General features: G+C 41.9%; 2 protein-coding genes and 4 long non-coding RNA genes across 17 annotated transcripts; 4 read left to right on the forward strand and 2 right to left on the reverse strand.

Annotated features, from left to right (window-relative positions):
• Positions 1-1,454: 1,454 nt before the first annotated feature.
• On the forward strand, positions 1,455-8,435 carry LOC109499600. Its single transcript, XR_002156944.2, has 2 exons — positions 1,455-1,878; positions 4,264-8,435. It is a non-coding gene; the product is annotated as an uncharacterized LOC109499600 (long non-coding RNA).
• LOC111560432 lies at positions 4,909-10,230 on the reverse strand. The gene is made up of 2 exons (XR_006597613.1): positions 9,767-10,230; positions 4,909-9,342 (listed from the first exon to the last, which is right to left on the reverse strand). It is a non-coding gene; the product is annotated as an uncharacterized LOC111560432 (long non-coding RNA).
• Positions 10,231-14,334: 4,104 nt separating this feature from the next.
• Positions 14,335-47,696, forward strand: SERPINB6 (serpin family B member 6). 3 transcript variants are annotated; one of them, XM_006931495.5, is made up of 7 exons: positions 14,335-14,484; positions 34,947-35,121; positions 38,197-38,343; positions 41,672-41,789; positions 42,769-42,911; positions 46,814-46,969; positions 47,153-47,696. In XM_006931495.5, the coding sequence occupies exons 2-7, from the start codon at positions 34,957-34,959 to the stop codon at positions 47,555-47,557; spliced, it is 1,134 nt and encodes a 377-aa protein (XP_006931557.1). In that variant the 5' UTR covers positions 14,335-14,484; positions 34,947-34,956; the 3' UTR covers positions 47,558-47,696. The 3 variants fall into 3 exon arrangements, with proteins under 3 accessions (XP_006931557.1, XP_011280455.1, XP_011280456.1); XM_011282153.3 differs by lacking the exon at positions 14,335-14,484 and adding an exon at positions 14,657-14,807; XM_011282154.4 differs by lacking the exon at positions 14,335-14,484 and adding an exon at positions 14,989-15,203.
• A 2,839-nt stretch (positions 47,697-50,535) lies between these two features.
• Positions 50,536-109,926, forward strand: SERPINB9 (serpin family B member 9). 7 transcript variants are annotated; one of them, XM_006931498.5, is made up of 7 exons: positions 50,536-50,667; positions 100,451-100,628; positions 102,878-103,015; positions 103,361-103,478; positions 105,000-105,142; positions 107,313-107,468; positions 108,802-109,926. In XM_006931498.5, the coding sequence occupies exons 2-7, from the start codon at positions 100,461-100,463 to the stop codon at positions 109,204-109,206; spliced, it is 1,128 nt and encodes a 375-aa protein (XP_006931560.1). In that variant the 5' UTR covers positions 50,536-50,667; positions 100,451-100,460; the 3' UTR covers positions 109,207-109,926. The 7 variants fall into 7 exon arrangements, 6 of the variants coding, with proteins under 6 accessions (XP_006931560.1, XP_019685881.1, XP_006931559.2 ...); XR_006597614.1 differs by lacking the exon at positions 50,536-50,667 and adding an exon at positions 96,964-97,153 and having other exon boundaries at positions 107,313-107,596; positions 108,802-108,999; XM_006931497.5 differs by lacking the exon at positions 50,536-50,667 and adding an exon at positions 97,131-97,153.
• Positions 105,475-112,397, reverse strand: LOC123385318. Of its 3 annotated transcripts, none has more exons than XR_006597617.1 (3): positions 111,961-112,351; positions 111,478-111,637; positions 105,475-105,649 (listed from the first exon to the last, which is right to left on the reverse strand). It is a non-coding gene; the product is annotated as an uncharacterized LOC123385318 (long non-coding RNA). The 3 variants fall into 3 exon arrangements; XR_006597616.1 differs by lacking the exon at positions 105,475-105,649 and adding an exon at positions 110,425-111,165; XR_006597615.1 differs by lacking the exon at positions 105,475-105,649 and having other exon boundaries at positions 110,425-111,637; positions 111,961-112,397.
• A 46-nt stretch (positions 112,398-112,443) lies between these two features.
• Positions 112,444-115,889, forward strand: LOC109499601. 2 transcript variants are annotated; one of them, XR_006597618.1, is made up of 3 exons: positions 112,444-113,599; positions 115,379-115,528; positions 115,613-115,889. It is a non-coding gene; the product is annotated as an uncharacterized LOC109499601 (long non-coding RNA). The 2 variants fall into 2 exon arrangements; XR_002156945.2 differs by having other exon boundaries at positions 112,444-115,528.
• Positions 115,890-144,179: the final 28,290 nt, after the last annotated feature.

Consider the following 144,179-nt stretch of genomic DNA (forward strand, 5'->3'; position numbering starts at 1 on the left):
ATAAATGTAGATGTTTCCACGTATACATATTTTAATATACCTAAGGGTGTCTGTGGGAGAAAGGAGAGGAATATTTCATTTTTTACTTTCTATTTACCTGGATTGCTTGATTTTGTTATAGAGACATGTTGCTTTTGCAACTTTACAGAGGTAAAGTGTATGTAGAACAATCTGGGCTGAACTTGGAGTGGAAGGGGAGAGGCTAACATTTGCAGAATTAAAATAGGATGAAAACATTCTGTTGGGGGAGGGCAAACTGAGCTCATGCTGAGGCCTTCACATCCACATCCCTACAAATAGAAAAAAAATATTTCAAAAACGAATAAATCCTTAGTCCCACTGGAAAACAAGAGAACCCTTGGTGGATCAGAAAAAACTCTTAAAAAAAAAAAAAAGAAATCTGGGATTAGCAAAGGCCACTGATCAAAACATTCACAGGAGCATCTGGTTATGGAAGGTAGGAACAGCTCCAAGAAAGCCCCAGGCCTGCCCTGTACCCTAGGGGACAGGGATACAGGTACAGTACCCTGGATCTCAGGTAACTCACTTCAGGTGACTGATTTAGGGACCCCAGCAGGAGAAATCAGGAAGATCAGCTCTTGAACAACAGTGCTGTTCGCCCACCCATGTGAACAGCAAAACTTTACAATTCTTATTTGGGCTACTTTGAGCATAGTACACTAAGGTAAGTGACCAGCAAGATTCATCTAGTATTTTAAGAATTTGCATAGGATAATGGAAACTCAACTTTTGCGTTGAAGTTAAATTATTTATACCTTGTTTTGTTTTGGAAAGTGCCATAAAAACAGTCTAAGGTATAGTTAAGATCTCAAATATCAAATTAGAAATTAGAGCGACAACATAAAGCTGGGCCTCAGGACTTCCATGAACAGACTGTACACTCAGTCCCAGTCGCCCTGAGACTTGGGAGAGGACCTGATGGTCCATGGGCTGTTAACTTAGGAAAGAAGTCAAACTAAAACAGAACAAGGTCTTTATTTAGGGTCTCAGAATTGCAGTTTGGGGAGAACCGATTCTGGAGTAATCAGAAAAGTGTCCTGCTCCTGTGGGAAAGCAAGGGGTTTTTATGAGAAAGAAAGAAGGAATCATTTTATGATTTAGAGAAAAAGAAGACAAACCTCCCAATTCGGTGCTAATTTTGATTATTATCTAATCGATTATTTTATTGGTGCTATCAAAAGAACTATACCTGGTATGCGTTAGTTAACTTTTATGTCTTCATAAAGTTCATATTAACAGTTTTATGGCCCGAATGCCAGTTATTCTGTTGGATTTTATGAGCAACTGCTTGTAAAACAATCACCGCTTCTAGTACAGTTCAAGAATTCATTAGTTAGAAAGGAAATAGAGCTTCAAAACGGAGTCGTTCCTGTCCAGGAACGAAATTTTATGCAATCACACAGGACGTGACCTTGGCAGAGGTCTGAAAGGCATCAAGGTCGACCCGCGAGTCCTCTGGCGTAATGTGTGGAAGTCTTCCCCTTAGGCTGGACGGCGGACACAGTCAATGCCAGTACCCCATGCCGCCCTTGGTCAGGGCAGGTGCCAGCTCAGCTCACTCTGAACGCCAGTCTCCTCTTCTCCGTGTACTCCAGCTTCCCCGGCCTGACCACACTCCCCTCCCCCCTGGCCGAGGCACCTCTGGCGCGGTTGCAGCCGCGGAGAACTCGAGGAGAACTGGCCGCCTCTCCTGGAAATTACCTTCTAATAAAAACCAAGAACGAGCGAATACAACTAATTACAGACGGTGGCTAGTACCGTGTAGGAAATACACAGGGAGCTGTGGTAGAAACTAACAGGCCTCCTCAGGATGTATGACGTGTCACTTGACCCTCCTCTACTTGGCCTGGGCCCCAGGTGAGTCACCCCATGTGATCCTCCTTCCAGGCCCTGCTGCAGCGGCGCCCAAGTGCCTCCTCCTGTCCCAGGTCCTCCCCTCCAACCCTCAGCCCTAGCCGGGTTCCGCCTGGGATCCCGCGGCCCCTCCAAGGCGCGGTGAGCGGGACCTCTGGGAGCTCGGCTTGCAACTGGGCGCAGAGCGGCGGAGACCCCGGGATGTGCTCTCCCGGGCGCGAACCCGGGAGGGCCAGCCGGAAGGGCTCGGCGGGTGCAGGGGGTGCCAGGGGCGTGGCGAGGAGGAAGGGGCGCGTCGGGAGTGGGCGGCAGGCAAGTGATCCGGGCCTCTCAGCCTCGCAGCCTCGCACGCTCTGCTCTCGGGCGAGAGAGGCGGGGGGGGGGGGGGGGGGGGGGCGTGGGGGTAGGAGGCGGGCCGGGGTCGCCAAGGGGGCAGGGCGGTTGCCTGCAGCTTTCGGAACTCCGAGCTCCGTTATCGTCCAGTCCAGCTCAGCTCCCAGGCCGACTCGAGCCCTTCCCAGCCTGCCTCTCCTCTTTTTCCGGGAGCATCGTGATCTGCCCTCGATGACTCAACCCCGAGTTCCGCCCGCTAACTCACCCTTGTCGCCTTCTCGGTTACCCATAACCGAGGCGTCCCAACCCCCTCCCGCCTGGCCTTCCCTGCAGCCTTTCCTGCAGACGCCGCAGGTTCTGATCCCTCCAGCCCAGGCTGGGGAAGAACGGATGGGGCCCCCCTCCCAAGCCACCAAGTGTTACCAACCTACCCCCTCCTTTCAGCCCCCACATCCCCACAGGCTGAGCATTTCAGCATTTGACTCACCTTCTTCACGAGCCATCCCTCTGGGATCACAAGTTCACACTTCTGCAGCCTTTAGGGTCTGCATCAGACCCTATACTTATTCTGTTCTTTTTTTTTTTTTTTTTTTTTTTTTTAATTTACATCCAAGTTAGTTAGCATATAGTGCAACAATGATTTCAGGGGTAGATTCCTTAATGCCCCTTACCCATTTAGCCCATCCCCCCTCCCACAACCCCTCCAGTAACCGTCTGTTTGTTCTCCATATTTAGGAGTCTCTTATGTTCTGTCCCCCTCCCTGTTTTTATATTATTTTTGCTTCCCTTCCCTTGTGTTCATCTGTACACCTACTCAGTTCTAACGACGACATTGCCACTCAACCACAGACCGTTAGCCTCCTTCTTTAAAACTCTCTTCTGTTTGTTGTTAGTAATTCTCTTTCCAGATTCATTTCATGCCTCTGGCTTCTCTTTGTCTTTTTTTGGCTCTTCTTTTCCTCTGTTCATCCTTATGTATTGGTATTCCTGAGGGTTGGATGCTGTCCCCGGCAAACCCCTCCAGCCTGTAACTTCACTGACATCCATTTGCTGATGACCCCTACATTGACCTCTGGCGCCTAGACCTCTCACCTGAGCCTTCCATGGAAACTCAACCTACCCTAACCAAAGCAAAATTCATTCCCTTCTCCAAAGTCATTTGCCTTCCTGTTTCCAAACTTCCAATCTTGTTCACTGATGTTGCCATTCACTAGCTCTTCCTAGTGTAATCTGAAAATCGGCGAAGATTCCTCCTTCGTCCACTCATCCAACAATTTCCAGGTCCTGTCCTACCTTCTTCCTGAACAGCTTTTCTTTCTGTTAAAAAGAAAACCATAGGCCCCAAATGGTGTTACTTAGGCCAGACCAGTTTACCGAAACACAGCTTAATACAGTTGCAGTTTCAAACTCCCCCAGAAATGTTGTCTTAACAGGTCGATCTGGAATTTTCTGATGGGTGTCAGTGAGTCTGTCACATGGCCCTCTCCATGACCCGCCCCTCCACTTCTGGGTAAATCTGATAAAACTCCCTGTGCTTCCCCCTAAGGGAGAGTGACCTTGTCCAGATTGATCCCTTTCTTTTGCTTGTAACCTTCTGGCCCTACCCTCCTTGCCATAAAAACAACTCCTTTTTGAGAGTTTTCATTTTGTACAATTCCTCAGAGAGCCCCTCTGTTTGCTAGATGGGATGCTGCCTGATTCAGGAATCATTTAACACAGCCAATTAGATCTTCAGGTTTACTCACTTGAATTTTGTTTTTTAATACTTCCATCCCCTCTACCCCTCCTGCCACTGCCCTGATTGGGGTCTTTCATTTCAAGTATTGCAGCTCTGATACTTCTGTTTTTTCCCCATCCCACTTGTCTGCATTCCTGCAGAGCAGTCTTCCCAGTACATAACTGCTTATGTGACCCACAGTCCAGAATTCTTCAGAGAGTCTCTGCAGCCTATAAGATAGAATAAAAATTTACTGGTATGACATATAAAGCCCTTTATAGATGTCTAAACTGCCTCATATTTTATGATATTGCAATATTTTTTGTTTCCTCCAACAGGCATACTTTTGCAAAGTTCTCTGACTCCTGGTTTGGAATACTGTCCTCTGATTAGCTCAGCACCATTCTTCAGATCTCTGCTCAAGTGTTATGGAGTGTGTGACGCCTTTCTTGATTTCCCCAGCCAGACTCCTTGTTGCTGCTTCTACTTTTTCTTACCCCTTATACTAAGGGCCATTAGAGCACATATCACTATTTCATTTGTTTGCATATCTGTATAAGGAAAAGCCACAGTTCAGTATTTCTCTTGAATAGAGAAAAATTCAGTCCTTTCCTTCTCCTGTGTTTCTCTCCCGCGTGTCTCCTTTACTTCTCATGCAAAACACTTTACTTCTGACCCTTCTCGTCACCAAATGTATGTGGGGGACTTCTCACATCAAGCAGGTCTTCGCAGCACCAGCTAAAGTCCTATAATTTCACTAAATTCTAGCACATTCTACCTACAGATGTCAGGTCCCACAGGTTATGGGCTCAGTCCCACAAGGCTGCTCCCCACCCACCTTCAACTTCAGATGCCAGTTGCAAGTAATAGGATTCCCAGGTTACCCACAATTTCTGTCCAATTTGGCTATTAATGGGAGATTCCTATGCCCCCCCACCCCGGTTTGATTAATTTGTTAGAGTGACTCACAGAACTCAAGGAAACACATTTATCAGTTTATTAAAATATAAATAAAGGATGTAGATGAATAGATACATAGGGCGAGGTCTGGGAGGGTCCTGAGTGCAGGAGCTTCTGTCCTTTGGAGTTGGAGGTTCACCACCCTCCTAGGGTGGATGTGTTCGCCAATGGAGTAGCTCCCCGAATCCCATCTTACTGGGATTTTGTGGAGGCTTCATAATATAGGCATAATCAGTCATTAATTCTACTTTCAGCCTTCTTCCATCTCAAGAGAATGGGGGAGGGGAAGGGCTGAAAATTCCAAGTTTCTAATCACAGCTTGGTCTTTCCAATACCAGCTCTCATCCAGGAGCCATCCAGGACCCCACGGAGAAAAAAAGACACTATTATTAACCGAGGAAATACAAGGGTTTCGGAAGTCCTATGTCAGTAGCTCAAGTCAACGATCAAATATTACAACAAAGGAAGTGCCTAGTGTTCTTATCACTTAGGAAATTACAAAGGTTTCAGGAGCCTTGCGTCAGGAGCCGGGGCAGAGACCAATATATATTTTTTCTATTATCTCTTAATATCTATTTGGTATCTTGAGGTCAGGGACCTGTCTTCTATCATTATATTGCCAGACCCTAGTGTAGCTCCTGGCCTGTAATAGGTGCTCAATAAAAGTTCGTGGCGTGAATGAAATAATTGGTCATACCACCAGTTAGGAGGCCACGTACCATTTCATGAATGCCAGGAGTTCATATAATAAAGTTATTAAGGCTGATGAACAAACATCAAGTTATCCAAGAATAACATTGCAAATGATCTGAAAGACTTTGCTCATCATATTGCTTAAATAACTCACAAGATAAGAACTCCCTGTCTTTGTGAGGATCTTATATTGCCTTTGGAATCCATGATGGCCCAGGGAGAAAGTGTATATGTTGCATAGTAGTGGCCAAGTGATAGAGCCCCGCCCTCAGCCCTTGCTGTTTTCGGGGCTTAATGAATAGTTCCCTCCCTCATGAGGGACTGAGGTTCTCTACCTTGAGGTGGATGGACACCCAGAAAGTAGTTGAACTGCTTGCCTTTGTTTAAAAAGAATGAAAATGTTCTCACCAGCTTTCACTAAGTAGGAGTATTGAAAATGCACGTCGTGTGTCCCTGTTTGCTTTCACTCTACGATACCCAAGTCTGCATTTTGAAATTAAACCTCATGCCCTTTGTGCAAAATCTAGTGCATCATCAAGGGTTTCGCACTCCTTGAGCACTAAGCTTGGCCAAGAAGGCACCCTTCTGGGTTTCCAAGGTCACCACTCAGTGTTGTGAGTCCTAGCTTCAGCCCCTTGCCTCCCTTAGCACCTTCTGAGAGACAGAATGGTAGGGTCTGGAGGGACTTTTTACATCTCAGCACAAGCCATGGACGGACTGAAATTAGCCTCCTGATGGTTGAGCCCTTCTCTCAACAGTTTTTGTTTGTTTGCTTGCTTTTTTAAGTTTTAGGAGTTTCGTTACCACAGGGCCCTGGTCAGGACTGATCTGGTCAAGCACACTAAGTCTCTCTAACTTTGCATTTGGGGAAACAGTTTCCTTGGGCTTCTCATGTAAATTCATCCAGCTCGCTTCAGCAGTGGCCTGGACCTCAGGGTGACACAGCCCAGAGTTGGCGGCACCCTGTCCCAGGAAGATGGGTTTCCATTCACGTTTCTTTTTTTTGCATTCTGAAATGGACCACCCACATGATTCCAGATCAAATAAGACAAGCTTCTCTTGATGAGGGAAAAGAAAGAGAAAAAAAAGCGAGAGAGGAACCTTTATTTAGTGATTTAGCTATTTCTTAAAATCATATGATCATGAATATGAAAAAAATCTCCAGAGTAATAAGATTCTCTTAATTGAACTCAGATTTTAAATAAGAGAGCATGGTTTCAAAAGAAATAAGTGAATAAAAAAATGCATGAAGTAAAATAACAAACATAGATTCTGGAAAACACCTTCTGTGTTCACACAGAACCAGCTCTAAGCCTCTTCCTATGGACACTGGCTTTCAGGTACTAGGTTAACCTGCTGGGCCAGAAAGTACAAATTTCACCTGAGCCCCTGGATTACAGATGGCCTAAAATAACAAAGAATAACCATTAAGATAGACAGAAGCAGCATTGCTTTGCTTCACCATCATACTCTTGACAAAGATTAGATTTTCCTTTAAATCAGACAATTTCCTAGTATTTTCCTGGCTGCTTCTGACTGTGACTATGCAGAAAGCAAATGGCATGCTCAACTCTGTTCAGGCCTTAAAACAGTCCTTCTAGCTGACCTCCAGTTCTACCTAGCCTTCTTATTCATCACAGTGAGGATTCTTCAAAGAGTTTCTTAGACACCTCCACATGTCTCTTTTCATCCTAAATCCCACTCACTTTGATGGTTGTCTTAACTGTCACCAAGGTAAGTGTTGACGTGGGAATGTCAAATGGACTCTCCCTGCTTTAACTCTCCACTTCCTCTAACGCGAGCTGCTCTCCATTGTCCAGCTTCTGCTCTTCTCCATCTGCTTTTGTGCTTTTTTCCCTAGCAACCTTTTAGAATGTTGGTTGCTATTGCCTGGGCTTCTGTCATCAGACGGATGCCTTCCTGATCAGGAAGCTCCACTGGGCTGAGTGCATCCCTCTTCTGGCTTCTAGCTCCTGTATCCCATAGCTTTGTCTTTGTTTCTACTTGTGTCCTGGACATCTTCACCTAAATGTGTTACAAGCACTATAAAGCGCTTTTGACTCAAACTAATTCTTTATTTGACCCCGAACCTATCCTCTTCTCATATTCTCTGAGTTAATTATATCATCTTGTGTCTAATTATTTGAGTTAGAATACTGAAACATCGCTGGAACTCCATTCTTTTCCTTGTCCCTTCCCCCTAAATCCACTTGCACATTAGATCCTATGGTTTCTGCTTCCTGATTAGCTCCCTGCTTCACTGTTGCCACTACTTAGGCTTAGGCCCAAATGGCCTAAAGCCAACTCCTAACTAACCAACCCCTGGGCACTTTCTTCTGCATCCAAACCATCCTAAAGGCTGATGCTAAAGTCAGAAAAAAAGGGGAGGAGGAAGGGAGGGAGGAAGAGAGAGGAAGGGAAAGTAGGGAAAGGAGCGAATGAATGAATCAGGTTAATCCTCTAATTAAAATCTTACAATGCTTCCCCATTGCCTGACCAATAAATCCCAAACTCCTTAGACTGGCGTAAGAACTCTTTCCAGGCCAGCCCTAACTTGCCCATTTAACTCTACTTATTCTGTTAGAGAGACATCACATTCACATAACTTTTATTACATATATTACCATAATTGTTCTATTTTATTATTAGTTAATGTCTTACTGTGCCTCATTTATAAATTATGCCTTATCATAGGCATGTATGTACAGCAAAAGACATAATATGCATAGGGTTTGGTACTAGACAGATTCAGGCATCCACTGGGGATCTTGGAACAGATCTCCCCACAATTGAATATTGCAAACACAATCTCTCTTTTGCATCCATCTGAACTGCTAAAAAAAAAAAAAAGGGGGAAGGGCCATGTTTTATTCAGTTTTATTTTTCCATTTCTTTGAGACCTGATCCTGTCCACTGAAAGAAAACCAACCTCAAAGTAGGTTAGTGAATGCTTTATTCATTGTCTTCCTGAGGACTGTAGTTTGGGAGGTGGTCTTTCTGATTGCTCTGAAGAGCTGCTCCAAAGCTTGTTACAAGAGGAAAGGGGGACCTGCTTTCAATCAGTACTCCAAATACTTGCACATTACAAGGTATAATTTGCTATGGTTGTAAAAAGTAAGGTTTACTGATTTACATGTAGACCTGAGAAAGACCCTTAGGTCATCTAAATACATTATATTTCTGTTATATCTGATTGTTCGACAATGTTGCTTGCCTGCCTCTGCTTGACTGGTTTTCCAGTTCTTTCCAGTTTTGATTTCTCATTGAGGTCAGTTAGTGGAGGCTGTAACCTCCTGTGACCAGTTACCTATTGCAGTTTTAGTGCACAGTCCCACACTCAGTAGAATAAATGTTTAATAAAAGAAGTTTGGGGCTTTCCAGCTCTTCTATCTAGTGTGGCTCTGAGGGTGTGAATTTGCCGGGGAAGATTTACAAAACCCAAGCATCTGAATGTGAAAATGGTTTGTGGTTAAAAAAAAAAAAGCCGCCTTTCTCATTTTTAAAAATGGTAAGATAAAAAGTGTAAAGTAGAGTAGGAGAGCCCTGCCAGGTTGCGTCTCTCGGTGCCTTACCCTCATAAATGAGTTTTTTTAATTGTGAGAGTAAAAGAGGAAAATCCATGCTGGATTTCCCCAAGAATTCCAGTAAGGGCAAAGAAAAGTCAGTGTTAGGTCTATATTGAATGACCATGGATTTACCTCGCATTTTAGGGAAGGAAAGCCAGTGTGATAAGGAATCTTCTCTAGCACATGGTCCCTAGGAATCTGGAAGGAAATCTGGGGGTGATCACCCAGAAACATGTCCCAGTGTTGGCGCCCAAACCTCCACTAAGGTATTTGAAAAAAGAAGGCAGGTAGGTCCTTCCTTCCTCCCTCCCTCCCTCCCTTTTTTTTCTTTTCTTTTTCTTTCTTTCTTTCTTTTTCTTTCTCTTTCTTTCCTTTCTTTCTTTCTTTCTTTTCTTTCTTTCTTTCTTTCTTTCTTTCTTTCTTTCTTTCTTTCTTTCTTTCTTTCTTCCTTCCTTCCTTCCTTCCTTCCTTCCTTTTCTTTTTCTTTCTTTCCTTCCTTCCTTTCCTTTCTCTTTCTTTCTTTCTCGTTCCCTCCCTCCCTCCCTCCCTCCCTTCCTCCCTTCCTCCCTTCCTTCCTTCCTTCCCCTTTCTAAGACAGGTTCTTTGCCCCAGTCCCAGGTACCTGGAAAGCACTGGTAGGAGGCCCAGGTCTTTGCAGTGAGTGCAGGAACAGGGAGAATGGTGGGAGCACTGCTGGCCAGCCCTCACAAGCTGGATTGTGCAAGGTTCAGAGTCTTGGATACTCCCCAAACTTTCCTTAAAGAGAAAACCCAGAAAAGTCTTTCAGCTTTTTAGATATTGTGCCAGATTTTCTGGGGTAGAAAAAATCAAGACCTCAGTTTTCCAAATGGCTTCCTCCTGGGAGTGTCACCACCTCCCAGAGGGAGGGAGTATGCACCCTTTGTCCACCCACTACCTGCAGACTCATTGGATCTCTGCTTCTCACATTTTGCCCACTTTGAGCAGGGTCTTATCTTTTTTAAGTTTTTATTTTGATTCCAGTTAATTAACATACAGTGCTATATTAGTATCAGGTGTACAATATATTCAGCAATTGTATACATCATTCAGTGCTCATCACAAGTGCACTCCTTAATTCCTATCACCTATTTCACCCATCCCCCACCCGTAACCATCAGACTGTTCCCTATAGTTAAGAGTCTGTTTCTTGGTTTGTCTCTTCTTTTTCCTTTGTTTTGTTTCTTAAATTCCACAAATGAGTGAAATCATATGGTATTTGTCTTTCTCTGACTTATTTTGCTTAGTATTATACTGTAGCTTCATCCATGTCATTGCAAATGGCAAGATTTCATTCTTTTTTTATGGTCAAATAATATTCCACTGTATATATATACCACATCTTCTTCATCCATTCATCAATCAATGGACACTTGGGCTGCTTCCATGTCTTGGCTATTATAAATAATGCTGCTGTAAACATAGGGGTGCATATATCCCTTTGAATTAGTGTTTTTGTATTCTTTGGAAAAGTACCCAGCAGTGTAATTACCAGATCATAGGGTAGTTCTATTCCTAACTTTTTGAGGAACCTGCTCAAACATACTGTTTTCCAGAGTGGCTGCACCAGTTTTCATACCCACCAACAGTGTACGAGAGTTCCTTTTTCTCCACATCCTCGTCGACACCTGTTGTTTCTTGTGTTGTTGATTTTAGCCATTTTGACAGGTGTGAGCTTGTCTCGTTGTAGTTTTGATTTCAGTGTCTTATTTTAAGTGTATTTATTTGGGGGGGGGGGAGGGGCAGAAAGAGAGGGACAGAGAATCCCAAGCAGGCTTGCACTCTCGGAGCTCAATCTCATGTATCGTGAGATCATGACCTGAGCTGAAATCAAGAGTCAGATGTTTAACCGACAGAGCCACCCAGGCACCCCAATTTCAGTGTCTTACCTACCTGGTCTGTCTTTCAGAAGTGACTCATGAACCCAACCTGTTTGTCCAGTGAATCTCTGGGAGAGGTGGCTACAATTTCTTTGAAAGAACATTAGATATGAAGAACCATTAAGTACTGTAATATTGCTAACAGGATTGCCATGTCATTTGAATAACTTTTATGTTGTTCATAGGAAACATTGCAATGCTTACTATCTGTAACGAAAACCAAATAGATGTTAGATAGTTGCCTGGGAACTTATTTTATGGCCTTTAATGGAAGGGCAGAGGTTCTAGTTCTGGGCTAGTCTCAGAATTTTGCATTGCAGATGTGTGGTAAATATCCATTTAATTAAATTGAGTTTGCTAAGCAATTGACCTCATCTGGGATAGTTCCATCCATTAAAAAAAAAAAAAAAAAGAACCTTAATCACTTAAGGCTTCAGGTGTCTATTTAGACATTTGGCTCATTTAGTTAAATCAATGCGAATCCATCTCTACTGCTTAGATCAAGGTAGAAATGCTCTTCCAGTTTTATGGAAATTAGTTCCAGTTAGCCTACACAACATTGAGAATATACATAAAGAACAACAGAATTACATAACATAAATGTCACGGTGAAATGTTCCCAGTTAAAAGGGGAGCATCCTTTCTTCTCTTTTTGTGTTAGGGTTGAAACGTCAGCAGAATAGAATGAATTTATTCAGGGTGATGTTTTAGTCACTGTTCGGGTCACGGGTGAGTTACTGTGCTGTACGCTAATGTCAAAACCAACTTGTGTTCAATGAGCTGAATACAGGTTGCCGAATGCTTTTTGAATGGGTTTTTGTCAATCTATTATTTCCAACATTTAAAAGGGGAATTATTTTCAAAAATAAAACACAACCAAACAAAATATTTACCTGTGACAGTCCCAGATTCCTAAGTAAAATGAGCTGTGTTAGTATCATAATCAAGATTCTCGGTCAATCTTTATCTCCAATTTACTGATTGTAAATTCAGACTGCTTTATAAACACCTAAAAGGTTCTGTTTACTTTTATTTTACCTGGAGTACCAAAGTCCCAATCCCCATCCAGGGAAGTCTTGGGAGATGAAAGGCCATACTGTTGCCGAGAGTCAGAGCTATATGGTTTCAGGCAGGGTTAACAACAGAGAGCAATTAAACTGGGATTGGAATGAAAAAGACATTCTCTGGAGCCAGATCTATTTGTTGACATCATTGCTGTATCTGAACTGAGTTTTCTAAACATTAGACACCAATGAATCACTGAGTACTACTGAGCAACTAGCCTTTGGCAAATGGTCTGGGATATTCTTGCCTTCCGCTCTACTGCTCTCTCTTCCTCCAGCCATCAGCTGGGACTGAATTGAAACTATACAAATACTGGAAGAAAACATTGGTGAACTGTATAATCTGGAGAACGAGTTTCTAACTATGAGTCAAAAATCTAGATGCAATAAAGGAAAAATCATTAAATTTGACTACATTAAAAACAAAAAATATGCCAAAATCACCAAAGCAATGTCAGAAAACAGATGAGAAGCTGGGAGAAAATATTTGCAACTTATACTACAAAGGACTAATGCTACTATATAAAGAGCATGTAAGAACTAAGAAGAAAAAGACCAAACAATTTTAAAAAATGAACAAAAGTCATGAACGGTTCATGGCGGGGGGGGGGGTACAAAACAACAAAGAGGCAATGCTTTTAAACATATGAAAAGATGTTCAACCTCACTCATAATACAGGATATGGTAATTAAAACTATAGGAGATAAAACATCTCTCCCCTATCAGATTGGTAAAAATCCAAAGATGTCCATGTATTACTGTTAGTAAGGCTGTGAAGAAGCACTCAGATATAGCTGGGGAGAGGACAAAATGATACAAGCCCTATAGAGAGAAATTTGACAATAGCTAACAAAAATATATGTGTATTTGTCCTTTGACCTAACAATCCCATTTCTAGGAATCTAGGAATCTGGATTGGTGGATATTTCTCCATCAATACAAAAGAGTATTTACACTAATATCTTCCTACTGAAAGCATGGTCTACGGAACAGCAGCCTCAGCTACCTGGGTGCTTGTTAGAAATGCTGAGTCTCAGGACCTACTGAATCAGAATCTGCATTTTAACAATACCCCAGATCATTTACATGTGCATTCAAGCTTGAGAAGCACTGCACTAGGTTATTCGTGTCCATTATTTGTAATGACCCAAATGGAAACAACCCAAATGGCCACCAGTGACACACGAAATACGATCAGCCATGAAAAGGAATAAGGATGCTGTGTAGCAAATACAGAGATTTCCAAAATTTATTGTCAAGTGAAAAAAGCAAGTTGCAGAACTATCGACAGATAACAAATGGATAGGTAATAGAATGACACTCTTTTGATAAGCGTGCACACGCATACACACATACATGTTTGCAAAAAGGTCAGCTGGAAAGACAAGCCTGAAGCTAAACAAAACCGGGTTGATATCTCTGGGCATTACTTTATGTTTCACTACTCCAAAAATAAAATTTAAACCGTCACAACTGGGAGAGGGATGCTACAGGCATGCAGTGGGTAGAGGGGCCAGGGATGCTGTTAAACATTCTGTAGTGCCACAGCATAACAAAGAATTATCCAGCTCAGGTGTTAACAGTGTCCATGTTGAGAAACCCTGGCCTAGGGTAAGGATGGAGGAAACGCAAAAACAATTTGAGGTTTCCAAAATTAAACTCATTTTTAAAACGTGGCTAGCGTTTTCCCCTTCTCCTCTCACCTTTCCGTTCTCCATGACTGCTCCAAGGTGGCAAACATGGACTTTGTACACATTTGTGTAATTTGTTAGTACCCTGGAGTTTAATTCACATGGGCCAGAAGACTACTGCATTATGAACACACAAGATGATCGCGTAGGCTTTGTTTATTTAAAATTTCTGTCCCGCACTGTGCAACTTCTGCCCACGTACCAAGAACTGGCACTTTTCTGGTCACTGACAACATTAATTCACGGTCTCTTTACCAAGTCACAGTAAAGCGCTGGTGTGTCCGCGTACTGTCGCTCTCTGACTGAAAACTCCAGAGGTTTTCGTTTGATTCACCTACCTGGTGGCCCAGTGGGCGAGGTCAACGCAACTAGACTAGAAAAGTACGCGCGGCCCATAGGCCGGCCCCAGAGTGGCAGTCAAAGTGCAGTGGAGTACCTGGCGCACACCTGGTCACCTCCCTTCACCACCCTCCTGCGAGCCCCAGGCTGCTGACGTACAGCCGCCCCGGGATCTGGGGATGGGCGGTGCGCTGGCTCGCTTTCCCTGACTCCGCCCGCCCTCCGGCTCCGCCGGTATTTGAGGCCCGGAGCTTCTCCCTTCTCTCCAGACCGCCGCGCCAACCCTCCGAGGTACCGTCTGGTGTGGGACCTGCTCCTTCCCGCGGGGACCTGTCCTCCACTCCAAGGTCAGGAAAGCGCCGGAGGCAGGGTGGGGCCGCGAGGGGCGCGTGGACGGGCTGAGCTTGGTAGCTCAGGGATCAGGGTTTTGCAGGGACCGGGGCGTGGCCATGCGGGGCCCGGGGGCATGTAGGGAGGGCGTGGCCTCGCGGGGGTCGGGGACGCGCGCGGGGAGGGCGTGGCCTCCCGGGGTCGGGGCGCGCGTGGGTGGGGGCGTGGTCACGCGGGGCCGTGACCCTCGAAATCTTGACGGGGAGGGGGTGGGGTATGAGCGTTTGGGCTCGGGTTCCCTTGAGAAGTCCAGTGGTCTGGCGGACAGTGACACCATCTGGTGAGTAGTGTCTGGCCGCCCAGAACCGGACGCGCAGCCCCGCGTCCGCAGTGGAGGCAGCGGGAGCCGGCATGGGGGCTGCGCTGAGCGTCCAGAGCTGCTGCGCGGGGCCCCGCAGCCACAGGTGACCCCGCGAGGCCTCCGGCCACAGGTGACCTCGCCTGTTCTGTCCGCGAGGCGCCGGGCGTTGGGAACCCAGGGTAGGGGGCTTGGAGGCCTGAGAGAAGGCCAGGGGTCGGTGCCAAAGGCGGCCGAATTTGGGTTCCCCAGCGCCTATTCACTGAAACTGCTCCTTGGTGATCTTCCTGCCCACCCGGGGTGGCCTGCTGGCCTGTGGTCAGGTGCTTCGCAAATTCCGCAGCACCTTCCAGGTTACTCAGGCCTGCGAAGATAATCGTGAGCATCATTCCAGATATTGTTACCTCTGTTTTTTTTTTTGTTTTTTGTTTTTTTGTTTTTTTTAATTAAACTTACTGCAGACAAGATGTGGTGTCTTCAGGGCTAAGAGGACAATGGGGAAAATTTTAATCATACTTGGGGATTGTGTGCTAGATGAAATTGGCACATGAATTACTTTCTTCCCCCTCTTCCCCATATAAAGCTCAAGTTTAGAAAAGAGAAGTATGGAAAATTAATATTCATATGCTGCCAGGAATACCTAGATGCCAGGGTGGAACTGGGTCAGTGTTGGTAGTTTTGCTGCCTGGGCCTGTACAACTGTACCTGGGGACAGGAATATGACCCAAGGCTAACTGCTTCCTCCTGGGTGTGGTTTAGGACTGGTGTGGTGAGATGGGATGAGAAAAATAACCTTGGATTCAGCATTGTATTGCTGCATTGTATTTCTGGGGCTAAGAAATGTGCACTCTGGTTGACATGAATGAAACTGTTACCAGTATTACAGAGTGTGTTCCAGTATTGCATGATTACTTTTGAGTGATTGTTATCCTTTGGTTTATACCATCACAGAGAAAGGGTACAATTTTAGTCATACTTGGCCACATAAACTAAATATTTAAAATTATACAAGGCCAATTCCAATTCAAGGCATTTTATTACATTTTAGCATCTTACAGTTAGCTCCACCTGTAAGAGTAGAGTGAAATTAGAATGAATGGAGTCATCATTCTTTTCTGTTCATACTAAGAGCACCCTCTATCACACCAAGTGTGTGTTGTAAGACCTGGGGAGGGGGTGGGGGAGGAACCACACACCTTATGTTTCCAAGCTTGCTGACCTGAGATCAGGCCTAGACAGAAGAAAGGAAATAGTGTATAATCCTACCCATTTGTTGAATACCCACTGTGTGCCAGACATTATTTAATCCTCACAGTAAACCTGCAAATAGAAGGAATCATCCCGGGACACCTGGGTGGCTCAGGTGGTTAAGCTTCTGACTTCGGCTCAGGTCACCATCTCATGGTTGGTGAGTTTGAGCTCTGACTGGGAATCTGTGCTGACAGCTCAGAGCCTGGAGCCTGCTTCAGATTGTGTCTGTCTGTCTTTCTCTGCCCCCCCCCCCACTTGTGCTCTGTCTCTCTCAAAAATAAATAAACATAAAAAAAACTAAAAAAATAGAAAGAACCATCCCCTGTTTACATACTAGAGAACTGTTGTTCAGAGAAGTAAAATACACATATGCTTACACACAGTATACACACAAGTACACCAGAAAACAAAGGTAGGGATGAAGCGGAAGCCCACATCTCCATTAAGCCAATCTTTAAATGGTTGGATTTTGTAGGAAATTAAGGCATCTTTAATCCAAGAAGCACAAATAGTGACACCTTAAAAAGTTAACAATCAGTTGAATCAAATCAATTGTGAACAATAATTGCTCAAAGATAACTGATAGTGCTATGGGTAAAATAATAGTGCTAGGATAGATTTGATTTGTTAGTCTTGTTTTATACACACACTCATACATGAAATAGAAAACCCTACTACACAGTTTTTATGTTTGTGATTAAATATTGTTTTTATTTTTAAAAGGTACACTGTTATTAAAACCATAAATAACTTTGGAATATATAATGCATTTTGCACGTGTATGTGTGCATCTGTGTGTTGTGTATGAAGGACACTTTTGGCTGTCTTACTGAAGCCAAAATAGTAGGGACTTGGAAAGCCAGTGATAGGTGTTGAGTTTCCAATGTGATCTTCTGTGAGATATGCATCCTTATTACTGGCGTGTTCATTGAATGGATAAGAGAAATCTTGCACTTCCTTAAAAAAAAAAAAAAAGAAATCCCACACTATAAAAATCTCACTAGATTGTTTATAATTTTCTTTGATATTTGAAATATTGTAGTGGGGCGCCTGGGTGGCGCAGTTGGTTAAGCGTCCGACTTCAGCCAGGTCACGATCTCGCGGTCCGTGAGTTCGAGCCCCGCGTCGGGCTCTGGGCTGATGGCTCGGAGCCTGGAGCCTGTTTCCAATTCTGTGTCTCCCTCTCTCTCTGCCCCTCCCCCGTTCATGCTCTGTCTCTCTCTGTCCCAAAAATAAATAAACGTTGAAAAAAAAAAAAAAGAAATATTGTAGTGAGTGGTAAACTATTTAAATTTGAGTTTATTTTTGTTTCTCTTCTAGAACTAATATTGCTTTGATCTTTTTATGATTATTAAGAATTTGTATGTTATTACAAAGTGATAATGAAAGTTGTTCTATGATTATGTACTAGTGGCCTGTAGTTAGTGAGCTATTTTCAAATTCACATTTTAGGACAAGATGTATTTTAATAAATAGCATTCAATGCTTGGGCATTTATTTCACAAGTAAAAGAGGGATTGGGTAATAGCCAAAGAAATGGCTTTTAAACATTATTGTTTAACTCTGCTCACAAAAGTAGTTGGTAAATTTGTGATCATATGTGTTCAGTTCCTTTCTCTCATAAAACTCTACTAAAAATGACATCAAGGAGCCCTTGAAAGTATTAAAAACAAAGGACAAAGAAAAGGAGAGGGGACAAACAGTGGCCAAGTGATGTCAGAATTTGGGAGGAAAGTGATGGAGGAGGAGTTCCATGTCGTGGAGATGACAGTGCTCAAGGTTGGAGGCTCCAGTACCTGCAAAGGCAGGAATGAAGTGCAGGGCTGCAAAATGGGGCCCTGTTAGAAAGCGTGTTGCCAGATCCATTAGACCCCATGGTATCCCTGCACCTGGCAACTAGGCAGCCACCTGCCAGAAGATCGGGTTTCAGCCATATGGGATCTGATGCTCAAACTCAGGGACCCCAAGCACTGGGTTGAATTGAGGAGATTACTGATCTGATAGAAATTCCCCAGCCCTACCCTGCTTGCTTCCAGAACACCACCAGCAGCCAGATCAGAAGGTTCCTCCCATTTGCTGTACAACAACAAAAAAAATGCAGTGATCAGGTGATCACACTGCTTGAAAGCCTCCAGCTGACTTCCTCTCCATGTAAACAGAATTTGCAACATTGTTTTGTGTTTTCCTCTTAAATATGACTGCTCCCCAAGGATTGTCCCCCATTTGTGGGAAGCCTGTGTATGAAATAGACTTAGATAAAGCAAACACCAACCACAATAACAGCAACAACAAAAGCCTCAGAGAGAGACGGTGAGTGTAGGGAGCAGAAGACATCTCAATAAAACTGTAATGATGTTCTCCAAGGAATTGGAATGGAGGGCTGTAAAGAAGGAACAGCAGACAATAAGGAGAAATCCTTCGAAATCAAAAATATAATGGCTCAAGTTAGAAAAAATCAGTAGAAAACTTGGAAGATAAAGTCATGGACATCCTTCCGGAAATGGAACAAAAATGGCACTGTGATGGAAAATGCAAGAGAAGAAGAGAAGAAAGAGCAGAGCTTTCCACCTCTGTAGCAAGCAGCCTTGCCCATCTCACAGCACCCTACAAATACTGTTCTCAGTGTATGCCGTGATGAAGGCGCTTAGTATCTGGTAGATCAGTCCACGAGTTCTAGTATCTGACTAATAGAGAATACAGAAAAAGAGAACAGAGTCAGTCTGAGGGAATGAACTCCTGACTTAATTTTTTTCCCAGAGAGGAAGGAAAATTTGAATTGCTAGATTGGAAGGGTCCCCCAAGTGCACAGCAAAATAAGTAAATCGGGCCCCTCTTAAGAACACACTGTGACATCTCAGAACATCAGGGATAAGGATAAGAATTTGTGAGCTTTTTAAGAATGAGGATGTGGGGAAGGGGGAATGGAACTGGGGTCAGAATGTCATCAGACTTCCCAACAGCAGAGCTGAAGGCTGGAAAGCAATAAAGCAATGTGTCAGAAATTTGGATGTAAAATAATGTGTAGTGCATTCCAGACCCTGAGAACTGTCAGTCATATGGAATGGTAAAGACTTCTGGGCATGCAAGATCCCAAAATGTATGCATTCTGTTTTAGAAAACTATTGGACAATTTCCTTCATCAAAATGAGGTAAACAATGAAGCAGGAAGACATTGGGGTCTGACACAAAGGGTATTTTTAACAAAGAGATACCTCAGAGAAGATAGCAGTGTGGCAGGCTGAAGAGCAGTCCAAAATGTGGCTGATAAACAGTTGTATCAACACGTAGGTATAGTGAAAGAGAAAAGTGATGCACTTGCAGCCCAGATGAACACCTCTAAGTGCAATTATGTTTTATTTTATTTTATTTTTAATTTTTTGTATTTAAAAACATTTTTTTAATGTTTATTTATGTTTTGAGAGAGAGAGAGACAGAGTGTGAGCGGGGGAGGGGCAGAGAGCCAGAGGGAGACACAGAATCTGAAGCAGGCTCCAGGCTCTGAGCTGTCAGCACAGAACCTGATGCGGGGCTCGAACCCACAAGCTGTGAGATCATGACCTGAGCCAAAGTCAGATGCTTAACTGACTGAGCCACCCAGGTGCCCCTAAGTGCAATTATGTTTTAGAAAAATTAGGTGTATAAAAACTTGATGTGGCAGTCTCATTTACAGCATAGCATCTTAAGGACTTGCAAGGAAACCTCTATCCAGCTTTGTCCACGGGTGTGGCCCAAACAATAACACCAAAACTCACACTCCTTGAAGATTCAGATTTTGTATTTACAATTCTCCATTAAAAGAAACCAGGAGAAGGGCTGATACCTCATGTCTTTGGACTGGAAATAAAATAGGTAAGTAGATAGATACATAGATAGATAGATAGATAGATAGATAGATAGATAGATAGATAGATAGATAAGAACCAGGGTTGTTGCCCTAGAGCAGGGATGTTTGAGATCAACATGTCAAGATAAAATAATCAATTTCAAGAGACCCCCCCCCACTAGCACAGTTAATGACAGTTTGAGCGCCAACAAGAAAACCAAGATCAGCTAATTTAAATGCATTGTCAAATACCTGAGTCCATTAATAAGTTCAGATGAGGCAGACAAAATGAGTTTTAAAAAGGCACAGAAGAATTTGAATAATGTTTTTCAGGAAATGCTGTGTGATGATCCATATGTGATTGTTATGTAAAAAGTTCTGTTATTCCAGGTTCCTAGGCTAACAAGCACAGTAGTTCTACAATCATAAAGGCCTAAAAATTCAACTAAAGTACTTACAGACAGAGTCTACAATGCAGGTAGAGGAAAACGCATAGCACTTCATTTTAAAGAAAGACATTGGGTTACCAGGAACTGAAATTTGGTGTTTGGATGAGGCTTTGTAAAATCCCAGCAAAGGGAGAAGTGAAGCTCAAAACTTCCCCACTTACTGGAATGTGCTGGTTACTCACTAGAGTGAGTTCTGGGTTCCAAGGAGCAGCTGGGATGGCATGGTGACCAAGAATCAGGCTCCCTGTGTTTGTGTGTGTGTGGGAGATGGTCCCGAAGCATTAATGTCACCTTAGGAAATATATAAGAAGATATAACAAAGTTAAAATATGTTAAACCCGTGGTGTTAATACTTGAGCACAGGGGTAGAAATGAGTTTGTAACTAATGTTTTGTGTCTTAAAAAAAAATTTTTTTTTTGTTTATTTTTGAGAGAGAGACAGAGCATGAGCTGGGGAGGGGCAGAGAGCAGGGAGGCATAGAATCTGAAGCAGGCTCCAGGCTCTGAGCTGTTAGCACAGAGCCAGATGCCGGGCTCGAACTCACGAGCTGCGAGATCATGACCTGAGCAGAAGTCTGATGCTTAACAAACTGAGCCACTCAGGTGCCCATTTTGTGTATTTTTATTTTTATTTATTTTTTTAATTTTATTTTTTATTTTTTAAAATTTACATCCAAATTAGTTAGCATATGGTGCAACATATGCAGCATTCCTTAGTGCCCCTTACCCATTTAGCCCATCCCTCCTCCCACAACCCCTCCAGCAACCCTCAGTTTGTTCTCCATATTTATGAGTCTCTTCTGTTTTGTTCCCCTCCCTGTTTTTGTATTATTTTTGTTTCCCTTCCCTTATGTTCATCTGTTTTGTCTCTTAAAGTCCTCATGTGAGTGAAGTAATATGATTTTTGTCTTTTCTCTAACTAATTTCACTTAGCATAATATCCTCCAGTTCCATCCCCGTAGTTGCAAATGGCAAGACTTCATTCTTTTTGATTGCCGAGTAATACTCCATTGTACATATGTACCACATCTTCTTTATCCATTCATCCACCGATGGACATCTGGGCTCTTTCCATACTTTGGCTATTGTCGACAGTGCTGCTATAAACATGGGGGTGCACGTGTCCCTTCGAAACAGCACACCTATATCCTGTGGATAAATGCCTAGTAGTGCAATTGCTGGGTGGTAGGGTAGTTCTGTTTTTAGTTTTTTGAGGAACCTCAATACTGTTTTCCAGAGTGACTGTACCAGCTTGCATTCCCATGTTTTGTATATTTTTAAACGTGTTTGAAAGTCTTAGGTTATCCTAGCTTATTGGATTTGTAAGTCTTGATTTATAAGGTTTATAGAAGTCTAAATGTTTACTAAGGTTTAAACATTTTTAAGTTTGCTTTAAATATTTATTTTTTTCATTTTTTTTTAATGTTTATTCTTGTGAGAGAGAGAGAGGGAGAGAGAGTTAGTCTGATAGGGGGCTGGAACTCATGAGCCATGAGATCATGACCTTAGCAGAAGTTAGATGCTTAACCCCACCCAGGGACCATTAAGTTTGCTTTTGAAAGATGTCAAAAGCATTAAAAAATCTGATATATTAAAATAAATAACCGATGCTTAAATATTTAAGCACAATAATTTCTTTGCAGTGTAAGCCGTATACTGCCAAACAATTGACAATTAATGAAAGTATTTTAGTAGGGAATGTTGTTCCCTGTCTATGAAAATTCCTTTTGGGCAGGAAGGTCCCTATGCTCACCAGCAGGGCGATAGACTGGGAGAGGAGAAGGGGACCAGTAGATGACTCTGTGTATCTGAGCATATGAAACATTTAGTGGAAAGGTCTAGTGACATGTAGAACATTTGGGGGAAGTTGCCATAGCTACATAGAAAACTAAAAAAATGTGGGGGGAAAGGCAATATTAACCTAAGGAAAAGCAGTGTTAAGTGATAGGAATTGTGCCCCTAGGATACTACTTGGTTTAGCACTGATCACTACTAGCTCTAATAAAGCAAGCCATGGGTGGGGAAGGACAAGGGCAGCAGTGTAAGAGAACCTGTAGTTATTTGTGATATCTCTTTGAGCACTGTCTGACATTTAAACTAAGTGTGTGAATATTAATTTCACAAAAATAAAAATGAACCAAATCCTGGCCCCTAAAAATAATAGAGGCATGTTGTAGAAAATGTGAAAATGCAGAAAAATATAAAAAACATAAAAATGACCTGTAGCTGAGAAACATTGGGTGCACAATATTTCCTTCCATTCTGTCTTTAAAGTATGCTTACATGTACTTTTCTTCCTAGTTAACATGGAGAACATTTAAAAGTTGTATTTATAGTGTTATATCCTCTTTTTCAGCTTAATTTTGTATAGCCTGGAACATTAGTATGATTTTTAAAAAATTAATACCTCCTTTACTATCCATCATGAATGTGACAGAATTTGTGGTTCTCTGTTGTTGGGCATTTAAAACTTTTCTATAGCATATGAAGTAGTTAGTAGTTGCTTTTGTCCGTAATATTTTTTTATATTAAATTTATTGTCAAATTGGTTTCCATACAACACCCAGTGCTCATTCCAACAGGTGCCCTCCTCAATGCCCATCACCCACTTTCCCCTCTTCCCCACCCCCCATCAATCCTCAGTTTGTTCTCAGTATTTAAGAGTCTCTTATGGTTTGCCTCCCTCCCTCTCTGTAACTGTTTTTATTCCTCTGTTCCCCTCCCTCATGGTCTTCTGTTAAGTTTCTCAGGATCCACATATGAGTGAAAACATACGGTATCTGTCTTTCTCTGCCTTATTTCACTTAGCATAATACTCTCCAGTTCCATCCAATGTCCATAATATTTTTTATGGTTTTATTGAGAAATCATTGACATATATCACTGTGTAAGTTTAAGGTATACAGCATGATGGTTTGATATACATATTTTGTGGAATTATTACCACAGTGGGTTCAGCTAACATTCATCTTCTCATACAGATGTGATAAAAAAAAAAAAAAAGAGTAAAGGGAAAAAAATTCTCCTTGTGGTGGTAACTCTTAAGACTTACCCCTTTAACTATCTTTTAACTACCTTCTGACATAGCTAATGGCAATATTAGTTTACAAGCATCATGTTGTACATTACATCCGTGATACTTACGTATCCTGTATTTGGAAGTTTCTCCCTTTTGACCACCTTCCTCCAGTTTCCTCTCCCTTCAACTCCCACCTCTGGTAACAAGTCTAAACTCTTTCTTATGAGTTTGTTTTGTGTTATTCTACATATCAGTGACATCATACAGTATTTGTTTTTCCTCTGTCTGAGTTATTTCACATAGCATAATGCCTTCAAGGTCCATCCATGTTGGGCAAATGGTAGGATTTCCTTGTTTTTTTTAATGGCTGAATATTATTCCATTGCATAACTGTACTGTGTGTGTGTGTGTGTGTATGTGTGTGTATATATATATATATATATCACAACTTCTTTATCTACTGATCCACAGATGGACACTTAGGTTGTTTCCACGTCTTGGTTATTTCAAATAATGCTGCAGTGGACATGGGAGTTCAGATTATCTTTTCCAGTTAGTATTTTTGTTTCCTTTGAATGTAGTCCCAGAAGTGGATTTGTTGGATCATATGGTAGATCTATTTTTAATTTTCTGAGGGTCCTCCATACTGTTTTCCATAGTGGCTATACCAATCTCAATAGCAGTGCACAAGGATCCCGTTTTTCTCCACATGCATACTAGAATTTGTCATCTTTTGTCTTTTTTGATGATGGCCATTCTAACAGGCACGAGGTGATATCTTATTGTGATTTTAAATTGTATTTCCCTGATGATTAGTGATGTTGAGCATCTTTTCATGTACTTGTTAATCCTTCCTATATCTTCTTTGGGGAAATGTCTATTTTCAGGTCTGTTGGCCATTTTTTAATTGCTTTTTTTTTTGCAGTTGAGTTGAATAAGTTCTTTAGATGTTTGGCTGTTAACCCCTTATCAGATAATACAATTTGCAAATATTTTTTCCCACTTCCTAGGTTGTCTTTTCACATTGTTGATGGTTTCTTCTGCTGTGCAGAAGCTTTTAGTTTGATGTATTCCCACTTGTTTATTTTTGATTATGTTGCCTGTGTTTTAGGTGTTACATCCAAAAACTCATTACCAAGACTCATGTCAAGGAGCTTTGTTTCTATGTTTTCTTCTATGAGTTTCATGGTTTCTGGTCCTACATTTAAGTTTTTTTTTTATCCATTTTGCATTAATTTTTGTGAGTGGTATAAGATATGGGTCCAATTTCCTTTTTTTTTTAATATGTGAATATCCACTTATCCCAGCACTATTTATTGAAAAGACTGTCTTTTTTCCACTGAGTATTCTTGGCTCCCTTGTCAACTCTTAGGTGACTGTATATGCTTGGGTTTATTTCTGGGCTCTTGATTCTGTTCCATTGGTCTATTGCCAGTTTTTATGCCAGTACCATACTATTTCGCGGACTATAGCTTTATAGTATAGCTTGAAAGCAGGGAGTGTGATACCTCCTGCTTTGTTCTTCCTAAGGATCTCTTTGTCTATTCAGGATCTTCTGTGGTTCCATATAAATTTAGGAGTGTTTTTTCTACCTCTATAAAAAATACTCTCAGGATCTTGATAGGGATTGCCTTGAATCTACAGATGGCATTTGGTAGCATTGACATTTTAACAATATTAATTCTTCCAATCCGTGAACATGGGATAGCTTTCCATTAATTTGTGTCTTTGTCAATTTTTTTCATCAACATCTTAATGATTTTCAGCCCAGATATCTTTCATCTCCTTAGTTAAATTTATTCCTAAGTATTTTATTAATTCTAATGCTATTATAAATGATACCTATTTGTTTTTTCCAACAATTTTGTTGTTAGTGTATAGAAATGCTATTGATTTGTGCATGTTAATTTTGTGTTCTGCAACTTTATAGAATTCATTGATTAGATGTAACAGTTTTTGGTTGAGTCTGTAACATTTTCTATATGTAGAATCATGCCTGCAAATAGAGACAGTTTTACTTTTTCCTTTTAAATTCTGATAACCTTTTATTTCTTTTTCTTGCCTGATTGCTCTAGTTAGGACTTCCAGTACTATACTAAATAGGAGTGGTGAGAGTGGGCAGCCTTGTCTTGTTACTGATTTTAGGGAAGAGCTTTCATCCTTCCACTGTTTAGTATGATGTTAGCTGTGGGCTTGTCATATATGACCTTTGTTATGTGGTGATATGTTACTTCTATGCCTAATATGTTAAGAGCTTTTATCATAAAAGATAATCTTATGGTTCTTTTCTTTCATTCTGTCAATGTGTTGTATCACATTGATTGATTTGTGTATGTTGAACCATCCTTGCATCCCAGGGATAAACCCAAGGGATCATGGTGAATTATCATTTTATTTATTTATTTATTTATTTATTATTTTAAAAAATTCATTTATTTTTAATTTACATCCAAGTTAGCATATAGTACAACAATGATTTCAGGAGTAGATTCCTTAATGCCCCTTACTCATTTAGCCCATTCCCCCATCACAACTCCTCCAGCAACCTTCTGTTCTCTGTATTTAAGAGTTTCTTGTGTTTTGTCCCCCTCCCTGTTTTTATATTATTTTTGCTTCTCTTTCCTTATGTTTATCTGTTTTGTATCTTAAATTTCTCATATGAATGACATTTGTCTTTCTCTGACTAATTTCACTTAGCATAATACCCTCTATTTCCATTCACATAGTTGCAAATGGCAAGATTTAGTTCTTTTTGATTGCCAAGTAATTCTCCATTGTGTGTGTGTGTGTGTGTGTGTGTGTGTGTGTGTGTGTGTGCGTGTGTGTGTATATATATATATATATATATATATATATATATATATATATATGTATATACTGCATCTTCTTTATCCATTCATCTGTCAATGGACATTTGGGCTCTTTCCTTACTTTGGCTATTGTCGATAGCACTGCTGTAAATATTGGAGTGCATGTGCCCCTTTGAAACAGCACACCTGTATCCCTTGGATAAATACCTAGTAATGAAATTTCTGGGTTGTAGGGTAGTTCTATTTTTTAATTTCTTGAGGAACCTCCATACTGTTTTCCAGAGTGGCTGCACCAGTTTGCATTCCCACCATCAATGCAAAAGAGATCCTCTTTCTCTGCATCCTTGCCAACACCTGTTGTTGCCTGAGTTGTTAATTTAGCCACTCTGACAGGTGTGAGGTGGTATGTCATTGTGGTTTTGATTTGTATTTCCCTGATGATGAGTGATGTTGAGCATTTTCTCATGTGTCGGTTGGCCATCTGGGTGTCTTCTTTGGAGAAGTGTCTATTCATGTCTTTTGCCCATTTCTTCATTGGATTATTTGTTTTTTGGGTGTTGACTTTGATAAGTTCTTTATAGATTTTGGATTCTAACCCTTTATCTGATATGTCATTTGCAGATATCTTCTCCCCTTCCATTGGTTGCTGTTTAGTTTTACTGATTGTTTCCTTCGCTGTGCAGAAGCTTTTTATCTTGATGAGGTCCCAATAGTTCATTTTTGTTTTTGTTTCCCTTGCCTCTGGATATGTTTTGAGTAAGAAGTTGCTGCGGCCGAGGTCAAAGAGATTTTTGCCTGCTTTCTCCTCTAGGATTTTGATGGCTTCCTGTCTTATATTTAGGTCTTTTATCCATTTTGAATTTACTTTTGTGTATGGTGTAAGAAAGTGGTCCAGGTTCATTTTTCTGCATGTCGCTGTCCAGTTTTCCCAGCACCATTTGCTGAAGAGACTGTCTTTATTCCATTGGATATTCTTTCCTGTTTTGTCAAAGATTAGTTGGCCATTCATTTGTGGGTCCGTTTCTGGGTTTTCTATTCTGTTTCATTGATCTGAGTGTCAGTTTTTGTGCCAGTGCCATACTGACTTGATGACTACAGTTTTGTAATATAGCTTGAAGTCTGGGATTTTGATGTGTTCAGCTTTGGTTTTCTTTTTCAAGATTGCTTTGGCTATTCTGGGTCTTTTCTGGTTCCATAAAAATTGTAGGATTGTTTGTTCTAGCTCTGTGAAGAATGCTGGTGTTATTTTGATAGGGATTGCTGAATGATCATTTTAATATGCTGCTGAAATCAGTTTGCTAGTATTTTATTAATTTTTGCATCTACATTTGTCAAAGATGTTGGCCTATAGTTGTCTTCCCTAATAGTAGGGAAAGCCTTTTCTGGTTTTGGTATCAGGATAATGCTGGCCTTATTACATGAATTTAGGAGTGTTCTCTTCTTTTTGAGTTTGAGAAGGATTGGCATTAATTCTTTAAATGTTTGGTAAAATTCACCAGTGAAGCCTTATGGTTCTGGCCTTTTCTTTGTTGAGAGATTTTTGATTACTAATTCAATCTCCTTTCTAGTAATTGGTCTATTCAGGTTTTTCTATTTCTTCCTGATTCAGGTTTTGTAAGTTTTATGTTTCTAAGAATTTTTCCATTTCTGCTAGGTTGTCCAGTTTATTGGTATATAGTTATTCATAGTAACCTCTTATGATCCTTTGAATTTCCTTTTTAAATTTTTAAAAAAATTTTTAAATTTATTTTTGAGAGAGAGAGAGAGAGATAGCATGAGCAGGGGAGGGACACAGAGAGAGGGAGGCACAGAATCCAAAGACAGGCTCTGAGCTTTTAGCTCAGAGCCTGACACATTTAGCGTTTAGCCCTTTAGCATTTCTTGTAAGTCAGATCTGGTGGTAATGAAATGTCTCAGCTTTTATTTGTGTGAGAAAGTCTTTATAACTTCTTTGTTTCTGAAGGAGAGCTTCATCGGCCATAGAATTGTTGACAGGTTTTGTTTGTTTCTTTGTTTTTCAATATTTTGAATGTCATCCCATTTTCTCCTGGCCTGAAAAGTTTCTGTTGAGAAATCTGTTCATAGTCTTACAAGGGTTCCCTTAAGGATGTAACTTCTCTATTTTCTCTTGGTGCTCTTAAAAATTCTTTCTTTGTTGACTATTCAATTATGGTTGTTGGTGTAGCCCCTTATTCAGGTTCAAGCTATTAGGGGTCCTTTGGGTCTCATGGATGTAGACATCCATTTCTCTCCCCAAGTTTGGGAAGTTTTCAGCCATTATTGCTTTAAATAAACTCCCTGTCGCTTTATTTCTCTTCTCCCTCTGGAATTCTCATAATGCAAATATTGTTTCTTTTTGTTGTGTCCTATAGTTCCTATGGACTTGCTTCACAGAAAATTTTTGTTTCTCCTAACTTTCAATGTCTAGTCCTCCAGATCACTGATTATTTTGTCTGCATGAACAAGTCTACCCACTTACTTACTTACTTACTTATTTATTTATTATTCGAGAGAGAGTGCACAAGTTTTGGGAGAGGGGCCGAGGGGGAGAGAGAGAGAATCTCAAGCAGGCTCCACACTCAGCATGGAGCCCAATGCAGGGCTCAGTCCCATGACCCCAGGATTGTGATCTGAGCTGAAATCCAAGAGTCAGACACTGACTGAGCCACCCAGGTGCCCCAGGTCAAGTCTACCTTTGAAACTCCTGAATTCTTCAGTTCAGTTGTTGTACTTTCAACTCTAGGATTTCAGTTTTCTGGGGTTTTATGGTAGTTGTTATTTCCTTTCAGACTTCTCATTTTGTTCATGCATTGTTTCCCTAATTTTGTTTAGTTGTGTGTCACCATTTTCTTTTTGTTCACTAAGCTTCCTTAAGAGGATTATTCTGATTTCTTTTTATGACAGTTTATAGATCTCCATTTATTTTAGGTCAGTTACTGGAGCTTTATTAGTTTCCTTTCATGGTCTCATATTTACCTGATTAATCATGATCTTGATTCCTTATGTTGGTATTTGTGCACTTGATGAATGGGGTTCCTCTTCTAGACTTTATAGATTTGTTTTGGGAGAGACAGCTCTCTACCAGTAAGCCCAGCTGGGTTTCTGGCTACATCTGCTGCTAATGTTTTGGGGCATGTAGGGCTTATTATTATGGTCTCTTTTGGGGTGAGGCAACTGTTTGAGCTCTGAAGATGGAGATGGTGGGGTGCCACTGGCTAAGAACAGTTGGATAGGACTACTGGCTTGGTTCCCTACCTAAGTGAGGCTATAGGATAGGCTCAGCAGTTGCTTGCATTTTCTGGTCTGGCTTTGTAGATGGTCAGGACTGGGTACTATAATCAGTAGTAGTTGGGGCTGTGAATTAATAACTTTCTGCCTTGGCAGGACAGCCAGCCAGAACCCAGGGACTATACAACTCATTGTTTGGGGGCTGAATCAGGCCAGAGCATGCACTGAGTTCCCTGCTCAGGTGAGGCCACTGGTTTCACTCTGCAGATGGTAGAAGGCACAGGCAGTGCTCTCTGTTCAAGTGCCTCTGTGTGTAGGGATGTTTTTCATGTGCTCTGGTTAGGTTCCCTGGTTGGACAGGCTGAAGGCTATATTCAACAAGTGGGGCTATGAATAAAAATCCCTGTTCCAAGGCAGTGGGAGAAGCAGGTCTAGAGTTGGTAAAACTCTTTGTTGTCTTTTTTTTTTTTTTAAGAGATAGAGAAGGAACAAAGGAGAGAGGGAGAGGGAGGGAGAGAGGGAGAAGGAGAGAGAGAGAATCTTAAGCAGGCTCCACACCCAGTGTGGAGCCTGACACAAGGCAGGGCAGGATCTCATGACTCTGAGATCATGACCCGAGATGAAATCAGGAGTCAGACACTTAATCAGCTGAGCCACCCAGGGGCCCAAAACTCTTTGTTGTCTTAACTCAAGCTGATCCACACCCTAATTTCCCTGCTAAACAGGGCCACTGGCTTTACTCTGTAGATTCTCAGCTCTATCTGCCCTTCTCTTGGCTCAGCACCCCTGGGCTGCACAGCTCCCAGGAGTTGTCTCCAGCCCTTTTATTCAGGTGGGGCCAGAAGATACTCTCCACAGGCAGGTGGGGCTGTGATTCAGCACCTTGCCTGGGTGGGAGAGGGAAGGCTGCTCCAAGTTACCTTCAGTTTCCCAAACAGGCTGTCTGGTTGGGAGAGTCCTGGAGTTACCCTCAATCCTCTGTGAATTAATCCCACTGCCTCTGTACCTGGTACTGGCTTTGCTCTGGGGGCAGTCAGCTCTTCCTGCCCACTTCTCAGCTTGAGCACCACTGGGCAGCACAGCTTCCAGGAGTTGTCACCAGGCCTTCTGGTCAGATGGGGCTGGAAGGCACTCTCAGCAGCTGCGAGTGGGGCTATGACTCAGCATCTTGCCCAGGCATGGGCAGACTGGGCTCTAGGGCTGGCAGAACTCCTCGTTTGATGATCTGAATCAGGCAGATCTCCACTCTGGTGTGTTCCCTGGTCAGAGTGCATCCCTGACTTAGTTCTACAGATGAGCAAAGCCTCCGGGTGGGATTACTATGTGGACACTGAAGGCATGAACTTGGTCTGCCAAGATCCATGTGCTGGTTGTCGCAAGCCCCTCCCCTCTTCTCCATCATGGATTCCCAGTGGTTGAGCCATGTAGATTCCATTGCAGTCTCTGTAGAGTGAGAGACGCTGAGGCGACCTCTCCATGTGCTGCCGCCCTGTATTTTTATTTTTTTAATTGCAAATTATGCTCTGGAAATATTGGCATAGCAATTTATAGGATCATTTACACAGTATAGGAAGGAATACCTATCTTAGTCATTGTTGGAAATTAATGGTTTTTTAACTTTCAAAAATTGTGTTTTAAAAAGGTATCTTGAATTTCCTCTCCACCTCTCCTTTTTTGTTCTTGTTTTTTTTTTTTTTTTTTTGGAAGTGTCTATGCCTTAGTGATTGAACTCCAGTGCCATGCAGACCTGGTTTCTAGCCTTCACTCTACCATTTGTATAGCCTTGTGATAAAAGAGCAATGGCTCCATTTCTTTGCTTATCAAATGCTGATGTTCTCAACCAGCTTTACAAGGTTATAAGAGTCATTTAGGAAAAGTACTAATATAGGTCCCAGTGTGTAGTATATACTCAAAAATGGGTATTTATTTTTTCTGAAGTTAAAACTTTTTAATGTAATCACTAGTTATTGTTCCTGTTTGAGGCACAAGGGAACTGTTTCTAACATTTTATCATCGATGATGGCTGATACTCCTTGTCACATTAAGGAAGTATAGGAAGTACCATTTTCTTTTTGTTTTAAGGACATTTGTTATGAGTGGACAATTCAGTTATTTCATGATTAACTTATTTTCTGCTATAAGATTATCCTGCATATCTGGAATAAGCCTACAACCATCATTGATTTCATGTTTCTTTCTTATTTAACAATTTTCATAGGATGTGGATATAACTTTTTTAAATGTTTTATTTATTTTTGAGAGAGAGAGAGAGCACAAGCGAGCATGAGCAGGGGAAGGGCAGAGAGAGAGGGAGACACAGAATCTGAAGCAGGCTCCAGGCTCCGAGCTGTCAGCACAGAGCCCGATGTGGGGCTTGAACCCACGAATGGTGAGATCACGACCTGAGCTGAAGTCTGCTGCAACCAACTGAGCCACCCAGACGTCCTGAGTGTGAACATAATTTCACTTTTAACAGCTATCCGTCGTTGTCAGCTGAGAAATGGAATGCTGTTAGACTTCACCTTGGGCTTTGAAGAGTAAACTCCTCTCTGGCTCTTCTTTCTGCATTCATGTTAACAATAGACATCGAAGACGGCAGGGCACACAGATTACCTGGCCTCCTCTTCCTCATGCAGGGAGCAGGAACCGAGTAACACAATCAGAGTCCCAGAGCCGGAACTGAAAACCTCATCTCCCTCCTGACTTGTGCCTTTTCCTCTGAATGTCCTGGCTTGGTTTTTCCAGGGTCAGTGTTTAAAGCCAGAAGACTGAAGCTGCTTTATGTTGAGGAACTAGTGCCCTTTGAGCTTTGTCAATTCGCTGAGGGGCTGGGTAGCCAGCATCAGTGGGGGCTGAGCCATCTTGGGGGCCAAGCCAGAGGTGTCCCTGTCCCCAGCTAAGAGGAAGATTTGTGTGGTGGGGGACCCACAGACACCTGCCTGAGTCTTGACATTGGATTGTGTCAGGAATGCTTGGGACTGTGCCTCTTGCCCTGTGGTACGTCCTCGTACCTAATTCTTCATTCTTAAACCTGTTTTCACAGTTGTTTCTCTTAAAATTGAGAAGCAGGCAGCACTTGCTGATGTAAAATCCAAATAAACAATATAATTTTTGCATCAGTTCCATCGAATAGCTACTTTTGTTTCTATTGAGGTTGCCAAGGGTCTGCAAAATCTTGAAGTTATTTCTGTATCAACAAAGAATCCATTATTTCAGAAGAATTTTAATAAGGTGTATGTTCTATGTACTTCTCTTAGGAATTAGTAATTGCAGATATGTATGGAAAGTCTGAGCAAACCAGGAGTGCTCAGCACCCCAGCTATTCTGTATAGTGAATAAATAGAGTTTGCAAACAAAATGTTTAAAACGAGGATAGTAAATAAAATTTATCAGGTATGTAAATTGCAATATTAGTTTCCTGTGGCTCTTGTAGCAGATGTCCGCAAGCTCAGCGCATTTGTTCTCTCATGCTTCTGGAGGCCTCAAGGCTGACAGGCTTCAGTGAACAACACCGGGGTTTTGACAGGGTCATGCTCTCCCCAGAGGCTGTAGCGGGGAGTCTGTCACCACCCCTTTTCCAGCTTCTAGAGATGCAGTTTTTGCATTCCTTGTTTGTCCCCACTTCCTCCAGTTTTCAAGCCAGCATGGTAGCATTTTGCTTCAGTCCCCACATTGCTTTCTTCATTGCTCAAATTCCTCTCTGCCTGCCTCTCATAAGGATACGTGTGATTACATTTAGGGACCACTTAAATAATTCACGATGATCTCCCCACGTCAAGATCTTTCATTTAGGGGTGCCTGGGTGGCTCAGTCAGTTAAGTGTCAGCTCTTGATTTTGGCTTAGGTCATGTTCTCATGGTTCCTGAGACTGAGCCCTGCATCAGGCTCTGTGCTGACAGTGAGGAGCCTGCTTGGGATTCTCTCTCTCCCTCTCTCTCTCTGTCTGCCCCTCCCCTGCTTGTGCTTTGTCTCTCTCTCTCAAAATAAACATGAAAAAAAATCCTTTCTATAATCACATCTACAAAGTCTCTTTTGCTGTGTAAGGGAACATTCTCATGTTCCAAGGGTTAGTATGGGCATATCTTTGCTGCCCATATGCAGCCAACCACTGTAGTTATAATCATAAAGCCATCCTCGGGGAAGAATGGTTAACTCCTCATTCTCTTCACGGGGTCTTTCTGTTAGATACCTCCTTCCCTTTCCCTTCTACACCATGAAGATGTCCCCTCTTGCCTCTCCCTTTCCTTGTTCTGTAGATTCCCCCCCATAGCTCAAATGAGTCATTTCCTCAATCTGGGGAAACATAGTTTATAAACTTCTGTAAGTGATATCAGAGCAGGCAGGTGCTGCTTTCCCCAAAATCTGCTCCCCACCAGCCTGTTCTGCTGCATCTACAGCTGACTGACTGCTCGGACCCCTTGCTGCCTCTTGCCTTCTCTCCTGACCCCTCTGTGCTGTACTTCAGGCTCTTCCTGAAGTGGGGATATCTAGAGGAGCAGTAGAAAGACAGTTTGCTGGCCCTGAGTTCAGCCTTAGCTATTCAGTTCCTTAGCCTGGAAACATCACTTCACTTCTGTGAACTTCAGATCCCCCATGGCAAAGGGGAGTCAATAATAGGTCTTTCTAAAGACCTACTGTGCTTTAACCTGCTTGAAGACTCTCACATCCACCCTATCCCTGACTGCCCAGAACTATTCCTCCTCTGGACCCTGCCTAGGCCACCAGGGATGTGGCCACATGCCCTACATGCCCAATATGTGCTGTCTGACCCCTGACCTCTGAAGCCTGTAACCAGAGGCGGCCATGGGCAGGCACCTGCTATCCAGTGCCCTTGTCCAGAACAAAGGGCAAGAAGGCCTGGGCCTGTGGGCAGTAACAGATCTGGGGAACGTGGCCCTGGGTTTGGGCTTTGACACAAGCATAGGTTTCATAGAAGGAGAATTGAAGGTCAAAAGTCCTTGTTTTTAAGGCATTTGTATGACTTCGTATGTGGTTTGATTTATCTCTTATCTTCAGGCCACAGGCTACCCCAATATTGGGTTCCTCTTTCCTACATGATAAAAGCATTCAACCATATTTTTGTGTGTGTGTAACCTTGTGGTTGGATTTATCATTTGAATGGTTTTTAAATTATAAAACAACACATATAAGCCCCACATCATGCCAGACAATACAGAAATAGAAGCAAAAGCCAATTAAGTCCTTTCTTGGTCCCACCCCCAGGAAGTAACTCAGGTAAGCTGTCAAGTGTGCAACCTTCCACGCTTTCTCTGTGCTCACAGATAAGTGCACGTAGCAGTCCCCTGCTCCCCCCCCCCAAAACAGGATTGTATTATTAATATCATTGTTTGTTTGGGGTTTTTTTTCATGTAATATTAGAAACATGCAAAATAATTTTGAGGGCCCACAAAAGAAATAGAGTTTTGTGTAGGTACCCATTTGCCCACTGAACCAAAACAGTAACTATTAATAACAGAGTGAAATATAGTCAGCATGTAAGCTTGTACTTATGTGATACTGATTTTAAATCTGTTGTTTCAGGCTCACCATCATGGATACTCTTTCAGAAGCAAATGGCACCTTTGCCTTAAGTCTGCTGAAAAAGCTGGGTGAAGACAACTCGAAAAATGTGTTTTTCTCGCCCATGAGCATCTCTTCTGCCCTGTCCATGGTCTTCATGGGCGCCAAGGGAAACACTGCAGCCCAGATGGCCCAGGTATGTACCTGAAGCTACTTCTGGGCCACTGTAAATTCCATTAATTTGTCAGTTGGGCTGGTCCTCCACTTTCACATCCAGGATTTGCTCTTGACAGATCCCTCTGCTGATGTTGCAGGATGGGGACAGAGAGTTAGCCCTGCGCGAGTGGGCACCCCGGAATGGGTGTCTCAGATCTGTTGGGGAGGAAGTGGTGTGCTCCATTTAGAAGAATGAGTGATCTCACTACCCCTGATGATAGTTTATACATGAGTTTGAGTTTTTGAGTAGGGGTAAAGTCACAAGGTTCAAGTTGAGTTCTGTGATATACTTTGGATATTGTCACTTGCTTTTCAATTATAAGAAATTAAAAAAAAATTTTAATGTTTATTTATTTTTGAGAGAGAGAGAGAGAGAGACAAAGTGTGAGTGGGGGAGGGGCAGAGAGAGAGGGAGACACAGAATCCAAAGCAGGCTCCAGGCTCTGAGCTTCCAGCACAGAGCCTGATGCAGGACTAGAACCTACAAACTGTGAGATCATGACCTGAGCCAAAGTCGGACACTTAACCGACTAAGCCACCCAGGCACCCCAATTATTAGAAATTTTTGTTTTAATTTTCTCATTTAAGTGTAAAACCTTCTCAGAGTGGCACTTGTCAGCCAAAAATGTTTTCAGTAGTATTTCAGTTGTTTCTTATTGAGTAACAGCACCGTAAAACTTAGTGGCTTAAAATGATAATTACTGTTATAGGATTCTGAATGTGTTGGGCGATGCCTCCGCTCCACTCGGTCCCAGCTGGGTCACTGGTGTGGGGTCTTGGACCTCTTCCATGTGGCTTCCTCCATGTGCTGTCTCCTCCCTTCGGCTTCTACGTGGTGTCTCCTTGACAGGGTAGCCTGGGCATCCTTACAGGACAGTACCCAGCTGCCAAGAGGAACAGCTTAAATGTACAAATGCTTATCAAGCCTCTGGTACATCATGTTTGCTAACGTGCTGTTGGCTGACACCAGTCAGGTGGCCAAGTCCAAAGTCAGCCAAAGAGGGGCTGTATAACGATGTGAATACTGAAGGCATTAACTCATTGGGTTACTGATGACTGCCGTGGTCTGCCCTTTGGCCCCTAGTGATTCCCAGTCCTCCACAGGTAAGGTACACTTACCCCCTTCCCAAGACCCCAGAGGGTCCAGTCTTGGGCTTGAAGTCCAGGAGGAGCAGGGCTATGAGGTTGTTTAGTATGGTTCCTGGGTGCAGAGTTTTGTGACATTCTCTTCAAAAATGGCGGGGGGATGTCTGAGTCTGCTAGTGGTGCTATAACAAGGTACCACAGATCGAGGGGCCTAAAGAACAGAAGTGTATTTCCTCGCCGTTCTGGAGCCTGGAAGTGTGAGATCGAGATGTCGGCAGAGTTTTTCCTCTAAACAGTTGTGGGGTTTCTATGTGTCAATTTATAATTGACATAGTGATATAAATGATAATATGCACAAACCTGTTTGAGGCAGGACTCTGTGTTGGCCTGGGATGAGAGTACTGGCTGACAATGTCCTTAAGATGCTCAGAAGCCCCTTTGTCTAGCTGAGTGGGTCTGTGAGGCACTTAGTCTGCCTTCATCTTTCTCAGGTTTTAATAAAGTAGAACTTGATCCTGCCTTGAAGCCCATACCTTGGACTTGATCTTTGTTCTGAGGCCATTTCTCACATTTAGAATCATTTGCCAGCTGGAGAGGCTGGGAATAAGAAACCTTTTAATTTTCTACCCACCAAGTCTTAGGTTGGAAAATTTTCCTTTAAATTCTGCTTGAAAATGAAATAATTCCTAGGGGAGCCTAGGTGGCTCAGTCGGTTAAGCCTCTGACTTCAGCTCAGGTCATGATCTTGCATTTTGGGAGTTTGAGCCCCGTGTCGGGCTCTGTGCTAACAGCTCAGAGCCTGGAGTCTGCTTCGGATTCTGTGTCTCCTTTTCTCTCTGCCCCTCCGCTGCACACTCTCTGTCTCTCTCTCCCTCTCAAAAATAAAATAAACATTAAAAAAATAAAAAAAGAAAATGAAACAATTCCTTCTTTACCTCTTCTTTCCCTTCCTGTACTCTATCCTAGGCAGCTACAAGCCCCATTCCTTCTGGACATCTACTTAGCCAGATACCTGGTTTGTTGGGGAAACGCCCAACCTTCCTCGCCACTGCAGGTTACAGTCTTCTTCTGCTGGGACATGCCAGGAGCCCCTTTTCTCCAGCCACTGCTAGTGATTTCTTCAGTGGCTTTCTAGCCTCTGCTTACCATCTCCTCACTCTCCTTCCTCCCGGCCTTTGCCAGCTGCCTGGGCCCAAAGCTGCTGCCATGTTTTGGATGTTGTCAGGGCAGAAGTCCATGTCTGGATTGCTGCATGAACTTCTATGGCTACAAAACAAATTGTCCCAGACTTAGTGGTTGGAAATAGCAAAGGCTGATTATTTCTCAGATTCTGTGGTCTGACCCACATGGTGTCAGCTGGGATCACGCATGATCTAGGAAGGCCTCTATCATGTGTCTGGGGCCTCCATTCTCCTATAGGTAGTTCCCCCATGTGGTGTCAGCTCTCCAGGACTTTCCATGTGGCCTCTAGCGGGATACCCCGGGCTTCCTCACATCATGGTGGCTGGGGTATGAGAGATTAAATATGGAGCTGCCAGACCTTGTAAGGCCCTGGCCTGGAATAGTGTCCCTTCTGCATTCTGGTGGCCAGACCCCATCACAGCACCAGCCAGACCCAAGGATGGATGGGAGAGGCCAGACCTTTCAGTATGAGGAGCGGCCTGTGTTTGCAGAGATGGGAGGCCTGTTGGCAGCCTTATTTGCAGCCCTATAGAGCACATAAAATACGGTGTGTGAAGGGGCACTGCCACTGATGCCAGTGCGGGCAGTGCCCTGACTCCTTGCAGAAAGTGCTGGAGGATGGCAAACTGGGTGGCTTTCGAGCTGCTTTTTGTCTTCAACTGGATGCATCTTCTTTTAAGCTCTAGTTAGGATCTGTACAGTTCTTAGGCAGAGTTTGGTGTTGTATCCATTTCCTGCAGTCAAGGCACACTTAAGTTAGGTATTTGTATTCTGTTTTTCATTTCAGACACTTTCTTTAAGTAAGAGCAGCGGAGGAGGTGATGTCCACCAGGGGTTCCAGTCGCTTCTTACTGAAATCAACAGGACTGATGCACGGTACTTGCTTAGAACTGCCAACAGGCTCTTTGGAGAGAAGTCTTATGATTTCCTCTCAGTAAGTCATACTTGCTGTTTTTGACTAAGAAAGTAAAGACACCGGGGTAGTGGGGAGGAGGGGTCACGCAGTATAGCAGAAAGCCTGTGGGTCATGAATTCATACAGGTGCACATGAACTCAGGTCTCCACTTACTAACTTCATGCATTCCCTTGAACCCTGTTTCAATTTTAATCTTCTGTAAAATGAGCCTTATAACAAATAATGTCCAGATTTTTGTGAGGCTTTGATGAGACAATTACAAAAGAACTAACATGGAACAAACACAATTCAAAGTGAATTGGCTGAAACAAAGAAGTGATCAAAATGAGTATTTCTAATCATTGTTTTCTACATATCAATAATTTTTTATGCATTGTGATACTTGTTCAACTTTTTACACATGCAACTATTTCTATTGTTTTTTCCAGTGCAGAATTTTTGTAAAGTTACTTGTCTAATTATACTGGTTCTGTTTATTTATAGTGCTTTAATGCTTTTTATCATTTTTCAAAAACTACTCAAGTAATATGTGAGTATGTGAGTATATGTTTGTTGCATGATGACTATATTCTTGTTACATAAAAATGCAAATAAAGCGCTCAAAACAAGAGTCCTCACACCCACTTCCACACCTCATCATTCCCCTCCCCGGTGTAAGCTTTCATAGATCTGATGTGTATCCCCCGTACATGTACAAATCTGTTGTGTGGGTTTTTTCTCTACGTCATGTCATTATACCAAAGTATTATTTTGTACTTGTTTCTTTTCACCCAACACTGTGTCTTAAATTCTTTGCATATATGAGGATCTACCTCACTCTGTTTAACTGTTATCTGCTATTCTTAAGTATGGATGTACTGAAACATACTTAGTACGCCATTCCCCCACTGATGGGCATTCAGACAGTGAATGTTAGTGTATGTGACTCCTGTGCCCTATGTACGTGTGTTACTCTAAGATGGATTTGTAGCAGGGAGGAAGGGAGTGAAGCTTTGAAGCTATAGCAAATATTGAAATTGTCCAGAGTACTGTGGCCATTTACATTCTCTCTAGGGGTAGCAGCGGAGTGCACATTTCAACTCTTCATCATCAACATGCATGTTGTTAACCTCTTAAATTTTTATTATTAAGAGATTGATCATCTTTCCTTATGTTTATTGAACATTTGTATCTTTTCTGAGAATTTTCTTTCCATACTTTTTATTGGGCCGTCTTTTTCTTACTGATTTATTCTTTTTCTATGTTTGGGATATCAATGTTATTCTATTATATGATTTTTTTTCAGTTTTTAAACTTGCTTCAGACTCATTGTTTTAAAATATTTGGAGTAAAGTAAATGTAGTCAAGCACGAGCAAATAATGCTAAGATTTGTTCACTATGGTGTGAATTTTTTACAGCCTGTTTTACTTATTTTTATCAGTCTTAGCTACTTCCTAGGCTGTTGCCTCATCTTTTTATAAGCCTTTGGTATAAAGAAGAAACAAAACTTCCAATAAACACAAAGAATTGGCTGATTTTCTTTAATTTACTTTCTTTTCTGATGGATATTTTTAAGAAATCATTGATGTTTCAAATCTTATTTTGATATTGAAATATAAGATAGAGGGTTTAGGAGTGTTTCTCAATAATTTCTTATCAATTTAGTGTTCCAAGAATCCAATACCAATCACAACTAATAATTAGATATTCCCTCAGTTTGACTAGTCATTGCTTATAAAATAGTAATTTAAATAGCAAACAATTATTTTCAAGTGTGTTTAAAAGTTATAGAAATTGAAACAAACATATGAACAGAGGGGAAAGAAAGGAAAAATAAGATACAAACAGAGAGGGAGACAGACCATAAGAGACTCTTAAATACAGAGAACAAACTGAGGGTTGCTGGAGGGGTGTGGGAGGGGGATGGGCTAAATGGGTGATGGTCATTAAGGAGGGCACTTGTTGGGAGGAACACTGGATGTTATATATAAGTGATGAATCTCTCAGTTCTATTCCTGAAATCATGATTACGCCATATGTTAACTAACTTGGATTTAAATAAATAAAAAGTTGTAGAAATCACCCAAGGATCAATACATGAGTGCCCAGTTTGCTTCCAGACTATTTTCTTAGATTGAGAGACTGAAAACATTTTCAAAGGCATTGAGGAACAGCAGAGCAGCAAAGTTGGCGGAGCACAAAGTATCTGAGGACTAAGTAAAACGATATACCTAGATCACCTAGTGCAGTGTCTGTGACATGCTGAGATTTCATAAAACAGCATTGATGATAAGAATTCATCTGGTCCTCGGATGGATGCCAAATCCTCATTTACAGGGAAAGACAAGGAAGCTTCGAGAAACAAAGTGACTTTTTAAAGGCCACACAGCTAATAAGTTGCAGGACTTGTGTTTGTAGCTACATCACTGTGCCACGTGACCTCTCTGACACTATATTAAAGGAGCAATGTGAAATCCTGTAATAGAAAAACAGTCCTGAAAAGGGAAATTAAATATTTAGCTGTAAGCTGGTCAAAAGAAGGATTGGGAAACCATTCCATAGCATGCTTTCCACAAATTAGTTATTTCACTCCATTTACTATCAGATTTTCTGCTTTTATATGGCATAAAGTATGTGTTCACTAATGTCATCATCATTTAATAGACTTTGTTAACATGATACAGTTTATACTTTTTTTTGAGAGCTGCTCATTCTCTAAAACTGAGCCATCCAAAATGGTAGCCACTAGACACATGTAGCTATTTAAATTTCAGTGTAAATAATTAAAATTACAGTTCAGTATTCAGTTCCTCAGTGGCACTGACAATATTCCAAGCATTCAATAGCAGCACGTGGCACTGTTTTGGGCAGTGCAGATTTGGAACATTGCCATCATCACAGAATGTTGTAGTGGGAGGGGTGGTGTAGAATCATACACTTTCCACCATTGTATGGAACAGCAGGCCCTTGTTTCCAGTCCATTGTTCTGAAATGCACAGGCAGCTGTGGCTCTTGCTGTGGGCAGGACTCACAGAGCAAACGCAGCGGCTTGTCAGGAACGACACTCTGTAGTAGCTGCGTCTCCATGTCTTTGTACTTACCTCACTGATGTGCAGTTAATCCCTCAAAGAATCTGGTAGTTATTGATATTTGATGTTCAGACAACTGTTTTACTTGGTTTAGAAGCTAAGTTTAAACGTAGCTGAAAAAAGGGAAATAGGATTTTCAGTTAATTCCTCGTATTTATTTGTATGTTATGTATGTAAATCAAAATTGCCTACATTCTGATTTGGTGCAGTGAAGAAATAAGCTGTAAGTGTTGATTATTTCTGCAGTCATGTGATGATGTTGCTCTGTTTCTCCTAGTCTTTCAAAGACTCCTGCCGTAAATTCTACCAGGCAGAGATGGAAGAGCTTGACTTTATCAACGCTACAGAAGAGTCCAGGGAACACATCAACACCTGGGTAGCCGAAAAGACGGAAGGTGAAAATACACCATTGCTCTATCTTAATAGTAGCTCAGTTGGTCTCACTGTCCTCTCTCACAAGACCATCAAAATGTAAAGAGGAATGATGCTTTTCTCTAAATAACTGTAAATTTTTAAAATCTGCTTCTGAAATACTGTCAGTGTATGCTTATTTTCTCTAGCTCTTCCCTGTTTTTGTCAATGTGTCTGTGATGTCTCTCAGTACTCGGTACAGCTGTTCCAGAATGATCCACTTTGTTGCCATTGTTGTTGTTAATGTTAATGTACAGTAAAGAAAAAGCCAGATACAGGTCTCATCCTGTATAGTTACCGTGCGTTATTGCAGGATCCTTGGTTAGGCCCTTATTCACCTGCAGCTCTTAAACTCTTCTGTGCACTCCTAGCCTCTCACCTTTCTGACTGTCCATTAAATCTCTTTCTTCAAGGGACCAAGCATTCCCTTCTGTCCAACTTGTGAATTCAGCCTGCACATACTTCTTTGTTCATCTTATGTTTTCTTCAAGGCATGGTATTTTTCTTACCAGGGCTTTTTAAGTTTTTGTTGCTACTGTTGTTATAAGGACCAGAATCCCCTTATGTGGTTATATTTGGGGGACTGTGAACTCCTTTATCTGTGTACGTCACAAGGGGATTGCCCAATCTAAATACGAGTTAGTTAACATACAGAGTAATATTAGTTTCAGGTGTACAGTATACTGATTCGACACTTCTGTGCATTCCTCAGTGCTCATCGAGATAAGTGTTCTTTTAATCCCCTTTACCTGTTTCAGCTTGTCCCCTGCCCACATCCCACTGGTAACCATCAGTTTGTTCTCTATAGTTAAGAGTCTGTTGTTTTGGTTTGTCTCTCCCTCTCTTTTTCCCTCTTTGTTTCTTTCTTTTGTTTCTTGGATTCCACATATCAGTGAGATCACATGGTATTTGTCTTTCTCTGACCATCGGGAAATTCATTGATTCTTTAATTCTTCTTTTCAGGTAAAATTACACAGTTGTTATCTCCAGGTTCAGTTGACCCAGTGACAAACCTGATTCTCGTGAATGCCATCTATTTCAAAGGAAACTGGGATAGTCAGTTTAACAAAAGCCAGACCACAGAAAGACCGTTTAAAGTCAGCAAGGTAAATATTTCACATTAACAAAGGAGATTCTTGGAAACAGTCCCTGTGTTCACCCTGGTTTTTAAAACTTGCAAGAAAGCTCATCTCAAGTAGCTTGTGGCCTGTATGGCCTTCAGCAGTCCAGCATAAGGGCTCCCCATCACGCCTTCCCTTTCTCCTTTGCTGTGTCATCAAAAGTAGCTCTGAACTCAGAGGCTTCCGGTCTGGCTCCCCATGTCACCTGCCATACTGTTGCCAGGTGTTCTGTTTACAGTCACAAAGCTGATGTCAGTTGTCAGTCTTAAGGTCTTTTTGGCTTTCTAGAACTTTTGAGATAAAGTTTGGACCAAAATATGGTATATAAGGTTCTTTGCAGACCTGGATCCTACCCATTTATCTCCATTTCTCTGTCTTCATTGCCATGAGTACCTATATATTCCTTCCTTTCCAGGAGCATCTGGAAACCTTCCCTAACAGTCCTCCTTCCCCATGGGGATTTCTGTCCCACTCCTCTCAGTGGCCACAGTGCCCCCTGTGGGTCCTCAGGGTAGCACTGCAGAGGTTGGATACCCAGCACCACCTGAGGAGGGCAGATAGATGGCTGTCTCACAAGTGCCGGGCATGTAGTTGGTACTCAATAAATACTGAACAGATGTCCCATCTGCAGTCTTGTTTGGATGATAAGGATAACAAACACTAATTTTTGTTTAAAAACAAGCAAACAAAAGGACATGTATATAGGACAGACATCATGTTGAGTTATCCCCACATTTGAAGAGGTTATTTGTGGTGGCCTTATATCTTTTCTGTCACCGAATCTAGTATATTCTTTCTTTTTAAATTATCTTTAACTGTAGAGATTTTTGCACATACACCTTAGGTAGACAGATCAATTACAGCCTGTTCTGGATCACTGACCATGAGTTAGCTCTTCTAAGCAGACATGAGCCTGAACTTTCAGTTTCTCAAGAAATGTATTTTCCTTTGAGCTTTATTCTTTAAAGAAAAAAACTTTTTTTTACATTTATTTTTGAGAGACAAAGAGAGCACAATCAGGGGAGGGGCAGAGAGAGAAGGAAACACAGAATCCGAAGCAGGCTCCAAGCTCTGAGCGAGCTCTTAGCACAGAGCCTGATTTGGGGCTTGAACCCATGAACCATGAGATCATGACCTGAGCCAAAGTTGGATGCTCAACCGACTGAGCCGTGCAGGTGCTCCTATTCTTTTTTTTTTTTTTTTTTTTTAATTTTTTTAATGTTTACTTTTGAAGGAGGGAGGCAGAATACGAGTGGGGGAGGGACAGAGAGAGAAGGAGACACAGAATCCCAAGCAGGCTCCAGGTTCCAGGCGCCAAGCTGTCAGCACAGAGCCCGACACAGGGCTCGAACCCATGAGCTGTGACATCAGGATCTGAGCTGAAGTCAGATGCTTAACTGACTGAGTCACCCAGCTGCCCCCCTTTGAGCTTTATTCTGAAATGAGTTGCCCTGTTTTCACCTGGGGAAATTATTTCTTTCCTTGAAATTAATAAGATGTATATTAGGACTTCATTCATGGAAAGTTCATGTCCCCTAGCAGAGACCTGCAGGTGGGCAGGGAGTAGGGCTGCCGGGGTACCGGGGTGGCAGGCACTCCCAGGGAACCAACTGTCTCTCTTCCTGCTCTGCTATGCTTAGCACGTGGCCCTTTTTCAGGGTCACCGTCATGGTATCTGTCATCCAGGCAGGAGGAAGGGAAAGGACAAAAGGCAGAGCAAAGCCTCCTTCAGGGTTCTGACATTCAGAAAGTGAAACCTGTCTTCTGTATCTCATGGGCCAGAGTTAGGTCTTCTGTCAGGTGTGGCTTCTGCCATAGCTGGGGGGAGGTGAAGACTTCTGTCTTGCTTCCTCATCTCCCCAGTGGAGAAAGACAGAAGGAGGGTAGTAGGTGTTGAGTGCACAGGCCTTTGGGGGGTGGAGGTCGTTGTGCCTGAAAGTGAACAGATTTTAGTTCATCTGGATTTTTAAAATGCCTTTATTTCTAAATAAGATTAAATTTATATACACAGTTGTGTATTTAATGAATCATTCCCTTTCTGAGATTGGATCCTTTTATATTCTAAGACTAGGGGCTTTGAGCCCTGGATGGGTAGAAGGAGGAATTGCCTCAGGCAAGGCTTGGCAAACCGCATGCACCCTGAGGTCAAAGCCAGCCCACCACTTTTTTTTTTTTTTTTTTAATAAAGTTTTAATGGAACACAGGCACATCTATTTGTTTAGGTATTTCATGCTACAACTGTAGAGTTGAGCAGTTGGGACAGAAACTGTATGGTCCATAAAGCTGAAAATATTTACTACCTGGCCTGTTATTATAGAACAAGTGTGCTGATAACTGGCCGAGGACTGAATGAGGAACGAGGAACGAGGGGGCAGGTGTGGCTGAGGCCAGTTCAGGCGAGCCTTTGAGAGGCACCAGTGGAAGGCGGTAACAGAAGTTTCTTCCATCTAATACAGAATAATATGCTGCCCCAGAGAACTGGGGACTGCAGCTTGGGGCCAGACAGATTCACAGCAGCTGTAGGTCTTACACTGCACATGAATCAGGAGCAGAGGAGGGCTGTTGGCTGAGATGTGGTTGCTGTCCTTGGGTCTTTCTTACTGCCTGGCTGGGGATGCACTGGTGGCAGATGCATTTTTCTCCTAGTAAGATGTGTTCATTTTGCCTGGTCCTTTCGGTTTTCCTGTCCTTTAGTTATTTATCCATTTATTCAGCAGATGTTGGTTTGAGACCAGGCTTCATGCAAGGTACTATCACAGTGTGTACAAAACCAGCGACTCATCCCTCCCATGAAGATTAGGTCTTTCTGGGGGTGAGACAGCGTAAATAAGAAAAGAAGAGTGTATGAGATAGTGGTAGTGATCCAGAGACAGACACAGAGGAGGGACACAGGTTGTGGATGGGGGTCCGGTTTCAGGTGGGCTCTCCAGGTTTTGGGGTCGAACTTGTTGGGATTGACCATGGAACCATCAAGGGGCAAAGGGAGATGGGAGCACAGGGCATGCGGGACAAGCTCTTGTCAGAATTACAGGTCTTTTTAAGGACTTGAGCTTTTTTACTCCCTGGGAGTAGAGGGGGAGCTGCAGAAAGGTGTGATCTCATTTATGTTAATATTTTAAAAGCAGAGCCAATGTGATTTGTTAATGAGTCCATTGTGCGGTGAAAGACAGGAGTCAGGGGTACTCCTTAGCTTTTGACAATGGGATGAGTGGCATTGCCATCACTTGAGATGAAGAAAATTGTAGGTAGAGCAGACCTGGAAGGGAATATGAAGAGCCCAGTGTGACATATGACATTGGAGGTTTCTTTAATGTACAAATGCAGGTCCCAAGTAAGCAGTAAGATGTTTGGGAGTGTAATATATGTGGAGTACATGGGAGAAGTCCCAGCTAGAAATCTAAGTTGGGGGATTCTGTTTAAAGTCACAGGATTGGGGCGCCTGGGTGGCTCAGTCGGTTAAGCGGACGACTTCGGCTCAGGTCACGATCTCGCGGTCCGTGAGTTCGAGCCCTGCATTGGGCTCTGGGCTGATGGCTCAGAGCCTGGAGCCTGCTTCCAACTCTGTGTCTCCCTCTCTCTCTGCCCCTCCCCTGTTCATGCTCTGTCTCTCTCTGTCTCAAAAATAAATAAAAAACGTTAAAAAAAAATTATAAAGTCACAGGATTGAGGTCACCAGGAGACAAGCAATGTAAGGACTGAGCCCTGAGTACCCCAGGGTTTGGAGGCTGAGGCAGTGAAGATGGGCTGGCAAAAGAGGGGGCTGAGGTGGTATTCTGGAAACCAAGGAAGTAAGTGTTTGTAGAACCCAGGCTGGCCAGTTCTGTTGATTTGTCCAATGTGTCCACTGGGTCTTATTTCAACCTAACATTTATCTGTTTCCATTTTAGAATGAGGAGAAACCTGTGCAAATGATGTTTAAAAAATCCACCTTTAAAATAACCTATATTGGAGAAATATTCACCCAAATTCTGGTGCTTCCCTATGTGGGTAAAGAGCTGAATATGATCATTATGCTTCCAGATGAAAACATCGATTTGAAAACGGTAACAAATGCTGAGCAATAATCACACTATGATCGCAAGGGGATTGTGTGAACAGTTTTTAAAGCTATTGTCACTTCCTGTTACTGTTGTCTCGCCCCGCAAAGCCCAGAGCATTCACATCCCAGCAGATAGTTCTGTTGGGCAGCACGGGTCTGGATCTAAAAATCTTCTACTCTCTTCTAGGTGGAGAAAGAAATCACTTATGAGAAATTCACAGAATGGACGAGGCCAGACATGCTGGATGAAGAAGAGGTGGAAGTGTTCCTCCCTAGATTCAAACTGGAGGAGAATTACAACATGGAGAACGTCCTTTGCACGCTGGGCATGACCGATGCCTTCGAGCAGGCCAAGGCAGACTTTTCTGGAATGTCGTCCAGGAAAGACCTGTATCTGTCCAGGGTGGTGCACAAGTCCTTTGTGGAGGTCAACGAGGAAGGCACGGAGGCCGCGGCTGCCACTGCGGCCATCATGATGTTGCGATGTGCAAGAATCATGCCCAGGTTCTGTGCCGACCACCCCTTCCTTTTCTTCATCCAGCACAGCAAAACCAACAGTATCCTGTTCTGTGGCCGATTCTCCTCCCCATAAGGAGATGGTTGGCACTGTTCGTGGTCCTTCTCCTCTCTCCTGCTGACCCACTTTTCCTCTGACACTTCACAATGTGCCTACAATGCAAAGTGACCTTTGGTGACAATCCAAAAATAAAAGGCCCCGTTTTGAAATCCCATGTTCTGGACTCGTGTATGTTCGTGTGTTCACATGTCTGATGTTCTCTAGGATCCCAAACTGCCATTCAGGAAGGTCTGTGCTCATGTTGGCCGGGCCAGCACTAGCTGCTTAGCAAATCCCCCTGCTCTGAGAGGTCCCATCCATGCTCGTAGCCGCGAGGCTCTCAGGTCTTCACTTGGGCAGAGTGTGGCTCTTTTCCAGGCACAAGAGGGTACCTAGTGCCTCTCTCTTCTCTATTCGGTGGCACTGTTAGTGACACACCCTGTGAGGAGCTGCAGGCCTTGGAGACCCCCTGTGGTGAGCTCTATCCCAAAACTTGTTGCAAGCGAGTGTCCCAGAAGTCTGCAGAGAAGCAGGGAGAGCAGTTAACTTAGGAAAGAAAGCAGTCCCATTGGCCACCTGTGTTTCTGCTTTTTTTCTGTGATTGTAGCTTGCAATCCTAGAGATCTGTGGTCACACACCTGTTCAGATGGCCAACAGCCAGTTTCCCTGAACTTTTTAATTTTTAAATTGTTTTTATTATTTATTTTGAGGGAGAGTTACAGAGTGTGAGAGGGGGAGGGGTAGTGAGAGAAGGAGATGCAGAATCCAAAGCAGGCTCCAGGTTCCCAGCCCTCAGCACAGAGCCCAGTGCGGGGCTGGAACCCATGAACCATGAGATCATGACCTGAGCCGAAGTCAGACACTCAACCAACTGAGCCACCCAGGCACCTCTCCCTGAACATTTTAAATTGCCACCAGGGGCCAGAGATGATTAGGCAGGTTCTGTTCACAGTGGTGCAGTCTAAGTCCACATCCTGAGTTGTAAATACCAGACAATTTTGTTTTACTGCAAGTATTAGAGACAAGGTGGCTAAGGTTTCTGTGGCCACTTGTGTTACTTGCTAGAAACATGATCACCGTGCTCAGTGACACTGGAACCTATCGACAGGTGAGGTTCAGGTTCAAGTGGGAGGGCTGTGCTGTGTTTTGGAGACACCCTCAAGGACTTCGTCCAGGACCTATCCTGATGCAATCAGAACTTCACTGATGCGATTCGTATTTCCCTTCTGTTGCTGGTCCGCTTTCTCCATTGTACCCAAGCCAACAGCTTAGCCGTGGGGAGAGGCTGGTGATAAGGGAAACAAAGGCAAGAGAAATGTAGCTTAAAATTAAATCTCCTTGCAGCTTGCAGCCGGCTGGTAAACACCTGAAACATACAGAGTGTGACCTTCCTAAAGAAATTCATGCTGCCTTAGTGCCTTAATGTTTATGTTTTATTAAAGTGAAAAGCAACCTTATCTTAGCAGCTAGCCCCTCAAGGTCCTAAAAGCCTTGCTTCAAAATTCCTTAAAAACTTATCTCTATCCCCTCCCCCTACAAACTTAGAAGTACATAATCAGTCACTCCTCACAATCCCAGGGCAGCTCTTTCTGCCCACTGGTCCTCTCTATATGCTATAATAAAAATCACCTTTTTGCACCAAAAACGTCTCAAGAATTCTTAACCATTTGCTCACAAACCATGCTTCATAATTTAATCAGCTGGGTCTGAACGAAACAATGTTATGAGTGGTTTGAGAAGACAAAAGGGGCTATGTGGGGTTGCTGGTTGGGTCACTGTCATACCCCTATCCCCACCCCCCCACCTGCTGTGCCCCAGCACTGTGTGTGTTTGCTGCTCTCTGGAGAACTGTCAGGCTGTGTCAGTAGTAAGTTACAAACGTGAACACTGGCCGTCAGACCACTAGACCTATAGACCTATAATACAGTAAGACCTTAACCATGTGAAAAGTCACAACGCACACAGAATAAACAACATGCATGCTGCTCTAAGAGCTCCCACAGAATTGTCTCTAAAACTGTAGCTATCAAATTGCCTTTGAATGGTCAATATCTAATTTTAGTAAGAGGCACAGTCACCTGAATAATGTTTCCACATCTTTTATGAAACTGCACCAGAAGACATTTCCATTATGTTCTGCAGTTTCCTGTAAGGATCTACAACATAAAATCCTCCCAGAATTTAATTCTAGGAAGAAGTTGGTCCCACCCATTCACAAAGGTTTACCAAGCACCTGATTTGCATTAGGTGTTTTACATAGATTATTTTATTTGATCCTCAGCAATGAATAAACCCAGGAGGAATCTGAGGCCCAGCAAGTTAGGTAACGTGAACAATTTCTTGCAACCAGCAAAGGGACAGAACTCCAAACTTCTCCTTCTGGTGGGCTGAGTGGAGACCGAAGCTCCCGCCAGGACAATCAGCAAAGCTGCGCCAGAGAGACGGAAATGTTCCAGCCTCCAACGGGAAGTCTCGCCTCTTGGCTTCTGTTTTACCATCCGGAAAAGAGGGGCTGGGACAATTCTAGCCCCGAAAACACATGAAACTGGATCCTGAACAAGGGCCCTGAGTGTGAAACTAGAGCCGGGCTCCAGGCAACCGGCTAGGGCGCACACCCCTCCAGGACGGCTGGAGGGAAGGTGCTGTGAGGCCCCGCCTCCTTCGATTCAGCCTCAGTTCTCAGAGGAGGGGCCTCAGGGCCGTGGCCTCACTGAGCTTGTAGACGTCGGAAGCTTGGAGGCCCTGCGCACCGGGTAGTGGCGGCCAGCGGCCCCCTCTGCGCGTTGACCGCTGGGAGGCGGCGGTCGGGCCGCACAGCCTGGGTGGAAATGGATGGACTGCGGATCTCGCGCACCAGCTGATCCTGATCGTACATGCCCGCTGGTGGGCAGCACGGAGCCGGGCGTTCCTGGCAGGTGGAGGCGGGGACCAGGGCACGGGATGAAGAATCCCAGGAGGGGCGGCCATTGGAGCAGGGATTGGGTGCACCTAGGAATGCCTCCCGAGTCGTGGGGTCGCGCGCTACTGAGCTCCCTTCCATGCTGGGATTTCACTGCCGTTTCTTAAGATCTGTTCCATAGTGGGCATGACCCAGAATCTGGCTGTTAGGATCATCTTGAGCAGATCCAAAATCCCGTTGGCTTCAGGTGAGTAGAACTGCAAGAAATTTACATGCTAACATGTTTAAAATAGGTTCCAGGATTGTAGATCTATATATCTATATCATCTATATCTATACCTATCTATCATCTATCTATGGATATAGGTATATATCCAAAAAATAATAAGCAAAATATGTGTTTATATACATATATATGTATATATATACATATATATTTAAATTTTTTCTACAACGAATGTGTGTTCTTACATAATCAGGAAAAATTATTTAAAAACTGTGTACAGGAAAGAAATGCTTTGTTACATTTAAATATTGTGGAATTGAGTTTGTAGGGTGTGCGGGGTCTGTTCTTTCCTTTTAAAAAGAATATAGTCACCGTGCTGTGCATTCTATGCCCAAGATTTATTTCATATACCTGGAAGTTTATGCCTGGAAGTCTGACCATCTTTACCCATTTCACTCACCTTTGCCCCAGCCCTCACCTCTGGCAACCACCAATCTGTTCTCTGTATCTATGAATTTGGGGGTTTTACCCCTTGTTTTAGATTCTCTATGTAAGTGAGATCATATAGTATTTGTCTTTCTCTTATTTCATTAGCATAATGCCCTAAAGGTCCATCCATGTTGTCACAAATGGCAGGATTTCCTTCTTTTTTTTATGGCTGAATAATATTCGTGTGTGTGTGTGTGTGTGTGTGTGTGTGTGTGTGTGTGTGTGTTTACCACATTTTCTTTATCCATTTATCCATCATTGGGCACTTAGGTTGTTTCCATGTCTTGGCTATTTTATATAATGCCACAGTGGACATGGGGGTGCAGATATCTCTTTGAGATAGTGATTCATTTCCTTTGGGTATGTATCCAGAAGTGTAATTGCTGAAGCATATGGTTTCACCAATTTACAATTCCACTAACAGTGCAGAGGGGTTCCCTTTTCTGTACATACTTGCCAACACTTGGGATTTCTCATCTTTTTGATATAATCTTTCTAATAGTTATGAGTTGATTATCTCATTGTGGTTCTGATTTGCATTTCCCTGATGATGAGTGATGCTGAGCATCTTTTCAGTTGTCTCTTGGCCATCTGGATGTCTTCTTTGGCAAAATGTCTATTCAGTTACTCTCCCCAGTTTTGAATTGGGTTGTTTGTTTTGCTGTTGAGTTGTATGAGTCATATATATACCTATATCTATCTGCCTACCTATCTATCTATATAAAACATATCTATATGTAGATAGAGATAGATAGATATATAGATATGAGTTCTTCTTAGACGTATGATTTGCAAATATTTTCTCCCATTTTATAGGTTACCTTGTCGTACCTTTTCATACCATTCCATAGGAGACCATTTTTGGTGATGGTTTCCTTTACCATCATGATATGGAAACTTTTTAGTTTGAAGTAGTACCACTTGTTTTTGCTTTTGTTGTCTTTGCTTGTGATGTCATATACAACAAAATCATTGCCAAGACCAATGTCAAGGAGCTCACCCCCCCCCCCCTCATGTTTTCTTTTAGGAGTTTTATGGTTTCAGATCTTACGTTTAAATCTTTAACTTATTTTGAGTTAATTTTTGTGTATAGTGTAAGATAGCGGTCCAGAATCATTCATTGCATGTGGCTGTGTTTTCCCAACACTATTGAAGAGACTGTTCCTTCCCTGTTGTGTAGTCTGGGATTCTTTGTTGTGAATTAATTGACCATACATATGTGGGTTTGTTTCTGTTAATATCCATGTTAATCTTCTGTTAATCTATCTTTAATCTGTGTCTGGTTTTGTTTTCAGACCCAATACCATACAGTTTGATTACTATAGCTTTGTAATATAGTTTTAAATTAGGAAGTGTGATGCCTCCAGCTCCGTTCTTTCTCAAAATAGCTTCGACTCTTTGGGGTCTTCTGTGTTTCCACACACATCATAGGATTGTTTGTTCTATTTCTCCAAAACATTTCCCCAGGATTTTGATAGGGGTTACATTGAATCTGTATATTGCTTTGAGTAGCATGGCTATTTTAACAGTATTAATTCTTCCAACCCATGAGCACAGAATGTCATTTTATTTATGTGTCTTCAATTTATTTCATCAATGGCTTATAGATTTCAGTGTACAGGTCTTTCACCTCCTTGGCTAGATTTATACCTAGGTATTTTATTCTTTTTGGTGCAATTGTAATAGGATTGTTTTCTTAATTTCTCTTTCTGATCATTTGTTATTAGTGTATAGAAACAGAACTGATTTTTGTATATTGATTTTACATCGTGCAACTTTGCTGAATCTATTTGCCATTTGTAACAGTTCTTTTTGTGTGTGTGTGTAGAATCCTCAGGGTTATATATGTATGTGTGTGTGTATGTGTGTGTATATATATATATATATATATATATATATATATATATATGATATCATATCATCTGTAAATAGAGACAATTTTACCTGCCTAGTTGCTTTGGCTGGAACTTCCAGTACTATGTTGAATACAAGTGCTGACAGTTGACATCTGATGTTAGAGAAAAATCTTTCAGTTTGTCACCAATGAGTATGATTTTAACTGTGGGCTTGTCATATATGGCCTTTATTATGTTGAGATGTGTTCCCATCACACCTGCTTTGTTGAGGAACACTTGTCATGAATGGATGTTGAATTTTGTTAAATGCTTTTTCTGCATCTATTGGGTTGAGTATATGATTTTTATCCTTCGTTTTGTTAATGTGATGTATCACGTTGATTGATTTCTGGATGTTGCATTCCTGGAATAAACCCCGCATGATTGTGGTGTATGACCTTTTAATGTACTGTTGAATTCATTCTGCTAATATTTTGTTGGGGATGTTCTTTCCTTTGAAGTCGTCATAAATACCTGCAAGGATGTTCTCTCACATTTCTCCTATCTTATTCTCTTTCCTCCTCAAGTTCTTATATCAGTTCATTCTTTCAAACTACTCAGTGTTAAAGTATCAGTGCAGGCACAGTTGTGGTTGGAATAGTCCTGTCTGAATTTGGCCAGTTGGCCTACAGTGGCCATGCAGATGGTGGCCAGAGCCAGGAGAGATGCCTGCCCTTGGATGCATTTCAGTATCTTTATTTCAATAAAATACTTTGACTTCATATTAATCTTTCTGAAGCTTTCATACATGGTCTGAGGAAAGGAGAATGGAATAATCAGTTAAGGCCCAACTATTTTGTGAATGTACTGAGGCCATGTTTTTATTCACTCCCTTGCTGCGACAGTTTGGATCTTGGTAGACAGGGCAAGCCTTGCAGTTAGATGGAACCTGTGAAACTATATGTAGCAATCAAGACACAAATCAGTCTTAGCCAAAATATGCTGAGAATGAAACAAAACAAAATAGAACAAAATGAAAAAATGACTCATTGCACATGGCTAGCACAGCCTTGATAATATAAGGATAGTATGGAAAAGTTGAATTTATCCCAGGAATCCAGTCAATGCAACGTGATAAAATTAACATCATCTGTATCTCATTCTTAGAACAAAGGAGAAAAATTTTAATAGCAGATGCAGAAATAGCTATCTAACCTTACAGGAGAAGACAGTGGAAGACAGTGGCTAATTGATACAATAATAGACCCATTTATTGATAGTTGTTTTTTGATAAGCTAGAGCAAATGCAGAGCCCTTTACATACACCAACTTAATTTCCATTGCTCTCTTTTGAGATAAATGCCACTTATATATTGCTGTTATTATTTTAATATGTAGATAAAACTTTAGATAAGTTTTCTTCTCAAGGTTAGAAAAGTGTTCCAAATCTCATTAAAAACCCTTTCTTTTTACAGTCATTTAGATACTTTCTTAGAATGCCAAGGGCAATTATATTACAGTTTTCTTGAAATTCACAGGCATACATGTAACTCTCCTAAAAAGTAGTGGGCTGCAAAGGGAAATGAATGCTGAAAGTAGGTGTCAGAACTTCTCTGTGAGCTTGTAGCTAACTTAAAAATATTATTTTTTAGAAGTAACATTTCCTTTTCCTCCCCTATTCTTAGAAGAAATAGATCAACACACAGCTGAAATCAAATTAGAGAACCATTCACATATTTTTCTGAAAACCTAGAATTATTCTTTTAGTATCTAAAGCCTATGTAACACATATACACATCTGTATAACGTGAAATATTAAAGTGTGAAATCATGGGCGCCTGGGTGGCTTAGTCAGTTGAGCATGCGACTCTTGGTTTCTGCTCAGGTCATGATCTTAGGGTTCATGAGTTCAAGTCCCGCATCGGGTGAGCCCCACTTCTCTCTCTCTCTCTCTCTCTCTCTCCCCCTCCACCCCCTCTTGCCTCTTGCTCACTTGTGCATCTCTCCCTCTCTCTAAAAAAAAAAAAAGAATGAATGAATGAAAGAAGGAAAGAAAGGAAAGAATCAGGCTCTGTGCTGACAGACAGATTTTGTGTCTCCCTCTCTCTCTGCTTTGGATTTGTGTGCCCCTCTCTCTCTGCCCTCCCCTGCTCATGTTCTGTTTCTCTCTCTCTCTCTGTCAAAAATAAAATAAACATTAAAAAATAGAAATATATTTTTTTCAAAAGATTATAAATTAAGTAGCATAAATTAAAAAACATAAAGCAAAATTTTAAAAATATACTGATTATCTAAATGTTTAAAAAATAAATAGAGTATTCTTGCTACCTATATTTTGCTTCTTAGCCGAATCTGCTGAAATGTCACTGGTATATTTCTCAAACATTTATTTTTCAATATGATCTTATTAGAAATTTTTGACAATTTTTCATCCATTGTATTATTAGCAAATTTGAAATCACTGTCATCGTCAATCGACTCTGGTCTGTTGACGGCCTCTTGGCTTCATAGGCACGTGGCCTTTACAGCCACTCTGAGCCCTTGTCAGAAGGGCCACACTTGGTTTAATGCTTTCTTACTATCATCTTGAATCTCCAAGTTTTGATCAGAGCATCCTTCATTTTCATTTTGCACTGGATCCTGCAAATTATGTAACCAGAACTGCTGTAGATTACAGCATTTTTTTTTAACTGAGAAAACACTCTTTTTTCAGGTGCTGAGGGACCTAGGTAAGTTTAGAGCAAATTGTGAAAAATAAGGATCTTCGCAGTTCTATTTTTTTCATATTAAAATTGATAAAGCAAATCTTCAACCTTTAATAAGTTTGTGGGCCCTGCTCCTGGGCTCCCAGGGAAGCTCTACTTGAACTTTTACCAAGGTCAGAATGACTTTACCAAACCAGAACATGAGCTCTCTTTCTGCCCCAGCACACATTGTACATCTGCTTCCTTAGCAAATAACCTAGAAGAAACATTTCAAACTAAAGGTAAGAGCAAAAGTCTCCCTAAATTCCCATCTATACCTGGAAGCCTGAACCTTGCACATGCTAAAAGCATAAGAGAAAGTTTGTTATTTTCTGTAATGTCTTCTGTTATGATGATTTGTAACTCTTGATGCAACAAAAAACATACATGACTCTGTATTGCACATGGCCTCCCTGCAGCACTCTTCGTGAAGATCGAGTATCCCCAATAGTCGTCCTCCCTTGAGCTGAAATAAAGCTCTCATCCTTTTCTTTTTTTAGAAATTCTAAAAGATTTGTTCATTTTGCGTTGACAAAATGTGTAAATGTGTAAATATTTCAGTGGGAATATTTCCATATGTACGGTCGTTTTGCCTGCACACAACATGTATTTCTTTTCCGAATATTTTTATAGGACAAAACTTATCAAATGATTTGTCTATATAATTCTTTTCAAGTTTTTAACAAATTTATATGCTACAAACTTTTGGACCCAGTTTCATTGGATTCTTATATAGAGTATACATTTATCCAATTAAAAATAGAAACTCTATCTAAAGATTCTTCCCTCCCCCCCTGCAGCCAGAATATTCCAAAATTCAGTTATAGACTTTCAGAATTCAGTCCTGTATACAGTTGAGCTCAGGTTATTTTGTCACTTTCTGCATGTTCTTGTAGGTACAACTTTGAATTTTGTGTTTGACGATTTCCAAATCATCAAAATTTTATTTTAAAGACTCCACTCTGAATACTTTGATTAAACATTTCTAATTGATTTTGAACAAAATGCACATGACCTTTAGGAGACTCACTTCAAAGGTTAATATCATCATTGGACATTTAGGCTAATTTAAGATGATTCTTCCATAAAACACATGTAACTATATTCCATCTGCTGATAGATGCCAAAGAGGAAAAGCATGTACTTCCACGTTGACGTGTGTATTGTCTTCATCAGCAGCTTCATCACAAATAGTTTGTGGTTGTGATGATATAAAAAATATTTTTAAGTTTGCACAACTACATACTATGTTTCTTGGAAGAATATTGCAACTTGTTATCGCAGTCTGATCGGTGTGTATATTATAACCAGCTCCAAGTCATTTCTTCTCCACAGGTTTTTAATTTAGTAAGAATATTGTTTTTGTACAGGGTATGTTCCATCAAAATTTGATTCATATTGCCATTACAAAAATCTTCACTGATACACATTTTAACTAAGTTAGTAACAGCATTTATTCACAGAGTATTACATATTTCACCTCTGGGAGACACAACTCCCAAAAGCTTAACTTTGATTCTATCGATGAATGAAATGAAAAACTTAAACTGCTTTTTTATTTGAAGCCTTGATGAAACTGGCTTTCAAAATATGTAATTTGTCTTCTGGTACTGGAGCTAACACTTTCACATATTGGTTTACCTTTTGAAAATGGCAGAAACTAATTTAGAATAATAGTCATTTGATCAAATGAAAAGTCTGCTTAACAAAGTCACATGTACAATCACCCCCCTCCCAGAGCTCCACTTATTAGATTGTCATCTGTGGGTAGAATTTTCTTAAATTAACTACTGCCTTTTGAAGGAAATGCTGGTATTTTCTTTGAGTGAGAGAGAGAGAGTGCACGCGCAAGAGAGAACATGCGCACAGGTGGGGGAGGGGGAGAGAGAAAGGAACAGAGAATCCCGAGCAGGCGTGTGGAGCCTGATGTGGGGCTTCAACTTATGAACTGTAAGATGATGACCTGAGCTAAAACCAAGAGTTGGATGCTTAACCAGCTGAGCCACCCAGCGCTGGTATTTTCTTTTGGATAGTATCTTGGTCTTCACATGGTTGGAGATCTCGCTGTGCTGCCCACTATGGTGGGTGGTAAACACCAATCTGTGCACATTACACACTCTGTTTCTTGAGATAAGAAAACACAGTACTTAATTTTTGAGCCCACCACTTGCTGAAATGATTTATTGCAAAATAAAGAAGTATGGGGCGCCTGGGTGGCTCAGTCGGTTAAGTGTCTGACTGCGTTTCAGGTGTGATCTCACCATTTATGGGTTTGAGCCCTGTGTTGGGCTCTGTGCTGACATCTTAGCGCCTGGAGCCGATTTCAGATTCTGTGCCTCCCTCTCTCTCTGCCCCTCCCCCACTTGCACTCTGTTTCACTCTCTCTCAAAAATAAATAAATATTTTAAAAAATTAAAAAAAAAAGAAGTACAAACACACAAAAAATGTCTGTAGGTTTTCACTCAATAATGAATGATAAAGTCACTGTTGCCAGAGAGCTTAGACTTTTTTTTCTATAATTTCTATAACCAGATTTTCTATAATACATCATAACTGGATTGGTCAGCCTCTATTTCCCTGTACATATTTTCCATATGTCTACACTATAATTTTCCATGTTTCCAACTGACTTGCCATATGGTGGCCTCTCATATGCCTTGTATGAACCATGGCACAACCAAGTGGCAGATGAGGAAAGAAGTACCAAATACTTCTCCCACCGACACTGGAGACCAGAAGGACTTACCTGTACCTAGCTGCTATGACCAAGCATACCACCTTGCCAACAGATATGCTGTGGTTTTATCAGTACGGTAGTTCCTTATATAGGCATACCTCGGAGATCTTGAGGTTTGGGTTCCAGACCACCACACTAAAGCAAATATTGCAATAAAGCAAGTCAAATGAATTTTTAATTTCCCAGTGCATATAAAAGATATGTTTATACTATAGTCTATTAAGTGTGTAGTAATAGCATTATATATATCTAAAAAACGTACATAATTTAAAAATACTTTGTTGCTAAAAATGCTAACCATCATCTGAGCTTTTAGTGAGTAATCTTTTTTTTTTTAAATTTTTTAAGTTTATTTATTTATGAGAGATAGAGACAACATGAGTGGGGGAGGGGCAGAGAGAGAGGGAGATAACCCGAAAGAGGCTCCAGGCTCTGAGCCGTCAACACAGAGCCAGATGCGGGGCTTGAACTCAGAAACCATGAGATCATGACCCGAGCCAAAATCGGATGCTTAACTGACTGAGCCACCCAGGTGCCCCTAGTGAGTAATCTTTTTGCTGATGGAGGGTCTCGCCTCCTTGTTCATGACAGTTGATGGATCAGGGTGGTGGTTGCTGAAGGTTGGGGTGCTGTGGCTATAACTTAACAATGAAGTTTGCTGCATTGATTGACTCTTCTTGTCCTGAGCAATTTCTTTGTAGCATACAATGCTCTTTGATAGCATTTTACTCATAGAAGAACTTTCAGAATTGGAGACCATCTTCTCAAATTCTGCCGCTGCTTTATCACCTAAGTTATGTAATATTCTAAATCTTGTGCTGTCACGTCAACAATCTTCACAGCATCGTCACCAGGAGAAGCTTCCATCTCAGGAAACTACTTTCTTTGCTTCTCTGTAAGAAGCAGCTTCTCATCCGTTCAAGTTTGATCATGAGATGGCAGCAGTTCAGTCACATCCTCAGGCTCCACTTCTAGTTCTCTCGCAGTTTCTGCCCCCCTGCAGTTACGTCCTCCACTGAAGTCCTGAACCCCTCAAAGTCATCCATGAGGGTGGGAATCAACTTCTTCCAAACTCCTGCTCATGTTGATATTTTGACCTTTTCCCATAAATCGGGAATGTTTTGAATGCCGTTTGGTGAATCCATTCCAGAAGTTTTTCAGTTGACTTTGCCCAGATCCATCAGAGCAGTCATGCTCTGTGGCACCTCTAGCCTTACAAAATGTGTTTCTTAGATAATAAGACTTGAAAGTTGAAATGACACCTTGATCCATAGGCTTCAGAATAGACGTTGTATTAGCCAGTGTGAAAACAATATTCATTTTGTACATTTCTGTTGGAGCTCTTGGTTGACCAGGTGCATTGTCAACGAGCAGGAATATTTTGAATCCTTTCTTTTGAGCAATGGGTCTCAACAGCGGCCTTTAAATATTCAGTAAACCACATTATCAACAGATATGCTGTCATCCAGGCTTTGTTGTCCTAGAGCACAGGCAGAGTAGACTTAACATAATTCTTAAGGGCCCTAGGATTTCTGGATGGCAAATGAATATTGGCTTCAACTTCAAGTCACAAACTGCAAAGCCCCTAACAAGAATGTTAGCTGACCTTTGAAGCTTTGAAGGCTGGCATTAACTTTTCTTCTCTAGCTATGCAAGTTTTAGATGGCATCTTCTTCCAATAGAAGTCTGTTTTGTTTACATTGCAAATACGTTGTACAGCTGCCTTCCTTAATGACCTTAGCTAGATCTTCTGGATAGTTTGCAGCACTTGCTGCTTTGCCTTGCACTTTGATGTTATGGAGATGGCTTCTTGCCGAAAACCTCATGAACCAGCCCCTTCTAGCTTCAGACTTTTCTTCTGCAGCTTCCTCACCTCTCTCAACCTTCATAGAACTGAAGAGAGTCAGGGCCTTGCTCTGGATTAGGCTTTGGCTTCAGGGAAGGTTGTGGATGGTTTCATCTTCTACCCAGACCACTGAAACTTTCCCCATATCAGCAGTAGGGGAGTTTCACTTTTTTATCATTCATGTGCTCCCTGCTTTGGCACTTTTAATTTCCTTCAAGAGTTTTCCCTTTGTGTGTACAGCTTGGCTTTTTGCCACAAGAGGCTCGTCTTGGTTTTTGACATGCTTTGCTCGTTCTTGTAATCATTTCTAGATTTGATTTAAAGTGAGACATGTGTAACTCTTCCTTTCCGTTGAACAGTGATTAATTTCAATATTTTCAATATTGTTGTGTCTCAAGGAGTAGGAAGTCCTGAGAAGGGAGCGACATGGAGGAATGGCCAGTCAGTGAAGCAGTCAGAGCACAACAATATTTATCAGTTAAGCTCTCCATCTTATATGGGCATGGCTGGTGGCACCCCCAACAATCACAATATAACATCAAAGATCATTGGTCCTAGGAGCGCCTGTGTGGCTCAGTCGGTTAAGTGTCCAACTTTGGCTCAGGTCATGATCTCACAGTTCAGGAGTTTGAGTCCCATGTCGGGCTCTGTGCTGACAGCTTGGAGCCTGGAGCCTGCTTTGGATTCTGTGTCTCCCTTTCTCTCTGCCCCTCCCCCGCTCACACTCTGTCTCTCTCCCTCCCAAAACTAAATAAACATCAAAAAAAGTTTTAAAAAAAGATCACTGGTCATAGGTCATCATTACCAATGTAATGACAAAGTTTGAAATATTGCAAGGGTTACCAAAATGTGAGACACAGACACGAAGTAAGCAAATTCTGTTGGAAAAATGGTATCAATAGACTTGCTTGATGCAGGGTTGCCACAGGCCTTCAATCTGTTTAAAACAAAAACAGTATCTGCAAAGCTCAATGAAGCACAGTGTGATAAAACGAAGCACAGTAAAATGAGGTCTGCCTGAATGATGTGCTTGAGAAAAGGGAGGGCCTGGAAAGGGTCAAGAAAAAAGAAATTCACTAGTTGCCTTTTAGATTTAACCTCAGGTTATAGTGAGTAGTGCGAACTCTATGAATTGCTGCGTCAGTTACCAATTTACTGTCTCTCTGCTCTATCTCCACTGTTCACTGAATCAGTATTACTTCACCAGCAGGTACAATGTTGGATTCGTCAGTAGGGAGCGCTGGAGAGACAGTTCGAGGAGACAGCAGTGGAAAGGCCCTGATTTCCCTCCCAGATGCTGGTCCTCCTATGGTTATTCAGTGCAGAGGCCAGCAACCCACAGTGACCGTTTCTACCTGCATTCCGATGCTTTCCCTGTGCAGTGGCCTTTCTGCAGTCACAAAGCCCACAACCCCATTCTGCAGTCACTAAACCTGCAACCCAGGCAACTGTATCCTGTCCTGGCATTTTGCTTCTACAGACCAGCTTCTCCCACCAGCAACAGCCAACAGCATCTCTGCGCCAGCTCTGACCCATGCCCTCTGGCCGGTGGCTGGCTTTGTGTTCCTGTGGCAGTCACCCCCTCTTCAAAGAGCTTTGGACCTCAGTAGGGTTCTCCCAGGTCGTTGGTCCTTTCGTTGTGTTCCATTGTCCACTCTTCTCAGCCCCGAGGTAGCAGCTGGCCCTTTGCACTGCCTGCTTCTGCTCTCCTGGATCCCATTTCACTCCTTTGCTTAATGAGCAATTCTGTATACTGATTCCCCTGTTCAAATAATGGAGGTAGCTATGTCTCCTAAGTGGGCCTTGACTGATATTGCACATGAGAGTCACACACTGTCAGCCAAGACCATGGCAGAATCTTTACATACTAAACAAAGGTCTACCAAGCCTCTCCTGGTTTAGTTTAATGTAACTATTAGCAGAAATCCATTAAAAATGAAAAAGCTAGGACAGATGCTGAACAGATGGTCTGAAGTCAGGACAATAGGTATTAATGGGACTGTCCCAGGCAAACCAAGGTGTATGAATTATACTATACCACGTTCCTAGAGGATATGAGGGTTATGTTTCTATTTAACTTACTACCTGCAGTGCTAGTCAAAGCCCCCTGAAAAGGAATGAACATATTTAGGAGACAAACAGACTGCTCTAATTATTTGTCACACAACTCCTTATCATTTAATAAAGTCGACCTTTTTTTTTTTCCAGACAAAATGAGCTCAGGATCTTTCTAACAATGGTAGTAGTAGGTCTCTTGGTAATGACAGTACTCAAAATTTGGTTTGATTCATCCTTATGCAATCAAGACTAACTGCTTGGTACACAGGAGTCATTCTGAGTCTTTAACTTTGTGTGTGTGTGTGTGTGTGTGTGTGTGTGTGTGTGCGTGCGCGCGTGTGTGCATATCATCTCCTCGCCCTCAATTCCACTTTTACTGTGTGCATCATTGCTTTGCTAGAGCATATCCTGTGGGAGCTTTCTGCAAAATTGTCTCATGGGAGGTATGTTTTTGGAGACCTCTTTGTATAATTGTTTTTTTTTTTTGAAGGAGAGAGAGACAGAGCATGAGCGGGGGAGGAGCAGAGAGAGAGGGAGACACAGAATTTGAAGCAGAGACCTCTTTGTATAAAAAGGTCTTGATTTTACCATTATTTTGGCTACTATTTTGAATGGGAATATAATTTTGGTTTGGAAACTTTTTTTACTCAAATTCTTAAAGATGTTGCGCTCTAGAATTCTCTCTTCTAATGTTGCTGTTAAGAAGTCTAAAGACATTCTGATATTCGGTCCTGTGCACCTGTGTATGGGAGTTTGTTTTCCTCTTGAGATGTACAATCTTTGCTTTATCTGTTGTTCTGTATTCTTATGATGATGTGTAGGGACGAGTGTGTGCAAGGGGACTTGGTAAACCCTTTAAGTCTAGAAGGCAGGTCCTTAATTTCTGGGAAAACATTTTAAAAAATGTTCTCACATTTTTAACACTTTCTTCTTCTCTGGCTTCACTTTCTGGATAATACAGTCGACCTTTGAACAGCATGGGTTTGAACAGCATGGGTCCATTTATATGCAGATCTTTTTCAGTAACTGCTGTACAGAACTATAAATATACTTTCCTTATGATTTTCTTCATACCATTTTCTTTTCTCTAGCTTAGTTTATTGTAAGAATACAGTATATAATACAAAATAACATACACAATTTGTGTTAATTGACTATTTATGTCATCAATAAGTCTTCTAGTCAACAGTAGGCTATTAGTAGTTAAGTTTTGGGGGAGTCAAAAGTTATACACAGATTTTTGGCTGTGTGGTTGGGGGGGGGTGCCCCTAATCCCGTGCTGTTCAGAGCTTGACTGGACTTCCAAATAACACTCTTAAAATTAAGGGAGGGAATTACAGTGCCCTAACCAGGCACTACTGGCAGTTAGCAGTTGCTATTATGTCACAAACGCTTGTTTCTTTCACAAGTTGATTGAAATACAAAACCTGGCAAACTAATTAATGTGATGCTTTTGAAATTGAGGTACCGGGTTGTTTCTGCACATTCCTAGGTCCATATGTATCCACAACATTTCTTTCTAATAGCATGCTTTCATTTTGGTAGTCCTCTAAACATTTGAATATGAGCATGCTTTCGATTATCTGCATGATCATTTGAGAGTGGAGTATTCTGCATTTAGGATCATGCTGATACGAAGCAGTACAAGTCGCATTGTGGCAGGGTAGTGAAATAGGACAGAAATAGATCTTACATAGTGATTCATGAACTCTGTGGACTGGCCAAATAGCCAGTTTTAGGTCAGTTTGAATGGAGAGCAGTGGTGGGGACACTGGGGAGAAGAGACTTCGGCAAGTCAAACCCGTGCATTGGTGTAGATGGGTACACTGAACTCAACAGAAAGGGCAAAACACAGTATCGTTTTCAAGTTGAAATGGAAGTTTTGTTCCAGCAAAGCAGTGTCACAGGTAATGAGAAGATGACTGCATAGAACCCTTCAGTCTGTTCTCAGGAAGTGAAAACTCCGTGCCCTAAGCGTTCACACAACCACACCCTAATCCTTAGTGACACTCGTTCACCATAATTAAACTCCTCCTCCCTCACTGATGGGTGGGACACTCTTTTTTGTTATTATTTTAGAGAGAGCCTGAGAGCAAGCTGAGGAGAGGGGCAGTGGGGAGAGAGAGAATCTCAAGCAGGCTCCACACTCAGCATGGAGCATGATTCTGTGATGCTGGGATGGTGACCTGAGCTGAATCAAGAGTTGGACACTCAACTGACTGAGCCACCCAGGCACCCCGGCACTCTTTAATATTGTCTTGTGACAATATTGTTACTACAGGGTATGGCAGAAAGAGCTTGCTAAGGAAAAGAGGCCTATGGACCACAGCCTTATTTCTTGCATGAACTGTCTGTGGGACCCACAGTGAGCCACACAAATGACATCTCTTTCCCTCTCCTCCGCTGGAGAACATGAGGAGTAGAGTCAGCAGTCTATGTGCTTTCTAGCTCTGACAGTTCATGATGCTGTCTCTGTTCTTCTGGGATGAATTAACAGAGGCAAATGCATTGTTTTCACTCCACATCTTCTTGAAACCATGAAAACCTGTTGGGAATGTTGCCGGGAGAGTGGGAGGGGAGTCAGGGGAAGTGCAGGTGGTTGTTGCTGAAGTCTATGGCTGATCACTGAATGTGGACATTCCAACTCCCAGTGAAGGCTAAGAAGGCCTCCTCACAATTAGTTCCCAGCAAACTTTTCAATGTGAAATATTACCACATCTAACGATACGGACTACAGGATCTCAACCTGTAGGAACTCTGGCTGTGCCTGGACTCCCCAGCCCTCCCGGACAAGCAGAAGTCTGAGATGGAGGGCCTGGAGTTCAGCCAGAAAGTCAGCTTGGGGTATATCTTTCCTGGGGTCTCCAAAGTTCTGAGCCAAGGCAATCAGAAAAACCACATCAAGGAATTGGGGCTTGGGAACCACACATAATACAAATATTAGTTGAAGAGGTGTGAAAAATGAGGTATGGGTTAAGAAGGGCAGAATGTGAAACTGAGAATAGTGTCTCTGAATCATGACTGGAAACTTCTCATCAGGCACCTTTGGCCACGCTGATGGGGAAGGCCTCTGTATCCCCTGCCTCAACCCCGTGACACACTTCCTCATCTCTCACCTTCACTGTGCTTGCCTAACATCATGCCTCACTGCTCGTGGTGGTGGCCTCCCACAATATACTCTTCATAATGCAGCCAGAGGAATTATTCTAAAGTGTAGCCAGAAATGGCTACACGTCTCCCCACTTAAGATCCTTTGGTGATTCCCCATAACCCACGAGACAAAGAGGAAAGTCAGTGTGATGATTAAGTTTATGTGTCACCTATGGCTGTGCCATAGTACCGAAATATTTGGTCAATACCAGTCCGAGTATTGCTGTGAAGGTATTTTTAAATATGAAATTAACATTTAAATCAGCAGACTTTGAGTAAGGTAGATTACTCACAGTAATATGGGTGGGCCTTATCCAGTCAGTTTACCTTGAGAGAAAATGACTGAGGTTACCTGAGGAAGAGGGAATTCTGCCTTCCAACTTGAGCTGCAGCATCAACTCTTCCCTGCCCTAGAGATTTTGGAACTGCCAGCCTCCATAATTGCATGGGGAAAGATCGAGAGAACTCTCCCTCAATGGTCCATGGTCCTCCACCTTTGCCCCACTCTAGAATCCATCCCACTGCCTGGATTTCCACTCAAGTGATCCTCCCTAATTGATTTGGGGTTCAGAATGGCCATAGGAGTTTTTTGAAATAGGAGAGGCAAATGCTACTTGGAGGTATCTGGGAAAGCTTCCTGGAGGAGGCACTGTTTGAACTGAATTGTGACAGAGCAACTAGGGTGCCAGGCACCCTGTGTGTACATGTAGAGGAATATGCATGTAGGATATGGAGGCATGACAAAAAGTTTACCACAGCTGGAAAGGAAAGAAGACAGAGTCAAGATCTTAAGAGACTTATGCTCTTTGATTGACAATTTGGACTTGATCTTTGAGATAAGAGGGTGTTATGAAGGATGATCAGATTTGGAATGATTATTTGGGATCCAGTGTGGAGAGCAGGTTGGCATGGATCAGGTGAAGGAGAGAAAGGAGGAGAGCCTCATCCAAGCAGTGGAGGTGACAAGGAGAGGGTGGATGGGAGGGATGCTAGGATGATAGAAGTGACAGGGCCTTTGATCATTTAGCTGTGGGGTGAGGCAGAGGGCTCCCTCCAGGTTTCTGAGAGATGTCTAGTAGTACAGAGACTGGAAAAGCCTGCATACAGCTCAAGATATAGGCTAGAGATTTGGACATAATCAGTAAGAGTCAAAACTTGAACCTGTACATATAGCTGAAGTCATCCAAGAAGAGCATATTACAGAATGAAAGGAAGAGAGCTTAGAATGGAATAATGGAACATTTCAGGTTGAAGTAAAGGAATCTGGAGAGAAAGGAAAGGGACTAGGAGAGTCCTCTGGAGATCCCAGCAAGGCAGCAACAGCAAAAGAGCAGAACATTGCCAACATAAAATGAAATAAGAGCCAGGGTATTTTTTTTTTTTTTTGGTTGTGACAATTAGAAGGTCATTGGTGACCTATGGGGGCAGTTTTGGGGAATTTTGGGGTGAAAGTCAAACTTCAGTGGGTGAGGAATAAATCAGAAGATCAGAAAAAGGCAACAGTTAATGTAAACTTTAAAAAATTTTTATTTATTTATTATTGTTTAAAAACATAATTTATTGTTAGGTTACCTAACATATGGTGTATACAGTGTGCTCTTGGTTTTGGGGGTAGATTCCCATGATTCGTCACGTACATACAACACCCAGTGCTCATGCAACAGGTGCCCATCACCTTTTTTCCCCTCTCCCACCCTCTGCATCAACCCTCAGTTTGTTCTCTGTATTTAAGAGTCGATTACGGTTTACCTCCCTCTCTGTTTGAAACTATTTTTCCCCCTCCCTTTCCCTATGGTCTTCTGTTAAGTTTCTCAAGTTCCACATATGAGTGAAAACATATGATATGTTTTCTTTCTCTGACTGACTTGTTTCACTTAGCATAATACCCTCCAGTTCCATCCACTTGTTGCAAATGGCAGGATTTCATTCTTTCTCATTGCCAAATAGTATTGCATTGTATATATTAACCACATCTTCTTTATCCATTTATCAGTTGATGGACATTTGGGCTCTTTATATAATTTGGCTATTGTTGAAAGTGCTGCTGTAAACATTGGGGTACATGTGTCTTTATGAATCAGCACTCCTGTATCCTTTGGGTAAATTTCTAGTAGTGCTATTGCTGGGTCATTTTTTGAGGAACCTCCAGCTAATCTTTGACAAAGCAGGAAAGAGTATTCAATGGAAAAAAGACAATCTCTTTAGCAAATGGTGCTGGGAGAACTGGATAGCAGCATGCAGAAGAATGAAACTGGACCACTTTCTTAAACCATACACAAAAAATAACTCAAAATGGATGAAAGACCTAATGTGAGACAGGAAACCATCAAAACCCTAGAGAAGAAAACAGGCAACAACCTCTTTGACCTCAGCCACAGCAATTTCTTCCTTGACACGCCTCCGAAGGCAAGGGAAATAAAAGCAAAAATGAACTATTGGGACCTCATCAAAATAAAAAGCTTCTGCACTGCAAAGGAAACAATCAACAAAACTAAGAACCTGCGGAATAGGAGAAGCTATTTGCAAATGACATCAGATAAAGGTTAGTATCCAAAATCTATAAAGACCTTACCAAACTCTACACCTGAAAAACAAATAATCCAGTGAAGAAATGGGCAGAAGACATGAATAGATACTTTTCCAAAGAAGACATCCAGACGGCCAACAGACACATGAAAAGATGCTCAACATCACTCATCATCAGGGAAATACAAATTAAAACCACATTGAGATACCACCTCACACCGGTCAGAATGGCTAAGATGAACAACTCAGGAAACAACAGATGTTGGTGAGGATGTGGGGAAATGGGGACCTTCTTGCACTGTTGGTGGGAATGCAAACTGGTACAGCTGCAATGTATACTTTTTAAAGAAACTTAACTGTCAGTGGAAGAATAAGAAATAGAATGGTAGCTACAGGCATGAGAAATAAGAGAAGTGTGGTTAATTGGTTTTTAACATAGGAGGGGCTGGGCATATTTATGAGATGTGACTAACATGACTCCAAAGGACTACAAGAGATTAAAGATAGAGGAGAGAAGGCAATTAATGGAACCATGACCTGGGGAACGAGGAGGGGGTCTGCTTTCCTTGAAACAGAAGGGGTAGAGACATGGTAGGTCAGATAAGGAGAGTTGGCCACTCCTCCAAGAGCTGGAATAAAGAGGCACCTGTCACCAGGACAGGTGCTGGGACCTCATTCAGTCAGGAGCCCCTGGCTAAAACCCTCCCCCGGAGCGCCAGGTGAGCAGGGGGAGAGGTGGGGGAGGGAGAACCCACACAGGCAACCCGAGGAAGAGATAGGAGGGTGACAATAGGACATAGGGAAAGAGGAGAGTGGGACGGGTGCGGAGGCCAGGGCTCCTCATGCGTGCCCACTGTGTTGTGGGGGTGTGCTGGGGGTCATCACGCACGCCCTGCTGCCTTGTGGGGATGGGGGCATCACGTGGGGCCCCCAAGGCCAGGCGCTAGAGTTGCAGTTTCTTAGCCTTGGAACAGAAGTCCTGTGGGCCGGTGGTTCAGAAGTGGGAGCAGGGGTGTCTTTCCTCAGACTCGTGGGCAGTGGGGGGCAGTGGTGACATTGCTTTGGATTTGGTGGCCTGGAGTTGCCATGGCCTCCCTGGGGTCAGTCCCTGCCACCCATCTGCCTGGTCCCTCTGCTAGTGACTTACTGGCAACCTCATGTTCTGCTTTTTCTCTGATTAAACAGAAGTAAACAATTTGAGCTTATCGCCTTCATCCACCACTTCCCCTCAACTTGGAAAAAATGCTTCTTCACTTGGCTGCCCTTTGTGGTGCGTCGCAGGAGCTCCCTTAACCCACTTCCTCACCCCAGATACTCCTCGGCCCCCACCGCTGGGCCCACCCACTCCAGAAACACCTGCCCCCCAGCCACCTCCCCTGCCTCATGCCCTCCCTGCCTCCTCGTACAAACCTCCCAGATCAACCATTTCCCACAGAGGCGTCACAGGTACCTCCTCTTCCTTCTTCTTAGTACCTTCAAATATTGGAAAGTACCCAGAACTAGTTGAATTTCTTTCCTTGTGTCTTCACTATACATTCTTAGTAATTTCATCCATTCACATGGAACTGCCTGGAATAGGGATGCTTATGGCTCCTTATGTCTCACTCTAGAATTAACTGCTAATTCTGAGGCTCCTGCCTGTTTTCACGACATCCTTGGTGTCCTTGGTGACACATTCATTTGGGAGGTCCCACTAACCTCAGAAGGAACATATCGTCTTCCCTGTTCTGAGGCGGCTTCCTTGTGAAACTGGCCCTGTGGCTCTTGGCTGACCCTAAGTATAAATTTAGCTACAAACTAGAATAGTCCTTGACTTTTCCTCCTCCTCCCTAAGCCTATGTGGCCAGTCACCTGGCCTGGCACTTTTCTCTCCTACTTCTCCACCAAAATTCTTTCCTCTGCATTCCAGCCATTGCTAGTCTGTTGTAGTGGCCTACCCACAGGCTCCCCAGGGGCTTTCACCAGTGGATGATGGGCCATATTATTTTGCTAAAATTCCAAACTACTCCTGTCCAACATTTGTTTAAAACTATGCATGACTTTCTAAACCATAGATTAAGTTTAGACTCCACAACCTGCTACGAGGGGCCTCCCCCTGGGTCTCCAACCACATCTCTGACAGGGCACCCTGCAGACCCACTCACGTAGGCCCTGCGTGGACTTGGTCTTCCCGCTGTTGTTACAGAGCTCATGGCTAACTGGCCAGCAGTGCATTCATGTATCTCCTCTCCCCTGGGGCCCAAAATCCAGGTGAGGACTTCGAGCACCTAGTTTGCATTTTTCATCCCCCAAAACATGTAAGGAAAGGTCTGCATATTTGCACTTTGAATAAACTCACGGCAGTTTGTAGAGAAGCAGGGAATTCACAGGCATACAAGGGTCCCAGGAAGCTCCTACATACTGGAGAGAAGAAGCCTTGCTTTTGAGATGTGGCATTCTTTCTGTGAGACCTGAGGACAGTAATTTCATTGTCACAGGTCTTATTTGTTCATCTGTAAAAGGAAAACTAGTTTGATGCTAATTCATTTTAATGGCTGGAAGTCAAACCTTTCCACAGTTCAGTATTTATGACACTGTAGCACTGTGGCCCTGGCATTCATAGGTATTATTTGTGTTAGTCATATTGAAATGAATTCCTATTTAGACTTTTTGGGGGAGGTCCACATTGTTTGAAGTTCCAGCCCTCTCAAAAACTTTACTGTGAGAGTGGACTGGACCACCAAGAAGAAGTGGGAGAAGGAGTTATTCTGTTACCTCCCTCCCACCCTACTGACACTGGTGTGAGCTGAGACACACCCCAGAGGCACACTGTGTGTGAATGTGTGTGCATGCCTTTGTATCATGGCTATGGAATAGATAATGATGGGAGATATCATGCCACTGACCAGCGCCTGGATGCTGAAAAGGATTGGAAATGAGGAATGGAGATGAAAGAAGAGAAAAGACAGGAGAAACTAGAAGTAGGCAAAAACAAGGCATTAAAAGTAGTTAACATCTAAAAGTGAGGTTGATGGGATATTTGAGTTCATTTTCACCAATTCGGACAGGACAGTGAAACACACACACAGACACACGCTCACCAGCCTAGGTTTATGCCTGCCTCATCTAGATAGCAAAACTCTCAAGCTCAAATAAGGTCAAATTCAAATTTTATTTGTGTCTCTGCTCTTTGCTTCATCTAGTTCTCTCCTTCTTTGGTCCTCTCTAGTTGGTGGACCCCAGTGCTTTGAAGTTTGAATAGCTCTTTCTGGCTCTCAGCTCTTTCTTTATTTCCTGAAATGTCTTTAGGTGTGAGGTGAGGTCGTGTGGACTGGAAGAGGCCTGGAAGAGGCTGGCCTCTGCTCCGCCGAGGGCTTGCCCATGGCCAACACACCAGCCTTCTAGAAACTACAGCCTTCAAGTATAATCAGTGCAGCTGAAGGATCCCGAGGGGCTTTGTGATTTGAGGACAGTTGAGGAACTTTAACATTTAACATGATCTATGTCACTATTATGCTTTCTTGGTTGACATTTTCACACATCCTTTGAGACTTAAAACAACTTATGTTGGTTTTGGCTGTTCTTTATTTAGAGAATGGCCTTTGCACATTTTTTTTTAATGTTAGACACTCCCTCTTAAACTATTTTTGGAGGAAGCTTACCACAAAACATCCAACTGTAGAGATGCTCATATTGAAACAGAGATCCCTTAGTCTCATCCACCCAGCTCTGCTTTCCTCCCACTGTGCCCTAATAAACTCAAAGGACTGTTCTTAAGGCTTAATGGAGCACAGTTTCAAAACTGCATCACTTTGTAGCCCCCCCTGGGAAACAGGAAGATGAAAGATCAGATGATGACCCATCTGTGAAAATGAGTCTGTAACAGTATGGTGGTTCCCCAAAAATTAATCATAGAGGTACCATATGATCCAGCAATTTCACTTCTGGGTATTTACCCAGGAGAATTAATGGCAGGAAGCAGATATTTATATATCATTGTTCATAGCAGCACTATTCATAATAGCCAAAAGGTGGACACAACCCAAGTGTTCATAGATGGTTGAATGGATAAACCAAAGGTGCTGTATACATACAAGGGGATATTATTCAGTCTCTAAAAAAGAAGGAAATTCTGGCACATGCTGAAATATGGATGAACCTTGAGGACATTATGCTCAGTGAAATAAGCCAGTCACAAAAGGACAAATATATGATTCTCCTTTTGTGAGTTATCTAGAATAGTCAAATTCAGAGACAGAAAGTAGAATGGTGGCTGTCAGGGGCAAGGGTGGGAATGGGGAGTTAATTTTTAATGGGTTTTCAGTTTCAGTTTTGCAAAATGAAAAGAGCTCTATGGACGGATGGTAGCACAACAGTGTGAATGTACTTAATGTGACAGTGCCTTAAACTGAACATTTAAAAATGGTTACGGCAGTAAGTTTTGTTATGTGTATTTTACCATAATTAAAAAAGAATTAAAAACCTCAAATCTGTGCATGATGAACCTTATATCTGGATAGAGTTTTCAGTAACCTTGTTTTGCTTAGTTTTGAATTTCTTAAACTAGGCACTATCTTTCATATATGTATGTTTATTTTTGAGCAACAGAGAGAAAGAGAGAGAGAGGGTGTGCATGAGAAGAGGAGGGACACAGAGAGAGCAAGACACAGAATCCAAAGCAGGCTCCAGGCTCTAAGCTGTCAGCACAGAGCCTGATGCAGGGCTTGAACCCACGAACAGTGAGATCATGACCTGAGCTGAAGTTGGATGCTTAACCGACGGAGCCACCCAGGTGCCCCTGGACACTATCTTTCTTATGTGGCTTTAAAATTTTTTGAGCTAAGAACCAACAGTCCTAATATTTATATGGAACCAGAAAAGACCCCAAGTAGCCAAAGAAATGTTGAAAAAGAAAACCAAAGCTGGAGGCATCAGAATTCCAGACTTTAAGCTGTATTACAAGGCTGTAATCATCAAGACCATATGGTATTGGCACAAAAACAGACACATAAATCAATGGAATAAAATAGAGAACCCAGAAATGGACCCACAAATATATGGCCAACTAATCTTTGACAAAGCAGGAAAGAGTATTCAGTGGAAAAAAGACAGTCTCTTTGGCAAATGGTGCTGGGAGAACTGGACAGCGACATGCAGAAGAATGAAACTGGGCTATTTTCTTACACCATACACAAAAATAAATTTAAAACATAAAGACCTAAATTTGAGGCAGGAAACCATCAAAATCCTACAGGAGAAAATAGGCAGCAACCTCTTTGACCTCAGCCACAGCAGCTTCTAATTGGCATATCTCCAGAAGCAAGGGAAATAAAAGCAAAAATGAACTATTGGGACCTCATCAAGATAAAAAAGCTTCTGTACAGTAAAGGAAACAATCAACAAAACTAAAAGGCAACCAACAGAATGGGAGAAGGTATTTACAAATGACATATCAGATAAAGGCTTAAGATCCAAAATCTATAAGGAACTTACCAAACTCATATTAAAAAAATACTCTGAGAAATGGGCAGAAAACCTAAATAGACACTTTTCCAAAGAAGACATCCAGATGGCTAACAGACATGAAAAGATGCTCAATATCACTCATCCCCAGGGAAATACAAATCAAAACCATAATGAGATACCACCTCACACCTGTCAAATGGCTAAAATTAACAACAGATGTTGGTGAGGATGTGGAGAAAGGAGAACCCTCTTGCACTGTTGGTGGGAATTCAAACTGGTACAGCCACTCTGGAAAACAGTGTGGAGGTTTCTCAAAAAATTAAAAATAGAACTACCCTATGACCCAGCAATAGCACTAGTAGGAATTTATCCAAAGGATACAGGAGTTCTGTTTCAAAGGGGGCAGATGCACCCTGTTGTTTACAGCAGTGGTATCAACAATAGCCAAGTATGGGAAGAGCCCAAATTTCCATTGACTGATGAATGGATAAAGAAGTTGTGGTATTTATATACCTTGGCAATGAAAAAGAATGAAATCTTGCCATTTGCAACAATGTGGATGGAAATAGAGGGTATTATGCTAAGCGAAATAAGTCAGAGAAAGACATATGATTTCACTCATATGTGGAATTTGAGAAACACAACAGATGAACATAGGGGAAGGGAAGGAAAAATAAGATAAAAACAGAGAAGGAGGCAAACCATAAGAGACTCTTAAATACAGAGAACAAACTGAGGGTTGCTGGAGGGGTGGTGGAGGGGGAAGGGGTAATAAATGGGTGATGGGCATTGAGGAGGGTACTTTTTGGGATGAGCACTGGGTGATATACAGTATGTTAACTAACTTGAATTTAAATAAAAGAATAAAGATAAATAAATAAAATTCCAACTCTGCCTTCAAAATGAAATAAAATGAAATAAAGCTTTTCAGGTAAAAATATACATGCCTGTAAAAAACAAATAAAATAATAGAGAAAAGCAGATTGTAGAGCTGTGGTACTGTAGATGATTTGTCCCTTTATTCCACAAAATGTTTTCAATTATTATTATTTTTTTAAATTTATTTTTGGGACAGAGAGAGACAGAGCATGAACGGGGGAGGGGCAGAGAGAGAGGGAGACACAGAATCGGAAACAGGCTCCAGGCTCCAAGCCATCAGCCCAGAGCCTGACGCGGGGCTTGAACTCACGGACCGCGAGATCGTGACCTGGCTGAAGTCGGATGCTCAACCGACTATGCCACCCAGGCGCCCCAATGTTTTCAATTATAATGGCAAAGCAACTCAGGGAGGCATGGATGAACTTCAATATTATATTGAATAGTAGTCCAGTCAAAAATCAACACTTCTTGTTAAATAAGGTTTGTTGAGACCTTATAATAATTTGCTAAATTCTTTTAACGAATAGTGAACTGTAATAACTTTTTTTAAGTTTATTTATTTTGAAAGGGAGAAAGAGAGAGAATGGGGGAGGGGCAGAGAGAGAGAGAGAGAGAGAGAGAGAGAGGCAGAGCATCTTAAGTGGGCTCTGTGCTGACAGCAGAGATCCCAGTGGGGGACTCACTCGTGAACTGTGAGATCATGACCTGAACTGAAGTTGGACACTTTTAACCGACTGAGCCACCCAGGCCCTTCTCTTGGAGGGCATCTTTTCATACTTTCCATGTGCATGATGGATGAATCCTGCTACTCCTTCTGTGGGAGTGTGTGTCATACAGCTGCCATGAGACGTAGCAGCTGGGCCCACATGAACATCTCAGTAACAAAAGCAGACAAAAGCATCGGTATATTAGAGCAAAATTGCATCTTTGATAAGTAAAATAAAACTATAATTCTTTCACAAAAAGGCAAAGGATTTCAATTTTATTTTAAACTTTTGTGAAAAACCTATTTAAAATTGGAGAATGCAGTTATCTAAATGAACTCGTAAGTGGGTATTGTTAGTATGTGGTTATGTGTAGTGGAAGAATGCCACATAAAGTTGAACTTCCATCTTCTGGAGTTATTTAGAGGGGATATAGAATCTGCTCCAAAGAGGGTTATGTGTGACCTTCTGTACAAATGAGGTAATGGGTCATGCTTTAGGGGAATAGTTCTTAGCCTCTTTGTGTTTTAGGTTTCTTTGATCTCATGAATGTGTCCCAGAGCATTTCCATTTGCATAACCTTTTACACATAATATCAGGAGTATTTGAACACCACCCCTGCAGCGCAACTGTGGAGCCCAGTTGTAGTTTCCCTGAGGTTCTGTTCTCCAGTTTACTGAAGAATGGAGGCTTTGGGTTGGGGGTAGGAGACATGGGAAAAACCTATATTCTCATTCTGACTTGACATTTAAATTCCAATCTGGTCTGTAAAATTTGTAGTGAAACATTTTCATTTTTATTTCTGCTTGTTCCCTGAGGCCATGTTAGATTCAATCCCAAAGACTTTTTTTCTTTTTTTTCTGCGTCCTGTTATCATGCCTTTTGGATATGAATAATTCCGCTCCACTGGTTTTCAGTGGGAGGAAACTGTGTCCCCTTGGGAGATATGTGTCAATACCTGGAGACACTTTGGATTGTCATAATTGAGAAACTGCTACTGGCATCCAGTGGGTAGAGGTCATGGATATTGCTGCACATCCTAAAACACACAGAGAGCCCCCACAATGAAGGACCAATCATATGACCCCAAATGTCAGTAATGCTGTAGTTGAGAAAGCCTGTGCTAGACAATTAAATTCCTTTTCAAAAAGGAACCCACTTGATCTTTGGTACAGAGATTTGTTTGGAGGTCACTCTTTGGGGAATTAGAATGCAGTGTTCAAAGCAGTTGGTGGTGTTTTCTGTTAACAGACACTTTTGTTTAAACAAAGATGGACATATTCACCAAGGTTTCCATTCACTTCTCAATGAAGCTAATGAACATGGCACACAGTGCTTTCTCAGAACTACCGACAGCCTTTGGAGAAAAAGTGTGTAAAGGAAAATAACAGAGAAACTACAGAAGAGCAGAGAATGATGAACAGGTATTCCTTGACTTGCAGTGGAGTTATGTCCCAATAAACCCATCATAAAGTGAAAATATCCCAAATTGAAAGTGCATTTAATATACCTAACCTATCAAGTGTTATATCTTAGTCTAGCCTACCTTAAAGGTGCTCCAAATACACTGTGCTTAGTCCACAATTGTGCAAATCATCTAACACAAAGCCTATTTTAGTGTTAATGATCTCATGAAATTTAGTAAATACTGTACTAGAAGTGAAAATGAGAATGGTTGTGTGGGCACAGAGTGGTTGTAAGCATACTGGTTGTTGACCCTGGTGAGCGTGTGGCTGCCTGGGAGCTGCAGCTGCTGCCCAGTGTCATGAGAGAGGATAGTCCCGCATATTGCTAGCCTGGGAGAAGTTCAAAATTCCCAATATGGTTTCTACTGAATGCGTGTCACTTCTGCGCCAACGTAAAATAAAATCATAAGCCAACGCGTCGTAAGTTGGGGGCTGTGTATATAACTCCACTGCCTTAAAATTGTGCTTAGAAATACACTTTTATAATTTTGAATTTTAATACTATTTCTGAATTATGTCTTTCTTTTTTATTGTTTTCTGACACATCTCCCTCTGGTGTCACTCTCAGTATGTCCATCCTCCTGCACCCATACCTGCTTCTCCCCCTTGCCTCCCGATCCCCCACCCTGCTGTAGAAGTCAGAAGCTCAACCATCTGGAGTCCTCCCTGGTCTTAACCTCTGGTGGGTGAACTGGTTCCCCTGCAAGATCTCTTTAATTTGCCCCCTCTCCTGAGTCACACTGCTGCTGCCTGAGTTCAGAGTCTCACTGTATCTTCTACACTATTATTTTAATTGCTACTTGACTGGTCCTCCAAGCACAGCCTGGTCCTTTCCTCTGTCTCACAAATCTGCACTACTGGCAAATAGTGCAGTCTTTCTAAATAAAAATCTTATTGTGAAACTGAGACCTTTGAATCGGGCTGGCTTCTATAAAATTTCTTAGTCCGTAAAAACCCTTCTTTAATGCAGTAAGTGAAGCAAAAAAACAAAAAAATAAAACTACCATATAATATACAGGGTGATGTGATTATGAGATTAATGAATTGATGGAATGATCCTGGCCACCTGACTGGTTGGCAGTACCCAGAGTTGTTCTGTAAGTCACAAATACATCCTTGCCCTGGTGGTGCCATGCCATGGAGGTTGCCTGCTCTGGGCTTAAGTCTCCTTGGCGATAATCCTGTGTCCTCTGGCTGGCTGGGTCTTCCAGGATTAGCTGTGGTGATTCCAGGAAATGTCTGGTTAATGTTCATTTTTGAACATCAGCCTGATCTTTCAATATTGGAGAATATTAGGGGCACAGGGAATTACCTGCCACTTTTCTTGGTTGCTTGGCTTCTCTTTCACCGTACTTCCTCTTTCTTCTATAAAAGCTGAAATATTTGAAAACACGTGATAAGCGGGAAGATGGGAGCCAATTGCCAAGCTCTTTATATCTGAAAACAAATAATGATGGGGAGTTCTCTGTAGATTTTATAGGTCTTTGCTGATTTGGCCTCAGAATTAATTTTCAATTATCATTCCCTGCCATTGCATTCTCCCTAACCCCTACCCTGAAAACACACACACACACACACACACACACACACACACACACACATCCAGACCTATTCCAGTCCATTCCCAGAAGGCCTTTCTTACTCTCTGTTCTCTTAAGTTACCATGACGATCCAGATTTAAAATGCTTTTTCCCTTTTTGTCCAGTTGGAGACCTATATTTTTAAATGATCACATCCCACTATGAAGCCTTTGAGTCATTCCACAAATATATTTCAGACACTGTGGTGGTTGATGCTGTTGACAGAAAATGAGCGTAGGAAAGTGAGGCCATCATAAGGCCTACAGTCTGGTGTGGGGGACAGAAGTTAATGGAGTCCATATGGAGTATATAAGTGTGGGACAGGGAAATTCTTGGCATTGGGGGATCATAGCTGCCACCATCCATTTTCTCATAACACCTGGAACGTACCTCTCTGTACTTTCGGCCTCTGTCATCAGGCTCTGAGTCACCTCAAGTCAGATACTGTGTCTTGAACTTGATGCCAAGCACCTAGCACAGTGACAGACAGATAGTAGATGGTTATACTTTTTTGTTAATTGAGTTAATGAATCTTGAAATGCAGCATAACCTATGCAAGTATTTATGGTAGAAACATGGTAAGAGGGGACAAAAGTGTTTTCAAAGTTGTGGAAACTTTTACAGAATAGAGCCTCACTCAGTATTTGTGCTCTTTGTAAGGAATCCTCTCAGAGCTCCCTGAGGCAGATCTAGAGAGGCTGTCCTGTGCTAAGGATACAGAAGAGTCACAGAAAAGACAAGTAGCTAGGTCACACAGTGATGGTGTGAGATGCTAGCTTGGGGGGTCTCTGAGTCAGGAAGGAAAGAGGGACTATGCCTGGCTGGGGCATAGTATTTTCGGGTTTAGCCCTGTGACTCGGTTATCAGAGGGCTGTTTGTGTGTGCTTGCTGGATCCCCAGGCCAGCAACACAATTCTGTTATTTGTCTTGGGTCTGTAAGGTCATGAAATAGTGATTTTCAAAAAATACTTAAACCTCCTCCCTTCTGGACAGCGCTGGGAAATCCCTGAAAAGTGTTTCCTTTTTGGGACCCTGTTTATCTTTTATCTGGGAGGACTCAAAGGTCAACCAGATATGGAAATATTTTTCAGATACTACAACTTTCTTAAAGTAATAAGATGGGAAAGATTTTGATGGACAAAAATAATTAACTTATTTCAAAACATCTCAATTCTTAATCTTTTGCTGAATGGATTTCATGTCCCCTGTGTATCTTTTACTGGGGGGAAGAGAGAAAAAAACCTAAAATCATTTTCATATTCAAAGTTCTGTTTTTTTCATCCTTAGTCAAATCCATCTTCTGTCCTTGGCAGTGTGGTTTGGATTGGAGGTAAGTTTCCTCTCAGCCCTGGAGCACGGAGACAGCACGTGTGTATCATGCTATCATGCTCTACATTTACTCACTTTCTTGCAATGTAGGTGACAATGATGCCTATTTGCCTTTTTTTCTCCACCTATAAATGTACCATCTTTATTTAATTCAGTATGGATAAATGATTGGTACTTTCTAATTTTTATCAGTGTGTGAATCCCTGTGATGGATATCTTTATTCTTATTTTAATTAATTAATTAATTAATTTATTTATTTATTTATAAATTTATATCCAAGTTGGTTAGCATATAGTGCAATCATCATTTCAAGAGTAGATTCCAGTAGTTCATTCCCTATGTATAACATCCAGTGCTCAACCCAACAAGTGGCTTCCTTAATGCCCCTTACCCATTTAGTGCATACCCCACCCACAACTCCTCCAGCATCCCTCAGTTTGTTCTTTGTATTTAAGAATCTCTTATGTTTTGTCCCCCTCCTTGTTTTTATATTACTTTTGCTTCTCTGCCCTTAAGTTCATCTGTTTTGTATCTTAAATATGAGTGAAGTCATATGATATTTGTCTTTCTCTAACTAATTTCGCTTACCATAATACCCTCTAGTTCCATCCACATAGTTGCAAGTGGCAAGATTTCATTCTTTTTGATTGCCGAGTAATACTCCATTTGTGTGTGTGTGTGTGTGTGTGTGTGTGTATACATATCTCATATATATCTCATATATACGTACGTACATATCTTACATCTTCTTTATCCATTCATCTGTCAATGGACATTTGGGCTCTTTCCTTACTTTGGCCATTGTCTATAGTGGTGCTATAAACATTGGGGTGCATGTGCCCCTTTGAAACATCATACCTATATCCCTTGGATAAATACCTAGTAGTGCAGTTGCTGGGTCATAGGGTAGTTCTATTTTTAATTTTTTGAGGAACCTTCGCACTGTTTTCCAGAGTGGCTCCACTAGTTTGCATTTCCACCAGCAGTGCAAGAGATCCTCTTTCTCTGCATCCTCATCAATATCTGTTGTTGCTTGAGTTGTTAATTTTAGCCATTCTGATCAGTGTGAAGTGGTATCTCATTGTGGTTTTGATTTGTATTTCCCTTATGATGAGTCACGTTGAGCATTTTTCATGTGTCTGTTAGTCATCTGGATGTCTTTTTTTTTAATGCTTATTTATTTTTGAGAGAGAGAGATGGATAGAGCATGAACAGGGGAGGGGCAGAGAGATAGGGAGACACAGAATCTGAAGCAACCTCCAGGCTCTGAGCTGTCAGCACAGAACCTGATGTGGGGCTCGAACCCACAAGCAGTGAGATCATTATCTGAGCCAAAGTCAGACGCTTAACCACCTGAGCCACTCAGGCATCCCACCTGTATGTCTTCTTTGGAAAAGTGTCTATTCCTGTCTTTTGCCCATTTCTTCACTGCATTATTTGTTTTTTGGGTGTTGAGTTTGATAAGTGCTTTATAGATTTTGGATACTAACCCTTTATCTGATATGTCATTTGCAAATATCTTCTCCCTTTCCATTGGTTGCCTTTTAGTTTTGCTGATTGTTTCCTTTGCTGTGCAGAAGCTTTTTATTTTGATGAGGTCCCAATAGTTAATTTTTGCTTTTGTTTCCCTTGCCTCCAGAGATGTGTTAAGAAGTTGCTGTGGCCCAGGTCAGAGAAGTTTTTGCCTGCTTTCTCCTCAAGGATTTTGATGGCTTCCTGTCTTATGTTTAGGTCTTTCATCCATTTTGCGTTTATTTTTGTGTATAGTGTAAGAAGTGGTACAGTTTAATTTTTCTGTATGTTGCTGTCCAGTTTTTTCACCACCATTTGCTGAAGAGACTGTCTTTATTCCATTGGATATTCTTTCCTGCTTTGTCAAACATTAGTTGGCAATACATTTGTGGTCCATTTCTGGGTTCTCTATTCTGTTTCATTGATCTGAGGGTTTTTTTTTTTGTGCCAGTACCAGACTGTCTTGATGATTACAGTTTTGTAATACATCTTGAAGTCTGGCATTGTGATGCCTCCAGCTTTGGTTTTCTTTTTCAAGATTGCTTTGGCTATTCGGGGTCTTTTCTGGTTCCATACAAATTTTAGGATTATTTGTTCTAGCTCTGTGAAAAATGCTGGTGTTATTTTGATAGGGATTGCATTGAATATGTAGATTGCTTTGGGTAGTATTGACATTTTAACAATGTTTGTCCTTTCAATCCATGAGCATGGAATATTCAATTTTTTGTGTCTTCTTCAATTTCTTTCATAAGCTTTCTATAGTTTTCAGTGTATAGAGTTTTCACGTCTTTGGTTAGGTTTATTCCTAGATATTTTATGGTTTTTGGTGCAATTGTAAATGGGATCAATTCCTTTATTTCTCTTTCTGTTGCTTTATTATTGGTGTATAGAAATGCAAATGATTTATGTGGGTTGATTTTATACCCTGTGACTTTGCTGAATTCATTGATCAGTTTTATCAGTTTTTTGGTGGAATCATTTGGGTTTTCTGTAGAGTATCATGTCATCTGCGTAGACTGAAAGTTTGACTTCCTCCTTGCTAATTCAGATGCCTTTTATTATTTGTGTTGCCTGATTGCTGAGGCTAGGACTTCCAATACTATGTTGAATAACAGTCGCAAGAGTGGACATCCTTGTTGTGTTCCTGACCATAGGGGGAAAGCTCTGGTTTTCCCCATTGAGGATGATAATAGCAGTGGGTCTTTCATATATGGCTTTTATGATCTTGAGTTATGATCCTTTTATCCCTACTTTCTTGAGGGTTTTTATCAAGAAAGGATGCTATATTTTGTCAAATGCTTTCTCTACATCTGTTGAGAGGATCATGTGGTTGTTGTCCTTTCTTTTATAGGTGTGATTTATCCCAATGATTGTTTGTCGATATTGAACCAGCTCTGCATCCCAGGTATAAATCCCACTTGGTCATGGTGAATAATTGTTTTAATGTACTGTTGGAACTGGTTGTGTAGTATCTTGTTGAGGATTTTTGCATCCATGTTCATCAGGGAAATTGGTCTGTAGTTATCCTTTTTAGTGGGGTCTTTGGTTTTTGGAATCAAGGCAATGCTGACTTCATAGAATGAGTTTGGAAGTTTTCCTTCCATTTCTGTTTTTTGGAACAGCTTCAAAAGAATAGGTATTAACTCTCCTTTAAATGTTAGGTAGAATTCCCCTGGAAAGCCATCTGGCCCTGGGCTCTTGTTTTATTGGAAGATTTTTGATTACTAATTCTATTTATTTACTGGTTATGAGTCTGTTCAAATTTTCTATTTCTTCTTGTTTTAGTTTTGATAGTTTATATGTTTCTAGGAATTTGTCCATTTCTTCCAGATTGCCCAATTTATTGGTGTATAATTGCTCATAATATTCTCTTATTGTTGTTTGTATTTCTGCAGTGTTAGTTGTGATCACTTCTATTTCAGTCTTGATTTTATTTATTTGGGTTCTTTCCTTTTTCTTTTTGATCAAACTGGCTAGGAGGAATTTTTCATTTTTGTTAATTCTTTCCAAGAACCAGCTCCTGGTTTCATTGATCTGTCATACTGTTGTTTGTTTTCTATAGTAATGAATTCTGCTCTAGTCTTTATTATTTCCTGTCTTCTGCTGTTTTGGGGTTTTATTTACTGTTCTTTTTCTAGTTCTTTAAGGTGTAAAGTTAGGTTGTGTATCTGAGATCTTTCTTCCTTCTTTAGGAAGGCCTGGATTGCTACAGACTTTCCTGTTATGACCACCTCTGCTGGGTCTCCGAGATTTTGGACTGTGGTATTATCATTTTCATTGGCTTCCATGTACTTTTTAATTTCCTCTCTAACTTTCTGGTTAGCTCATTCATTCTTTAGTAGGATGTTCCTTGGTCTCCAACTATTTGCTGTCTTTCCAAATTTTTTCTTGTGGTTCATTTTGAGTTTCATAGCGTTGTGATCTGAAAATATGTATGGCATGATCTCCATCTTGTGTACTTACTTGTTGAGGGCTGATTTGTGTCCCATTATGTGATCTCTTCTGGAGAATGTACCATGTGCAGTGGAGAAGAATGTGTATTCTGCTGCTTTAGGATGAAATGTTCTGAATATATCTGTTAAGTCAATCTGGTCCAGTGTGTCATTCAAAGCCATTGTTTCCTTGCTGATTTTCTTTTTAGATAATCTGTCCATCGTTGTAAGTGGGGTGTTGAAGTCCCCTACTATTATTGTATTGTTATCAATGAGTTTCTGTATGTTTGTGATTAATTGACTTATACATCTGGGTGCCTCCACCTTTGGAGCATAAATGTTTGCAATTGTTATATCTTCTTGGTTGATAGACCCCTTAATTATGATATAATGCCCTTTTCTTCATCTTTTGGTACAGTCTTTATTTTAAAATCTAGATTGTCTGATATAAGTATGGCTACTCAGGCTTTCTTTTGGTGACCATTAGCATGATAGATGGTTCTCCATCCACTTACTTTCAATCTGAAGGTGTCTTTTGGTCTAAAATGTGTCTCTTGTAAACAGCATATAGATGGATGTTGATTTCTTTTCCATTTTTTGACTGGAGCATTGAGTCCATTGACGTTTAGAGTGAATACTGAAAGATATGAATTTATTGCCATTATGTTGCTTGTAGAGTTGGAGTTTCTGGTGGTGTTCTCTGGTCCTTTCTAATCTTTGTTGCTTTTGGTATGTATGTATGTATGTATGTATGTATTTATATTTTCATCTTTTCTCCCCTCAGAGAGTGGCCCTTAAAATTTCTTACAGGGCTGGTTTAGTGGTCACAAACTCCTTTAATTTTTGTTTGTCTGGGAAACTTTTTATTTCTCCTTCTAGTTTGAATGACAGTCTTGCTGGATAAAGAATTCTTGGCTGCATGTTTTTCCAATTCAGCACATTAAATATGCCTTGCCACTCCTTTCTGGCCTGCCAAGTTTCTGTGGATAGATCTGCTATGAACCTGATCTGTCTTCTCTTACAGGTTAAGGACTTTTTTTTCCCTTGATGCTTTCATAATTCTTTCCTTGTCTGAGTATTTTGTGAATTTGACTATGATATGCCTTGTTGATAGTCAATTTTTGTTGAATCTAATGGGAGTTCTCTGTGTTTCATGGATTTTGATGTCTGTGTCTTTCCCCAGGCTAGGAAAGTTTTCCATTGTGATTTGCTCACATAAACCTTCTACCCCTTTATCTGTCTTCATTGTCTGGGACTCCTTTGATTTGGATGTTATTCCTTTTTAATGCGTCAGAACGCATTGTAGTTCTCTAATTCTTATATTGTGCTCATTTGCCTTAGCTTCCCTCTTTGTTTCTGCTTCATTATTCTCCATAAGTTTGTCCTCTATATCGCTGATTCGCTGCTCTGCTTCATCCATCCTTGATGCCATGGCATCAATTTGAGATTACATCTCAGTTATAGCATTTTTAATTTTGTCCTCACTAGATTTTACTTTTCTTATCTCTGCAGAGGGGAATTCTATGCTTTTTTCAACCCCAGCTTAGTATTATTATTATTATTGTGATTCTAAATTCTGGTTCAGACATATTGCTTGTATCTGTGTTAAGTCACTGGCTGTCATTTCTTCCTGTTCTTTCTTTTGAGGTGAATTCCTTTGTTTTGTCATTTTCAAGGAAGAAGAATTAATGAAATAAAAAATAAATGAAAATAAATAAATAAAATTTAAAAATTAACAACAACACAAAAAAATCAAATAAAGGATGCTAGATCTTAGGTGTGTTTTGGTCTGGTTGTTGAAAAAAGCTTGATAGAATAGAGAAAAAAGGGGAAGAAAAGGGAAAAAAAAGAAAAGGAAAACGTTTGAAAATTTAAAAAAATGAATACAGTAAAATAGAATAAAAAGAAATGAAAGTAAAATATAATTTTAAAAAAATTTCCAAAAACGTAAAAAAATATATTAGGAAAAAAAATTTTAAATTTTTTTATAAAAAATAAATTTTTATAAAATAAATTTTTATAAAATAAATTTTTTATAAAAACGGAAAATAAAAACATTTTTTTCTCTTTCTGTATTCAAGAATAAGAAAAAAAAAAGAAAAAAATTGAATAGATGGACCAGTGAACAGAATGAAATATGATTGAAATTACATCCAGTTTCCCCTAGAAGTCAAACTGATGCACTTTATAGTCCGTAAACTACACAGGCGGAGAGACTTGTAGTGTTCCTCTAGAGCGTGGTTTGTGCTCCGTTCTCCACTAGATGGTGATGCTTAGTTTACTGGAGTGGAATGTGTGGCATGTGTAGGCATGTATGCACATGCGTGGGAAGGGTGAAAATGGCGTTACCCAGCTACCCAGTCTCTAGTATCAGAACTCTGTGCTCCCCCCACAGGTAATCAACCACCCCTTTTTGTTTCTGCTTCTGTCCATTACCAGACCATTAGCCTGTCAGGTGGCACTTCCCTCCTGAGTATTATCTCAGATGGAGCTGTGTTTCTAAACCCTTCACTTCTGTTGCTTTGACTTGCTCTGATTCTTTGGGGGAGGGTCTTGCTGATCAATGGCTGGGTACCAGCCAGTCCCCAGAAATGTTTGCACAACCGTGCTGCTGCACATGCCCAGAGACTGTGGCCAGGTGCCATCTAGCCCCAGAAAAAGTTCACGGGATCATGTAGCAGCAGCATTGCAAAGATTATGGTAAATCACAACACTTATCTGGTGCCCAGCTTCTGGTGCCTTAATGGCCTTCTTCCAACACCAGCAAACGTGGATGTTCTCTGGGGTTTGCTGGGATCTTTTCCTGTGGGGAGGCTGCACAGCCTCTACCAAATGCCCTCTCAGCAGAGGAACCGCCTCTCCCCGTGTGGCCTGAGGCCCCCTTAGACTTGGCTGTCTGCTCCTGGGGATTCACCCTTCCCACCAGAGCCCCTCCAGGTCTCTGCAGAGTTTCAGATTCTGCGCTCTGCTGTTTATAGAGACTTAATGGAATTTAAACCCTCTCCTTTCTCCTTCCTCCCTTCTCCCTTTCTTATTAAGTCTCTTATGGCTTTTCCACTCTTTATCTTTCTCTCCAGCTGCTTTCTGTGGGGGGGCGGGGAGTGCTTTTTCTGTACTCTCCACCTGTCTTCATCCTCTCTCTGCAAGCAACTACCCTCGCAGCTTCTCTCTCTCCCAGTTCTCCTCTCCCACCCTATACCTGCTGAGTTCTGTGGTTCCAGTTGTGCATATTGTTGTGTTAATCCTCAGATCAGTTTTTTAGGTGTGCAAGATGGTTTGGTGTTGATCTAGCTGCATTTCAGGGATGAGAGAGGCAAAAAAACCTTCCATGCTGCTCCGCCATCTTGGCCCTGAGTCCCACTGATGCATATTTGTTGTCTTAAGATTGAGGACTCTACAATTCTGAGCTCAGGAAAAAAGTGTTACCGTTTTTAAGACTGTTAAGGCTAACATTAAAACCTTTCCTACACTCCCTTTTGAATGTGATGATGGATGGGATCAATAGCTTGGATTTGGCCTCCATCAACTTAATATACATATTACTCAAATATATAAAAGTATAAAATATATTTGAATACATTTTTAAGCTTTATAGTTATATAGTTACATTTATATGATATAACTTCAGGATGGAAGGATAACTCCCTTTGGCCAACAATACCTTTTCTCACCAGAACCTTTCCCCAAAGGCTGGAATATTAGTTGATGATCCTCTTAACTTGGAGAAATACTTTTTTTTAAGTTTATTTTATTTGTTTTGAGAGAGAGTAAGCAAGTTCATGAGCAGGGAAGGGGCAGAGAGACAGGGAGAGAGAGAATCCCAAGCAAGCTCCACGCACTGTCAGCATGGAACCCCATGGAGGGGGCTGGATTTCAAGAGTCATGAGATCATGACCTGAGCTGAAATCAAGGGTCCCATGCTTAACCAATTGAGCCACCCAGGTGCCCCTTGGAGAAAAAAAAATGTTAAGTTTATTTATGCACCTTGACAGAGAGAGAGAGAAAGAGAGAGAGAGAGAGAGAGAGAGAGAGAGAGAGAGAGAGAGAATCTCAAGCAGATGCATTGTCAGCAAGGAACATGATACAGGTCTCGAACTCACAAGTCATGAGATCATGACCTGAGCTGAAGCTGGACGCTAATACAACTGAGCCAGCCAGGTACCCTGAGAAATACTTTTGAATTGGAAGATCCATGGGGGTATTTCTTTATGCAGGTTCTCAAAAGAGAAAAAAACACAATTCCTTCCAAAACTAATATAGAAAGTTTATGTCTCTCTATATTTGCCACTCTATTCTCTCTGTTTGATCTGTGGGAACAATAGCACTTTGTACTCAACACTAAGATGTACTGATGAATATTTTACATTTATCAGCATAAAAACACAGAGGTAAAAACTCTCTTACCTATCCCTGAGGGGTTCTTCCAGTTAGATGTGTTATTTTGGGGGGTAAACTATGCTAATTTTTCAGTAATCTAATTTTGATTTCCTGTTTTTGTTAGGAAAAAGAAACAGTATATATGATATTTAAGCCAGATAAATTAAAAACAGGGTATATAGGGGCTTCTGGGTGGCTCAGTTGGTTAAGCATCCAACTTTAGCTCAGGTCATGATCTCACAATTTGTGGGTTTGAGCCCTGCGTTGGGCTCTGTTTTGACAGCTCAGAGGCTGGAGTCTGCTTAAGATTCTGTGTCTTCCTGTCTCTCTTCCCCTCCCCTGCTTGTGCTTCGTCTCCCTCCCCTGCCTCTCAGAAATCAACATTAAAAAAAAAAACTTTAAAACAGGGTTTATAGACAGATCCAAACACCAGACCTGGGGCTGCCATATGCATAGGAAGACACAATATCATTCTGCCTCCTGACGGCAATACCCATCTGGCCATGGTAAGCCCTAAGCAGTGAGTCTGAGCATCTGTGGATTCCAGCCTGAGCTCGTTTCTCTAATTCCATCCACAAGCCAGCATTCGGGGAATTTCCAACTTTGGGTTATTACAAATAGTGCTCGATGAATACCACTGCATATCTTTTTGTGAACATGTATATGCATTTCTACTGGGTATCGAATTGCTGGTAAGGACATGTTTTGATGAAGCTAAGAAGAGAGTGTGCCAAAAATATAAGGACATTATTCTTTATTCTGAAGGGAGGGGCTTGTTGAAGACTCAGTAATCATTGAACAAGAGTATTAGAAAAGAGGGTAGGGATTGATCTAGGCAGTGTTTCTCAAATATGTGTCTAAAAATTGTTATAGGTTGAGTTGTGTTCTCCGAAGTTCATATGTTGAAGTCCTTACCCTCCTGTACTCAGAATGTGACTGTTATTTGGAGATGGGGTCTTTAAAGAAGTGGTTAAGTGAAAAGGAGGTCTTTAGGGTGGGCCTTAACCCCACACGGTTGATGTCCTTATAAGAAGAGGAGATTTGGACATAGACACAGAGGAAGAACCATGTGAAGACCCAGAGAGAAGATGGCCATCTACAGGCCAAGGAGAGAGGCCTCAGAAGAAACCAACTTTGTTGACACCTTGATCTTAGATTTCTAACCTCCAGAATTGCAAGAAAATACAATTTCTGTTGTTCAAGCCACTCAATCTGTGCTACCTTGTTATGGCTATCCTTGCAATCTTGTTTAAATGCAGACTCTGTTCAGTAGGTGTGGGTGTGGACTCAAGGTTTTTATTTCTAACAAGATTGCACATAATACAGATGCTGCTGGCCCATGGACCACACTGTGAGTAGCAAGGATCTAAACCACAAGTGAGGAACTTCTCTTAGGAGGAGAGACCTTTCTCTCTAACAGGAAAGGAAGAGAGTTCAGGACGGAAAAGTAAACTTGTATGTGGGAGGTAGAGGATCAGTGGCAAACTGGCTCAGCGGATCCAAAAGGGATGTGTTGGGTGGGGGAGGGAGAGGCCCTGAATAATGATGTTTGCTGGTTCCTGTGGTATAAATGCTCTCTCCGTGGCTGACTTTAATTACCAAGATTTTAACAACTGGCTTGCAAAGTTCCTGGAAGTTTGACAATGGCCTCTTGCCACAGGTAGGGCCAGCTCCAGCTCACGGCTCTCCTGGATGCTGCGAGGGGCCTGCCTGATTTCCCTGCCTTCTCTCATGGGACCAGAATGTGCTTCTCTTGTGGGGACACAGGTGAGATCTGTCATGGCTACTTGAAGAAAATTAGTAGAGACTGGAACTAGAGCTGATGTCCCATGAGTTGTCATTGAAGAGGAGCGCTCACTGGAGCTCTGGGTAAGGGGAGGAGCAGATACAAGTGGAAGCCCCTGTATCTCCTTTCCTCTTTCCCTGTGGACACTCAGAATGAGTGACAGCTCCTAGGGGCCAGGCTGACTCCAGGGCAGGCAGCTAGCTTGCAAGTGAGGGCAAATGGGAGATGCCGGAAGTTATGCTTCTGTAATTCCCATTTCCGCTCTCAGCTCTCAGGAAGAGCCCACCCTTCCTGCACAGATAATCTTTGATTTTCTCCTCTTCCATAGTTAGAGAGAGCTGAGCTACGATCTTTGTCTCTCCTTTGTCAGACTGCCCTCTGACTCACAGTAATGTGAGTAAATGTAACAATTGATTATAAGAATTTTGAAATTAGGTATTTCAGATTAAATATTTTAAATGAGTTTAGGGAAAAATAGTTCTTTTTGAAAAACTCTGCTGGCCTTAGTTGTTTTGTAGCTGTTTTACTCTTGTGTCCCTAGGACAGGGAAAACATGAGAATTTGGGAAGAGTTTTGGTGTGTTTATAAGAAGAAAAAATCTGTGCATTGTCTTGGACCAGAACTTCCCACGTAGTTGCACCGGGGGTGTGGGTGCTGGGAGACAGGTGGGGGATAATACATGTGTGCGTGGGCACATTATGTTGTCTGGATTCTAGGATTTAACTCTGTTTTTCCAGGTGGAAAAAACACTAACATCTGAAAAGTTCAGATCCTGGACAAATCCAAAAAAGCTGACTAAAGAAAGTTCAATTTCTCCTCCACAGATTAAAGCTGGAGGAGACTTACAGCTTGGAGTCTTTTTTTTGAAGTTTAGGACTGGTGTGTTTAAGGAAGCCAAGGCCAACTTTCCTGGAATGTTAATAAGAAGTGTGTGTCCAAGGTCATGCACAGAAACCTTGCAAGGGGACTAGTGAAGAAGGCACAGAGGCAGTGTCTGTGCTCAGGACTGCCTGGGCCACAGAACAGAACCCAGACTTCACGGACGGTCCTTTTCTTCTCTTCCTCCGGCACCACAAAACTGGCAGCATTTTGTTCTGTAGTGGGTTCTCTTCTCCATAAAAAGGCACGGTTGCTGGCCATGTCCTCCCTTCCCCTTCTGCCTACCTTGCCTTGATTTAAATCTTGAGTGACCAAATCAGTGTAGCAATTTGCATGGCAAAATAAAATGTGTGCACTTGGGTGGTTTGTGAATGTTTGTTGGGAGCATTCCACAGCTGCTTGAATAACTGAAGCTTTGGATGTGTGATGTTTGGGGCTGATGCTTGTTTTGCAATATTTGAGGTGTCCTTGAGTGATTCTGCCCTCCCTCTATAATCTGGGATGGCTCCCCTCTCAGACTGTGCTTACTATTTGTGGGTGTTTTTGGAGCTTCTTAGGGATCCATGGACCAGTCCTCTGCTCTTCTGTCCTGGGATCACATCAGAGCTCTGCTGCCCACTCCTGCCAACCTCCTCAGGAAATGCCAGTGCCCAGGCCCTGTGGCTCACAAAGCCAGAGATCTTGACATGTTAACCCTGCAGCCACCCAGGGTCTGTCTCTTCAACAATTGAGGCAGTATCCCTCAGTGTCTTCTTCAGTGCCACACACAGCCCTGCATGTTCCATATCTCAGAGAGTCCCTTGTAGAAATAACTCAGGTACACGTCCAGGCCTTAGCAATGAGCTTTGGGACTGGGCTAGGAGGTGGTACTCTGAAGCAGAAGCCTGCAGCCCTCTCCATCTCTGTCCCTGGAAGCACACACCAAACTCTGCCTAGTTCTCCTGAAGCCCCCAAGGAAACCCTCACATACTCACCAGCTCCTGGGAACAATGGCCCGTGTTTATCACACATGCTCTGATGTGGCTCAGGCGTATCTCTTGCTAAAGAAAAGATCTCCCTACATTAATGTATATTTTGATTACAAAAGAATATGTGTCGTGGCAGAAATTTGGACTATAGAAAATATGAATAAAATTTAAGTTGTCCACAGATCTGTGGCCACACACTGAAGAAGTTCTCAGACAGACGTGAGCGGACATGCAGGGCTGCCTCTGGGAGACAGCAGCAGCCACAGCAGCCTGCACACAGCCTTTATTTCCTATCTCATTAGATAGAAGTATCAAAGAAGATCACAGCATGGAAAGAGGGCACAGAGGATCTTTAGACATTAACCAGACATGCACCTGGTGGCTACGTGAAGGCAGGCAGGGAGCACATCTAGTTTCAAGGAGTGTCAGGGAGTTATAGCAGGTTTTGTATCTTAACTGTCCCCTGGGGGATCATGAGGCTCTGTATCTCATAATGCTATTGCCTTCAACAGCCTTTAGACCAGAACCTTGCTGACAGTTCAGCTATCCCCATTCACCCTCCAGGACATATAATACATTCTCTAGAAATAACTCCACACAAATCCACACCCAGCAATCACTACTGTTGATGGTGAGATGTGTATATTTTTATATATCCCCTTCCTTGGGATGGGCAACTGGCATGACTGCCAGTTGACCTGTGAGCTGGACCCAGGCCCTCAGAGGCTCCACACACTCTCTCCCCTGTCCTGGGTATGTGGGTTTCACTTACCTTTCCCACTTCCAGAGACTGCTCCAAGGACACGGTTTTGAGACTGATGTGGCGTGGAAAATACCTGCATGGTGTATGTGACTGAACTCAGCTAAGGTCTCTTTAGAAACTTTTTAAGATTTGGTGGTTGGGTGCTGGGATCCATTCATCTTGCTGCCACCCAATACAAGCCAAGCTTAATAAAACTGCCACCTGTCTACCAACCTGGAGTGGCCTGCCTCTTTCTTCAGTCTCTCCCTGCCCTCCGAGCATGGAGCTGGTTTCATATTCTTCCAAGGAAGTTCCTAGGAGGGTTTCCAACCAACAATATGTATGGAAATAAAAACTTATAAACACAAGTTAAACTTTCACACAAGTTAATCATAGACTTCTATAGCACCTACTTAGTATGAACCTTAATTGACTTGTATGATTTTCCATATTTCTTGTGATCTATTTACTTGTAGACAATTTGGGTAATTTAAATTATTTATATTACATGCTGCACTGTTATATTATGTACTGTACTATTGCTCATTCCTTAATGTTTTAAAGGAAGCCTTCCTAAACATAATACTGTTGAGATAAAAGTTGGGCATATTTTAAGGCTTCTTCCAAATTGGTCTCCAAAAAATAACTGATTTACACTCCCACTTACACCATCACTGACTGCTGCCTGGCTTATTTTTTAAGACTTGGACTGAATCATGGTTGCTCCTGCTTCTACTTTGTATTCACGGCTCATTGGTCTGTTACCTGAGCCATTTACATTACAGCTCTTATTAAAATCTACCAAGCTAGACTATGTTCCTGGTTAGACCACATCCATTTCAGGGACCGTGCTTTCTAAACTGGATTTGGGGAAAAAATTAATCCACAGGACTGGAAAACAGGCATCTACAAATTTTAATTTTTTTTTTGTCCTCTACAAAATTACTTTAAAATTTTATTAAGGTATAATGAATATAATGGACTTCACATAGTTGACATGTACAATTGGATAAGTTGTGATATTGTAGGCACTGGTCAAACCATCACCATGATCAAGATAATTAGCATATCCATCACACCCTAAAGGCTCTTCTTATACCTTTCAGTCCTTGTCTCCCATCCCTCCTTGCCCCATCTTACCCACATAACCCTCAGTCTCAGGCACCCACTACTCTGCTTTCTGCCACTATAGGTTAATTTGCATTTTACAGAGTATTATGTAAATGGAATCATACAGCATGTACTTTCTGGGTATGGCTTCTTTCACTCAGTACAATTATTTTGAGATTCATCCATACAGTGTGCATCAATAGTTCATTTTTTAATTACTAAGTTATATCCCATTGTATGGATACATTACAGTTTGCTTCCATTCATCTGCTACTGGATATTTGGGTTGTTGCAAAGATTTTAACTATTACAAATAAAATTGCAATGATCGTTCATTTGCAAAGTCTTTGTATGAATGTATGTGTTCATTTCCTTGTGTGAATACATAGGAGTGTGAATAACTGAGTCATATGGCAGGTTTAAATTTTTTATTTTTATTTTTTTTTCAACGTTTATTTATTTTTGGGACAGAGAGAGACAGAGCATGAATGGGGGAGGGGCAGAGAGAGAGGGAGACACAGAATCAGAAACAGGCTCCAGGCTCTGAGCCATCAGCCCAGAGCCCAACGCGGGGCTTGAACTCACAGACCGCGAGATCGTGACCTGGCTGAAGTCAGATGCTTAACCGACTGCGCCACCCAGGCGCCCCGCAGGTTTAAATTTTTAAGAAAATGCAAAATTGTTTTCCAAGATAGTTGTACCCAGTAGATCAAATGAGAGTTCCAGATGCTCTGTATCCTCACCCACACTTGGTATGATCAGTGTTGGTAATTTTAACCATTCTAATGGGTGTATAATGTTATCTCATTGAGGTTTTAGTTTGCATTCTCTAATTCTCTAATGTTCAGCATTTTTTCATGTGTCTGTTTGCAATCCATATATGTTCTCTGGTGAGGTACCTTTTTAAATCTCTCACCCATATTTTATTATTTTGTTGGGGAGAGGTTGTTTGTTTATTGAATTTTGAGCATTATTACAAATACTAAGTTCTCTATCAGACACACGACTTGCAAATACTTTCACAAATCTTGTGACTTGAGTTTTCATTTTGATAACAGCATCTTTCAAAGAGGAGTTCTTAAGTTTAACGAAGTCCAATTTATTAAACTTTTTTGTTTATGTATTGTGCTTTATCTAAGAACTCTTTGCCTAAGTCAAAGTCAGAGAGAATGTCTCTTAAGTTTATACTATAACATTTTATGTTTTGGCCTATGATCCATTTTGAGCTCATTTTGCATATGTTGAAAAGAGCATTCTTCCTCCACTGAACTGCATTTCCACCTTTTTCAAAAATCAACTGATCATATATACATGGCTCTATTTCTGGACTATATTTGATTTTGTTGATCTAATGTGTATCTTGGTGCCAATACCACAATACTTGATTATTGTAGCTTAATAGTAAGTTTTGAGGTAATGTAAGTCCTCCAATTTTATTCTTTTTAAAACATTTTTTAATGTTTATTTATTTTTGAGAGAGAGAGAGAGAGAGAGTGCGTGTGTGCATGAGCAGGGGAGGGGCAGAGAGAGAGGGAGACAGAGGATCCAAAGTGGGCTCTGTGCTGACACTAGAGAGCCCAATATGGGTCTTGAACTCAGAAACCGTGAGATCATGACCTGACCTGAGCCAAAGTCAGTTGCTTGACAGACTGAGCCACCCAGGCACCCCTCCAATTTTATTCCCATTTTTCAAAATTGTTTTGGCTATGTTGGGTACTTTGCTTTTTCCTATAAATTTGAGAATTAGACTCTGCTGACCTTTGGGCTGTTGTTTTCATATGTGTTATGAACCCCACAATACATTGTTATTATTTTAAAGACACTTAAAATACTATTTAGGGAAGCCTGGGTGGCTCAGTCAGTTAAGCATCTGACTTCGGCTCATGTCATGATCTCATGGTTCATGGGTTTGAGCCCCATGTCAGGCTGTGTGCTGACAGCTCGGAGCCTGGAGCCTGCTTCTGATTCTGTGTCTCCCTCTCTCTCTGCCCCTCCCCTGCTCATGCTCTGTCTCTGTCTCTCAAAAAATAAATAAATGTAAAAAAAATAGTATTTAAAATATTATCTTTTAAAGACATTTAAGAAATAAGAAAGATAGCCTTATGTATTTAGCTGATACTTATTAACAGTGCTCTTCTTCCTTTGGGTACATCCTTGTTCCTTTATTATTTTTATTCTGCCTGCCTGAAGGAATTACTTTCACACATCTTGACATGCAAGGTTGGCTGGTGGTGAAAACTTTCAGGTTTCATATGTCTGAAAAAGTCTTTATGTCACCTTCATTTTCGAAAGGTATTTTTGAAACATACAGAGTTCTAGATTGATGGTTTCTCTTTTTTCTCCCAGTATTTTAAAAATGTTTCTGCACTGTATTCTTGCTTGCATTTTTTCCCCAAGAAAACTCGGATATCATTTTCATCTCTGTTTTTCTGTATCTTTTTTCTTGGATCGCTTTTAAGATTTTCTTTTTGTCTTTTAAGCAGTTTGATCATGCAGTATGATGATGAAGTGAATAAAAACCTACAGTGTTAAAACTCAACAATAAAAAGGCAAATAATCTAATTTGAAAATGAGCAAAGATTTGAATGGATTTTTCCCTGAAGGAGATTTACAAAGAGCCAGTAACCACATGGGGAGGTAAAAGATGCTCAACATCATTAGTCATCAAGGAAATACAACTCTAAAACATCATGCAATGCCATTTTCACACCCTCTAAAGTTAAAAAAAAAAAGAGAGACCATAGATTTCGAGAAACTGAAACCCATGTACACAGATGGTAATAAAATTTTGTAGCTGCTTTGAAAAATAGTTTGGCAGTTTTTCATAAAGTTAAATACAGAGTTACTGTATGACCTAACAATTCCACTCCAGGTATAGACCCAACAGAAATGAAAACATACATCTAAACAAAATCTTATATGTGAATGTTCATAGTAGCATTATTCATAACAAACAAAAGAGAGAAAAAACCCAAATGTCTACCAATTGATGAATGAATAAATAAAATGGACACACACACACACACACACACACAATATTATGTCATCAGTCATTAAAAGAAATGAAATATAGATCACTGTTACCTTGAACCAGCAAAGATCAACCTGAGAACACTGTGCTAAGTGAAAGAAGGCAGTCACAAAAGACTATATTATATATGATTCTATCTATAATATCCCACAATAGACAAATCTAGGGAAAATGGATTAGTGGTTGCCAGGGGCTGTGGGAAGAGGGAATGGAGAAAATCATGAATGGGCATGGTGTTTCTTTTTGAGGTGATACAATGTTCTGGAGTTAGATAGTGGTTATAGTTGTACAACTTTGTGAACAGACTAAGAGCCACTGAATTGTATGCTTTTAAAGAGTGAATATTATGGTCTGTTAACAGGTCTCAATAATGCTGTTAGTTTTTGAAAAGGGAGGCACCCAGGGTGTGAAATTTAAGGAGGCACTCACTGTCAGGGTCACATTAAGTACAGGGGTTAACCCCTAAGAGTGTGTGCCTCTTTACATTTAGTTACCTGGCTTGCCTCTCTCCCTAATTCAGACCCTCAGGAGAATGCACTAATTCAGGTTTGAATTTGAAATAGGAAGAGAAATCTGCTGCAGAAAGTCATTTAATCTGTTCTCTTCCTCTGGACATCATCACATCGACAAGAAAGGCTTCTAGTTGCTGGGGTCTCTGGTCACTGGCCACGAGGGATGGGAAGAGTGTGGGTATCTGATGACCTTTCGAACAACCGAATCAACCATCCGCAAGCCCGCCCTGCGTCAGCACCCCCATGTGCTGAGGCAGTCCAGCTCAGTCTGTCTGTTGCCATCACTTTGGAGATAAATGGTAGCGATTGCATACACAGCAGCACCAGAGCCCAAACACCAGCAGGGGAAAAGGACTCAGGCCCTAGAAGGTAGGCCGCCTGGCTTCTGTGTCTGGGTTCAGAACAGCTAATTAGTGTGGGATCTTGAGCAGATACTTTATTCTAGCTGACTCTTTCATCTGTGTAGGATGAGCGGTGTGGAATAAGACCCACAGGCCTGTCACTCCACCTTTGCTTCTGGAAGTAGACAAGCCCAGGCTAAGCTGTCGCCTCTCGCTCGCGTCCCCGGCGTGTTCTCCACTTGTGAGCCAGCGCGGCGGTACCAGCCTGACTCACCTATCCGTTTGAAAGTGCTTTTCCTTTCACAATCGGTTTGGGAGGCAGTCAGCCCTTCCAGTGACCCCCGCAGGGCCTCACACGCGAGACGGGGCCGCGGAGGGTGGGGGTGGGGGTGGGGGTGGGGTGGGGGCGGGGGCGGGGGTGGGGGGCGGCCGCAAAGCCGGCCTGGGACTAGACCCTGGCCGCGCCCAGCCGGCGGTTACGCGGGGGCGCAGCTCACGCACCGCCCCCAGCGGAGGACAGGAAGCGTGGAGGTCGCCGGGGCGAGCATAAAATTCTGCGGCCGCTCCCTCCCGACGCGAGCTGGACCCGGGGAGCGGCTCTTCCCGGAGAGGTCGGCATAGGCCCGGACGACAGCCACGGGAGGAGCGCGGCGGTGCCGAAGTGGCAAGTGGGGGCGCCCCGGGGCAGGGCGGGGACGACGGAGGACGTGAGCCCCCCAGCGCTCGCGCTCAGACACTGGACGCGAGGGCCATCTCTGTAGAAGCGAACCGGAGCAGGTGGTGCCTCGCCCTGTTCACAGAAACAGAGCCTCTTTGGATCGCAGCCGCACAGTGGTGCAGCTGTGGCCGGTCCCAGAGCCCAGGCCACCTGATTCCCTCCTCCACTGTCTTGTCTCTGCGCTTCCCAGGTCTCTTCCTCTCCAGCCGCCTCCCTCCACCTCCCCACCCCGCCGCCCTACTTCTTCACCCCATCTCTCTCCTAGGGATCCGCGCACTGACCTCTCCCTACCTCTCCTCTTTCCTGCTGAAATCACCATTCTGCAGCTGTAAATCCGAGCACTATTTACCCATCCTAATTCTTCCAGTCATTCCACACAAACTTCTGGAGCCCTTCCTTTTCCCTGAGCGCTCTTCCAGGCCCGCAGGACCCGCGGTGCCACACCGCCCCTGCCGCGGGAGCTTGCAGCCTAGTGGGACCACAAGCAATGAGAGACGGAGTTGCAGAGAAGAGTGAGCCAGCCGCCAGGGTGGGTGGAGCTCGTGAAGGGAAGCCTTCTGAGACCGGGGTGTTTGGGTGGAGAGGGAAGCTGAGTGCCATTAGCCAGTGCAGGTGTCGGGGTGGTGGATAAACGGTGTTTTCCTTGGCCCAGGGGTGCCTTGGAGGGAGTGAAAGGCGGTCAGGATGGCTAGAGGCTGATGCTGGAGCAGGGCGAGGAGGTCAGGTGGAGGATAAGCCCTTTAAATGAAGTGAGCTTTGAGCTTATCCTAAGGGCCAGGGGAATTTTTTTTTTTTTAAGTTTATTTCTTTATTTTGAGAGAGAGAAAGAGCGAGCAGGGGAGGAAGGCAGATAGAGAGAGAATCCCAAGCAGGCTCCTGCTGTCAGCGCAGAGCTGGAGTGGGGCTGGATCTCACCGTGAGATCATAACCTGAGCTGAAGCCAATCCACTGAGCCACCCAGGCATCCTGAGCCATGGGAAATTTAGGAGGAGGGCTGTCCAAATGGAGTGAACTGGGTGAGGGGGGGGGGTCGTTCTGTTCCGAGGAGGCAGCAGGGAGAGGGAGCAGGTGGTCCAGACTAGGTGCAGGCTCACAAGTATACGGGTTCCGGAGCCATTTGGGCAGCAGAAGGCAGGACTTGCTGATGGGTGTGAGGGGATGAGGAGCCGCAGGAAGGAGTCAGGGAGATGGCAGTTGGGTGAGTGAGGGTATCATTTCCACCCTTACCTAATTGCTTGGTGGGCTGGGGGATGGTGGCGGCCATGTGTTCAGGTTCAGCTGTGTGGTCAGCAAACCTGCCCACTAACATTTACACTTCTGACCTCCGTGGCTTCATAGATCCTGGCCTCCCTGTTCTTGGTAGTTTTGCTCTTTCTTGTACCCTTCTCCGTTCCTCCTCGCCTCTCTATTCTGGTGTTCTGCAGGGGCTAGTCTTCGTCCTCTGGTGCACAGTCTCCATTAGTGGCTTTTGCTCTATCGAGTACAACTCCCAAATCTTGGGAGTAAAACTCTCAAATCTTGCTAAGTTAGCAAAATATTCTAAAACAAAACAAAAGCAAAGTTTTCTCAGCCTCTTTTCCAGTGTTTGAAGGTCACGTGATGTCTAGAGGCTAGGGATCATTGGGCACTCTGAGTTGGGTTATGGGCTATCGGGAGTTAATTGGCCATCTAGGGGGTAGGGCTGCTCAGCTGGAGAGCACACTGGCTCTCCCTAGCTGGTTGATGACCAGTCACTGTAGATAAAAGGTCCTTGCCTCACAGTCAATTTAAACCCACCTGCAGCCTGTCTGTCATCTCTTACCAGAATCTCAAACATTTCTCAAGTATCAGCTGACAGATAGGGAGACTGTGGCCTTTTGCATAGCTGAAACTCTCAAAAGTGCTCTTCATAAATGTATGAAAGAAGAAACAGTATTGGGGCACCTGGGTGACTCAGTCATGTGAGCCTCCAGCTTTGGCTCAGGTCATGATCTCAGGGTTTTTAAGTTCAAACCCCTGCATCCAGCTGGTTGCTGACAGCACACGGAGCCTGCTTCAGATCCTCTGTCTTTGTCTCTCTCTGCCCCTCCCCTGCTCATGCGCTCTCTCTCTCCCAAAAATGGATAAACATTAAAAAAAAAAAAAAAACAAGCAGAAGAAGGAGAAACAGTATTATGGAGACCAGGCTAGAGAACAGGCTAGAGAAACTAGAATTTTTTTCAGTGGGAGTTTCCCCCTCCTCCCCCTCCCCTGCTTCCCTGACACCATCCTCCTTCTCCCTGATGTCCTTCTCGTCAGGTGGGAAGAGCTGGTCCTTATGGGAAAGGATTGGACTTCACTGCTCCTGGGAGACTGAGTGCTGTGTGTTTGTGCCAGTGAATTAGTGCTGTTAATTCCTGAGGCTCTCAAGCTGGTTTGATCTCTGCCAGTACCATACTTCTCTATTTACCTTAAAATGGGGACTCACTTTTCAGATGGGGAGCAACAAGAAATGGGTTTTCCTCCAACTTAAAATGTTTATGAGCTTTATTATTTTAAAACAAGTACAATTCCAAGATTGCCAGATATTTGATCAATAGCCTTCAGAGGTGTATTAAGGCAGCGTTTCTCTTTATTCTCTGGTTCCAGAGCCTGTATCATGGATGCCCTTTCTGAAGCAAATGGCACCTTTGCCTTTCACCTTTTAAAGATGCTGTGTCAGGACAGCCCGTCACGCAACGTGTTTTATTCTCCTGTGAGCATCTCTTCTGCCCTGGCCATGGTCTTCCTGGGGGCAAAAGGAAACACTGCTGCCCAGATGGCCCAGGTAAACCTACCTGTCACTCAGGAGAAGGGACTGCCCTTTCAGTTGTGATGTTCCATCACCCAGCTTCATACCTCATACTCCAGAATTGCCACAAAGCAGAATGGGGAGGGGTCCTCGTGCATACACATGTACATGCTTATATCAGGCAGGTGGGGCTGCCTGGGGAACAAGACGCAAAGGGCAGGGCTGGGAGTCTCTTTTGCTGAGACTTTTTTTGGGAAAAGTCCTCTAATAATTTGGTTAAGACTATCAAAATCTTGTCCTAGCATCTTGTTTAGAAAATGATACTGAAGTTATTTGAAATCTAAGCAGTTAAGATCTCTCATTTTTGAAGTAAAGACTTCATAACTGTAATTATTCTTTGGTAACAAAGGGTAGGTTAATATCTCTTTCAAGTCATTAATACACCAACATGCCTTCCTGGTAAGGGGATGGACAAAAATAGGCAAATGTGGATGAAAAGGCATGTCTTTATTACATATACAGACTGTGTGTGGACTAGTTTAACAAACATTCAGCAAACGTCTGAAAATGATTAAGAATCAATCCCTGTCCTGAGGGGGTTTTATAGAGCAGGCAGAGGACATGTGCCTAAGATAAAACCTACAAGCTTATCTCATGCTCCCTGCGCACACCTTCACTACAGGAGGGTTGGTGTGGCTCTTTGTTTCAATACCACTTTCTTTTCTCTTGACAACCCTTTCTGGGGTAATTGCTTATCTGAATCATTTTTCAGCTTGTGACCTGAGAAGTGAAGGTTTATGTGTAGAGAGGGGCTTCTTTGGGCTTACCGAACTTTTCTGTGTTTTAAGCTAGCTGATGAATCCTTCTGGGAGGTTTTATTTTGTTTATTTTTTTTTTGTTCTTTTGGGTTTTTTTGAGAGCCTCAAGATTGTTCATTTACCTTGTATTCAGAGACATCAAAAGTTCCTTATCCTTCTGTGCTCAACTAGACAGTAATGGCACTCAATATGCTGAATATGCATTGCTACTTATAGCATTAAGGGAAGTTCTTTTAAAGAACCAGTGTTTGGATTCTGTATAAACTGACAAAGATTGCCTTGCCTACTGATTGTATTTATGCCCATTTCTTCTTGAACTTACCATGCTTTTAACTGTGTTGTTGTTTTTTTTAAATCTTAGAAGCAAATTTTCCTCTATTAGGCATATTTCATACTTATGTTTTTCTTGGGATGCAAGATTTTATAATAGCCCCTTTTCTGAATCCTTCTTCTCCTTGTCATTCTTCCTATTACTTATTTTTTTAATGTTTTTATTTTTGAAACAGAGACAGAGCATGAGCAGGGGAAGGGCAGAGAGAGAGAGAGGGAGGCACAGAATCCAAAGCAGGCTCCAGGCTCTGAGCTGTCAGCACAGAGCCCGACACGGGGCTCGAACTCACGGACTGTGAGATCATGACCTGAGCTAAAGTTGGATGCTTAACCGGCTGAGCCATCCAGGTGCCCCTCTATTACTTATTTTTAAACAAGACAGATCTATTTAGGCAGAAAAGCCAACTCTTACGCCTCTGTTTTCTGTTCTCTCTCTCTCTCTCTCTCTCTCTCTCTCTCTGTCTTTTTCTCTCTGTATCTTCTCCCCACCTCCACATAGTATTGCTCTAGTATGTATTAAATCTGCAATTTAAATGAGAACAGTGTAGGGGCACCTGGGTGGCGCAGTCGGTTAAGCGTCCGACTTCAGCCAGGTCACGATCTCGCTGTCCGTGAGTTCGAGCCCCGCGTCAGGCTCTGGGCTGATGGCTCGGAGCCTGGAGCCTGTTTCCGATTCTGTGTCTCCCTCTCTCTCTGCCCCTCCCTCGTTCATGCTCTGTCTCTCTCTGTCCCAAAAATAATAAACATTGAAAAAAAATTTTTTTTAAATAAAAAAAAAATAAAAAAAAATAAATGAGAACAGTGTTCTTTTAAAGGAAAATTTTGTAGAGTATTTGAGAAAGAATTTTCTCTTTAAAACTCCATAAAGAGTTTTTGAGATCAAAGAACAATCTTGATTTTTGTTTTAAAGTTTATTTATTTTGAGAGAGAGAGAAAGTGTGAGTTGGGGAGAGCAGAGGGAGAGGGGAAAAGAGAGAGAGAATCCCAAGAAAGCTCCATGCTGTGAGTGTGGCACCCAATGTGGGGCTTGAACTCATGAACCGTGGGGTCATGACCTGAACCGAAGTCAGACATTTAACCGACTGAGCCACCCAGGCACTCCATTTTGATAATTTTTAAAACTATTTTTCTCAACAGGTGCTTTCTTTAAACACAGAGAAAGATATTCATCAGAGTTTCCAGTTACTTCTTACTGAAGTGAACAAACCTGGCACCCAGTACTTGCTCAGAACAGCCAACAGGCTCTTTGGAGAAAAGACGTGTGAATTCCTCTCAGTGAGTTGAGTCAGCAGAACAATAAAAGTTGTATTTAAAATATAGAGTCTGAAAGAAAGATCCTGGAGAACCAAAATTAATGGTGGACACTTTTAAAACTCATAATTCTACGACTGTGCCTTGAATTATTTAAAATTTGACTACTTGTAAAATTCATTTTTCCATTTCTGGTTGGTTATGGCTTAGGACTTATTTATAAACTCTGATATTTTAGTACCTATTAGGCTAAGATATCACTTTTAAGAGATGTATACTTATTTTAATAAAAAGTATATAATATTCAAATTTTTGGAAACTAAACTTTATTTAGGAATATAGCCACATTGAACACTTTTCTCTCCAAAGACCTTTAAGGAATCCTGTCTTCAGTTCTACCATGCTGAACTCGAGCAGCTTTCCTTTGCCAAAGCTGCAGAGCAGTCCAGGAAACACATCAACACTTGGGTCTCAAAAAAGACTGAAGGTCAGAATTACATGTTACTGTTTTTTTTTTTTTGCCTTCTCCTCCTTCTCCGTTTCCTGCTGCCTCCACCTTCCCCTACTTCCCCTCCTTTTCCTCCCTTCCCTCTTCCTCCCCTTGCTTTTCCTGCTGTTCTGATTTTACTAGTGTTTCAGATGGTCAGAGTCATGCTGACAGGCTGGGCCTCATGGCATATTTGAACCTTAATGGACTCACAGTGGTTCTGATCAGAAGCTCAGGTTTTCAACAACGGAGACTTAATTTTTTCCGTTCTCCGGGGACCAGAATGACTGATACAAATGTCAAAAGAAATTCATAGACCAGATTTCCAGTTTAGTAACTTACACTGAAGCGTACTTTCATGTGGCCTGTGATGTTCACATGTTGGGTGGGTTCATCACCTCCATAGGAAGGAGACTACTGGTCAGATCTCCCCTGAGTCATACACTTGGGCTTCCTCTTTCTAAATTCTATGTGGACCTACCACCAGCTTTATCCTACACATTAAGCTTACTTATTCTGCTTCTTTCATGTTTTCCACTTCCACTCCCTTAATTAGATTTGGTAAGCTTAGATTTGATAGGTCAACTGCAGACTGTCTCTCAGGGCTGATCAATCCTGCAGACCGAAATCATCCTTTGTTTGGCATTGAGCCTTATTCTTTTGTTTTATGGAGTGCCACGTTCTGATCTTGGCCGCCATGATCAATGATGTATGATGTTTGAACCATTCAGGACCCTCTGTACCATTTCTACTTAGTACCACTAGGAGCAGTCCTATTTCTGTCAATAAATCAGACAATCGAGAATAGACATTGTATTTCTTTAAAGAGTTAGCAGTTATTGCCACCATTTCTTGGAATATTTGCCACTTATGCTATCTGGAGGCAGTGAATTAACAGGGATGCTCTTAGTTCATCAGAAAGGCAGTTTGATATCCAGGGGAAGAAGGGAGTATCTTTCACTTGCCCACCTTACCTTTTCCAGGAATGTCTGCTGTTTGTTTAGAGGATCAAAATAGTAAAATCTCTTCTACTTGCTTCCAGGAGCTCTTCAGTGCACCCAGACTGCCCATTATCAGCTCTTTCCCCGTTGAGCCGTTCATTCTGGCTGCCTCTGACATGTTGATGTAGTTGTGGAATGTTAGCACTGGTTACAACTTTGCTGCACTAAACCAAACAATCCCATTTCACCTCTTGAGATAACCCAGGTCCCTCCAGACCAGCCCTCCAGACCTGCTTGCCTCGTTGTCTGACCGCATGTAGTGTTTTTCTTTGAGTGATTTAGAAATCATTTGCCGTCTTCAGCTTTCTGGAAAGGCCTTAGTGACCTGACCATGAACACCACGTGTATGTGTTGTGTTTGATTTCTGTCCATAACAATCCAAACTGAGCAACTTTGAAAAATGAAAAGAATGTTTGGTTCTTGACTAGTAACCAAGGGTCTGCCAATAAACCTTATCATGATTTATTCATCCCATGTTCTATAAAAATCACCTGAATGTGCTCTCTACTTTTCCTGGAAGGTAAAATTCAAGACCTGTTGCCGGATAGCTCGATTGATGCACAGACCAGGCTGGTTCTTGTCAATGCCATCTACTTCAAAGGAAGGTGGAATGAACAGTTCAACAAAATGTACACAAGTGAAATGCCTTTTAAAATAAACCAGGTGAGAGAAGCTTTCAGAAATCCTGCTAGTGTTTCAAGAAGAAATTGAATGGAAAAAACTAAGTTTGTAAAAGCATAAATGATTGGTTAAAAATAATTTTGAAGGGCACCTAGGTGGCTAAGTTGGTTAAGCATCTGATTCCAGCTCAGGTCATGATCTCACGATTCATGGTTTCAAGCCTTACAATAGGCTCTGGGCTGATAGTTCAGCGCCTGAGCCTGCTTCAGATTCTGTGCCTCCCTCTCTCTCTTCCCCTCCTCCACTCTGCTCTGTTTCTCTTTCTCTCAAAAAAAGAATAAACATAAATTAAAAAAATTTTGAAACAACATATTTATAAATGGAATTTTAAACTCAGTAGAAAAGAACAGAGGAATAAAAATTATTTGCTGTCTATAATTTTTTGCATTTTATTACTGCTCCTTCTGCCTCTGATAATCTCTCCTATCTTCATTGCTGCCACCTAGTTCTGGAAACTCTCATAGAAGACTTTCTTCTATTCCCAAGTTGCTAAACAGAAAGCAAAAAACAAGTGTTAAGGAAAGAAAGTGTGATATGTGTGTGTGTTGGGGGAGTGGGTAGAGGGAGTGAATATTTCTTTTTTTTTTTTAAAGAGAGAAAGTGCTTAATGATTTATTTATTTGTTTTTTTTCAATATATGAAATTTATTGTCAAATTGGATTCCATACAACACCCAGTGCTCATCCCAAAAGGTGCCCTCCTCAATACCCATCACCCACCCTCCCCTCCCTCCCACCCCCCATCAACCCTGGGAGTGAATATTTCTTTAATCAGATATTTAAAAAATTAAAATGAGTAGTGACTTGAATTAATATTAATTAATCATTATTAATTTAGTATTTATAAATTTCTAATATTAAAACTGACAAAAATCTTAGTCTTGATATTGAGGTGTAACTTCAGCCAGGTATTAAAATAGCTTGCCAAATCCCCAGCAAACCACCCACCCCCCACAAAAATACCATTTTAATGTAATCTGGAAACACACTGTATAGGTGTTTTGGGGGGCTTAAGGTGTACTTTACATAATCAGCCCTTGAGGTACAAAGGTGGGAGGTGGAGAACTTTTCTAGCATTGATTTTAGAAACTTTTCTAATTTGTATAATAGCTGATCTGTATCAATTTGAAAAATAAGTATAAAAAAAAGAAAAATAAGTATAATACTCTAACTTCTGCATGCATATACCTCTTCTGTATTTTGAGAGAGAGAGTGGGGGAGGGGCAGAGGGCGAGAGAAAACCTTAAGCAGTTCCATCCATGCTCAGTGCCAAGCCTGACGTGGGGCTTGATCCTGTGACCATGAGATCCTGACCTGAGCCAAAATCAAGAATCCGACACTTAACTGACTGAGCCACCTAGGTGCCCCACTGCTTCTACATTTTTAAAAAGTTATTTCCTTGGATTAGAGTATCAGAATCAGAACAACTGGATTTAAATACATGAAGAGATATTAATGTTCTTTCTACTTGCGGGCAAGATTGCTTTCTGAGAGGGTGTGTCCATACACTACCTGTGACATTCCTGTGAAACTCTTAAATTTCTTCCCACCTTATCACAAAACCTTTCTCTAGTTAAAATGAAATAATTTTCTATTTAATTTTATGTGACTGTATCATTTCCTTGGATATGTTTTATTTTTGTATACATATATTTTTAAAGTTTATTTATTTTGAGAGAGAGAGAGAGTGCACACAGTGCACACAGTGTGAGCAGGGTTGGGGCAGAAAACGAGGGAGAGAGAGAATCCCAAGTAGGCTCCATACTGTCAGTGCAGAGCCAGGCACAGGTCTCGAATTCACAAACCATGAGATCATGACCTGAGCTGAAATCAAGAGTCGGATGCTTAACTGACTGAGCCACCCAGACACCCCTCCTTAGATATAGTTTAAATGAGGACAATCTGATTTCCTCCTCCGGAAAATGCAGAGTATCACATTTATTTTGCTGAGTAGAACATCTTTCTTAGGATACCTGTTTACAAGAGATGCCTTGTAATGGTGACAGGAAAGAGTTGGAATTAGCATATGAATATTGTTCCCATCACGGGTACTGAAAACACTCCTGGAGTCAACTCTACGTCTTTTGGAAACTTTTATCGCCTCTTTCAATAATCTGTTTTTAATTCCATGCTCCTCTGTTTATTCCCATCAGAAGGAGCAGAGGCCAGTGCAGATGATGTTTCAGGAAGCTACATTTAAACTTGCCTATATTGAAGAGGTGCAGGCCCAGGTCCTGGAGGTGCCCTATGTGGGTGAGGAGCTGAGCATGCTCATTCTGCTCCCGGATGACAATGTGGATCTAAGTTCGGTGAGATGAATCCAGTGACAACCTTCACATCCTTCCTGATAGGATAGAACTCAAGCACCATTTCCAACATTTGTGTTACCTTTTAAGTTGATGATATGGGCAACCAGGCAGCAGAGCACAGTATTCAGGTACTCGGGCTTTGGAACCAAACTGTTATTCAGGACCTACTTCTCCCGTTATTACCTATGTGACCTTGCCAAATTACTCTGTTTTCTAAGATGGGGATGGTGATAATATCTCCTGATAGAGTTAGTATTAGGATAAAATGGGCATAGTTCAGGGAACAAGCTTAGCACATTGTCTGGTGCATCATCAGCCCTGAATAAATGTGATTCATTATTATTATCATAGTCATTGTTGTTAGCATTATATTTTAAATACTAAGAACCTGAAACTCAGGAGGGCAGAGCCAGAAACAGCTGGAAATGCCACTCCCCACTCATTCTGCTTCCTTTCAGCATGGATCCCTACCTAGTATGAGAGTCAGCCACAGCCCAGGAGCTTCTAGGGACAGGCACTAAGTGGCACATGGTGCTCCCATGACCTAAGGGGCCTGTGTGAGCAGAGCTGCAGCCATTGGCTGTGTCTCTGTCCATCCCCGTCCCCCTGCCACCGTGTCTCTTCTTCAGAATGTGTGCAGGATTGCAGGATTGCGCCTCTGGCAAATTGTTCTTCTGGGTGGACTCCACCAGGAGCCTTTTCCCATTTTTCTTTTTTTTTTTAAGGTTTTTTTTTTTTTTAATTTTGTTTATTTTGAGAAAGAGAGAGTGTGTGCATGCGCACACGAGCTGGGAAGGGGCAGAGAGAGGGAGAGAGAGAGAATCCCAAGCAGGCTCCATTCTGTCAGCACATGGAGCCCAAGGCAGGGCTCAATCTCACAAACCATGAGATCTTGACCTGAGCTGAAACCAAGAGTTGGATGCTTAACCGACTGAGCCATCCAGGGGCCCCTCCCAATCATTTTTCTTACCAGCAATGCCTCATCTTCAAAAAATAAGCACAGTTTATAAAAAAATAAAAAAGAAAATCACAGTCAGCTGGGCATTGATGATTGTCAGGATAAAAGATGTCTCCTAGACATTGTTGGGCAACAAGAGGAACAGCCACTGTCTTTGTGCCTCTGGGCTGTTTGAAGTCTTCCCTGCTTGGCAAGGAAGCCACCCATGTATTTAATAGCACAAGTATGAGATCTCACAGATTTCCTGGCAGATAACAGTGCCTGCTGGTCTTGCGTGACAATCAATACCCATCTATGCGAGGAGGAAGAGTATGTGGGTGTGTATGTAAATATGTACTAAAGTATGAATTTCAAAATCGAATTCTGGTCTTTCAGGTGGAAAAACATCTCACTTATGAGAAATTTAGAGCCTGGACCAAGCCAGACTGTATGAAGAGTACCGAAGTGGAAGTTTTCCTTCCGAGATTTAAACTGGAAGAGGATTATGACATGGAATCTGTGCTTCAGCGTTTGGGAATGGTTGATGCCTTCCAGGGGGACAAGGCTGACTTTTCAGCAATGTCAGCTGAGAGAGATCTGTGTCTGTCCAAGTTTGTGCACAAGAGTGTTGTGGAGGTGAATGAGGAAGGCACAGAGGCCGCGGCTGCCTCAGCCGTAGTGGTCGTGGAGTGTTGCATGGTATCTGGACCAAGGTTCTGTGCTGACCATCCCTTCCTTTTCTTCATTAGGCACAATGCAGCCAACAGCATTCTGTTCTGCGGCAGGTTTTCTGCTCCCTAAGGGTGAGCGTTTCCCGTGTCCTCCTGTCTTGCACCACAGCCCTGTGAACATGGGTCTTTAAAGCCAAGTGCCTAGGTGATGAGGGCAGATTCCTCATCCATCTGAATCTCATGCTTGTCCACACTCAGCTCTCTCCATACTGACTACTCATTTGCCCTACTTAGTCGAGATCATGGGACAATAGAACTTAATGATTCCCTGTTGTATTTAAAATGTAGTCCAAATCCCATAGGATGGCATACAAAATTTTCCTAGATGGCTCCAGACTTCTTCCCCACTCATTCCACATGTAACTCATTTTAGTTACACCATGTTCTGCCTTGTACCTCAAAACTTGTTGCATACTTGTCTTAGCCTATTTCAGTAGTAGTACATGCTTCTAGCTAAGACAACTGTTTTATAGTTTTCCTGGTACATGTGCTTCTTAGAGTTTCTTTAATGCACATTTTTATTTTATCTTTGACATTCATGCATCACCAAGTATGTGGAAAACAGGGCATCAGGCATTGGAGACAAAGGGGCAGAGTCATGGTCTTTTGACATCTGGTCTTTAATACTCATGCTGGAATGATGTAGCTTTTATGACAGCCAGATTGGACTAGGTAACGTCCTTAAATGTATCATGTGACCCCCTTGTAGGGATCAGACATTCTTCCTGTTAATTATATTTCTCCACCTCCAACTCTAACAGTAAAAATTTCATTCAACTCTTAAAGCTCATTTCCAATGTCATCTCCAAGAAATTTTTCCTTTTCTGCATTAGCAGAGGTGCGTCTCCGAACTCTCAATTGCACACAGAGGAAGGGCATTGCTCTTATGGAAGTTGTTTGATGTATTAGTTATCTCTGTTCTCCAGCTAGGTCTTAAATTCCTCCGGGGTTGGGAATGTATTTTACATGTGTGTGTGCCACATACAATGCAGTTAGAAGTAATTTGATCACACATGAACTCTAATTTTTAAAAAAGTGATTAGATGTCAGTGATATTATTTTTTTGTTTTTTTTTACTAAAGTTTATTTTGAGAGAGAGAGAGAGAGAAAGAGAGAGTGGGGAAGGGGCAGAGAGAGAGGGAGAGAGTGAGAATCTCAAGCAGGCTCCGCACTGTCAGAACATAGCCTGATGTGGGGCTTGAACTCACAAATCATTGAGATCATGACCTGAGCTAAAATCAAGAGTTGGTTGCTTAACCTACTGAGCCACCCAGGTGCCCCATTATTGTTTTTTTTTTTCAAAGAAATTTTTTTATTAAAGTGAAATTCACATATCATAAAATTAATCATTTTAAAGTGAACAATGCAGTGCAACATGTGCAATCATCACTTTTACCTAGTTCCAAAAAATTGTCATCGCCCTAAAGGAAAACCTTGTGCCCACTCAGCAGTTCCTCCCCATTCTCTTCTCCCTAGAGTTCAGAGACGGTCACTTAAGATTTCAAGGACCCTTATCAGCCTCACTGGCCAGGGCACTGTGATGAGCTGTGATGAATTATAAGAGGAGGTACAGGCAAGCTGCAGAAAGGGGTAAATCTCTTTCATGTGGAATGTGTGACTGATGTCTCTCCCCCAGGGAAATCACCCAGATCTCTAGACCTCTCCCAGAAAAGAGGGATTAGCGAGAAGCTTTTAAAAGGGTATTTGGGAGAAAATTTTCCTAAGACAGCTGTGGTAGTGCTAGTACCCACTCCCCCAACCCCTGTGCAGGGGGGAAGCAGGGGGAGACAGAGTCTGTTAAGTGAGCTTGGCTCATACAGAGACATCAAGAGAGCAAGACACAGAGAGGGACAGAGATGGACAGAGATAGATACAGAGACTCTGTAAGTGAGCTGACTCGCGTCCCCTGAATATACCAGGCATTTGGATACTGCTCAGGAGAAATGTCCAGGAAATGCAAATATTGATCCCAACAAACCAAAATGGGCCAAACTAGAGTTTCCTGGCCACTCTGGGCTCAGCTTCTGGCCTGTAAAAAGAACAGTTTGTGACCTGAGGGTGCAGAAGGTTCACAGAGCTGGGCCACTTAACAGTGAAGGGCAAAAGCACTTGGAAATATTGCCAAGCTTCTAAAAGGGAGTGCTGACTGCTGGGACCAACAGCCTTTCTTCTTTGTTATCGGGATTTGGACTGCTTCTCTGACTTCCCAGGACCTAAGGTTGTTTGCACAATGTAGACAGGACAAGGTGAAGTTTCCAGTCCCAGACCCATGATGTTAACCCTGAAAGCTGACTCCTAATACTTCCCTCCCCACTCTCTGCTGTGGGAGCTGGGTACTCACCTTCCAGGGTTGTTAAATAAGTAAGTTCAGTTGGACAAGACTTCCAGCTCCAACATTCCACAAGCCTATATTTCTGGATCTCTTTTTGACAACCAGGCAAAGATGGCATCAGCACAGCCTAAGCCACCTACTCCAAAGAGAGGCAGGCTCCATTGAAAAACTGAGGTAGAGAAAAGAAGATCTAGTAATCCCTTCCTCGTTTTGGGGAAGGGGGAAATAGCATCTGTTAAATCCTATGTGCCAGAGACTGCGAGGCACTGCAGGATACATTATTTTACTTGATCCTCCTATCAACCTGGGAAGATTGAGAAGGAAACTGAGGTTCAGAGAAGTTAGGCAACTCGTTCAAATTCATTCAGCTAGTAGGAGACTGGCAGAGGAAATGAAGCCAGAGCTTTCAGACCCCAAAGCCAGAGGCCAGAGGGGGAGAGCCTCTGTGAAACACACGCCCTCTACTCCAAGATGCACAGGCTCACTGCTCACCCCGCCTTGCCCAGACGCCATCCCAGCAGCTTAGCTGTTCCACAGTGGAAACGTTATGCTGCCAGTGTTTTGTCCTTGTTTTCTTTAAACATCAAAGGAGTCTCTATTGCCGGAAGTTTCAAGCGAGGCGGGCTGGAGGGCGAGAGTAGCTGGGATCCCAAACCAGATCTCTCCAAGGAAGGATGGCTCATTGGTGCCCCAGGCCCCGTGCCACCATTCTGGGAGCCCCTGGATGGATAGCATGAAGCGGTATACGGTCTAGCAAAATCCCTGGAGTGAGGCCAAGTTGGTCCGGACCTCGGGTGCTGTGATGGGGGAGAGGGAACAACAGCTTTGTGACGTGGACGAGCATTCTGGGGTGTCCAGCGCGACCCCGCCCCCAGCTCCTAGCCCCCGCCCGCCGCGTCGGGGCAGTCTCTGTCTCGGCCCCGCCCTCGCCCCGCCCCCTCAACGTACCGGCAGCGCCCCCCCCCCCCCCCGCCCCCCTCTCCCGCCCTTGGGACTGGACTGAAGAGGAGGGGAAGGAGCTGCTGGAAGCTTTAGGAGAAAGGCAAAGTTGGGCGTCTGATTTCGCTTTTCAGCCGCCAGCTGGCTCCTGTCTCCCTGAGAACCTGGGGCCCGAGGGGAGTCATTTTGGCTTTGGGAAGGGACAAAGAAAGAACACCAGAATCTAAGCATCTGGTGTGTGCTTGGATAGAAAACAGCGGGCTGCGTTGTTTAGTAACTGCAGGTGCACTAGCAGGGACAAGCCCTCACTGTCCACTTTCTTGAGAAGGCCAGGGCTCTTGATTCCTATTCAGGGAGAACTTCAGAGTAGAAGTTGGGAGGGTCAGCAGGGCAGGCTCTGAGAGCCAGGACGTTATGTCCTTATATGAGCACTGATTTTAGATAGGAATTAGTCACTGATTTGGGGAGAGAAGCCTGATGAGACTAATATTTAACAAATATGCACCAGTGTGGTCTCATTGGTTGTGTTTGGCCAGCATTTATTCGGACTGGCCACTGCCCAGGATACTCTCACCACTGCCTGGCACCTGCCTTCTGTAAGGTCAGCTCTATGACCCCCTCCCCCCACTTCCTAGGAAGCACCCTCTCCTTGGTCAGTGGGGCTTCCCAGAGGTAAGCTGAAGATGGCAACCCAGTCCAGGTTTGGGTTCCAAGGAGAGAGCTCTGTGCTCCTCTCAGTCCAGAGCCTGAGGAAGCAGAGCTCACAGGCAGGCATTCAAGTCCATCCTGGTTCTCTTGGCAAGGTCTGGGAGGGACTCAAGTCCTGCAGGGACAAGAATTGGGACAGGGTTCTGGACTTACCCAGGGCAAGGAGAGGAGGGGCCTTGGCATAGCAGGAGGACCCAGTGGGGTCCACAAGAAGACCCTGGTCTAGGAGTGCTCTGGCTGGGGGCCGAGCATAAATCTGCCCCCGAGTAGCCTGAAATTCCAAACTCAAGATCCTCTGAGACTGTTTTGATCAGTCTTACATAGTAGCAGAGCCCAACGGCAGCATAGTGGTTAGGTGCCTGAGTTTTGTATCCAGACAGCCTGGGTGTGACTCTTACTGTGCCACTTACTGTTTGGAACATCTTAAGTGACTGCCGCTCTCCATGATGGATTTCCTCATCTGGAAGGATACCTATCTCAAAGGGTATTTTACAAATTAGCGTTGTGATATACTTGGGACAATATGTGACTGGCAGTAAGAGCTCAGTAAATATTAGCTTCTGTTACTGTTTCAAGTTAATCAGATTGTTCTCCTCTTAATGCATAGTGAAGGCCACTATAAATGGGGAATGAAACCTTTTATGGGCAGATGGTGAAGGAAAGAAATGGAAGGAGGAAGAGATGGGCCTTTATTGATGAATTAATGTAAAAGCCAGGGAAGTAGGTCCAGGGAAGGACCTGGGGCTCCCTATGGGGCCATCTTTGGACAACCAGAGGCAGTGTAAGGGAAGGTCATGCGTGCTGAGTAGGGCAGGGGAGAAGCGTGATTGCAAGCGAAGGGGCTAAAAAGGAGCGGTGATTTAGGTCAGACAGACGTTCCCTCCTTCTTGTCAGATGGCCTCTGACATCTGAGTGATGCCAGTGGCAGCTCCCTCCCTTGGCAGGCATAACTGCCTGCTCCATTGCCACCCAACCTTCCCTGGCCATCACCCTGCTTTGCAGAGTCTTCTGAGTGAGAGTGAGTAGAAAAGGGAAGAGGCAGCTACTCAAGACCCCCCTCCTCCCCCACTTCCCTGGGCGGTACAGCAGCCAAGCTTCTCCCCTCCAACACCTTTAAACACTCTGCTAACTCTAGGAGCTACCTGCCCTTGAGGATAACCAACTGTCGAACACACAAAACACATTTCTCTCTGTGCTCTGGTTGCAGAACCCCCCACCACAGGTACCCTCTCTGAAGCAAATGGCACCTTTGCTATCCATCTTTTAAAGAAACTATGGGAAGAAAACCCCTCACACCATGTGTTTTTTTCCTTCCCTGAATGTCTCCTCTGCTTTGGCCATGATCTTCCTGGGGGCAAAAGGAAATACCACTGCCCAAATTGCAGACGGAGGAGGAATTGTGTGTTGTCATTAGAATCATTTACCAAAAGTGTCTGGGTTTCCTCCGTTCTAGCACATGGCAGGATTGTTTTCTTCTGGCTCCCTTGTGGGGCCAAATGGCCAGTTCTGGCCTCTGGGTTATGTGTAGAAGGGACACACACAGGAATATTAACCAACAGTTTGAGGTCCTCTAGAATTCTTTTTGTCCAACATGGTATGGGCAACATTTGTGATGACAGCTACTCTACTGGCCTGGGTTCCCCAGTTTACCACCAACCTATCCATAATGGAAATACAGTCTGAAGATTAAATGACTCTTTTTTATTTTAAGCCACCAAGATTTGGGGGATTATTTGTTACCACAGTGTAACCAAGCCTATCCTGACTGATACAATCACACATTAGTTTTTTTCATACCTTCATAGAGCTGCTCACGAGGACTTCTTCCAGTACTATTGGAATGAGAAAGGAACTGAAAAATGTGGTAGGACCTTGAAGATAATTTCCTCCATGGCTCACTTTTCACATAAACTCAGGGGTGTTGTTTCATGGGAAGGCCCCAGGCTTGGAGTAAGTCAATCAGCTCTTAAGTCTAGGCTCTGCCTCTGATCCACTAAAGAACTTTCCTGAGACACATAACTTTTCAGAACCTTATAAGAGATAGATAACAGCAGTGTGGCTTACTGCCTCATGAGACATTTGTAATCTAGTAAAATATGTATGTGAAAGTGCTTTATAAACTGTTTAATAATGTTTATATTAGCCATACAAATGTTGATTGTATAATACTGAAGATTTTTCTAGTTCAAAAAGTTTCTGTGACTGCAGAAGAGGTTTTTCAAGAAAACAAATCCAATTTTTACACTGGAAACCCATATTGTAGGTGGAGAAAGTGTTGGCTGGCCTGAGAAATAGTTCTGAAGATGGACAGAATTATACACCAGATGTACAGCTTTAAGAGTGTGAGGACCTTCTGCCTCATTCACATTGGTTCCATTTTGAGAGTCCTCTCTTGGATGTCATCTCTGCTCAGGTGCTCATGTGTCTCCTCTTTTGGAGTTGGGGATTCTACTTGGCAAGACTTCTTTGTTTCACCATCTTGTGTTCTCTCCCCTAGGTGAATAACTTCCTTGTCCCTCCCTCTGCTCTTCAAGTTCCCGTCTGTATGTCATGGAATTCCAGAAAGTCAGAGCTGGAATGGCCACTGGAAACATCTAGACTAGGGGTTCTCTTTGTTGGCTGCATAGGAAAATCTCCTGGGGAGCTATTAATGTTATCTAGGCCTGGATATTTTCCTTTTTTTCAGAGTACTCCTTTGTAGTGTTTGACTTTTTATCATAAATGTAGTTTTAACAATAAACATAATTAAATCAGTAAAAAGATAATGATATGCACATTGAAGTTTCTACATAAAATTAGTTCTCCTTGGCTTCCTGGATAAGGAGTGAGGATGGATGGGACAGGTTAAAGACAGGTCTACTATTAAAACAAACAAAAAAACAAACAAAAAAACCCACAAAAAAACAAACAAAAAAACAAAACACAAAAACATCCCATGCCTAGCTTCCGCTGGGAATTTTCATTTAATTCTTTTAGGTTGGTACCTCATGGTATTTAAAAAAACCTCTATGTACTACCAGGGTTGAAACACATAGATCTAGTCCAGTGGTTCCCTGGAGTGTGGTCTCTGTATAAGCAACATCGCAATCACCTGGGAATTTGTTAGAAATGCAAATTCTTATGCATCCCCACCCCAGACCTCATCAGTTCTGAGGATAAGACCCTCCAGGTGGTTCTGATGCATACTAAAGTTTGAGAATCGTTGATCTAGCCCAACTCCTCATGCCACAGGTATGGATGAACCTGAAGCTCAGAGGTTAATAGGCAAGTTGACGTCACTTCTGGTTCTAAGGCAAGATGGAGTAACAAGTATTGGATCTGCCCCTCCTACTGTAGTTAACCATAAAACTGGACAATATATATGAACGAACTGCTTTCAGGTATTGGGTAGATGGTGCAAGGCTGTGATCTTTGAAAGAAGGGCAACATTTAATATGAGATCTATATTCTACCTGAGTGCACTTTCCAAACTGTAGCACAGGAAGAGGAGCCAAACTCCTTTGGGCGGGACAAAGATCAGAGTCCATGGTTGCTGGTGCAAGTTGCATTTGCAGAACATGGTGCCATGGAAGGGGAAGAAACACAAAGTCTCTCCTAAAGCATACACAGGAGTTTCCTTGAGTCTATGAATACTAAGCTGCAAGCACAAGATTCTGTGAGATTTGGCAGAGCCAGACTGGGTCATGAGGGATGAACCAAGATTCCAGATTGCATGGTGCTGCAGTGCAATTAGATTGCATTGTTAGATTTCTGACCTTACAGAGTTAAGAAACCCCTGCGAAACAACTTGGGCATCTAGTTCAGAGTCCAGGAAGCCCAGGCTTTAGTACTGTGGCTAACGTAGCCCAAGAACAAGGGTTAATGTAGACCCTTCCTTAGAAACCTAACCTCTGCAACATCAAGCTGAGCCACCAAATAAGAACAAAACTCAATTGGGGTGTCTGGTGGCTCAGTCGGTAAAGTGTTTGACTTTGGCTCAGGTTATGATTTCGTGGTTTGTGAGTTCAAGCCCCATGCTGGGCTCTGTGCCAACAGCTCAGAGCCTGGAGCCTGCTTTGGATTCTGTGTCTCCCTCTCTCTCTGCTCCTCCTCCACTCACTCTGTCTCAAAAATAAACATTAAAAATTTTTTTTAAATATTAAAAAAATGAAAAAGAACAAAACTCAACTGTATTTGAAAGAAGGCAACGTAATAAAAAATGTCTAGAATGAGTAAAAAATTACTAATTATATGAAAGTGTAAGTAAATATGACTTATAACCACGAGGGGGGAGGGAAGCAGTCAACAGAACAGACACAAAAATGATACAAATGTTGAAATTAACAGTCAAAGAGTATAACTGTTATAAATATGTTAAAAAATTTGAGGAATACATGGCATAATGAATGAACAGATGTGAAAACCCAATAGAGAAACAGAAACTAAATACACACACACACACAAAGAACATTCTAGAATTGAAAAACCTGAAATAAAAAACTTGGTAGATAGTCTTAACAGTGGATTAGACATTTCCACAAAAAATATCAATGAATACATTACGACTTTTACCTCTACTTCAGTATGCATTTATTTCTTAAAAAGATATTCTCCTACATAATTATAATACCACATTCACACTTACCAAATGAACAGTTATTTCCTCACATCCAATCCCTATTCAACTTTCCCTATGGTCTTGAAAATATCTTTTATAGCTCTTTTCTTCTCATGAGAATTTATTATTCCAGGAGACTTATAAAAACAAGCTTTATGGCAATAGTCATCAGAAAATAATTTATCTTTTAGTTATCTCTGCATTTCCCATTTAATGAGCAGCAGTGTGTCTCATAGCTCAGTAATGTGCTCGTGGCAGCCAAAATATCTGAGGTATTTGAGGCAGCTTCCTTTGATTCAGCTCAGTTTAAGGAAAATAAGAATGTTGTTGACTTTGGCCCAGAAGATGAGGATACAAAAAAACAAAACAAAACAAAACAAAAAACATAACAACAACAACCCAAACTTCACCTTGGCTGTGGTCTTTGACTGACATTACAAGTGGAAAGTCCTCCTACATTTGTCAGCTGAAGCCTGCCTTCCAGCAGGCAGCTCTGAGAAGCTCCATTACTCTTAGCATCCTGTGGTGGGGGTTCTGAATAATTCATGATAGCCACTCTTTCGGTTTCATAGAGGAAAACTTTAATCATAAGGGAAAAGGAAATAAGGAATCAAACAACTAGAGTAAACATAAAGAGGGAAAGAAGTGTAGAGAATAAAGAAGGCTTAATTTATCAAATCGGGTACTCACAACATCCAACCTTCTGGCTGAGGAAGCCCCACAGTGAACAGTCCTGACTGAGGGTCCTGGACAGAGTGTCCTCCCCTCAGGTGAGACTTCCAACTAACTATTCTGCTCCCTCACATCAATGGAGATCAAAACGCTGTGAGTCATTGCTCATTGTTGCGTGCTCAGTGTTGCCCAAGCACCAGTTCTTGGGAGAAAGAGATGGTTTAAAAATTAAATGCAACTTAGGTTGTGGCAGAGCAAGGACAACTCATTTTCTGAGACATTAGGCTCCTCTCCTGGGGGAGGAGAGGGCCTTGTTTGTCTGCAAAACTCCAGAGCAAGCCATCCACATTGAATGTGCCAGCCGTGCCCTCCCCAGACCTGGGAACCCTGGGGCCCTGGCCCTCTGGCTGAGACCTGAGGCATTGCTGAAATGTGTGAGGGACTGTAAGAAACATGAAGACAGGTCAGACATGGTCCTGTTCTGCAAGGAGTTAACCATGGATGAAAGAAAAACAAGTTTATGTTTAATACAAGGGAGAATGTGATAATGGAATATGTGCATGGAATAATTTTGCAATTTAGAAAACACTTTTAATCCATTTGGGTGTTTGGTTTTTATAACAGCTCTAGGCTGCAGGCAAAGCCGGAACCATTATCTTCATTTTACAAATGAGGAACTTAGGACAAAAAGGTTTAGAAATTTGTCTAAGATGGCATAGACAGTGAGTGGTAGCACTGGGAGTAAAACGTAGGTGTGGGGCACCTGGGTGGCTCAGTGTTAAGCTCCCGACTCTTGATTTCAGCTCAGGTCATGATCCCAGGGTCATGGGATTGAGTCCCATGTCGGGCTCCACTTGCGGTGTGGAGCCTGCTTGGGATTCTCTCTCTCTCTCTCTCTCTCTCTCTCTATCTCCTCCCACCCCCCCTACTGCATGGTCTCTTTCTCAAAATAAATAAATAAACATTTAAAAATAAATAAATAAAATGTAGGTGTAATCAAAGAGACAAATAAGAGAGGAGGATGGACCTTGTTAAAAAGAAAACCACAAGCCCCAAATGGCATTACTCGGGCTGAGTCCTCAGACTGGGGCTTAATAATATATTTTTTAGTGTTTGTTTATTTTTGAGAGAGACAGAGAGAGCATGAGTGGGGGAGGAACAGAGAGAGGGGGGAACAGAGGATCTAAGGTGGGCTCTGTGCTGATGGTAATGAGCCCAATGTGGGGCTTGAACTCACAAAACCATGAGATCATCACATGAGCTGAAGTCAGGTGCTTAACTGAGCCACCAAGGTGTCCCAATACCTGACTTAACTGCAGTTTCATTTCTCCCCAGAAATACGGTCTTAACTGGCCAGTCAGAAAATTTTCCATCACAGGGGCCTTCTCCATCCCCAAAGGAAGATGAGGTCATATGCATGATAAGACTCCTTAGTTTTCCCTTTAAGGAAAAGGGCCCTTGCCCAGAACAATCTTTACCTTTGGCCAGCTACTTTCTTGCGCCACCATCTTTCTTGAAAAACCTTCCATTTTGTAGGAAGGTAGAAGGAGGGAAGGCAGGTAAAATTCTTAAGGCCTGTTCTCTATCCTGGCCTTTTTGACTATAAACAGCTGAGCCCCACTAAGGTGAAGTTTTCCTGTCCGTTTCCCCCCTCCACAGTAGGAATTTCCCCTCCTACTTCAGGAATTTAATTCCAGACTATTTTCAGGTCACCCCTCATGCAGATAAGAAACTAGTTGATAGCCACTTGTTTTGATTTGCTGTTCCAAGTCTCAACTCCCCTTTTCTCAGGAAGGCACACCCTGGCTGGACTGGGACCCCACCGTGTGTTCCCATAACCCCTGGCCCTCCTCCTCAGTTCTCAAATGGCTCTGTTCTACCCACAGTTTTAAATTCCCACCCACTTGCTCTGTGAGGGTTCAGAGACCATCTTATCTAACACCAAAGTGGAGCTTAACACAAAAGGTTTTTATCAATACTTAGTGAATTAACACTTCCCCTCTTACCTAAAATGATGCCTAGGCACTTACAGTTTCCATTTTCTATATTTATGTAAGGAAAGGTGCTTTCCTATCCATGAGCACCTGGGCCACAAAATTTCCTGCCACTAAATGTGGTGGAAGGGACAGCCCTTAGTGAGTGGGGCATGGGGAGCGTGGTTTGAGTGGCCCCACAGCCACATCAGGCACTTTGACTTGTCCCCCATCCAGGCTTGCCCTTCACAGAGGACCCAGGTGAGAACAGTTAGAAGCAAAGACACAAAGTGCGGCCAGCTTGCTCACCCATCTATGTGTTAAATAACATTTTTTAGGAAAAGCAAGAAAGGTGTGCTTTAGCTGATACTGCTGAGGCCACATCTTGGGAACTCTTTTATTAATCTTTTTTTTTTCCTTTTTTTTTTATTGTGGTAAAACACACCCAACGTAAAATTTACCATCTCAACCATTTTAAGTGTACAGTTCAGGGTCGAATATATCCATGCTGTTGTGCATCCATCATCACCGTCCACACACAGAACTTTGTCATCTTCCCCAACTGAAGCTCTGCCCCCATTAATCACTGTCCCCCCCCTCCCTCTCCCCCAGGCCCAGCACCCACCCTTCCACTTTGATGACTCTGGGGACTTCATGTAAGTGGGATCATACAGTATTTGTCCTTTTGTGACTCTCTCTGTTCACTTAGCACAATGTCCTCAGGGTTTATCCACATTGTAGTCTGTGTCAGAACTTCCTTCCTGGTTAAGGCTCTATAATATTCCATGGTATAAACACACACCACATTTTGTCCAGTCATCCTCTGAAGGACACATGGGTTGCTTCCAGTCTTTGGCTGTTGTGAATAATGCTGCTGTGAACTGTGCAAGTATCTCTTCAAGTCTCTGCTTTCAATTCTTTGGGTGTATACGTGGAAGTGGAATCCCTGGGTCATGTGGTAATTCTATATTTAATTTTTTGAGGAACCTCCGTATTCTTTCCCACAGTGGCTGCACCAGTTTACGTTCCCACCCATAGAGCACAGGATTCCAGTTTCTCCACATCCTCACTCAGGAACCCTGTTTGAAAAAAAGGTATTTGGGCTTCTCCTTTGCTCAGTTTTCCAGGGATCAGGGATCATTCCAGCCTGGTTCAGGCTGTCTGTTAGCAGACCCACTCTCCACACAACCTCCCATTCTCTGCTTCCACCAAGGCGGTTCCTCTCTGCTCCCTCTCCAAACTTACCCCAGAGCCTTTACCTCCTGTGCCCTGGCCAAAACATCGAGACAGCACAACCAGTGCCCTTTTCAATGACATCCTGGGACCTGCTGTCTGCCCCTGGCCTGTCTTCCTCTGGCCCCAGTGTCTGTCAGAGTTCCTTGAGGTATCTCTGTACCCCAAGGGGATTTCTTGTCACAGACTGTTCAAGAACACAACAGCTGGCCTCCTTATGAAGACTCTTCAGGTAAGTCAAGTGAAAATAAGGCTTCTTACCCTTACCTTCCATGGAAGTGCCTTATGGGTTTAACTCATAAAAGCTAGTTGTTCTTTTTCTGAAAATCTGATAGTACACCGTTAACTCCCTCCTTGTGTGCATTATTTGACTATTTTATCATAGCACAAACTTTCTGGATCTAGTTTCATCTTCATTTGAATGAAAGAAAATATACTAAGAACAAAACATCCTAGCACTTCAAAATTACTCAAATGTCAGATGCAAAACCGCATAAAGGTCCAAAGGAATATATGCACCCTTATGTTTATTGTAGCATTATTTACAATAGTCTGACTATGGAAGCAACCCGTGTCCATCCATAGATGAATAGACAAAAAAGATGCAGTATGTAAGCATATACAATGATGCATTACTCATCCATAAAAACAATGAAATCTTTTGAAGCTACAGAATATAATGCTGAGTGAAATAAGCCAGAGAAAGACTGATACCATAGGATTTTATTCACATATGGAATTTAGGAAATAAAACGAATGAACAAAGGGGGAAAAAAGACAAACCAAAAAACAGACTCTTTTTAAAAAAATTTTTTAATGTTTATTTATTTTTGAGAGAAAGGGAGACAGCAAGCAGGGGAAGGGCAGAAAGAGAGGGAGACACAGAATTTGAAGCAGGCTACAGGCTCTGAGCTGTTAGCACAGAGCCCAACGTGGGGCTCAAACTCATGAACTGCTAGATCATGACCTGAGCTGAAGTTGGATGCTTAACCCACTGAGCCACCCAGGTGCCCCCAAAAAACAGACTAAAAAAAAATTTTTTTTTGAGAGAGAGAGTGTGAGTGGGGCAGAGAGGGAGACACAGAATCCAAAGCAGGGTCCAGGCTCTGAGCTGTCAGCACAGAGCCTGACATGCGGCTCAAACTCATGAACCACAAGATCATGACCTGAGCCGAAGTCAGATGCTTAACCGACTGAGCCGCCCAGATACCCCATCAGACTCTTAACTCTAGAGAACAGATGGTTACCAGAGGGGAAGGGTGGGAGGATGGGTAAAATAGGTGAAGAGGATTAAGAGTACACTTATCATGATGAACCTTGAGTAATACATGGAATTGTTGAATCACTATGTTGTACACCTGAAACTACTATAACACTGTATGTTAACTACCTTGGAATTAAAAAAAAAAAAACAAAAAACAACCAAAAAACCAAAAAACTCCAGACATGCACAAAGATGTAGGCTAAACTCTTTGCAATGGGATGAGAAATTCTTGACTGTCAGTTCTACAGCAATTCATGAATAGATTCAGAGTAGCCAATAAAATATAAAAATGCAAGCAAGTACAAGCAAAATACAGTAATTTGAAATCAACTTGACCATCATCTTAAACCAGCTGTCGGGGATGGGAAATTCAAATATTCTTGAATTTTAACTCCATTTTGACCTGTCGCTTATAAGTAAACACCTCCCTACAGGGCCCAGGTGATGGGTGGGAGCTAACATCAGGGTACTTGGGGACCTGGTTCAGTTTCCAGGCCCTGGGATGCCAGGAGCAGAGCCTGGGATGGGGGGCCACTTACCTCAAAGTCGAACTGTTAAAATTATTTTCTAATGTCATTATATGTAGAGCCACAGAGATACACTGAAAAGATGGATGGAGAATACTTTAATCATAAAATTTAAGCTCATGTCCCATAAAATAAACCATATAACTATGTTTTTTTTTTAATGTTTTTGTTTATTTTTGAGACAGAGACAGAGCATGAGTGGGGACAGGGGGCAGAGAAAGAGAGGGAGACACAGAATCCAAAGCAGGCTCCAGGCTTTGAGCTGACAGCACAGAGCCTGATGCGGGGCTTGAAATCACAGACTGTGAGATCATAACCTGAGCGGAAGTTGGACGCTTAACTGACTGAGCCAGGTGCTCCATAAAAATGTTTTATAAATCCTATAATTAACTTGGGGATAGCACAACAATTTTACATTGCATTTTTAAAAGCATCCATTTGTTAAATATAAAATTTAAAAACATACCATAATGCTTGGTATTTCTTAATTAAAAAAATTCTTTTTATTAAACCAGGAGACTCAAAAAGTGATATTGGCCTGGGCATTGTCTAAACCTCTATGAGGCCTTACCTCATGGACAGAGGAATATATGATGCCATGGTCCTGAGTAATTACACGGGACGGGGGTGGGTGGCAGTGCAGACCTACCAAATGGACCCTTGGGCTGTCTCCTCTTATTTTCCAGGTGGAAAATGAGCTTACACATGAAAAGCTCAGCAAGTGGACAAAGCCAAGAGCAATGGACAACAAAGAAAACTGTGGTATAGGATCTGTTTTTGGCGGTTAGGGAATTAATGCTTTTGACAATAGCATGCCTGACTTTTCTGGCATGTTGTCCAAGACAGAACGGTCTGGGTCCAAGTCTGTGCACAGGTCTTTTTGGAGGTCAATCAGGAAGGCACAGAAGTGGCTTCTGTGGTCAAGGTGGCAAAATGCACAAACCCCAAAGTCTGAATACTGATCACCTGTTCCTTTTTCTCTGTCTAGCATCACAGAACAAAGAGGATTCTCTTCTGTGGAAGTTTCTCCTCTCCATAAGCCAAGTCCCTCTGGCTGCTGTTCTGTTATCCTTTTCTTTCCCTTTACAATAAAACTGTGTTGACCTCAGCCCCACAGGAGGGAGAACACCTTAATAAAGAAGCTCATTTGAAATTCTGAGCTCACAGTTGGTTAAGGTTAAGTGTCTGACTTCAGCTCAGGTCATGATCTCACAATTCATGGGTTCAAGTCCTGCATCGGGCTCTGTGCTGACAGCTCAGAGCCTGGAGCCTGCTTCGGATTCTGTGTCTCCCTCTCTCTCTCTCCCCTCCCCAGATCACGCTTTGTCTCTCTTTCTCAAAACAAACATTAAAAAAACTGAAATTCTGAGCTCAGAACTTAACGATATGTGCACTTACACTTTATGCTGTGATTTTCAACAACTTTAGGATGTTCTGAGGGTACACTGGAAATTAGAGCATTATTAGAGCAGAATGTTAATTTGGGTTCAGAAAGAAAATGCCTATTCTCAGGTTGGAGGAGCAAATGGCTATTCACAGTTTTCTCTACAAAGGGTAGATCTCCAATGCCTAACTGTTGTCATTCAACCTTGACTCTTCCAAGGCCTTCCAAAGCTTCAAACTACCTACTGTTTCATCTCAGTAGTGACACTTTATGTCCTCTGCTTTCAGGATAAAGATCACAGATAAAGATACCTCTGTTGTTTGACTTCCCCCACACCTCCCTGTTTTTTAAGTGGGGCTTGAACTCACGACACTGAGATCAAGACCTGAGCTGAGATCAAGAGTTGGACACTTAACTGACTGAGCCACCCAGGTGTCCCTGTTGTTTGACCCTTTTAGACAGCTTGAAAATGCACTTGAAACATCTCTCCTTCTGATATATGGAAAGATAAAAGGGCTGATCTACTTGTTTTTGAGAAGGTTCTTACCTAAGGGAACTGTAAAACCTAACAGAACTTCCTGACCCATTGGTTCACTTGGCTGGACTCTGATTCTTCTCTCAGGAGTAATTATAATTTGTCCCATAGTTATGTCCTTATTTACCAGCCTGGCCTGCAATGTGGTCATACTGCAGTAAATTCTCAAGAGGGAAGCCACTGGCCAAGATTTCTGTTTGGCATTGGTTATCTGTTCTGGTTCTCTGTAAGGCACAGGATCTTCAAACACAGCTTTACACAGAATAAGAAACAACGGAATTTTAGACTGCACATCTACATAAGCACAATAGACTGTAAGTTATAAGAAGAAACTACAAAAGGTGATTTTACCCACGAAGGGAAGAAGTTTGATTTCTGTAGTGTAAGTTCAGATTGATCCTTATAACTGAACAGGAAATTGTGTGAATTTTTTGGAAATGTCAAAAAATTTGAACATTGACATCCACACAAACTTTCCAGTTTCAACATTAGCTGTATGTATTCTCACTGCCGAGGTTACTAAGCAGCCTCAGATATTAGGTAGATTGAAGATAAAGAAATGAAACTATGGGAAAACCAAGGGGGTTTCACTTGAGGAATTGTGCCTAGACATTTCTTGCCTGGTTTCAGTATCAAGGAATCTGAGGGACTCTCTGCATGCTTCTCTCGATTAAAAGTAATGTTACTAATAAACAATTAAGTACATAGATGGTAGATGGTGGGAACAGGTTTCTCATTGTTGGAGTGGGAGAGATACAGTGGAGAAACCTGATAAACACTACCTTGGTCAGGTGACCAGGGTCAACATCAACAGGGATAAGTCATGTTGATGACATGTGTCCTTGATATGATTTGATAAGAATAGCACTTTACATATTTACTTCTGTGATCTTCCTCCCCAAAGCCCATAACCCCTATCTAACCATATGAAGAATGTCAGACAGATCCCAATTGAAGAGGCATTCTACAAAATACCTGATCAGCACTCTTCCAAACTGGTAAGATCATCAAAACAAAGAAAGTCTGCAAATCTGTCAAAGCCAAGATGAGCCTGAGGACTAAATGTGAGGACTAAATAAAACGTTGTGTCCTGTCTGGGATCCTGGAATAGGAAAAGAGAATTAGGTAAAAACTAAGAAAATATGAATCAATTATTGACTTTAATGATGAATCAGTATTGATTCATTAGTTGTGAGAAATGTACCACATTAATGTAAGATGTGAATAAGAGAAACTGTACTATCTTTACAACTTTTCAGATCTTTACAATGCTACAGAAATCAAACTGCTCCCTTCCCTGGGTAAAATCACCTCTGTAGTTTCTTTCTATAGTAGTTTTTGTAAATCTAAAACTATTCTAAAAAAAAGTTTTGTTTTGTTTTTTTAAAAGAGAGACTTAGGAGACATGTCAACTAAAAATAGTGATAGTAGTCCTAGCTAGTGTAATAAGGCAAGAAAAAATAAAAGGCATATATATTAGAAGTGAAAAATAGAACTGTTTTTTTCACAGATGATATGATTGTCTGTGTAATAACTATAAAGGAATCTAAGAAAGAAAGCCCTCCCTGAACTAATAAATGAATTCAGTCACTTTGAAGTCAGTTATAATCACTCCAAAGAAAATTAAATAGTTAGGTTGAAGTGTAGTAACACATGTGTAAGATTTGTATGTTGAAAATTACAAAATGCTGATGAAAGAAATCAAAAGTCTAAATAAATAGATAGACATACCATGTTCATTAATTGGAAGACTCAACTTAGTAAATAGTCAATTCTCCTCTATGATCTATAGGTATTGGAGACTTCCTATTAGAATCCCAGCAAGGTTTTTTGTAGACATAGAAAGCTTATTTTAAAATTTGTATGGAAAGGCAAAGGACATGGAATAGCTAAAACAGCTTTTTAAAAAGAAGATTAACATGGGAGGAATTATTTTACCCAGTGTTAAGGCTTATTATCTAGCTACAGTAATCAAGATAGTGTGGTATCAGTGGAGGGTTAAATACATGAATCAATGGCACAGAATAAAGAACCCAGAAGTAGATGCATGCAAATGCACTCAGCTGGTTTCTGACAAATGTGCAAAAGCAATTTAATGGAGAAAGGATAGCTTTTTTGACAAATGATGCTGGAACACTGGGCATCCATAGGCAAAAAATAAAAATAAAAAGGAACTTAGACTTAACTCTCACATCTAATACAAAAATAAACTCAAAATGGATTATAGACTTACATGTAAAATGTAAAACTATAAAACTTTTAGAAAAAAGAGGAAAAATCTCCAAGACCTAGGGTTAGATGAAGAGTTCTTAGACTTGACACTAAAATCACAATCCATAAAAGGAAAAATTGATAAATTGGACCTCACCAAAGTTAAAATTTTCTTCTCTGCCAAAGACGGTGAAGAGAATGAAAAGACAAGCTACAAACTGGGAGAAAATATTTGCAAACTATATGTCTGACAAATGACTTGTATTTAGAATGTATAAAGAGTCTCAAAATTTCACAACAAAACAAAAAATCCAATTAGAAAATGGACAAAAGTCGGGGTGCCTAGGTGGCTTGGTCGGTTAAGCATCCAACTACAGCTCAGGTCATGATCTCATGGTTCATGAGTTTGACCCTGTGTCAGGCTCTGTGCTGACAGCTCAGAGCCTGGAGCCTACTTCAGATTCTGTGTCTCCCTCTCTCTCTGCCCCTTTCCTACTGGCACTCTCTCTCTCTCTCAAAAATAAATAAACATTAAAAAAAATTTTTTTAAATAAGAAAATGGGCAAAAGTCACGATCAGCATTAGAATAGAGAGGATTTACAGATGGCAGATAAACACATGAAAAGATGTTTAGTATCATTAGCCATTAGGGAAATGCAAACTAAAACCACAATGTGATATCACTCCACATCTATCAGAATGACTAAAATAACAAATAGTTGTAACACCAAATGCTGGCAAGGATTTGGAGAAACTGGATCACTGAGACATCATTGCTGGTAGGGATGCAAACTTCAAAAATTAAACCCATACTTAGTATATGACCCAACAACTGTAGCTTGGACATTTATTCCAAAGAAAAGAAAACTTTTGTTTGTAAATAAACCTGAACACAAATGTTTATAGTGACTGTATTCTAATTGCCCCAAACTAGAAATCACCTAAAATCTCAATAGATGAATTGTTTAAAAAGCCATATACCCTGGAACACTTCTTAGCAATAAAAAGGAATGAATTATTGATACAGGCAACAACTTGGATGGATCTCAAGAAAAGTATGCTGAGTGAAAAAAAAAGCCAATCTCTAAGTGTTATATACTGTTTAATTCTATTTATATAATTTCCTTGAAATTATGAAATTATAGATACGGAGAATATATTGGTGGTTGCCAAGTGTTGGGAGAAGGGGACAGGGTGTTCTGGGTAGCTATAAAAGGACAGCAAGAGAGAGCTTTGTGGTAAAGGAATTGTTGACACAATTCCTTTATGTATGTATGGTAATTAAATAAATAAAATTGCACAAAACCATACATTATTGAGGAAATATAATTAAAAATAAAATCTCCTGCCAATCTAGAAAACATCGTTACAAAGGTAGAAGAGAAAGAAAACAACTTATTACTGAACCAGAATGTGATATGCATCCCAGGTAATCCACTAAAAGACTGCAAAGGTAGAAAGATAGCTGAGCCTTTTATATGTAAAAGTCATAACCTGGCAGGTACAATCCATTACACACAGGTTCTTGGATAAACAATAACTCAGTAGTCCTCAAATAAAAGGACCTAAAAGTACCATTTATTACACATAGTTCATTCTAAATTCACCTGGTAGGTGGGGTGGACATCTGTAATGGCTAAAAGGGAAAAAGAACTAGAGGTAGGTTTGCAACGTGGAAGGAGATTCCCACTGAAGGTAGGCTGCTGCTCTCCCATAGGAACTAGAAGACAGAAATGCTGTCTTCTTTGATGATTGCATTTCAAAGATATGGTTCCTAAGTCCTTGAGAGAAAGTCCTGGGTTATAAAGCTGGTGAGAAATTCATTCGGATTTTAAATAGGTTTACAAATGTCTCAAAGGAATAGTGAAAGAATGTATAATGACAATTTTTCTAAAAAAAAGTGCTCTGAAAGAGAAGGGGGTGAGGGAAGAGTCTCTTTTCTTTTTTGTATCATGCAAAATTAATCTTTTGATTTTATTTGCATCTACCTTCACAACAATAATAACAACAAATGCATAGGCACGTGCATGAGCACATGTGTATAAAATGTGTGAAATATGAATAAATCCTGAGGATTGTACCAATGTTAATTTCCTGGCTTTGCTATTGTACTCAGTTATGCAAGATGGTACCACAGTACCAGGAAGAAGACTGGTGAAGGGTGTACAGGATATTTCTGTACATTTTTTATAACTTCCTATAAATCTGTAATCATTTCAAATAAAAAGCTTTTCAAAAACATGGTATGAAACTGGTGCTGGGAAAACTGATGGCTACATGCAAAAGAATGAAATTGAACCACTGGATTATACCATACACAAAGATAAGTTCAAAATGGATTAAGGACCTAAATGTGAGACCTGACACTATAAAAATCCAATAAGAGAGCACAGGCACTAATTCCTCTGACACTGGACACAGCAACTTCTATCTAGATATGTCTCTTGAGGCAAGGGAAACAAAAGCAAAAATAAACTATTGGGATGTCATCAAAATAAAAAGCTTTTGCACAATGAAAGAAACAAAAAAACTAAAAGACAACTTGGGGCACCTGAGTAGTTCAGTAGATTAATGTTAGTATTAACAGTAGTATTAATGTTGTTAAAAGGTATGTATTACCCAAAGCAATCTACAGATTCAATGCAGTCCCCATCAAAATTCCAATGGTATTTTTTACCAAAATAGAATAAACAATCCAAAAATTAAAAAAAAAATTTTTTTCAACGTTTATTTATTTTTGGGACAGAGAGAGACAGAGCATGAACGGGGGAGGGGCAGAGAGAGAGGGAGACACAGAATCGGAAACAGGCTCCAGGCTCTGAGCCATCAGCCCAGAGCCTGATGCGGGGCTCGAACTCACGGACCGCGAGATCGTGACCTGGCTGAAGTCGGACGCTTAACCGACTGCGCCACCCAGGCGCCCCAACAATCCAAAAATTTTTATGGAATCACAAAAGATCTTGAATAGCCGAAGCAATCTTGAGAAACAACAAAGCTGGAGACATCACACTTCTTGATTCCAAACTCTATTACAAAGCCATAACAGTCAAGGACTGGCACAAAAATAGAGATATAGATCAATGAAACAGAATAGAGAACCCAGAAATAAACCCACACATATATGCTCAGTTAATTTATGACCAAGTAGCCAAGGATATACAATAGGGAAAGGACAGTCTGCAGTAAATAGTACTATGAAAACTGGACAGCCACATGCAAAAGAATGAAAGTGAATAACTATCTTATACCATACATAAAAGTTAACTCAAAGTAGGTTAAAGACTTGAATGGGAGACCCCAAACCATGAAACTCCTAGAAGAAAACAGGTGATAAATTCCTTGACATTGGTCATAGCAATGATTTTTTGGATTCAACACCAAAAGCAAAGGTAACAAAAGCAAAAATAGGTCTACATCAAATTGAAAACCTTCTGCACAGCAGAGGAAATCATCAACAAAAATTTAAAAAATTACTTACCGAATGGGAGAAGACATTTGCAAATATGTCTGATAAGGGGTTAATATCCAAAATGTATAAAGAACTCATATGGCTCTATAAAAACACAATCTAGTTTAAAATGGGCAGAGGATTTGAATAGACATTTCTCCAAAGAAGACACACAGATGGACAGACAACAGGTACATGAAACTCAACATCACTCATCATCAGGGGTATGCAAATCCAAACCATGAGATATCACCTCACACCTGTTAGAATGAAAAGACATGAAATAACAGGTGTTGGCAAGGATGTTGAGAAAAGGGAATCCTGTGCACTGTTGGTGGGAATGTAAATTGAATAACCATGGTGGTTTCTCCAAAAATTAAAAATAGCATACAATCCAGTAATTCCACTTCTGGGTATTTATGTGAAGAAAATGAACATACCACCTTGAAAAGATACACATGCCCCCATGTTCACTGCAGCATTATTTACAATAGCCAATATGTGGAAGCAGCCTGAGTGTCCATCAATGGGTGCACTGGTAAAGAAATGTGGTGTATATATATGATGAATTATTATTCAACCACAAAAAGAATGAAATCTTGCTATTTGGAATAACATGGATGGACCTAGAGGGCACTCTATGTTAAGTGAAGTAAGTCAGAGAAAGACAAATACCGCATCTCACTTATATGTGAAGTCTAAAAACAACAACAACAACACAAAAAATACACGAACAAACAAAAAACAAGCAAACAAAAAACAACCAGGAAAACCCCAAGTCATAGATACAGAGAACAGACTGGTAATTGCCAGAGGCAGGGGTGAAGGTATATGGGTATAAATAGTGAAGGAGGTCAAAAGGTACAAACTTCTAGTCATAAAATAAATAAGCCATGGGATGTAACATACAACATTGTGACTATAGTTAATAATACTGTATTGTATTTTTGAAAGTTGCTAAGAGAGCAGGTCTTAAAAGTTCTCATCATGGGCGCCTGGCTGGCTCAGTCAGTGCAGCATGTGATTCTTGGATCTCAGGGTTGTGGGTTTGAGCCCCATGTTGGGTGTAGAGATTGCTTAAAAATAAAATCTTAAGAAAAATCATCACACAAAAAGCTTTAGTAACTGTACAAATATTGAATCACTATGTTGCACACTTGGAAATAATATGATATTATATGTCAATTATACCAGAAAAAAAGAAAGAAAGAGAAAAAGGGAGGAAGGAAGGAAGGAAGGAAGGAAGGAAGGAAGGAAGGAAGAAGGAGGGGGAGAGAGAGGGAAGGAAGGAAGGGAAGAAACAGAAAGAAAGAAGAAAGAGAGAAAGAAAGAGAGGAAGGAAGGAGGAAAGAAATGAGGCTTGTTGCTAGTCAGCAGCTAAATGGAGGGAGATATCCATGTGCCTTGTTAAGAAGTTTCCGTCTTATTGTAAGAGAGACACTAAAGTGTTGTTAAGTGTGTGTGTGTGTGGGGGGGGGGGAGAATCAAATAGAAAAAAATATTGTTTTACAGAGTATCTTTGAAATATTTTGATCAGATATTAAAAATGTCAAAATTGACATCCAGGAGAATAAGTCGGATATGGCTTTATTTCAGGAGTGAGAAAATGGCTTGAGATAGAGAAATGGTCACCAGAATCATGAAAAAAGGATGGATTGGAGAGTTTTTATGAAGAAAAAATCAATATGACACAATAACGTATGAAATGTTTTGAATAAGGGCAATGCAGTAATTAAGTCTTTGACAAATATTCCAAGGTTACTGACATCTGCAGAGATAGAAAACTCGTGAATTTTGTACATGATTTGTCTACATATATGCGGTGCCCTAAAATAAAAAAAAAAATGTCAGGAGTGTAGATGTAGATTTTTTAGAGCACAGCAATGGATCACCTAGGGAGGATATATAAAATGAGAAGATACAAAATCTAGGACAGAACCAGGAAGGACAACATGTAAATATATTAACTATTGAAGACCTCTGATATCATTGGTTTAAACTACCCTGTATTTAATCCATCTCAACACAAAACTATCACAGATATGATGAAATCTATCACCAGTAATTGATACATACACAAGATAAAAGAAAGTATTATGTCAACAAAGAGTTCCCCGAATTAAATGTGAAATGTAGATTTCAAGCCAAAATCAATAAAATCAATGCCATTCTAAGATATATTACAATTAATATTCATGTATCTGTGCTCATGATATCTACTCACTTAACATAATGTCATTTACACACATCTTTAGGGAAGATTACTCTTATGTTAAATGTGGTATGCTGCAATTTGTTTTGTTCTGTATAAATCAAATGTTTGGAAATAAACTATGAGGTTATATATTTTAAATACTTACTTTTTGCACCTTAATAATAATATGTACAAACAAAAAGCTATGCCAAGCCCACTGAAATATGCTCAGATGCTATAGGACATATAGCAATTCCACCATAATTAACCCAAACCTCTGTGTTAAAGTGTATGTGACCAGGGCACTCGATTGGCTTAATTTGTTAAGTGTCTGACTTGATCACAGGGCCATGAGCTTAAGCCCCGTGTTGGGCTCCAAAAAAAAAAAAAGTGAATGTGACAGCACAAAAGCCTCAGGACAGAACTTCTGCCTGATCTGTGGGAGACAAAAGGGATAGTTTTATTCTGGAAAATGTGCTTATGTTCCAATATGTACAAGTTGATAGGTAATTCTAAATTCTTTGTAACCTGACTTCATTTGTAAAATAATTTCAAAGTCAATAGCATCGCACATGCAGAGAACATTATCACAAACATATTTTTTAGGTGAATGACAGTCTTATTAATCTTTTGTTTGTAACTTATTTGAGGATATTTTACATCCATATATTTTCTTGTGGTTATCACTTACTTTGTATCCTTGGACTTTTTATTGAAATATAAATTACATGCAGAAAATAATACAATTCATAGAGTCCAATGAATTTTCACTCATTAAACTAACTCATATAAAAAATACTCAGACCAAGTAATAGGACATTAACTATACACACCAGAGAACTTCCCTTCCAATCATTGTTACTCTTCCCTCCAGGGTTATGCTGATTTTGAACATTGTTAGTTAGCTTAGCCTGTTTTTGAACTTTATTTAAATGTAATCCTACTGTTTTCACAAATTTGTGTGTGGCTTTTCCCCTAAATATGTTAGGCAAGAAATTCCTCTATAATTTTTAGTTCAGTTATAGTTTATTCTCATTGCAACATATAATGCCATTGTATGTCTATACCACATGGATTTGTCCATTCTACTGTTGATAGATATTTACATCATTTCCGTTGGGGTCCATTATGAAACAGTGATGTTACAAGCATTCATTTAGTGAAGGTATGACAGGCTTTTTATTGGAGACAACACCCTTAAACATCCTATAATTACAAGGAATTTACAGTATCCCCTTTGTGGCACACAAGGATTTTTCTTACATTATCTTCAGGTAGATTAAGAACTTGAGAATCAAGAATAGTGACCAACGCAACAGGACACAGGGAAAGTACAGCAAGAAAGGAATAGGGTCATTACATATTAAAAAAAAAAAAAAAAACAACCAAGGATTACAGATGTTAAGGATTCTTGGTACTTTGAGAAGATGTAGAGGGATTGAAAATGGCAAGTGATACTTCAGCTGATGGGGGGGACAGAAGTCTAAGATGGCCCCCAACATTTCCAGACCCGATGAAATCCCATCCCCTTGAATGATGGTGGGACCAGCAACCATGAGGGCTGGGACACCCATGATTATGCTATTTTAAATGGCAAAGGAAAAGGGATATTTGAGACACATTAGTAAGAGCCCTAATAACTTTATGTTGAATTAGTCCAGCTGGAAGAGTCTTTTCAACAGAACTAATCAAATCAGCTCAGCCCTGGAAAACAGTGTCTAGGAGTCAGAGAGACACTTCTGCTCTTGGGAATTAAAACAAAAAACCCCCACTCGCACAAAAGATCAGTAGCAGCAGAGGTTTAAGAGAAAATGCAAGAGGGGGTCAGAGGAACAGGGAGGGGCTGTAGCAGAAGGTGGGGGAGGGGAGAGGATGGGACTGAGGGAGAGAGTTAAGAAAGTGGGAAAGGAGCTACAGGGAGGGGGGTAGGACTGTACCCCTTACTTTTATTTTTATTTTCTTTAAGTTTATTTTTATTTATTTTTGAGGGAGAGAGAGGGAGGGGTAAGGAGAGAGGAAAAGAGAGAGGACGGGAGAAAATATCCCACGCAGGCTCCATGTTGTCAGTGCTGACAGCACAGAGCCTAACGCAGGGCTGGATCTCAGGAACCATGAGATCATGACCTGAACTAAATCAAGAGTCGGAAGCTTAACTGACTGAGCCACGAGCCACCCAGGTGCCCCTACCCCTGACTTTTAAACCCCACCTTAGCCACACCCACAGAAGTGTTTTGGGTTTTTTTTCCCTCCCCCACCTGGTCAGGAGCCAGCCTCTTATCTCCTCTTCTCTCTTCTGTATTCTCCAGCTGCCCTTCCAGCTCTGAATTCCCTGCTGCTCTGACGGCAAGACAATTCAGCCCTTCTCACATATGACGTCCACACAAGGCATGCTCACCTCAACAGCAACAAAATCCTTTCCTGATAGGATCTGCCTCTTCTGAAAGCACCCCTCTCTGTTTCTTGACATTGCCCTTTGGGGATTTCACCCACTCCCACCTCCCATCCCAAGCAACTCAACGAGGTGTCTTACCTACCTCCCAGGTTATTTAACTGTCAATGACGCAGAGTGCACTCTCAGCTAAGGTAGGTTCCTGGGAATGGTGTCGTCAAGGAGGTTTTGCTTGGAGATTAAACATACCAGCTTCATTACAAAGGATGGGCACCAGATTGTGTGAGAACAATCTCTTCCGTGATGGCAGAGCTGTGAAACTATGACCTACTGCAGAGAAAGCTTGTATGTGATGTTATTATGCTTTGTTGTTAACCAACAGGGCAACTTTGGGCAAGAGTCTCTGAGCTTCTGTGTGTACCAGGTGTCTCAAAATGAGCTAACTGCATGCTGGGTATGGACATCTGTAATTCTACCATGGATCTGCAAGTCTATACTTTCCTGGGTTCTCAGCCCCTTCCCCAACAGATCCAGTCTGACCCAGAAGGTCAATGCCTGTAAGAGCTGAGTTTTCTGTGGGTTTAGGCGTGATACAACAAAACATATTTGGCCTATGTCCTGCTCCTGGCAAAGAGCTTCAAAAACCTGTGGATTTCCTGAGTGTTAAGGAATGTCTTTGGTGATTCATAGTGTCTTTCAAACTTGCTTGAAGTTATGAAACACTTCACTAATGAAGTGACTCATAATGGGCCTTTAGGGAGGGGAGAAGGACTAGAGATTGAGTTCAAACCATGTGACCAATGATTTAGTCAGTCATACCTTGATAAAAACCCTAAACAATGAAATTTGAAGAGTCTGGTGAACACAGTGAGGTTCTGGGAGGGTAGTGTGCCCAGAGAGGGCATGGAGACTCCATGCTTCACCACCACCCCCAGACCCCATCCTACTGCTCTTCCATTTAGCTGGTCCTGGGTTGTAATAGTAAGCTAAGTGCTTTCCTGGATTCTGTGAGTCGTTTTAGCCCATGATTGAACCTGAAGACATGGCTGTGGGAACTCCTGAATATATAGATGGTTGGTCAGAAATAGAGGTGGCCACGTGGAACTTGTAACTGGTGGGGGCAGTCTTGTGGGACTGAGGCATCTGCACTAAGTCCAGGTAGTTAGTGTCAGAAGGGGCTGAGTGGCAGGACACCAGCTGGTGTTGCAGAATTGCTGCATTGGAAAGTAAAGCTGGCGGAAGCTCCCTCTGTGTAGATGACTGTGGGGTGCAAACATCTTTAAAATGTCATCTTTCTGAGCCATGGTTGGCAATATGGAACTATGCTAAGAAGAGAGTGCTGAGGAAAATGAAAGAAGTTACATACTTTGTGCTACTTTTCCTGTGAAGGGAATGTCAGAAGAGGTGGGGGAAGGGTGCCAAGGGTGTCACCTGGCGGGAGCTCTGGTGTTGAGCTCAGGGGGAAGCCACCCCTCCAAGGCAGCTCTTACACAGCACCCCATGCGGCCACTACTGGGCCCCTGTCCGCTCTGAGAAGCAGACGCTTCCATCTCTACTTTGCTCCTTACCTCTACTTCTGTCAGAACCCAGAGTGGTGAGTAGTCCCTGGGTTCTTGACAAAAAGTGCAGCCCGAATTGCTGATTTCTCAGACACTTAGACTCAGAACAAAAATCAGAACTCTGATGTTAACTCATCAAACTCTGTTCAAAGTAGAAATTTCTTCTTCACTATCCCTGAGTAGATGACCACATTGGCTGCAGTGACAAAATGTGCATCACTTTTCCATGAGGGCTTTACATTTGTGGAGGAGAAAGTCCCTGATGTTGCACTGACAGTTACTTTTCTGTAACACCCAATCCACTAGTTTCCAGAGCTGAGAACGAGCCTATCTTCCCTGAGATCGTGCTTGCTGGAACAGCACTCACACTGTGGAAGGCTGGCTGGGTGTCCCCATCCCCACACTCCCAGCTGGCAGAGCTGGAGTGAGCACTTCCAGTCTTCCTCACCCACGATCCCAGAGGCTCATTGGTCTGACTGGTGAATGTCTGTCATTAATTGTACTAATGTCATTATGGGTGAAATTAGAGGTTGTGGTTCCTGGGACAGGCTCTCATCTGTGTTAAGCTTCCTGTCACCATACCCTAAACACACCTGCGCAGCCTTAGATGTCCTAACTTTAAAAAAATTTTTTAAGCTTATTTATTTTGAGAGAGAGAGAGAAAGAGAGAGAGCAGGGTAGAGGCAGAGAGAGAGGGAGAGATAGAGAATCCCAAGCAGGCTCCACACCAGCAGCACCTAGCCCTACGTGGGGCTCAAACTCACAAACCATGAGACCATGACCTGAGCCAAGAGTCAGACGTCTAACCAACTGAGCCACCCAGGTTCCCCCTTAGATGTCCTAATTCTTAACTGTAATATCCAGTTATTGTGTACATACAGGTGGCCCTGCTGTGGCCACCTTCTGTGCCTTATCTGAATCTATTCTAACATTTAGAGACATTTCAATAAATCCACGCAAAAACCCTAGGGGGTTGCAATTATGATTCTTCTTTTACAGATAATGTAGCTGGGGCCCCTGAAGGTATGAGATGTTTGCCTCAAGGACTCAGCCAGGAAGAGGCAGCACTGGTCCTCTTACCACCAGGCTTCTTTCAAAGATGTCATATTGAACTGCCTATATCACCCTCAAGTTTCCTTCTTGCCCATTTTCTCTTTGAATTGAACAAATCCAATTCCTTCCAAAACTCTTTTTTTTGTCTTTTTTTTTAAATTTTATTTTTTAATTTACATCCAAATTAGTTAGCATTTAGTGCAACAATGATTTCAGGAGTAGATTCCTTAATGCCCCTTACCCATTTAGCCCATCCCCCCTCCCACAACCCCTCCAGTAACCCTCTGTTTGTTCTCCATATTTAAGAGTCTCTTACGTTTTGTCCCCCTCCATGTTTTTATATTATTTTTGTTTCCCTTCCCTTATGTTCATCTGTTCTGTATCTTAAAGTCCTTATATGAGTAAAGTCATTTGATATTTGTCTTTCTCTGACTAATTTTGCTTAGCATAATATCCTCTAGTTCCATCCACGTAGTTGCAAATGGCAAGATTTCATTCTTTTTGATTGCCAAGTAATACTCCATTGTATATATATCCCACCTCTTCTTTATCCATTCATCCATTGATGGACATTTGGGTTCTTTCCATACTTTGGCTATTGTTGATAGTGTTGCTATAAACATTGGAGTGCATGTGCCCCTTTGAAACAGCACACCTGTATCCCTTGGATAAATACCTTGTAGTGCAATTGCTGGGTCGTAGGGTAGTTCTATTTTTAATTTTTTGAGGAACCTCCATACTGTTTTCCAGAGTGGCTGCACCAGTTTGCATTGCTACCATCAATGCAAAAGAGATCTTCTTTCTCCACATCATTGCCAACATCTGTTGTTGCCTGAGTTGTTAATTTTAGCCATTCTAACAGGTGTGAGGTGGTATCTCATGTGGTTTTGATTTGTATTTTCCTGATGATGAGTGATGTTGAGCATTTTTTCATGTGTCAGTTGGCCATCTGGATGTCTTCTTTGGAGAAGTGTCTATTCATGTCTTTTGCCCATTTCTTCACTGGATTATTGTTTTTTGGGTGTTGAGTTTGATAAGTTCTTTATAGATTTTGGATACTAAACCTTTATCTGATATGTCGTTTACAAATATCTTCTCCCATTCTGTCGGTTGCTTTTTAGTTTTCTGATTGTTTCTTTCTCTGTGCAGGAACTTTATTTTGATGAGGTCCCAATAGTTCATTTTTGTTTTTGTTTCCCTTGCCATCAGAGATGTATTGAGTAAGAAGTTGCTGCGGCCAAGATCAAAGAGGTTTTTGCCTGCTTTCTCCTTGAGGATTTTGAGGGCTTCCTGTCTTACATTTAGGTCTTTCATCCATTTTGAGTTTATTTTTGTGTATGGTGTAAGAAAATGGTCCATGTTCATTCTTCTGCATGTCACTGTCCAGTTTTCCCAGCACCACTTGCTGAAAAGACTATCTTTATTCCATTGGATATTCTTTCCTGCTTTGTCAAAGATTAGTTGGCCATACGTTTGTGGGTCCATTTCTGGGTTCTCTATTCTGTTCCATTGATCTGTGTGTCTGTTCTTGTGCCACAATTCCTTCCAAAATTCTTAGCGGAGTGTTACTCTCATCTTCCTCTGGATATCTGTGGCATGCACATCTAAAGCCATTCTCTAAATAGATCAGGTCAGAGCATGGGACAGTGGGACTCTCTGTCACTGAATGAGGACTATGCATCTACTGGGACCTTCACTGGCGAACACTGAGTTTGCAGTCAGTTACAGTTTCAGATTTTTTTTTTCATGTGAACTGCTACTACAACAGGCTTCCTATCTCTGGTATTTGTGAAAAATTGATTTCTTAAAATCTAAATGTAAAACATCTATATTTTTTTGTTACACTTTTTCATATTGGTTTGGGACGACATTTCAGTCATGGGAGTTCCTTTGAATAAACATTAGATTTGTGCTTTTTGTCAATGTATTCTTTGGCTCCTTTATGACTACCGAAGTTGTTTATGAGGGAGTTAGACAGGACCATACCAAAGGCAGAGCCCTGCAGCACACCTCCAGAGACCTCAGTCCTCAAGTGAGCCAGCTTTTAGGTCATTTCCATAAACATCTAACACTCCTTTGCTGTACATGACAATCACAGGCTTTGGTAAATGCCTCTTTCTCAGTTCTAAGTTCCCAGGGCCAATTTCTTTACACCATCTTCTGCCATGTATATCGTTTCCTCTCTGTGCTCCAGTTGATTGTCCTGGGACTTACACCCCTCTTGTTTTGGCTCCATTTCCATTTAAATTAGAGTTAGCCCAACTTTTGCTTTGAAAAGGCTTTTTTCCACTCACCTTTCATCAAGACACTTTACTGAATATCATGTCATCTGTCCACACAGCTTGATTTATTCTGGACTATAAACTTCAGTCATCTATCCAGGCTTTTTTCCACCATATTCGTTAAACATCTACTATATGTTTTGTGTTTTTCTGTATACTGGGGATAGGGCAGTGAAAAACAGGGTCAAAGCCCTGTTTCCACGTGACAATTTGTGAAAAGACACAATGCATTCATAAACATGATGACTTGTGATGGCAACGGGGGCTGGAAAGCAAACAGAAAGTAACTTGGAACAAGGGCAGAGGCCTAGGGGCCAGGTTAGGTCCCAGCAAAGAGGTGGCACTGAGCAAAGACCAGACTTACAAGAAGTCAGCCATTCCAGGAAGAGGTAGTAGCAGCAACAAAGATCTGGAAGAAAGTGGGACATCTTTCAATATCTTTGAGATATTGAAAACAGATCCAGGAAATGGGCGGGGGGGTGGTGAGGTCAAAAAAACACTGACTGACAGGTATATTTGTTTTTCAAAATTAATTAATTAATTAATTAATTAAGAGAGAGCAGGCACAAGCAGGGGGAAGGGCAGAGGGACAGAGAGATAATCTTTTTAAAAAAAAATTTTTTTGGGGGGGACCTGGGTGGCTGAGTTGGTTAAGTGTCCAACTTTTGCTCAGGTCATGATCTCATGGTTTGAGAGTTCGAGCCCCATGTTGGGCTCTGTGCTGATGGCTTGGAGACTGGAGCCTGCTTCAGATTCTGAGCCTCCTTCTCTCTCTGTTCCTTCCCCACTTGCACTCTGTCTCTCAAAAATAAAGATAAAAAAATTAAAAAAAAAAATAAATTTTTTTTAACATTTATTCATACCTTTGAGAGACAGGGAGAGACAGAACATTAGTGGGGGAAAGGCAGAGAGAAAGGGAGACAGAGAATCCAAAGCAGGCTCTAGGCTCTGAGCTGTCAGCACAGAGCCTGGCACAGTGCTCGAACCCATGAACTGAGAGATCATGACCTGAGTCGAAGTTGGGCGCTTAACCGACTGAGCCACCCAGCCACCCCAGAGAAAGAAAATCTTAAGCAGGCTCCACACTCAGCGCAGAGCTTGACACAGGGGTTGATCCCAGGACACCAGGATCATGACCTGAGCAAAAATCAAGAATTGGATGTTCAACCAACTGAGCCACCCATGCGCCCTGACAGGTATGCTTCTAAGAGAAAATTAATTTTATGAATATTTCTGCTATCCTGGTAAGGGGAACTGAACTTACATGAGGAAGGAGAACTACTGGAGTGTTCCTGGCATTAAACATCTTAGCAGATGACTGGTTTTTAAAATAATGATGACATTTGGCCCTCTAGTGGATAAAGTTATGTTACACAGCTGACATTTTAACACTAGGTTTGTGCCATTATTTGTCAGAAAATAAAAGGACTAGAAGAAATTTTCATAGGTTATTTTATCTGTGTCTCTAATCTCAATCGTTAAGCTGCCCAAGAGATGAAAATGTAGCTAATGCAGAATTTCTCAGGAGCATCTAGACACCTGCAGCCACAGCCCAAGGGCCAAAATTATTCATTGTCATGAAATTGCTGTGTCTCACCTAAAGCTGTCACACCATTTATAGGAAAACATTATTTGCAGAGTGGTTTTGAGTCATTTTGCTTGTTTTAACAAGTTAAAAATAAGTTATTGAAATAAGTTTAATAATTCCTTAGGTAGATAGTAATTGTCACATTTCTCTTTTAAAATAAATACAGCTCTTGGTATGCAAAAATTAACTTTTTAAGTTTAAAATGTTTCAATGCTCATGGAATACTGTAAATTTTGTTGATGTCTTTAAAGGTTGATTATCTAAAACAAAATATCCAGAGAGCACAATAACATGGAAATAATTTACTTGTAAGAACCACATTTAACATATTCACAAAACACTGTTGTGAGACTTATAACTCCATCAAGCTTCATGTTGATTAAAAGTATAACAGTTTGCTTTAATTACAGTTTCTTTTTATTTTTTGTAATGTTTATTTTTGAGAGACAGAGAGAGCACACACTTGGGGAAGGGGCAAAGGGAGCAGAGAGAGAGAGAGAGAGAGAGAGGGAGGGAGGGAGAGGGAGAGAGAGAGAACCCCAAGCAGGCTCCTCACTGTTAGCAAAGAGCCCTACATGGGGCTCAATCTCACCAACTGTGAGATCATGACCTGAGTGGAAATCAAGAGTCGGATGCTTAACCAACTGAGTCACCCAGTCACCCCACAGTTTTTTAAATTGAATGGCCAAACAAGCTAATTCAAAATTAGCTTTTTGAAAAGAGGGAGGGGGGGAAATCAAGATTTTTGTGGGAGTGCTGGATGATCAATGATCAGCTTGTTTGAAGGTCAAGTGTAAGAGTAACTCCCTTCTACTTTCAGGATGTGGGGCAGGAGGAATAATTCAAGTGCAGGTGAAGGGTCATGAGGAAAACCCCATGGAGGACTGATGCTCCTTACTGTTGTAGGTCAAGCTGGGGCAGGAAGACTCGGTGGGAAGTAATGCTGGCAGCACCCAAGATGAGAGGCATGAAGACGTCTTCTTGTTAGGAAGAGCTCCCTTTCGCCCACCAGCATTGAGACCTCAGATTGGGAGAAAGAAGCGTGCACACAGCATTGGAGAAATCTGTGTGAACACTCGGGGAAGCTCTCCTTTCAAACCCAAACCGAGGAAGGAGTCCCTTGCATTCTACGTGGAGAGGGCACTTGTAGTCTGATGGACTTTGATTGACTTTCAATGACAGTGTCCTTCTTATAATGCCTTCTATCAGTCCATCTTGTTTTGAGCATCTGATTTTCACTTTTTTCAGTTCCTTTTCTAGAAAGTCTACTTTGCTTTGGAGCATAGATTTGGGAGCACTGAGCTTTTCATACAGTGACTTGGCATTTCAGATGACTTTACTCAAGTCTGGTGGTCTTTACAGGTGAGTCTTCATACTCTTTCATAAGAATGCCAAATTTGTGGATTCGTTTACACTTATTCCAATGAATGCAGCACGTGTTTCCCCACTCAAGCCCGGCTTTTATCTGACCGGAAACTTCTGCACAAACTGAAAAAGACTGTAAAAATTTCAGCTAGTACTGCATGGTACTACCAACTTGGGCAGACAGCTCAGAGCACAGGGGCTGGCCTCGTCTTCAGGCAACCCCACCACAGCCTGGCAAAGCCCCTACAGGACTAGCCTCAATGTCTCCTCCAGCCAGCTGGGGACTGACTCCTTACAGTCGTTGCTGGGGCTGTGTCTATCAGAGAGTGCTCCAGCACGGGACCACTTGTCACATAGCACAAGGGATAAATCTCATGGGAGAAGAGTCGGCATGAAAACTAGCTCACCTGCTCCTGTCCCTGCCCAGGACTCCTTTATCTTTTGCTCATACGTTCTACTCCTTTCTCAATATAACTCTGTAATTATAAATACAGCGACTTGTCAGGCATTTGGAGGTACATTAGTCTGTTAGATCACTTGACATTATTTTGTCTATAGTGAAATATAATGCACAGATCATAAGGATAATTGAAAAGTTAATTATAAGGCATGTACCCAAGTAACCCAGGTCAAAAAATCAAATACTCTTCCCTCCAAGTGGCCCCTCCAGATAACAGCCCCCACTTCCCCTAATAGGTAACAACTCTTCTGACTTTTGAAATCATTTTCCTTGCTTTTCTCTAAAGCAGTACAATTTGCTTTAAGCTTGATTTTGAGATTTATATAAGTG

This window comes from Felis catus, chromosome B2, assembly GCF_018350175.1.
Source record: "Felis catus isolate Fca126 chromosome B2, F.catus_Fca126_mat1.0, whole genome shotgun sequence".
Lineage (NCBI taxonomy): Eukaryota > Metazoa > Chordata > Mammalia > Carnivora > Felidae > Felis > Felis catus.

Bases quoted from the DNA above. Each gene is read 5' to 3' on its own strand.
- SERPINB9 (XM_006931498.5), top strand. From the start codon at position 100,461: ATGGATGCCCTTTCTGAAGCAAATGGCACCTTTGCCTTTCACCTTTTA. The intron at 100,629-102,877 runs GTAAACCTACCT...TTTTCTCAACAG, and splicing joins CTGCTGCCCAGATGGCCCAG to GTGCTTTCTTTAAACACAGA. The intron at 107,469-108,801 runs GTGAGATGAATC...CTGGTCTTTCAG, and splicing joins ACAATGTGGATCTAAGTTCG to GTGGAAAAACATCTCACTTA.
- SERPINB6 (XM_006931495.5), top strand. From the start codon at position 34,957: ATGGATACTCTTTCAGAAGCAAATGGCACCTTTGCCTTAAGTCTGCTG. The intron at 38,344-41,671 runs GTAAGTCATACT...TGTTTCTCCTAG, and splicing joins AGTCTTATGATTTCCTCTCA to TCTTTCAAAGACTCCTGCCG. The intron at 46,970-47,152 runs GTAACAAATGCT...ACTCTCTTCTAG, and splicing joins AAAACATCGATTTGAAAACG to GTGGAGAAAGAAATCACTTA.